The following is a 121,443-nucleotide window of genomic DNA, read 5'->3' on the forward strand; positions in this document are numbered from 1 at the left end:
AAAATGGATATTACAACAAGTTTTATTCTTTATAAATTAATTATAATTTTTTTTCTAATGAACTTAATTTAAGTTAAATATTCTAAATAATATCTAAAATTTAAAAGAAATAATAAATAATACACATATCAATATGTAGAATAATAAAAAACATTACAAAAATTTAATTTCGATAAAATAAAATAGAATAACATATATATATATATATATATATATATATATATATACTTTCTTATTTTTTTTATAGTAAAAATTGTGAAATACAAATAGTGGAATAAAATAAAATAATAATAAAAATTTATTAATATAATTTTATTCAAAATATTATTTATTTATTTCTCTCTTTCTTTTTTCTTTTTCTATTTTCTATCAAAATATAAGTAATGTTACATTTTCATTTATAGACATACAATCTTTATGTTTAGAGTCTATAATCCAAAGTACAATCCGGAACTCATAATGAAAATCCTAACTAAAAAGTAAAGTGTTAAATTATAGAGGTTCAGGAATAATCAGCTGTTTCCCACTGGGTAGATACAAAGGGCCGACACATGACAAGCCCAGCCCAAGTCCATTAGCAATTGAGATAGGCATTAATATTATGATGTGAAATCCCGCAATCAGGAAATTGTTTAAGCAAACACAGAAATCTGGAAAACACCTGCGGCGTTTGGTTCATGGAATGAAGAGCAATTTTTTAAGGCCCAACCGTGTGCATGGTTTCGTGTTGTTTATTTTAATCAACCTTCCATTAATCCATCACTTCCCTAATAAACTTCCTATTCTTACGCCCCAAGAATTTCTCGTCGTGGATTCCTTCACGCCACCTTTTGAAAACAACAAATTTAAGACAGATTTATTATTTTCAACCACTTTTCTCATAAATTAGATTCTTAATAATTTAAGTCTTATATATTAAAAAAAGACACTGATTTTGCAATGGACATCATGTTGTCAAAGTTAAATATATACTTAGAAATGACTTAGCCATTTCATCCCTTTACTTTTTCCCTGATATGGAGCAATTTTTGGTAAATTATGTCATGATTTCAATAGAAGGACCAGTGTTACTATTTGCCACATCGAGCCTTTTGGTATTCTTTGTTTAATTTGTATCCCTTGTGAACTAGATTAGAGCAACCATATTGGTTTGACTGAGAAAACATTAAATTTGTTCAACCAAACTTACAATGCTTCCAACCTCAGCAAAAGGCAACAAAGTCAACCCTTGCCAGCTTTCAAATGCTTATGCCTCTCTGTTTCGTAATGTTTTATCCATGAATATAAGGAACGCATTCCAATACAACGCACAAAGTATACAAAATCAGCAATGGATGAAGTCCCAAATGATTGAACAAGTACACAAGTCAATAAGAAAGCAATAAACTAAAGTTTTCATTTTCATTAAGCGTGTCATGGTGTTGAAAATCCTGAAATCCTCCTTGAAAATAGCTGGTAAATGCATTAATGCTCAAGTTTTCCAATTGGGTTTCCATTCATTTATCATATTAAAGCAATTAAGCAAATCTCATGAGCTGTCAAACAGCCTTTTCGCATTGCATGTTTTGCTTTATATATCTTCACCCATAATATCACACACCCCCTTCATTACCAACATGGATATTCATAGTAATCACGGTGCAACTTCTGAAGGGATTCTTGAGAATGTATGGGCCAAAATTATGAGCAGCGATAAAGCAGATGGAAGAAAAGGTGACGCTGCAGAGTCTTGTAACTCTTGGGAAGAACTTCCTCACCTTGATGGAAGAGAAGGGTCCATGGAAATTCTACAAAGACTTCCAAGTTTAGGGAGGTGGATATCAATGGGAGCTGATTTCTGGGAAGAAGTTTTAGATGGTATTGTTCTACCTAACACAAGCAATACAGAATACTGTAGCCATAACAACATTGAAATTGGAAGTGCTGGTGAATGTAATAACAAGGTGGAAGGTGGTGTGAGAATGGAGAAGGAAGTTAGAAAACAGTACAGAGGAGTTAGGAGAAGGCCTTGGGGTAAATATGCTGCAGAGATTAGAGACTCATCGAAGAAAGGTGCAAGAGTTTGGCTTGGAACATTTGAAACAGCTGAAGAAGCTGCTTTGGCTTATGACAAGGCCGCTTTGAGGATTAGGGGTCCAAAGGCATACCTTAATTTCCCACTTGAGAGGGTTGCAAAGGCTTTAGGATGTGACAAGAAGGAAAGTTTGATCAAGTCTAGGAAGAGGGAAGTGTTTGATGATGATACGATGAATGAAGAACCTGCAAGAAAAAAGTTGGAATGCATGGTAGAAAATGAACTAGGTGTTTTTGTATTTCAGGATCTAGGAAGTGATTACTTGGACAGTTTGCTGTCCTCTTTTTGACATTGATTCATACTGTTCATTAGTCTTTGGTGGTCACATTCATATACAGAAATATTATAGTCATTTCTGTCATATTTTGCATATCTTTTGCTGTATTTGGCATCAAACTTAAAACCTAATGGTTTGGCAGAAAAAATGTTTAAGATGATAACGATTGATCTATACGGAGTTTTTCCACTTGATGTTTGTTTCCTTGTTAGCTCAAAACTATATTCTAAATTTGTTTGGCTGTGATTTAAGCTCTTGCATAACAAGTTCACGCAAGAATGGTCGCATACCAATCAAACTGAGTCATATTATTCATATTAATGGACATAAATGAATATAGACTTTATTTTGTATTATTTTATTTATTGAATCGAAGTTTATTGAAGAAGGAAAAAAGGAAGAAATGGTAAAGGTGGGCAGAAGAAATATATAAACAGAAAAAGTGATTGGAATTGGACTGTGTAAGGCCTAAGGCCTGAGGCCCGTGCACTGTCTTTCATTTAAATGAAGAACCAACCAACATGACCCACTTTACTTTTGTAAAATGTTTTTTTCACATTAGGTGTACCATTTGAAAACTCATTTTAGAGAAATTTTAGTTATTAAAAAAATGAAATTTTATATTTATAAAAAATTAAAAAATTAAATATAGAGTATGTCTAAAATTTTGTTAGGTGTCAAAATAAAAGTAGCTTTTACTATTTCCTCGTCATCATGCAAACACAAACAAAACTTCAGCCATTATTTTATCTTCCAACGCTTTTACACATTCTTCTTTCTATGTAATTTATTAATTTATGGATTCTCGATGAATCATCAGCCACGCCATTACAAAGAAACACCCTTCTTAATTCACTTTCTAATGCATTTTAATTATTAATTACAATATGTTTAAACCTTCATATTATTTGAAATGATTTAAGGTTGAGTTGAATTAATCAAGATTTTCGTATACACATTATTTAATCTACTAAAGAATATCATATTAGATTTAGTTGAATTTTTATAATTTGTTATATTAAATTCAATTAAACTCAATTCACTCCCGAACGAATTGAATTAAATTAAACATTTAAAATTTTGAAAAATCTAACTTTTTAAAAAAAGATATAATTTTAAAGTATCAATCTGGATAACAAATAACATAACATTTTATAAAATTTAATCCAAAACATAATACAATAAAAATAAAATTAATCAAATTTAGTAGATAAATAACAAGTCAATAAGTAAAGTTATAATTAGTCTATATAAATTAATTAAAGATATAAAAAAAAAACATAATATAACTTATCTGTAACACAAGTACAAAATTAAGCGTGACTTCATTCGTACTAAATCTATTACATACAACCTGCATAAAAGAGGGTTCCAAAAAGCCTTTTTATATATTAAATAAAACTAAAAACGAACTAAAATACATTCCAAACATAATTAATATCTCTATATTCAAACATATTTTTTAAACTATATGAAGACATATTGAATTGATACTTTATAAGATGTAAAAATACTTTTGTAATGCGTTATAATAATATATATGAGACTACATAATTCAGAGAATTTGGTTCTCCATTTTTTTAATTACACAGTTTCAATGTATATCTAAATAAATACGCATTTTGACACCTTACCTATCCAATTAGCGAAAAAAGAACAGTTAATTCATGACAAACTACCATATATGTTTCCTTAGGAGCATTTGAAGCCGTGATGAAATTGTCTTGGAGAGTTACACCATTTTTGTTGGATAGAATTGAAATTCAAAGCAGGAGATCCACGTGGAGAAACGGAAAACAAATTTTCCTTGACTGTGATTAAGTTAGATAACAGTGGTTTTCATTTTGGCAATATAATAAAATAATAATCCGATATTTAAGAAAGGATAATGATACCTTCACAACATTTTTTTTTAGAATATTTTAATATTATTTATATGTTATTCTGTGATTGGTCCAAAATTACTTCACAATCAATAATAAATATTCATAAATATTAATATGGACCAATCCCAGAATACACATAAATGATATCAAAATGTTGTCAAAAAAATATTGTCAAAGTATCATTATTCTTTTTAAGGCAGTGCAATGCAACATCGATTGAAATGGGGCTTTTAGGAGCCATTAACAAAAGCAGCACTACAAGTGACTGTGATGATATATACGTGCTCACTTTACAATCACTTCAAACAATCTTTATACACACTCTGAAACCCATAGCAAAGGTAAAAAGAAAGGACCACTTAATCCAGAATCATATGAACTGAACCCGTTCACGATCATGGTATCTATTTAATTAATTAATTAATTAATTATTGTCTTCCAGTAATGACAGACAGATACAAATAATTTGTAGTGGTAATAATTAAACCAAACCATGATAAACCAACCCATTCCAGAAAGAAAAAATAAAAATAAATTTCTACATTTGTGCAACCCCTAACTAGTGCTACTTGTGCTTTCTGACCGAGACCCATTTACCTGAGTGGAATTGTTCGTGGTGCAAGAGCTTCCACCACTACAATCAGAAACAGCATCGTTGTTATTATTATTATTATTATTATTGAACGATGACTCTGAGGCCGCAGCCACGATTTCGGCTGGGAAATTGAGCAAAGCCTTGGCGCCTCTCATCTTGAAGGCGGCGCGGTCGTAAGCCATGGCGGCCTCTTCGGCGGTCTGGAAGGTGCCGAGCCATATTCTGGCGCCGTGGCGTGCGGAGTCCCGAATCTCGGCGGCGTACTTCCCCCAGGGTCGGCGGCGAACTCCTCTGTAGTGTTTTTTGGCGATGTTTCTGGTGGGCTCGAGGCCCAATTGCGGTTGGTGGAGTCTCTGGTGAGGGTGGAATGTGTTGGAGAGAGCATTGGCCTCGTTGAGAACTTGGTATATGACCATGTCCTGAGGGTCGTTCTCGTTGAAGGGTAAGAACTCTGTTTGGAATTGAGAAAAGGAGAGCCTGCTCTGTTCCTCGTAGTTTTTGTTGGTTCCCATGTTTGTTTGAGTGAGTCTCTGTTTTTGTTTCCTCTGCGTTTGTCTGGTTTTGGAAGAGAGGAGAAGTTGGCAAAGGTGTGTCAAGTGGTTTTGGACTTGGCATATATCTATGGAATAAATGGGAAAAGGCGAAGGCATAGAATATTTTGTGGCAGATGAGAAAGGATTTTGGGACTCACTTTCTTTCCTACTTCCTCTTTCCCTCGTGCCCTTGCCCTACTATCGCCATCACTTCTACTTCTTAATTACAATATTGCACTTCTTCCCTTCAAAATTAATTTGCATAACTATTATTCAATAATATTTCTTCCACTTAATTATTTAAGGTCCTATTCAAAATGAATTTGTATTTAATGTGATTTTTTTTGTATTTTTTTACCCTTTTATTTTGGGTGACATAAAAAACGCTACACAATAACGGCTTTCGGAGTTGGCCGCAACAATCATTATTGTTGGTTTCTATTTTGAAAGCTTAAGTACTTCTATTTTGCCTTGGATGAAATTTTATATAAATAAAAATAAATTATAAATAAGTTCATAATTTTTTTTCTCTTAACACATACAACCACAACTAATTCGCAGTTCTCTTAACAACGAATCCACATAAACGATCTCATTCTTCATGTTTATTTACCGCTATAGAACATTTACAAAGTTTTACTCTGCTATATTTTTCGTGGAAACCCATCCATACAGTATAACACAAAGTCTTGTACGGATGATTAATACCAGCTTTTCTTAAATGAATGAATAGACAATTTAGTGTGATGTTACCTTTTCGGTTGTTAAGGTTTAGGCATGGAAAGAGAACCAGATCTTTGACAGAAAATTTACAACCTTTGACTGCCAATCTAATCGCTCTATTTGGAGCTTTTCCTTTTTTTTAATGTCTTTCATATAAGCAGGAGATATATTATTGTGAAGGTTCCATTGAAATTTTACTCTATTGTTTGTAACAGTGTGATTTTGGTTTTGAAATTTTACAGGAGTAAATAAATTCTTTAAAAAATTATAGATATATAATTTCATTTTCTTTTCTAATTTTTCATCAGATATTAACAAATTGTGTTGACATATTAGATAATAAGTTGATAATTAATGTATTCTTTTACATGTATACTTTTTTTTATTGGAATGTTGATAACTTTTTTAATAATTTTTTGATAATAGCACATGTTATTATTTTATTGTTCTGTTTGAATTTATCTTTTTTTAAATTATTTGAAATTGATCAATCACACGTTATAAAAAATTATTAAAGAAAAGTTGTTAAAAGAATATTTTTTTATTATGGTGGTAATAAACAATGCTAATATTATAATTAAATAGTATCAATGTGTAAGTAACACGTCAATTTTTATAATGTATATTCATAACTGATGAAAAAAGTAACACGAGATAAAACCATAAATTAAATATTAACGGATGGTGGAACTTCGCTTTGTGCAGCTAATTTTCAACTATAATAACGATCCTTTTGGAGAGAGTGCCAAATTGTTTTTTCACTGTTTAACTAATCGGAAAAGACTATTATAATACATTATAGTGTGTAAAACGTATTTGACTAATAAGAATTTTGTATTAATGACATAACAATTTTATCTGGAAAATCGATCAAGCCCCAATATGTCCATCTGGCACATGGTATCAAAATCATGATCGAGACATCTTTTGAGTCATTGATTAAGTTAAGATTAGCATATTATATAAAAGCATTTTTCTTAACAATAACAGAAACAAAACAGATAAATTAATAAAATAACGATTTAATTATTAAATTTTAAATATAATAGTTATATTAAATTTAAGTTAAGTTATACTGAGTTGGTAAAGTTATTTTACGAGAATAAAGGTCATCCAACTTTACAAAATTGAAGCTCAATCAATTTCTCGGCAGAAAACGTAAATGAAAAAACCTCAAAATTGGAAGGGGTAATTTCGCAATTTAAAGGGAAAGCGATGGCAACGAAAAGGAGCCATGACAGCTCAACATATTCCAAACTCGTTCCAATTTGGTAATGACGTCACCTGTGCCGTCATCTTCTCTTTGATGACGTAGGCTTTCTGGAACATTTGGAAAAATTCCATTGTATATGACGTAAGCATCATATGAAAGGGTATGTAGATAAAATAGGTGGGTCCCTCAGTTACTAGAAGTCTTATACTAGTCTTTGTTTCTGACTTTTCAGCTACATTTCTTTTTTCTTTTTTTTCTAAATCACTTTTTTTATATGAATAGTTTGGTGCCCATTAAATCTTTGACTTTGTAAGGACTTTTGTTTACAAGATATTTTAGGTAGAAAAATAATTAATGAAGCTTTTTAGTATATCATTAAATAACATGTTACAGTGGTCACCCAGTCAGAACATTCTTCTCTTATCTTTCTTTGGAGGGCTTAAAATAAAAAATATAAGTGGAGAACACCTATGACGTTAAGAAAAATAACTTTTTCGTTTAACTCATGTATTTTTTTTATTAGAAAATATAAGCATGGGTGTTGAAAAGAAAGTAATTTACAAATTTATCATTTTTTTTTATGTAGGACAACTTTTCCTATTTCACACTCATTCATGTTTGGTTTATTGATGTTATTGTTGGGTGTTTATAGAACAGTATTGAGAGGAAGACAAACCAAAGTTTGATATTGAATTTGTTTGATTATAAAAAATCTTCGAAAGGCTTTTCTCTTTCTGAACGTAATCAATTCAAAGTTGGGTTCTGGTTGCAGTTCTTCAAAGTTGGACTAGGAGCCTGAAAAAATGTTTAACCTAGTGGAGCATGAGGGGAAAGACTGAACAAAGGTAGTTAGTTTGAATATATATTGAATTCAGATTTTTTAAATTTCACCAATATGTACAAAGGCATTTTAAAATGTCAAATTAAAGTATTTCGGACCATTAATTTTGGAGTCAAATCAGAAACAGAATCTACAAAATAAGTAGGTCTTCAAGCCAATAACATACCTATCCTTAAATATCCAAATAATTTAATAATGAAAAAAAAAATCATAAAAAGAGGTTTGTTCTAGTCGCTGATTTAAAAGTCGTTAGTTCATGTCAGACTAAAATTGGACATTTATATTATTTCGATGAGATAAATTTAGTTGTTCGTTTTTTATTATTGTCCACTAACTTGGTCTCTGTCAAAATAAAACTACACGAGGGATTAAATTAACTAATAAAATGCACAAACGATGGGCTACACGAAACAATACAAGATTGTTAAGTGCAGTTGGGTTTATATTAAATATGCGTAGGTTTAAAACCATTTGAAGAAACATAAAATGTCTTAATCTTTTGATTTAAGCAAGTGTGTACACCGTGCATGCACACGAAAATATGGGTTGAATTACATATAAATAAAGAAAGAGGGTTACTTCAAACATAAACATACTGGGATGGAGAAGAGTGTGTGATTCCTAACCTGCTTAAATATACAATATATTGATATATGAAATAATGTATTATATGTCTATTTGATTAAATTTAGACCATCTAAATGATCTAATTCTAAAAATGTCATTAAAAGGTTCAGCGAACTGGAAAAAATCAAGTATTTGAAAATTTACCTCTCACACAGTGGGAAGATTTGGTGATCCAGTGAGAAGACATTTTTTTATGATCCTTTAAAGTGTCAGAAAGTTTACAAAAAAAATAATTTTTTTATGTTAGAATGCAGGTGAAGGTTGAAGTATTTCTAGAACTCAAAACTTCATTTTTCTTCGTCATTTTCCTTATTCCACTCTGTCTCGGTAGATATTTTGCGGGATCGAGAGACTAACCTGCTGATGTGTTTGAACCGCTCGCTCGCTTCCAAACTTCTACTATTGGCCGATCGGTGTTAGCACAAACCGATCGGTCTTCTTCTTGACGAGGGAGGATGTACCGGCTCCTAGTTGAATATTTAGTGAATGGTTATCACTATTGAGTATTTGAGAGTAACGTAGAGTAAATAATGCGTAAGTGGCATGTACCTGACTTTTGGCCTTGGCTTTTTATTTATAATTTACTTCATGGATTCTGAGCTGATATAAGCCCAATAAAATATAAACAGAATAAGATATAAATAGATTACCTGGAAATTCGGTTGGTTGTTTATAACCACTCGGTCAATATTTTATACGATACATTATGCCTCCCAAGTCCGAGTTAAGCATTTGGCTTTAGCCGTGGTTAACTATAGGACTTATGAGTTTGAGGGAGGCAATGTTTGCCGAACTGAGAGCGTTTTACCGCTCGTCCTTCAACATGAACTGAGAGGGGTTTACCTCTCGTCCTGCAACATGAACAAAGAGGGATTTACCGTTCGTCCTTCACCATGAACCGAGAGGGATTTACCTCTCGTCCTTCAACATGAACCGAGAGCGTTTTACCGCTCGACCTTCAACATTAACTGAGAGGGATTTACCGCTCGTCCTTCAACATGAACCAAGAGGGATTTACCTCTCGTCCTTCAACATGAACCGAGAGGGATTTATCGCTCGTCCTTCCACATTAACCGAGAGGGATTTACCGCTCGTCTTTCAACATGAACCGAGAGGGATTTACCTCTCGTCCTTCAACATGAACCGAGATGGATTTACCTCTCGTCCTTCAACATGAACCGAGAGGGATTTACCGCTCGACCTTCAACATTAACCGAGAGGGATTTACTGCTCGTCCTTCAACATGAACCGAGAGGGATTTACCTCTCGTCCTTCAACATGAACCGAGAAGGATTTACCACTCGTCCTTCAACATTAATCGAGAGGGATTTACCTCTCGTCCTTCAACATGAACCGAGAGGGATTTACCTCTCGTCCTTCAACATTAACCGAGAGCGTTTTACCGCTCGACCATCAACATTAACCGAGAGGGATTTGCCGCTCGTCCTTCAACATGAACCGGGAGGGATTTACCTCTTGTCCTTCAACATGAACCGAGAGGGATTTACCTCTCGGTCTTTGATTTTGACCTAGAAGTCCTTCCTAGGGAACATGCTTTATCGTTCAGCTTTGAGAGGGCTTTACCTCTCTGCTTTGAGCTAGGAGTGCTTCCTAGCGAACGGGATTTACCGTTCGGCTTTGAGAGGGCTTTACCTCTCCCCCGAGAGGGATTTAGCGCTCGGTCTTTGACCTACGAGTGCTTCCTAGGGAACGGGCTTTACCGTTCAGCTCTGAGAGGGCTTTACCTCTCTGCTTTGGGCTAGGAGTGCTTCCTAGCGAACGGGATTTACCGTTCGGCTTTGAGAGGGCTTTACCTCTCTCTCGAGAGGGATTTATCGCTCGGTCTTGCACTTGATCGTTTGCTGACGAAATTGGCAATCAGTGTTTGCAATAGGAGACTTCCCCTTCGTTAATTGAATTTCATGATACTTTAAGCATGAAGTCTGTTTATGACAAGATCTTAGTCTGCACTTGCATAGTTGATGGCGTGGATTTTGATATATATTTCTTCAAGATGCTCCCTTGCTGAAATTCTCATGATGATATATATTATGGTATATAACCGTATAATAAATGATTCGGTTACCATACTTTATGAATTGCACCGAATAAAAAACATATATAATAAACAAGGTATCAAAATTGTCTTGAGACTTTATAATATTGTTGTTGATAGTTATCTCTAACACAACAATTTCTTTGACTATTTTAATCATGCCAAAAAATATTTCGGTTATAATAATTAGATAACTATATTTATAGTTATATACTATATTATATATAATATATCATATATCATATATCATATAATATATTATGGATTATACTATATATATTTAAAATATCTATATAAAATAGTTGTTATAATATTCATTGTCAATTAGATATTTTATGAAATATTCATATTTCAAAAAATACTTATCTTGTTGATGACGTCTCACGTAGAGATGATGATTCATGTAGTGTAGTTTTCACTTTGTCAAAAGTTTCTGGTGTTGATCTGAAATAGTGATGTCGAGACCGAACGCTCGTTTTGGTTTCTTGTGGTTTCTAATCATCTTTCTGGTGCTTTGTTCTTCCTCCATGCTCCTCGTGGTCACCATTGGGTTTGACGCTCGGCCCCACGGTGGGCGCTAAAATGTCTCGGTAGATATTTTGCGGGACCGAGAGACTAACCTGCTGATGTGTCTGAACCGCTCGCTCGCTTCCAAACTCCTGCTATTGGCCTATCGATGTTTGCACATACCGATCGGTCTCCTTCTTGACGAGGGAGGATGTACCGACTCCTAGTTGAATATTTAGTGAATGGTTATCACTATTGAGTATTTGAGAGTAACGTAGAGTAAATAATGCGTAAGTGGCACGTACCTGACTTTCGGCCTTGGCTTTGTATTTATAATTTACCTCATGGATCTTGAACTGATGTAAGCCCAATAAAATATAAACAGATTACTTGGAAATTCGGTTGGTTGTTTATAACCACTCGGTCAATATTTTATACGATACATGTCTCGGTAGATATTTTGCGGGACCGACAGACTAACCTGCTGATGTGTCTGAACCGCTCGCTCGCTTCCAAACTCCTCCTATTGGCCGATCGGTGTTGGCACAAACCGATCGGTCTCCTTCTTAACGAGGGAGGATGTACCGGCTCCTAGTTGAATATTTAGTTAATGGTTATCACTATTGAGTATTTGAGAGTAACGTAGAGTAAATAATGCGTAAGTGGCACGTACCTGGCTTTTGGCCTTGGCTTTGTATTTATAATTTACCTCATGGATCCTGAGCTGATATAAGCCCAATAAAATATAAACAGAATAAGATATAAACAGATTACCTGGAAATTCGGTTGGTTGTTTATAACCACTCGGTCAATATTTTATACGATACACACTCCATTTATGTGTTATAGATGTATAGGAGTAGCTAAACTCAATTTCATTGGAATTAGAAGTAATATATCTAAATTTTTTATAGTTATTTTTATGTAATAGACAATCTTTCATATCTCTTGTGTTCTATCCTTTTTACACATTTACATGATGAAATATATTTGCTATTTAATGGTATCTAATTATTGAAAAATGTTTTACAACCTAGATATGAATAAAACAATAAAAAAATTTAGCTCTAGACATAAACAAATTATGGTTACAACAAAATCCAACGTAAAAGTCATATTCGATTTTAATTTCATTTTAACCAATTTTCAATTAGACTTTTTTCATTCAAAGGAAATCTAAGTGCTTCTTTTAAAATAATATTTACAAGTTAAACAAACATTAAAATAACAATTTTTTTATTTGAATTAAATAGTTAACTAATTTCTTATTTTACCTTTTTTTTCATCTACATAGTAAATGAATATGAAAATTATTTAAAGTTTAAAAGATACAACAAAATAAAAATGGAAGAAAATTTCCCCAGAATTAAAACAAATGTAAAAGAAAAGAGAGAATAATAAATCATTAAAAGTAAAACAAAATTCATTGTCTCATTATTAAAAGTGTATTCACATGAATAGATACTACTGTTTATTTAGATTTGTGAAGACGGAATTACAAAATAAATTGCGTTGGTTTTCATTGATTTAGAAGCGATGCACTGCGCGCTTATTTGCGGGATTAGTAAAAATTTCAATCTTCACTCTTTGTGTAACACCCTACTATTTTAAAGGGTATTACTGATAGTAGAGACTAAATTAATTTGATATCTCTTATAAACAATCAAACTTTATTTCATTTAATCCAAAGTACAATACCAAACTTACAAACTTTAAACAATATAGTCTTCACCATTGAAATTTCAACTTATAAGTTTTACACAACATAATCTTCCCAATACAAATTTATTCTTTTTACAAAAATCCCTGAAAGTTTTTCCCCGCATCTCTCTCATCTCTAAGCTTGTTCAACCGCATCTGCAACATTATCTAATCACATATAACATGAGTTATATGATCATAGTACAAACAAATAAGGGTAAGCCAACCTTATCATAAAATCATTAAACTTGTAAAAATATTATAATCATGTATTTCTGCAATTGATAAAATATCATTATTCCGATGTCATTAATTCATCATTATCAAAGTCATCTTTCCCATTTCCATAAATCTTACAAGTGTACCATGCTTACTCATGAAGCCTTATGGTCAGACCGCTCTCTGCCTGCTTCCTTAAGCCTCACTTATATACTATGTCTTACTTTCCGAAGCCTTATGGTCAGACCCCTCTCTGCCTGCTTCTATATAACTTACGAATCATATGTTTATGTCAAAGCCTTATGGTCAGACCACTTTCTGCCTGCTTTCATAAACCTCAGGTGTTACTTTGCTCATACCAAACTCTCATGGTATAACTCGAACATACTACTCCCGGTAGTAAACATCATTTCATAAGTAATGATTTCTCATATCCACTCCAACATTTCATAAAACCAACAATTCATACCCTCTTATCCACCTAACTCAATCATGTTCATTCTTTAATCAAGAATTCATAATAACCCGTTTTGGTATCAATAAATTAAACATATTACCATATATTATGCTTCATATTATAAACTCATTTTGCCCATAACGAGTATAACTCAACATATTTTCACCAAACAAAGATCATGGATCAACCAAAATATATCAACATATCGTAGGAACTACATATTAAAGTCTGGGCTCAATGTAATAATAAATAAAATATATATGAAATTTTTAACATGATAATATTATGCATCTATAATCAACTTGTTTTATTTTATTTTCATCCTAGTAGAGATTTTTCTTTACTCCAATTGGTCACCGGAGAGGACCCAGATGTCTGAACGCATCAAACTCACCTTCGACGCCAGCACATATGACTAGTCACAACTGACTGGACCAGGCCAGGGCTGCTCTATGATCAGGGATGTGCCAACTCAGGTTTTTAAGGTTCCTCTATCCTACCAACAAAGGGAGGCCCTCAATAATTAATCAATTTATTTATTTAATTTATCTACCTTGTTGTCTTATGCTCTAAATCTAAAATGCCTAATTTTAATATTTTTACTTCCTCTCACAACAACCTCAAACAGTATCTGTATATCTATTTAATACTCATATATAAGCAATTACAGAACCCTTACTCCAGACCTTCCAACAAGATCAATTTCAGCCAACAAACTCATTCAATAAATTCATCGCATCTCAACATGTACAATTTAACAATTTCAGTTATAACACCCAATATAATAAAAGTCATAAAACAGTTTCGCAAGAGAACACCAGTTCAACATTCGTATATTTATAAATTCATACAAAAATAATTAGTTGCCCTTACCATCAAAATAATATTAATATAAAAATTCAGGGGAATCAAGAAGTTGAATCTGGCAGAGCCGGTTAGACAACTTCTAATCCATCCAAAAATACAATATAATTAAATAACACGAACATTAACATGTCTGGGGAAACAAGAAGTTGAATCTGGCAGAGCCGGTTAGACAACTTCTAATCCATCCAAAAATACAATATAATTAAATAACACGAACATTAACATGTCTGGGGAAACAAGAAGTTGAATCTGGCAGAGCCGGTTAGACAACTTCTAATCCTTCCAAAATACAATAAAAATAAATAAGGAAAGCAATAAAATGTTTGGGGAAACAAGAAATTGAATCTGGCAGAGCCGGTTAGACAATTTCTAATCCTTCCAAAATACAAAATAAACAACTAATAACATACAAATGGCATAACATAATCAACATCACATTTTACAACTATCACACTTGGATATCAACACAAAAGCATACTCTCATTTAAAATTCAAGATCATACAGAAACAAAATACTCCATATTCAAGATTTAAGATCAGACAAAAGCAAAATATAGCATATTCAAGACTCAAGATAATACAAAAGGAAATACTCAAAGTTAGCTCCCCTTACCTCTATTCCAGACTTAGTTTCTTCTTCTCAAACCGTTCTCCGGAAACTTTCAGAATTTCCCCTCTTCAACTATAATTTACTCCAACTCTCTTCTCTCACAATTTCTCTAGAATTTTGGTGTAAATTTCCAGCCTCCCCCCCTTGGCTATTTATAGTAAAAAAATTTACTATTCATTTTTACTATTCATTTTTTTATTCATTTTACTATTACAAAAATAATTTTTTTATTTGCAAATTGGTGAATTCTGATCTCAAAGCTACGTGTAACACTTATCCTTTCCAAAAATAGTTTTTTTTTTTGTTTTTTTTTTTTTTTTTTTTTTTTTTTTTTTTACTATTCACTTTTTACTATTCACAATTTACTATTCACTAATTTTTTTTTTTTTTTTTTTTTGGTATCTAATTTCAAGGATCTTACACTTTGCGTGGATTTGTACGGATTTAAAACAACTTTTGATGAATAATCTCGTTTGTCCTCATTCAATTTTCACTGTTCCAAACGTATTCCAGCACAGCATCAGTAAATCACATATTCATACACCTCTCTCACCACTCATCAAATTGTTTCATCATCCAATTAATCTGTTTTTTTCATCGTTAGTTTAGGAGTGAAGAAAACAAACCCCAAACAATACTTCAACTTATTTTTCGTTCACTGTTATAAATTATGCATTTTTATAATTCAAAAATTTATATTTGAGTCTAATAAAATTGTTATAATGGTGTTTTATGTAAGTGAAGTTTATTTGCAATTATTTTTTTTTGGGTGAAGTTTAAAAGAAATAATTAAATTACAATTTCTTTACATTTTTATAATTAAATAAAATCATACCACTTGGTAATAAATTATATTACAAAAAATATTATATTTAAAAATAAATTCATTTTACTAAATTATAATTTTTTTACATTTTAAAAATTAATTTTAATAATTTATGTTAATTTTTTAATTTTTATAAACATTTTTACAATTAAATATAACATTAATAATTATTTATATTACTTTAATAAGTAGAGATATTTTGGTAATTTTCAATTTCTATCAATTGAACAAAAATTTTTTATTATTCATTCACTCTCTTTCAAATCATTTATCTAAAGTAAACACACCATAAAAAAAAAAAAGAAAAAACAATTACAAATAACGGCCACGGGGAAAGTGAAGAAGTTTAATAATAATTGAAAATTTTATTAAATATCTCCTTCTTATTGTCACGTCAATTAACACTTTGAATTCTATTTAATATTTATATATTATATTAATTGGCATAATAAAAAATTATTAAAAAAATAAAAAAATATATAAAATTATGTCAGGTGGTTTTAATATCTTATATGCACATTTAAATTTAGTTATATAAATTAAAAAGGCACAGTTGATAAAATATAATAAATGCTCAAAATTCAGAAAAATAAAGTTCCAAAAGAGTTTGGTTTGAGAACTTTAATGAAACTACACTACAAGCTTAATGGGTTCAACCTGAAAATGGGTCCATTTGCATGCCTTTTATCTAAGATCGCCCATTTTGATTTTCACAAATCTAAAACCTTACTCTTTCTCTCAGGAACGACAAATGAATTAGTTTCATAGATAATGTTTGAATTAGTTTTTATTTTAATAGAAAATAGTGTAAATATAAATAATATTTGATTTTTTAAATTAGATACTAGACGAAGATGTTGTACACATATTTGTTTTATCTCAGTTCTTATATATGCTCTAATAATCATCTTCAATAGATTCATGTTAAATATTATTATAATTTTTGATATTTTAACTACGATGACACTTCCAAATCTATTCATCATTTATTCTCGATTAAGTAATTATTTCACAACACATAAGTTTAAATTATTAAAATATTAAAAATTAAAAAACTCATATTAACTTTTATTTAGTCCTTAATTTCATAACTTATTTCTAAGATACATAATATTTAACTTTTATACAATGGTTATTTAATATCTTATTTTATATTTTTCATGTGTGAATACATTAGTAATTCAAGCATGAGATGAATATTCCTAAAAATGAAAAAAAAAATCACTGACATATGAATAAAATGTTATCCATAAACCTTAAAGTTTTGTATTACATGATATAATATTTATATGGACAAATCATACATAAAAAATAGTATATCTCTCCTGTCTATTCGCATAACATGTTATGGTAGAAACGTGGGGAACATGGGATGCTTTCTTTCCCTCTACATTGTACGCTTCTTCTCCCAAAAATGCAATTCATATTTTTCGTTTTTATTTTATGCTATTGACTGGGGAAATTAAAACATGTTTTTGTGGCATATATCAATTATTGTTTTGTGTCATTTTTTTACCGTGTTTTATTTTTGTTGGTGTTTTTTAATTTTTAGTTTATAATGTTATAATACTTGTGGTCATTTATCTCTCCACAAACAGAGGTAGGCCTACATAACAGAAGAGTGTGGGCAATGATTTTTCCTTTTTTTCTTTTATGAAAAAACTAAGTTATCTTTATTTTCCCCTTTTCCTATTGTTTTCTTTCTTAACCATGTTTGTGTCATTTTGCATACAAATTTAACAGTGTTTCCCTTTTTGTCTGACTAAATAAAGCACCATATTTTGTTTTCAGCCTTTTTGCTATACCAAAAGAATGCATAACTTGGTGTTAATTAGAAGCGATTGGGTTAATTGTTGGAGGTGGGAAGGAGATATAATAATAATAATAATAATAATAATAATAATAATAATAATAATAATAATAATAATAATGAGTGAGTTGCGAAGTTGAAAGTTTGTCTCCAATCATTTAGAAGGTGTATTTGTGTGATACTGAAACTATAAACATGGTTATCCCAGCAGTAAGAAAGGTACACGGAGGAAGCTTTTTGTAACACAGCTCCCATCAGAACAGTGAGTTGTCAGAGAGAGGAGACTTCAACACAAGTTAGAGAGCTACAGAGGTGGTCCAGGAAGAGATTACTTACTGATTTTCATCTCATTTTTGGTGCAGACAGAACGGTGGGAACAGAAAAAGGGAAAGATGATTAGAAAGGAAAGCAATAAATTAATATGTAGATAGATAGATACATACATACATACGTGGACACTGGTGCAGAGAATCAACCCCTACAACTACAAGTGCAAATCAAAGAGATATAATTAATGCCATTATAGAGAAAAATAGCAGGTAAGGAATGGGGTATCTGCATTCTGCAATGCCTCTATCTATATGGAATATGGTACGGATACACTTACTATATATATAGCTTCATTTTGCTTCATAATTGCTCACAGGGTACGCTTGCTTGCGCACGTTTTGCACTTTGCTAGGTTTATATTAATAAATAAAAAAATTTTAGTGGAGTTATGGCCAAAACGCCAAATGGGGTTCCAAAAGTTGGAGCCACTACACTAATCAAGAACAACTATAGTAATGCTACCTCTCAGGAAGGTCTACTTCAGTTGCTAAAGTTGTTTGATGCGATTGTAGTCCCAATTTTCTGCCTAGTTTCCTGTCTGTCTCCCCCAAACAGAGAGCCATGAGAGAGATCAGAGATTCACAGAAACAAAAGAGACTTCGCCATGCATGGTCCCCTGCCCCTTTCATATGTCAGAACCTATCAAAAGATTTATGTAGATACTAAGAAAATATATACTTTTTCTTACTTTCTGCTCATCTAACTTTTATATTTAATGCATGCCATTCTCACTCACATACATAATAATGCCACACCTATATCCCTTCTTTATCCCTAATCCCTCAACATCTTTATATATTATGCCTTTCAGCTAGTTTGTTCAATGCCATTTTCTTCCTTGCATGAAATCAGATTCTGCAATAAATCACCCAACTACAAAAATTCATAACACCAAGGAACTAACTAAACCAATTTCGTTCTGTTTGGGTAAGCTTGTATCCACTTTCCTATGTTACTTAAACTTGTTTGAATGTCAGTTCGTTTATGGGATTACACTAGCTAGTTATAAGCACAGTATTTTTTAAATAATATTTTTACAACATACACGCACGTGGATGCCTTTAGTTCGCACTGGTTTATGTTGTTCTAATTCATACAGATAAAGACAGATCAAATGTGGTTGTACTGGGAGCTAGACCGAGTTAGAATCAGAACTACCAATTAATCAAAAAGTACAACCAAAAGCAAAGTTTAAGATATTTGTTTATATATACTAATTGATCTATGACAAAGAGTACTAGTCGTTTTTCGGTAAACTGATTATCTTCACTTTAGATTTTAAAGGCACTGGTTTGTCAGAAGACGGGTTAAAGGATGTAATTGGACAAGTATTCTCGAGGATAAATATTTATTTATATGGAATTAAAATTCATAATAAATAAATGTCATCAGTAGTACATATATAACATTATGCTTTAAGTTTATAATAAACTGATTTTTAAAATTATAAAGTATATTTTAGATTTACGATAAACAATTTAAATTATAATACGTGTTTCTTTTTAATAGTTGACAACTTAAAAAGACTACTAAAATTTACTTTAGAAATTAATATGCAGACAGAGATGTATGGGTGTAAACTGAAAAATATAGTTAAAAAATGTAATTTAGAATAGTTGAAAGAATTCTGCTAACTAGTTGCAACGTGAAATGTACTTATAAGTCAAGGAGAAGAAGGATATTCTCATTATCTAACTGAGATAGAAAGTTAAAACTATATGTTTTCATTTACGATATTAATTAGAGTACAACATTTCTATATTTACATATACTACATAATCTTTGTTCAAGTAACAAAGAAAAGGAGAAAAAATAAGGTGATTTAAAGGTGTTGATGATAGTCCAGACAAACATAGGAAATAATCTGATGCAGAAATGTAACAGTGTAAGTTTGATGGTGATAGGTGGATAGGTAAAAACCATTTTGACTTTCAAAGTGACGAACTTTTCTTTCTGGTGTCTTGAAATTAAAAAATATGAATTATAGAATTCTTAAGAACACATTTGAGAGTTTTATTCAAACACATTTTGCCTAATGATTAATATGACGTCCTGAGTGAATAGTATATGTATTGATTAAAGGGTGAAGTTTAGTTGAGGGTAAGTTAATGAATCTGGTTTCCATGATAAGAAAGAAAAAGAAAGAGAAGAGAGAAGCAATATGTATGATTTCATAGTCGTGGTGATTGTTTTCTTGACGTCTATTCCATTTCCATGGCAGGATTTGCATAAAGAGAAGAAAGAGTATATATAGGGTCTCAACCTACCTATGCATGCATCTTCCGAAGGCAGTGTGTGGTCATTCAGAATGACAGCTGAATCGCAACCTTGTATCATATTTCCTTCTTTTTCTACCACACAGCACAACCAAACTCATTCACTCATTTCCATAGTCAAACCACAACTATACTCGTCATAGCCATCTATTCAAAAAATACAAACTTTTTACGTGCTGTGATATATAACACACCTTCTTTCAACATTTAAATTCATCAATCTAATTATGTACTATTTGTTCTTTGTTGTTTCTTGTTTGTTGGTGTACTTTCTGCTTCACATTTACTTATTTTCTTGTTGCTTTGCTTCTCGACGACAATGTTATCTTAGAATCTAACAAATTAAATGTGTTTATTTTCGAATATTCTTACTATTTTGAATTTGGACAAACCAATATGAAATCTGGACATTTTTTCTAGTCTACGTCATATCACATCTGTCACGTGTTCTCTCTCCTTTTGGTTGTGTTTGGTCCTGATATGTTCACTCCAGTGGATATGTTTTTATTTATATACAGCATATTTCATGAGTTACTTTTCTTTACTTGTATGAAAAAATGGACAGTGCAAATTTGAATAGGATTAATTAAAAAACAGTGACTCAAAAACTGCAATGAAATTTTGGATACTTGTATATGTTGTTGGGAAAGTATTGGTAGATTTTATGAGTAGACTGTTTAAGATGAGGACGTATATGAGAAGACAGTGATAATTGGATAACAGGGAATGCATTACTGTTGCTAAACTATCAGAAAGCACTGAACCCCTGATATAGTTTTGCGTATTGAAAGCCGTTATTGTAGAATTGTGAATGGTCTTGTCTAGACCGGGTGAGTGAAGTAATTTAATTATTTCTTTACAAATGTTTTCATATATTAATTTTATTATCTTTGTTTATTAACCTGTTTTAATATGTCAATTTGTTCTCTCACACTCGTGTAAGTTTAATCGATTTGTTTTTTTTAATTTTTAATATCAAGTCATAGATTTTATTTATTTTTCTAGACATTTTATAAGTTTTAGATCCATTTTCAGTTTGGATGTGTCTTTCAATTTTGGTTTTATTAATTATATTTTGAACAAGGTTTCTGATATCTTGTTAAAAACGGACCACCTCAAATTCAATCTTAAATGGCTGATTAGTTTTATAAACGAAATGAATTATGTCTGATACATATATCAGAAACGAGTTTATTATAATACCTTCTTTTTCTAATTAAATGGAATTATCTCTTGTTCTTATATTTCAAACTTATTCTTATTTAAAAAAGAGGGGTATGTATAAGATTCTTTCTCCAAAATTTTCAAGTCATTGTTCATTTTTGTTCCTCCTAAATCAAGAACTAGACTTTCTGAAATTTAGTTCCGAAAGTGTTTGTTTTTAAATTAAATTTGAAAGAAAATTCAGAAATAGTTCAATTACAAAGTGATTAATCTTCTGTAGAATAGAATTAATATTTTAGAAACTAAATTTATAAAAGTTAAAAGTCACTTCTGGATATTTATTTTTTTCAGAATTAAATAGGAGCAATGAAGAGTATAAAAAAACTGAAAGAGAAATTCTTAATAGTTTGAATTGATAATTAATGTAGTAATTTGTTGGATGAAGTTGGGTTGGATGTTGTTCTGGGTGTGTAAAGCAGTGTAATTGAAGAGTTGGAATTGAAAAAAAAAATGTAAAAATGACGATAAATATGGTCCCTCGAGTCAATCCAAAGCTCTTGATCCATTGTTTGGCAAGAATAAGCGTAAAAGGTTGCAATTACTAAGCCACCACCGCTTTCCAATCAAAGAGAAGATGGTATAAGGTTCTTGACTTTGAAACAGCGAATTTATTTCCACAACAACCTCTTCCATTAGAATAATCCAACACTTATTTCTTCCCCCAGTCATTATTAATACACTGCTAGCACTCCCAAGTCACCAACACTCTCCTTTCCTTTCCCCCAAAGAAATGTGGTAAAAGAAAGAGACAAAGTGATCAGAAGCCCACCCTTCCCCTTACCCTTATCTCTCACTCATGAAAGCCCTAGCATTAAGACCCTTTTCCCTGTCATCTCTCAGACAACAAGATTCCTAATTAAGTCCCCAGCATCTATTCCTTTCCATGTTCCATTTGCTTCTCGTCCGGGGGAATTTCCTTGTACTTTAAAGAACCTCCACACTCACTAAACCCTTTTTTTCTTCACACTATTAATGCAAAAGTTCTTTCTATGCAAAAGCTACCTATATAGCAGGGGATGGGATACATGGTACTCGTCATTCCCTTTTATTTATTTCCCTTTCCTTTCTAGTTCATCTTTCTCACACCCGATTCCTCTTTCCCTTTCCTCCTTTTTTATATATTTTCTTTAATACCCTTTTTTCTTTCATTTTATTGTGTTAACTTCCGATATATGTGAATAATTTTGTACCTTTTCTTTGTACTAGATCCCAACCTCTTATATTAACATTATCATAACATCGGTGAGATGCACAGTTACACACAGGCTAGGGTAGGTGAAGACCCTATATAAGAAGCCACGTTGTGTTGGCCCTTTGAGTTCAGTTCAGACCCAAAAGCAACACCAACAAAAACTACTGCTGCTTCTGGATTTTTTTTTTCTCTTCTTGTTGGCTGTTTTTCATATCTAATAACTTTCACTTCAGTATTTTTCCACCATCATCATGGCTTCTTCTAACAGACACTGGCCGAGCATGTTCAAGTCTAAGCCCTGCAACCCTCACCACCAATGGCAGCATGACATCAACTCCTCCCTCATCTCAACTGGTTGCCACAGAAGCCCTTACACTTCAGGTTTGCCACACTTTCAAAACCCTTTCCCATTCTGAACCCAAAGTTCAATCACTTTACCTATCATAATACCCTCTTACTTTACAACATTTACAACCCAGAAATATATGTATCATGCACTTCGCTTTTACTTCCAAGTTGATTTTCATATTCTTTATATACATAAAATATTGGTAGATATCATGATTTACATTGTTATTTAATTTTATGTGTAAATTTCTTAACATTATGTGTTTTATTTTCCCTCTTCTTTTTGTTTCTTTCTTTCTTTACCACTACAGGTACCGGTTGTGAAGAGAGAAGTCCGGAGCCAAAGCCAAGGTGGAATCCAAAACCTGAGCAAATTCGGATTCTGGAAGCTATATTCAACTCAGGAATGGTGAATCCTCCTAGGGATGAAATAAGAAAGATAAGGGCACAGTTACAAGAGTATGGCCAAGTGGGTGATGCAAACGTATTCTATTGGTTTCAGAACCGCAAATCAAGGAGCAAACACAAGCTTCGCCATCTCCAAAACATGAAAAACCAGAACCTTGAAGCTCAACAAAACCCCACATCTCTCCCTCAAATCACTGCACCATCATCCTCGTCTTCCTCCTCTGAGAAATCCTCTCCAAAAGAATTAATACCTACCAAGGTATTTTCCATCGGATTCTCTAACGTCACCGATGTGGTACCTAATTCTCCGACTACTTCTGTGAACCAGACCTATTTTCAGACTCACAACGAGTCTTCCATGCTTCCACCCCCACCTGCTGCTGCTGCCGCACAAACTGGGGGTTTCTTCTTCCCAGTGCAACATCATGGGCAGGGAGTACCACCTAGTACGGTGGCATCCCAAGGGTTTTGCTTCTCGGAGCTGTCCAATGTTGTTCAACTTCAATCACCTCCTCAACACAACGTTGGTCCTTGCACCAGTCTCTTGCTCAGTGAAATCGTAGGCCACGGTGGTGCTGCTTCAAAGAAAGATCTGGAACAAGACAAGAGTCTGAAAATAATGCACCACCAGCCCTCACTGTTTAATTTCTGTGTCACTCCCACAACAACAGCTCCTACTACTGCCTCAGCTGTACCTCCCATCACTACCTCAACCACCACTGTTCTATCCCCCGTCATTGCTCAAGTTCAAGGTAATTTTATTTAGAATTTTTCATTCTCTTTGGATATATTTCTTTTAATACAGTATGAAAAAATTATTTTTATGTTTTCAAAAATTAGTTTAAAACACGAAAAATTAATGAAAAAAAAGGTATCAGAAAGAGAACATAACATTACTGCAAGTTAGTTCATTATTAAATTTGGTTTGCATTGCGATTTGCAGAAATGACTTGAACAATTCATTTTTCCCCATGCCCTGAACCACTGGGTAACAAATATACAGTGTGACATTCTTAATGGAGCTTGGTTGCTTGTTACTTTCAATATATATAAAAGAATAGTCATGGATGACAGGATGAGTAGTGTGTACCACACGAGTAAGAAGAGTATTTTTTGTAAAATGTTTTATATAGAAGGAGAAAAAAAGAGGAAAATACAGAATAAATGGATTGATAAGATAAAAAAATATATGTAAGTTTTAAAATGATTAGGTTGAAGATGATGGGTAGCATGGATTTTGGGTCACGTGTGCATGGCTTTAATTGGCCTTAGCCTATAGTTGACTTGTGGTAGCTTGTGTTTCGACTTGCACATGAGAGATATCTGTGTGTATCTCAGGCATGGCAGATCCAGCTGCTGCGGCGAGATCAACGGTGTTCATTAACGATGTGGCATTCGAGGTAGCGGTGGGTCCTTTCAATGTGCGTGAAGCTTTTGGAGATGATGCTGTGCTCATCCACGCCACTGGTCAACCTGTGCTAACAAACCAATGGGGTGTCACTCTTCATTCACTCCAGCATGGTGCATGTTATTATTTGGTGCGCACATTAGACCTGCTTCTGTTGCAATAACTTTTACTTCATTTTATGTGCTCATAACTTTTTTATTATTATTATTATCATTGACATATATATTTCATCATTATGCAGATATAGGAAGAGAAAGCTAAATGATGATGCATGGGAAAGATTTTAGATATGGTGTTTTTTCTGTCTGTTTCGATCGTTCTGTCCTTTTTTTCTGTTCTTATCTATCTCTACGTGTGTATTACTATTAGGGTTATTAATAGGGGTTTCTAGACACTGCTTTATGAGTTAAAGTATGGATGTTATGACTTTGTTGACCTGATCATGTGTAACTTTTCTCCTAATTTAGTTTAAAGCAACTCATGGTTAATACCTATATATCATGTTATATTTGGGTTATTGTTATTGATGTGTTTTACTCCTTATGCTATTATTGACAATCAGAAAAAGTTACTGGTGATCCGAAAATGAAGTAAGGAACCGTATGGTTTAATCTGCATAGACGATACAGTTAACTATTAGAATTTGAACAAGTGTTGAGATAGATGGTGATGTTCTGATACGTTTTTGCTTGGGGGTTGCGTGTGAATAATCAAGAAGTTACAATTATTAGTTCATGACGCAGCTTTTTTGGACTAACATGTTACATCTCACGAAAATACAAAACTGGTTTTGTTGGGAATTATCATTGCCATAGGCATATTTAGGGTCCACGGGCTCTTTCGTTAGTCAAGGAAAACTCACTAATTTTGAATAATGTTTATTTCCAAGTACAGTGGTGTTTTTCCTTGCATTTAACTTTATTCCATAATTGTTTACAACTTGGAACTTTTGAATTTTTTGGTCAAATATTAAATCTTTTATTATAACAAGAATTTCATTTAATTTGGTCAATAAGTTGTAATTTCTTGAATACTACTTAATTTGAGAGTTTATTTCCTAAATTACAAAATGGCATTTCAGGATTTTGGATTGATACAGTGAGTCGTCTTTTTGTGCTTATCTATTTTGACTTAGAATATTTGGGTAATTGTAGAGAAGAAATAGCAAATGAAATGGATTACAATCTCAAAAAGATTAGCACAACGGTGGAGATTCCAACTGAGAAACTCCAGGGCTAGTTTTTGCTAGAAAGTTAGCACAGAAATTAATTACCTTCCCTTAAGGAATGAACAAAGTCCTAGATTCAGTTTCCTTTCATAAAAATCACGAATGCTCTCAGACAGTGGTTTAATGCAAATGAGAACTATGAACAACTGTTAAGTTTGGTAGCCTGTAATGACTCTGAAATTGTTCAAGAATTGACAAAGAAAGATATATACATCAATAAAATTATATTTAAATCATTTCGACAATTCTAATCGATTCCAATAATGACACTTTATTGAAATAAAAAAGGTATATATATATATATATATATATATATATATATATATATATATATATATATATATATATATATATATATATTACAAAGTTAATTATTTTTATACTGTTATTTCATTACAATTTTGTTAAGTTTATATTAGTTTTATAAAAATTACTTTTAAAGTCTCGTCAATCATGTTTTTTTATTAATTGATGATGGAAATTTGTTTGCCTAATATTAGATTTTTCTTTTCATTGAGTCCTACGCTGTCTATATGTTAGCAGAAGTCTCTTCTTTTCTAAGATTGGGAAATAATGATTTCTTAATTTGAATGTTTTAAACCATGAAGTTGTTTTATCAGTTCTATGATACTTTTTTCCTATGGGAATTCAAGACCGTTGTAGTGTAATTTTAAACAATTTTGGAAATATAATCATATGTAAGTCCAATAGTTAAGATAAAAAATATTTTAAAATAGTTTAAAATCCCAAATTAATTAAAGATAAAATCAATAATTTAGATATAAATCTTATCACACAAATCACAAGTTAAATTAAATTTATAATTTATTTCTTAATATAATATTAAAATAATTTAAAATATATAATTAAATTCATCCACATTAACAAATACTTTCTCTTGCATCGAAACTCATAAAAATCTTTAAAAGATAGAAAAGAAACAGAAACTTGCATGATAAATAAGCAAAACCCGAACTCATAAAGATCTTTTAAAGAAAGAAAAGAAACATAAAGTTTAGTTAATGATTTTTTTCTTTCTCTGGTAATTATGTTAATGTTTGAGAAAAAAAATTGATAAAAAATATAAATTCACCAAAAAATATATTAAGAAGTATAGCTTTATTTTTTCTTAAAATCTCTCCAATTATTTAGCGTGCTAAAATATTTATATATCTCAAAAAGTAAATTATCATGTATTTGTTTTTATAAATTTACTTGAGGTACGAAGTTAGGCAAATGTTTAAAGTATAGAATACATGTAGAGTTTATGATAAAGAAAGAGCATTAAACATGTAAGTTTATGAGTAGGGGAAAAGTGTTTGGAGATACTTGGAGATATTTGTGCCAAGAAAAATGATTTTTGACACATTTACAGTTTTTACATTTATTTGATGTTATTTTTACTTTTTTTTCTTTTTTCTTTTTTAAAAATATACAAAAGTTTATACTTTTATAAGTATTTTATCTTTACACTCTGTATTAAATGAACGTAAAAATATGTTATAATACCATTGATTTTAGAAGAAAGAATGGTTGGTCTTGGAAAAAAGGTGGTAAGCTGAGTGTATGGCATATAAAAGCGCATCTTGTTTACACGAATCAGAAAGGTCTGACCCGAAACGGAATGCTACCAACGTTTTCACACAAACTGCCAAATTGAATTTTGTCTCCACCCACCTACCTAACCAAGAAAGAACCTACAAACACTGCAAAAACATGTCTTCAACTCACTCACTGTTCTTTTCTTTCTTCCTATAATATGTATATTGAAGCACATCTCATCAAATTAACAGGAGAGTGGTTGTTGACGAGAGGTCACAACTCAGAGCTTGTACAGTCACAGATTGGTTTACGTGTTCTTCCAACACAACAGTGTTTCCTCTCATGTTTTGATGCCTCGATTTGACACACCGATTTCGATATGTCTCTGCACTCCACTCTCTCTCTCTTTCTTCACCTCCAATTAATCTTCCTCATTATGCTATGCTATGCTACGCTATGCTATGCTATGTCACACCCCAACATCCCTTTTCTTTTCTTCCTATCTTTTCTCCTATATATCATCTTATCTTATGCTATGCTATGTCAATTTCCTGCATGTCTATGTATTTCTGTATGGTATACGAATGAACTGAATTGAATGATGATCACAAAGTTGTAATGATTAGCACGATGACTTGTGGCTACTTTGCTAGTGTGATGTGAACGGTATTTCTGATTGTGTGTGTTTAGTTTGATTAGGAAGCATGGTTGAGGAAATAATAAGAAGAAGCATGTGAGAGCTTTTGGGTGGCAGAGATAGAGTTTGTGACGGTAACATGGAGGTGATGTTTGGTTTGGATGGTACAGAAATGAGCATATTGGTGTGTGGTGGAGCCTAATATGAAGAAAAGAGTGACTTTATGTTGTACTTGGTGCAGCTATATCCCCAACCATACCAGGGTGTTAGGTGAACAAACAGTCACTTTGCTTCCTTCACTTCACTCACTCTGATTCGATTCTTCATCTCCCTTCCATTCATTTCTTCAACTTCATCTTAAACTCCTCTCTCTTTGGACTCACTCAATCATCACTTTGCTTGGAACTTGCTATCACTTTTTAACTTCATCCCTCGACTGCTTTCTTCTTCTTCAAAAACACTCGTACGTATATCTTAAAAGCCAGTCATGAAGATTTTTCTTTCCTTTCTTATCATCACTTGTTTAATAATATCATCTGATAAATGGTTTACTACACTACGTAATTAAAGATATAATTTCTCATCTTATGATAAAATTGCCATGGAATAAAGTGTTATCCCTATTTTAGGACGTCCATTTTTTCATATAATATTTTGGTTCACTAAAACATCAACCCATATTATAAAAACTCAAATCTCAATCCTTCAAAATGATCCTAACATCAGTTCATGTCCAACACATCAACCCAAAAACCTAATTTTACACCAGTCCAACACAGATGATTCACCAGGTAAATATCTCTCTATGTATTATATTCAAAAGAATATGCTGGGTTAAGCATATAGGCTTGAACCAACTTTTGATCAAAAGTAGTAAACAGTACTCTTTTAATAAATATTGTAAATAATTCGTCATTTGAAAAAATTTTACGGACAATGATAAGAATTTCATCAAATTCTGATTATGATCATGAAAAGTAAACAATGTTATTTGAATAAATATCGTGAATAATATATCAATTTTTTTATTAAAAACTGTACTATTTTGAAAAGAAAATTCAAATATAGACTATGTTGAGACATTAATTTCTGATTTATTAGACAAAAAAAATCCCAAAATTAGATATTATCATGAAAAATAACAAAATGAGAGTATGTGTGTATTATTTATTCAAAATAGTTATTTTTATTCCAGTGAATGGTAAGATTTTACCTTTTACTTTATATATTTTCGTTTTATTTCAAAGGAGTTAAATTTGGAATCAAAGTGGTGACGCATCTCTTTCAGATATACGATACCTTTGTATAAAAATTAGCAGCAGTATGTAAAAGCAAGATCATGTTGGGAGTGAAAAATCCAAAGTAAATTCATAATTTATGGTTTTACATTGGTCAATTTGAGTCCAGTTTGAGCAAACAAATTATTCAAATTATAGTAAAGGAAAATTGATTTAGATGAGTTGAGTGAGATTCTTCATTCTATTAATAAAAAATGTTTTACTGTAATTTATAATTTGATGGTGAAAAACATTTTCAAAAACATAATTTCTTACTTTGGTTCTAAATGATATATGAAGTTGTATTCTTGAAATTTAGAATATAAAACTCTCTTTTGTTTATTAGTTGGGAATAGATGACATAAACACCTGATTGAATCTCAATAAAAACCTCCAATTGTTACCAAATTATTGGCATTCAACTTTGAAATCGATCTCCGAATATCATCAGTATTTTAGATGTTTTAACAAGTTTAAGAACTAAGGAAAGACGTGTATATTCAACCAAATATGCTATTAATTTATTTATTTTTAAAAATAGAGTTTAGAGAAGAAACGAGATCTAGAAGTCAGGAAATTACAAAATTTAGAGAATACCGTGATGATTTAAGATGAGAAAGTAAACTTTAGACAATAAACGAGATTTTGACAGTGTCGATTGAGAGAAAAATTTTGTAGAAGAGCATTTGCACATACAGATTAGAGTATTACGTTCGCTTTGATGAATTTGGAAGGAAGGAGAAACCATGATTTGTAAAATTGGATGATTTTTTATTCATCGGGAATGAATTTGAATTTGAATTTGAAGGTATGGAAATTGAAAAACCAATTCTGACCTATATCAAAAGCAAAATGCCAAAAACCTATACATAACAAAACGATGTAATTGATTCCAAAACAAAAAGAATCGATACTAACTCTATTATTTGTTTTACAATAATAATAATAAAAGTAATTAATAAAATCAATAACTATTAATAATAATAATATTATGATTATTAAATTAAGACGAAACTGAAAGCTATGAAAATGAGAGGAAGAAGACGAAGCACGAAGCTTGTAACTGATTTCAGGAATTCAATTAGGTGAAGTGGAACCGTTCCATAACACTTTTCATGGACCGTGTAATAGATTACGCTTAGAGATGTAACCAATTCCAAGAACAACTTAGAATTGAATAAGTTGAGTTGTAATCGATTCCACGATTTTGTCTCTATCATAATATAACAGGAATATTCTCATTCTCGTCTTTGCCTAACACTTTTGAAGCTCTTGCTAGCTTATTCTGACATAAGTAGTACTCTTGGGTTCTTCTCGTTGTCTTCTGCTGTCGCACTTTATCTTTGTTGTGGATTATGAGCATATTATTTGTCTGATTTTGTCTCTCATTCTTTGAGATAAGAAACTCCTTTCTATGCTTTGATTTATTGTGGTTCTAACTTGAATTCATCCATCAATATATATATATATTAAAATACGGAGGGATGCAAGGTGCCTCATTTCTCCTATATGTATTAAAATACTTGGATTGTGTATTTTAATATTATTTATTCATGGTTATGAAAGTAATATGTAGTTATCAAGAATCCCTTACGTGCACTGTCTTAACTCAATATCAGGATATGCATAAGTCACAGTTGGAAATTTGGTTAATTACGTTGCCATGTTTTGTACGTCAACAAAACTGAAATTAAGTTTATATTGAGTATAGTTTCATTTCGATTTCTATTAAAACAGTGTTTACTGTCTCATAATGAATATCCAATTTTACTATAAAAAGATTAAATAATACTTATGGCTAAATTATATTGTAAGAAAAAATATTATTTAAACAAAAAAAATTTCATTTAAAAAAAAATTGTATTAAATATTTAATTTTTTTTATTTTACTATTTAAAATTATTTTAAACAAAAAAAATGTTATTCATGAATATTATTAAGGACAATTTGGTAATTTTTAATTTCTATCTATTAAAATATATTTTTCAATATATCACATCAGTTAAATTTTACATAATTTTTCACAAATTTTACTTTTAAATCCATTCTCAATCATCTCCAAATCCCTTTAAAAAAATAATACACAATTTACTCTCGAATCTTCTCATATTCATTCACTCTCTCTCTCAAATCATCTTTCTAAATGGAACATACACTTAAAGTAAAAAAGTTGTATAAATGTATTTTGTAAAGCTTGGAAAATAGCATAATAAGATGTTCTAAATAATGAGACTCACTTATTTTAATATTAAAAGTTCAAAGCATAAGTAAAATTTCAATTAACAAGTTTCATTATCTAAAAAAATATTATCTCTTTAAAACTCTTTTCTAAGGACTCTATACCATCTTTCTAAGTCTTCTCATTCATTGTTCATTTGTTTAAAGATCAGGGAGTGTTTAAGTGATCATTGAGACGACGTCTTTAAATTTATCTTACCAGTTCTTGTAAAAGAGTAAGATAGTTTAGGCTTTTTTTCGTAAGTTTGTACATTTTTTCATGTATGTGAGTAATGTTCTATTGCATGTGTAATCTGAGTCTTTTATAAGAATCTATACTAATCAATGTGTTAACAATATGTCCTGATAATTATTTTCTGGTTTATAGGAAAAGATAGAGTTCAATGAGTTGATAGAGTTATTCTAGATTTCATAGTACAATTTGAGCTTCTAATAAATAAGGAAAATTAAATATTATTATTCTCAAGTTCTAATATAGTTAGAATTGTGTGTGCATGGTTGACCGTGTGTGATTGATTGAAATTACTGAATTTGTTAATTGAATAACTGTTTTTTAGTATGATCATGATGGTGTGTTGTTTAACATGCTTTACTTAGTCTAAAATTGGTAATCTGTCATAAGAACACTCTTTTGTGACTTTTTGTTTTAATATAGTAATTTTTTCAAAGGCATATTTCTATATAAAAGCATATTTGAATAGGCTAAAAGTATATTAGTCCATAGATTTATATGCCTATAGTATAACATATTTACATTTGTTTATAAGAATGAAGTATGATTAACAAAGAAATTGTAAAATTACTCTTATATAAATAAATGAAAAAACATATGTTCTGCTTTTCGTTGTAACACTATTAAGTTATTTGATTATGTATTAAAAAATATTTAGTTATTTGACTGTGTTTAATAGGATAAACGAGCTCAATTGTAACCTATCTAATTAAAAATTTATTTAACTGAAAATTTTTAAACTTGTATATCATCTTTACAATGCTTAAGTAACAAACTTTTTATTCACTTTGTTATCATCGTTATTTTACTATAATTTGTCCTTTAATTTGTTTATATTAAAAAAAAACTTGAAAAATACTATATCAATTGCATTTTCATGAGACAAACATTTCTCTATAACAAGGAGTATACAAGTGATATTGAGGTGAATTTAGACAAACTTATCATTGAATCTAATGAAAAAAAATTCTGAGGTCAATTGAGTAATAATTATTTTTATTTATTTTTTCTAAAATTTTTATTTTTAAAATTTTTTCGTTATTTTGGAATAATTTTTAAAAAGTGGATTACATTATTTAACATTTTTAAACAGTCATTTAATCAATAAAATAATATAAAAATGTGATTATTATTTTATTATTATTATTTCATAATTTTTGTCTACTTAAGTTAAAGCTTGAATTCAATTTACAAAACTCGTCCAATACATAATTCTTAAAATATTGGATGAGATTGAGTAAAATCTCAATTTAATCTATTTAAATTAAATTGAATGATGAGATTATTTGACCATATAAACTCTTATATAATATAAAACAATTAACTAATCATATTCATGCACTTATATAACTCTGTCATTGAAGATGATAAAAAGACACTTTTTTTCCATTAAAAGTTTGACAGCAAATTAGTCATCAAAATAGAGAAAAATACTATTTAAACAAAACGGTCTACAGATAAAAAGAAATTAATATCAGAATGACAGTGTAGCAACTAGGATTAAAAAAAAACAGTTGGAAAAATGGAGTTAATTGTGTTTGTCATTTTACAGTTAACCAGACTGTCATCATTCCCTTTAAACAATCTGCCAAGAAAGAAACCCACATTTCCAGCTTCGCAACAATGATCTTGTTACCAATAGTTGTTGCAAATCTGGATTTTAAAACAAAGTATCTTTCTTTGATAATAAATATAGATTCGCCGCAACCCATTTGAATATCTGATAGAAGGGGCGTACCAAAATCAGTTTATTTTCCCTTGATTTAGTCTGCAGCAAACCCCAAAGAGAAAAAAGGGTGTGCGTGTAGTGCTAATGGGGGCGTATAGAGCTGATGAGGATTACGATTACCTATTCAAGATTGTTCTGATTGGGGACTCTGGCGTTGGAAAATCCAACATTTTGTCGAGGTTCACCAAGAATGAATTCTGCGTTCTATCAAAGTCTACGATTGGGGTTGAGTTTGCAACCAGAAGCATTAGGGTGGATGATAAGGTTCTCAAAGCTCAGATTTGGGACACTGCTGGCCAGGAAAGGTGAATACTTTTATGAACTTCTCTTTTACATCCTGGGGTTTGCGAAGGGATTATTATATCTCTGTTACGGTGTTATCATTGGGCTCTAAATTAGCTTCTTATATCTAAATGACTTATGAAGTTCTTGCATTGAAGATTTTTTCCATTGTAAAAATTTGTATTGGGTTGCGAAAATGTACAGCAACATGATGAACAGTTAGACATTGCTGATGAAATTTTAAAGTAAGGCAACTTTATTTAATTTTTCTTTACTCAGGTACCGATCGATCACAAGTGCATATTATCGAGGAGCTGTTGGTGCACTGTTAGTATATGATGTTACCCGGCATGCTACATTTGAGAATGTGGAGAGATGGTTCAAGGAGCTCAGAGATCACACGGATAACAAAATTGTTGTTATGGTTGTTGGGAACAAAGCAGACTTGAACCATCTGCGAGCAGTTTCCGCCGAAGATGCTAGAACTTTTGCAGCACGGGAAAGAACTTTTTTCATGGAAACCTCTGCCCTCGACTCCACGAACGTTGAAAATGCCTTCACAGAACTGCTCACACAGATCTACCATGTTGTAAGCACGAAAGCCCTTGAAATCGGCGATGATCCAGCAGCATTACCAAAAGGACAGACCATAAATGTTGGGTCTCGTTATTATTATGTATCAGATGAGAAGCAGAATGGATGCTGTTCTACTTGAGCATGCAGCAAAAGCCTCTGTATTTTTACTTTAAACCTATGTAGAGTCCAGCCTTAAAAATGGTTGTCCAGAGAAAATTGCAATCTCAACTTTCTACTTTGCTAAGTAGAGAAATCTGTTCATTGAGTGTCAAATGTTAAGGAAACATGCACTTATATTTTCCTTTATGCCTATTTTGGTTGTTGATTCATTAAGGTATTATCTTATCTATGACTGCAGATTCAGCTTTCCAAATTTATCTTGACATTTTTTCCAAGTTAAATTCTGAATTTTCAAGGGATTTTATTTGCTGCACCCCCAATTTCTTCACGCACCCCCTGAAAAATGACATCCGACAATTTTTCGGAACAAATTTTCTGAAATTTTTTAAATAAGATTTCTAAAATGAGATTTTCGAAACGCTTGAAATACATTCCAGAATAAAATTTCTGAAACAAATTTTTCGAAACATATACAGAACAAGTTTTCGTAACACTCCTACATGAAATGTGTTTCTAAAAGAGCTTTTGAAACAAGTTTTTCTCTTCCTCTTTTTTTTTCCTCCACAGTAGCAGCAACGATGGAAATGATTTTCAAGTAATGTGATTTGCACATTGTTTCTTCAAAACTTAAAGTTGAACCGGATTTTTCAGGTTACAAGGCTTGCAAGAAGGCCATTTCTTCCTGCACCTCCATAATTTCAAGTTGACACCCTCTCAATTTTTGTACTCTAGAGTAGTACAAAACAAAAAATGCATTACTGGAGTACCTAATCCTGAATCCAAATGTATTCCGAATTGAACAACATATAATAAGCATAAGAATCCATAAACCTATTTCTTTAAGATTTTAGGTTGAAAATAATATTCTAATTTCTTATATATAAATTTGTACAAAACTCTTAAACGTCAAATCTCTCCTCAAAAAACCTCGCAGTAATCAGACCATAATCACCCGTAAATTTCAAATCGGGATGAAGCATTGAATATGCACAATCTTTTTCCTCACATTAATTACATGCCTAAAGCATTTCAATATACATAATCTTTTGCCTTACATCCATATCAAAATGGACAAAAACTACTTTAAGAGAAGCAAAATAAGAGACGTGATTATAAACATCAAACTTCCTTATTAGACCATTGGAAGCAAGGTGTCAGGGTATTGCTAACTAAAAGCGGTTCTTGCGTGGCTTGATTCCAGTGATTGGTGCCTGCAGTTGGATGTTTTCATGAACAAATGAAGGATGTGATATTGGGAAGATGTCGACAAATTTGTTTTATGAATGCAAAGAGCAGTTAATCTAATGAACATGAAAGCAAGGAAGCGAAAACCCAAAATTTCCCTGCATTATCGATTCATCAATCTGAATTCTTATTCACTGTATTTCAGGCTTCTAATTGAACAACTGTTTTCAATTCGAACATTTGGTTAAAATGGGACACGCCTAGTGAGGTGAAGACTGTCATAGTCCAGTAAGACAGGAAGAACAATGGTCTATCAATTTCTCCTGTTCATTATTCCATTCTATTCTATAACGTACCTGTTAAACAAGGGCAAATCTTTTAACACTCCTAACATGTAATCCTATTTTAATTGTATGCGTAGAAATAAAAAATAAAAAAAGTGGCCAATTAAGAATAATAATACTACAAAGGGAGTACGTATAGAAGTACCAAAAACTTGCTCCAAGGATACACGTAACAGTTCATACAGATTTCATCAGAGGGATAAACAGTTGTACTAAAAGTATGAAAATATTTATGAAATATTAATAATTGAGCTCAATTCCAGCCAGAATATATATGCAGCAAACAATATGCCGCCAAGTTCAATCAGCCCACAGAATAACAGGAAACAAAATTGACTAGAGTCTGCAAATTATGTGATATTGTACATTAAAAGTGTCAGAATATGATGAAAAATTTGCATTTCAAAAGACCCCGGAAACATCAGAGGAGCAAAACACAAAACTCAATCCATGTAACACACAAAACACAAAGTAGAGAAAGTTTCTAAAGGAGATAGCAAAATAGCGTACAACACAGTCATTTCATTAATGCACCAAAAGGGCGAAGAGAAGTGTGTTAGGCTTTTTTATTGCCTTATACACAATCATTTCTCACTAGCTCAATTTAAGTCTAACCAAGCATGGCTAAAGAATGCAATCTTCCCAAGCCATCTTTAATTAAGCGACAATGTTATATGTTATGGTGATTGATGGATAAAGCTAGAAACCGCAGGATACTCTTCGAGGGACATGTTTGCAACAGTATTACACCCATGAGAGCTAAGGTGCAATCGTTCATCAATCAATACAGTGTCATAAACAAAAAGCTTTCTTGAATAACTGGATTTGAGTTTTTAACATCAGTTACAACCTTTATCTCCATAGACCACAACAAAAAACCACGACTAGTGACACTTTAAATCAGAAGCAGTGGCGGACATGACTCCGAATTCACTTTCTACCGACAATAGGGGAAAATCAACACTTTAGTGCCATCAAAGTATTAGACAAATTCACTAGCCCTAACATCACACCGGTAGAGCTAATTCAACCAAAAACCCTCGTAATTGAACCATGGAAGCAGATTAAAAGAGAAACTGTAATAATTTTCCCACTCTCCCAATTCAGCTTCTATCGACAATTCCCAACATCCAAAATATCAATTAAAAAATAAAATCAAAGGGGCCCTAAAAAAGCACACTAAGAAAGAATGAAAAATAAAATGAGAGCTTGAAACAGAAAATTTACGGAAGTCGAGAAGTGACCTGAAAAGCAGGTAAGGGACGTCATGGGGAAGTATTGTTGTCTTTGTCGTTCTGAGAGGAGGATGGGTTGTTGGTGTTGAAAGAGGGTATGGGATTTTCTCCCTTGATGATCCAGCCAAGGGCAAAGAAGGCAGTGCCAGCAAGAATGGCAGTGCCCCAAGCGTGAGAGTACCATTTACTGTACTGCCTGATGGCATACCTCCATTGATCCCTCAGAGTGGCAGCATCTGGAATCTCTTTCTCTGGTGGGTTGATATGGCTCTTCAGCCCCGAAAACTTTTTTGAACCATCATCGCTAGAAGTGGGAATCCCACCTGAAGAAGGAGGAGAAGGAGAAGGGTGATGCGTTTTTGGTTCATTCTCAGTCATCTTGTGGCGTGACTCCAATGTTTTCCTTTCACTTTGCGTCTCAAATGCACTAACACGCTTTTTACATCATAGATAATCTCAACTTCAAACCGTGAAACATAAAAAGCATTTACCCTAGTAGTTTCTTTTTCTTTTATATATATATATATATATATATATATATATATATATATATATATATATGGGTTTGCTAAATAGTGTTTCTGATTTTTTCCAATAGGTAACCATAGGATTACAGAGAAAATGTGGGAGGGTTGTGAGGAACGAGCAGGGTGAGTAAGGGTTTGGTTTTTTTTTAGTTTTGTGAATAAAAATTATTAAAATATCCTTAACCTTAAAACTTAGAATCCATGATATATAAGGGTATTTTTGTCTACTAAAATCCGGTACACATTGCTAATAAATCTCCATATATATGTTAAGGGTATTTTAATAATTTTCATTCTCAAAATTTTTTTTTTAAAAAAAAAAACCCCAAACCCTTACTCACCTCTCTCATTCCTCTCAATCCTTTCTCTTTCATTTTTCTCACTCCAACATTTTCTCTGTCATCCCTACTATAGTTCCAATTGAAAAAATCAGAAACATTTGTCTTTAAACAATTTGTCTTGTAAAGAGTTGAGTCATTGACATATTCACCTTCAGGCAAAAGGTTCATTCAAGATCTCTTCAATTTCACCATTTTCACTAACCTCTCTAATTTCATCATGTGCATATGTTGAATCATCATCTCTAAAAAAACCCTCCAGGCTAATTATCAATTCTTTTGGATGTCATTATGCTTGTGAAAATTAGATAAAATTATATACGACAAAAATTATAAAATGAAAACTCATTATAAAGTCATTTTTTGTAAGAAATTGTTTAACAATGAGTGTTTCTGATTTTTTTCAGGCCAATTACCAATTCCTTTGATGTCATTATGCTTGTGAAAATTAGATAAAATTAGATAAGACAAAAATTATAAAATAAAAACTCATTATAAAATCATTTTTTATAAGAAATTGTTTAACAACGAGTATTTCTGATTTTTTTTTCCAGGTCAATTACTAATTCCTTGAAAATTACTAATTCCTTGAAAATTGGATAAAATTAGATAAGACAAAAATTATAAGATGAAAACTCATTATAAAATCATTTTTTTGTAAGATTGTTTAACGGCAAATGTTTTTTATTTTTTCAATTGGGGCTACAGTAGGGATGACAGACAAAAGATTGGAGTGAGAAAGATGAAAGAAAAAGGGTTGAGAGGAATGAGAGAAGTGAGTAAGGGTTTGGGGGATTTTTTTTATTTTTTAGTTTTGAGAATGAAAATTATTAAAATACTCTTAACCTTAAAACTTAGAATCCATGATATATAAGGATATTTTTGTCTACTAAAACTCGGTACACATTACTAAAACGTAGCAACTGAAAAACAGACGTACGCTCGTTAGCAAACCCATATATATATAAATATATATATATATATATATATATATATATATATATATTATCTTCTTTTAATTTGTATTTAAGATTTATTTCATATTTTTTTATTATAAATAAAATATTATAGATGTATATTTAATATAAAAGAAATTAATTTTATATATAACTTTTATTACATTATTCAACATGATATTTAATCATTATATATAATTAAATATTATATCTATCAAAATTTATTATTTGTTACACATATTTTTTTTATTTACTTTCTGGACACTCGTTAATATTTGATTTCACATATTTGATTCCACGTACAAATTGCATATATTTTAATATAAGAGGTCCGTTAAAAATTTCACTTGACTAAAAATAAAATTATAAATAAATACAAACCTCTAATTTATAAATAATTTTATGATATTAAATTAGGTTTAAAGTTTAATAATATCATTATTAAATATATTATCTTTAGTTAATTTATTATTATTATTATTATTTATATTTTGGTCTTAATCTTTATTATTTTTATTATAAATAAAATATTTTGTATATATATTCAATTAAAAAAAATTAATCAAATACTTTCCTATATTGAGTAGTTTTAAATGTTAAGCACAAAAATCAATATTAAGTGTGTGTGTATAATAAGTTATTCATTATTTTTATTTTACGATTAGATTATACTTTCAGTCTCTCACGATTGATGTGATTCTGATTCTAATATTTCTCAGTAGTCAAATCGATTTATTTTTTTTCCATCTGTAAACACATTTATTAATTATATTTTATTTAATATTTAATTAACTTAACACTTTCATTCAAATTATTAGTAAGATTCTAGTACGTATTAATTGCCCCCAATTGATTTTTGATTAAATTATTTAAGCCACTTTTACTTGAAAGAAGCTAGACAATTTCACATTAAATATAAGGTAATGTAATGGTTTGGGTAATAAATTACTGTTTCTGTAAGCAATTTTTTTCCGACCAAATTAATGACTTAAATATTACACCATTTGAAACATGAAAAAAAAAACACATGAAAAATAAAAGAAATTTTGAGAGAGAAGATTAAATCACGAGGTACTGAAATGAACTTGTTTTTAAACAAGGTGAGTTCTTCCTGCATCAATTTGAGTTTTGTTCACAGTAATGAAATTGCTGAAAAAAGGAAAGAGAAACAGATGTGTGCTGTTGTTGAACGTTGTTGAATAACATACTTCAATACTTACATTCATTCAAATATTACTGCAATTCACAATTCACAAACTATGTTACATGACAAGAACAAAGATATAAATACAAGCTTCCAAGAATCAATTTAAAAATTCAACTTGAACCTTCATTCTCTACAAAGCAAGTTTTTGTAAAGCACCTGCTATATAAGGATTCGAATCCAAAATTGGCACCAGCAGATCTCAGGCAATGGATCTGAAGAGAGGAAAAAATTACAAAAGAAAAATATACCGAAGCCTATTGAGGTTCTACCCTTGTTGATGGAAACATTCCACTATAGCTAAAATCTTCTTCCCTGTAAGGATGTTGGGCATTTCCTCCACCTGCTTCCTCGTAAGTTTCTGATGTTGTAGCTGATTCAGAATTCGGGTTCAATCCAACAAGCTCGATTATGCTCTCAATCTCTTTTACAACCTCAGCCATTGTAGGCCTCTCAGCTGCATATTCTTTGACACACCTCATTGCCAACGTTACAAACTTTTCCAAACCTTTTGGTTTTGTTTTCATTATGGTTGGATCTAGAATGGAATGAAGGTTGTATAAATCTTTTGAAGTGTCCATTACCCTCATTACTTCTCTTACAATATACTTTCCTTGCTCTATTGGCCTTCTTGCTGTTGCTAGTTCCAGCATTAGCACTCCGTAGCTATATACATCACTCTTTTCTGTCAACTGCTGGGTCATGTAATATTCAGGATCCAAGTATCCCTGGGAGAATAACAAGGAAATAAGCTTGCATCAGATATACCTCTGATAAATTTTAAGTTTAAAGCTAACTCCCCGCAAATTATTGATTCGATTTCTACTTTATTGAAATGATACATTCTCTAAAAGGTGTCAAGTTTGCTTATTTTCTAAGCATTATGCCAATCACACTTTATAAAAAGTCATCATCAACCTGAAAACACAAGAGAGGTGAAGGTGTAATAATTGTCTTGTGCCTAAGCTTTTCCTGAAATCATCTCAAAAACTTGTTTACTTTATTTCCCTATGAGAAATTGTTTAGACTGTGAAGCAAAGGCTGATTTTATGACTGAAATTTTAAAGGTGGTTATTGGACATCCAACATCAACTAAAAGACATGGCCAAAATAAAATATAAAAGTGGAAACAACCCTCACTTCTTTTGGAGAAGCATTCAAACTATTAAAAGTGTCGCAACTTATAAATTTATTATCTATTCTAAACTAAGATGTGTGCAGCTTCATAAAGTAGGAGTGAAAGCATTCTATACAAACCATTGTCCCTTTGACTTGAGTAGTGACATGGCCCCTTTCACTATCAACAAGAAGTTTGGAGAGACCAAAATCAGCAACTTTTGCATTGAGGTGATGATCAAGTAAGATATTGCTAGATTTGATGTCCCTGTGTATGATTGGTGGGTTAGCAAGTTCATGAAGATAAGCTAGACCCCTGGCTGCACCTAATGCTACTTTAAGTCTCCTTATCCAATCCATCCAGATCCCAGACTTTCCTGTATTGGTAAAGTCAAATGAAGAAAATTAGTTAAGTAATGAAACAGGCAACTTGATGGACTTTGGCTTAATTGAATTTTTTAATTGGTTGTTATAACAGTATATTCGTGTAACAAAAGCCCAAATCCTTAGGTTGTAAATAGTTGCAGTTCAGCAGAAGGTAACGCAGTAAATTCTTATCAGTCTCCGTGACACTGATTTCTAGTCTTCAAATTGGATTAAGTTCACTGTTATTTATCTCTAAGTTTGAATTAAAATCAGGATCTTAACAGGTCCAGTTTATTATGAATGATTTCTTTCTGATCTGGTAATTGAAACTGGTTAGACGAGGCTTAAAATTGACCACCGAATGCTAAACTGTTGGCACAAAGACCAACTGTGGTGATTCATAATGAAATGGGCAAATGAGTAGTCTACTGTTAATAGTCAAGAAATGAAATATAAATTAACAGATGAAAATTTGTAGTCACGTCATCCCCATCATACATTTGAGTGTCATACAGCACGGAATATCCGAAGTGGTGAAGGAATTGAAAGTACCTGAGAGACTATCCATTAAAGTGCCATTGGGAATGTACTCATACACCAGCATTTGTTCACCCTTCTCAAAACAGAAACCCACAAGACTAACGAGATTCTTGTGATGGACCCTTGATAGAAGTTCAATCTCGGTTTTAAACTCAACAGCACCCTGCATAGATTCTTTTGCAGCCCGTTTGATAGCAACCAACTCCCCAGAGGGAAGTGTTCCTTGGTAAACCTTGAGAAAGAGGACTAATTAGATCTTGCAGATAAGTAAACAAGAAGATAACTATTTGGGAAAATACTTGGTTATTTCTGACACCTAGAGTGAAAATATGTCCAATAAGATGTTTTTAAATAAATAAAAAAAGGAAAGTCACTAGATGCCATTAGAAAAAACCTGTCCATAGCCTCCAGATCCAATAGTATTGGTTTCTGAGAAGTTGTTGGTGTACTTCCTTAGGTCATCAAAAGAAAACCATCGTCCTCCTTTCAACTGAGGAGCAGTGCCACTATTCTTATTCTGATCCCAATTAGCTGCATTTATGATGACAACGAATAAATAAAAGACTACTTGTGAAGTCCTTGCAAGGAACAAAATTCAGTCAAGGCTGCAGCAATCACGCTTACCAAAAGGGTTCAACCCTGCAGATCTTTCTGCTCTTCTTTTCTGGCGAATGGCATACATCCCTGCAAGGGATGCCAGTACAATAAAGACCACAACAGCAACTACAGCACCAACAATAACCCCGGTATGTGATGACTTTGATCCATTTGGTTCTCCTAATTGACGTAAAGAATGAGAGTTAGAGGGAGAAAGGGCACCGTAAAATAGGACTGACAAGGCGTTCAGTATTTCTAGTTCATCTCACCTCCTGTGTAATCATAATTAGCACCCTTGAAGATGTATGGGGAGAAGAACTCTGGGGGCTTATAAATTTGGTTACTAAGCAGAAAAGCAATGGTTAAAACTCCAGTTGAATTGAAACGATCGCTTTGCGAGGGGAAGCATTGAAGAGTCAATTCAAAGTTATCAGAAGTAGAATTTCTCATGGGGTTACTAAGAGCAACTGAATCCACTGGAATGCTTTGGTTTCGGAAAGTATCCATCAGAGACTGCTCAAGCTCCCTATAGTAACTTGCGTCACTGAAGTTTGAGAAACTAAGAGCTCTCGATATAAGAAGTCCAGTATAGGGATATGCACATATACAATTTGGGCTGGCAATCTGATCAGAACTGCAAGGTGGAGGAGAACAATTATTTGGTGGTGTTGAATAAGACGAGGGATTTTGTACTGCTTCTTTGCAGTAACTATTCTCAGAAGATCCACTTTCACGACAAACTGGGTTGTTAGCTAGTCTGCAAAAGCATAAAACAACTGCCTCAGTTTTGAATCCATGCAAATGACTGAACATTTTTTTATAGAGAAAAAAGGATATCATATATAATGAGGCTTGCCTTATTTCAAAACTTGGTAGATTGTTTCGCGGTTCAATCTCTGTTATTTCATTACTCTCCAAATTTATGAGTTGCAGACTTTTGGTATAGCTACTGAGATTTAGCATGCCACCGAGCTGGTTCTGCCCAAGTATCCTGTTACATATTTCAATAATCATAATCATCATTTGCTCAAGCATAACTTTTTAGGAACATGTCATTCGTTTTCTTCACGGCTAAAATGAAATCCTGTTTCTATTTTTTTTTTCACAGAGCATCTTATTCAAGAAGTAATGTCATTGGAAAGAATCAGAAACACGTAATGTGGGAAGCAACAATGAACAACATACACTGTTGTCAGTTCTGGCAGACTTGAAACCCATGAAGGTACATTAGAGGCATTGAAAGCATTGTCGCTCATGTCCCTGCAGATAGTTTTCCATAAAAGACGCAAAGTAAAAAATCATTATATCATGTATGAATCATATGCTCAAGTGTAGAATGCTGTTGTATAATTTGAGTGCAGAGAAAATATTTTTTGTCAACATGATTAAAGTTTACAAACTGAGTTAAACTTTTGTTGAAATAAATTGAATAAAAGTGTCACTATTTTGTACTTACACGTATGTGAGACTATTCATTCCAGTAAAATCAGGCAGACTTCCATTTAGCTTATTGTGAGATAAATAGCTGCAAAAATAAAGTCCATGCCACGCCTTAGCAAAGTTTATTCTTTAGGAAAACTTAGACATTTTTGCATATAAACATGAAGTTAAATAGTGCATGTTTCTTTAATTTTCTTACATTTCGCTTAGTTTTCCGAGTCTGTTTAAGTTTGCCGGCACGCCCCCTGTTAATCCATTCTTGTCTAAGCGCCTGCGATCCAAAGAAAATATTAAATATAAATAAAAGAAGTCAAAGAGAAAGTCATAGATAGCATAGTTTTGTGAACGTAGCCATTGGACACGGTCTAAAATATACTTACAGAACTTCCAATGTCCCCACAGAACTAATGGAACTAGGAACACTGCCCTCTAGTTGATTGTGGTCAAAAAGCCTGGCAAAAAGAGTACAAGGGGTGATTAAGAGTCCAGTTGGTTTATAACCATAGACAATATTTCATGACACATTCTAATATATAATAGGTGCCTGAAATTAATTTGAATGATTGTCTAAACCATGATCCAAAATTAGTTATATAAAAATCTAAATTAAATAGACTCTAAGTCCTCTTAGGAAAATTCACTTAAGTCATCTTAACTCTCCATTATATAGTTGTAAAAGTAGAAATTGTACAAGATGTAATGAAGCTTACACGTGTTCCAGAATCATACTGGAGTTGAAAAGTTTTTCTGGTATTGTACCAGAGAGCTTATTGCTCCCCATATGACTGCAATCAGTGAACAAGATGTTAGGTCATTCAGGGAACTGGAAAATATCCAACCACGTTATGTGTTGATATGAAGTGAAAATTAACAGTGAGAATTGACATACAAGTGTTGTGCCTTAAGGAGCAGGTCAAGGCCTGGTCGTCCTTGGTCATCAGAGACAGGGATAGTCCCTTCAAGCTCGTTTTCAGCAAGATCAAGCCAATTGATATTTGTTAGATTGCCAAGAGAGCGTGGTATATTTCCACTGAACCTGTTAGAGTTCAATGCTCTGCATGAAAAGCAACACATAATTTACCATGAATTAGTCCATTAAAGTAACATTAAACTTCGAGACAAAGTTAGATACTTTTAGGAACTGAACATTATATCAAGGCTGCACACCTAGCATAACATGTTCCATATTTTTATATGAAGCATCATTTTTGGATACAATCGAATAATAAGATGAACTTTAATATTTTCTTTATGCAAGTAAACCTTCTCCTAAAGGAATGAGCACAATTGTTAAGATGGAAGAAATCCTTACAGAAAGGTCAGCTGCGTTAGAGACCCTATTGAATCCGGAATCGGACCAGAGAAACCACAACCAACCAATGATCTGAAAAACAGTTAAAGAGGGAGAGTTAAAAAATCATCCTAAATTTTGTAAGGGAAAATTTCGGTCTGTATAAGAATCATTTGATTGAAAATAAACTGCCTAACTTACAGGGATTTTAGGTTTTTCATATTCCCAATTGCTTCTGGAATTGTTCCTGTCAAACCCGTGTTGTAAGAAAGATCCCTACATGAACAGAAACAACATATTATTATGTGAGCTTCCAGAGAAACAACATATACCGTTTTCACTTTAAATATAACTTTGAATCTAATTCAGTTCTAAAAACCAGTTAGTAAAATAAGAATTGTATTGGATTCATATACTTCAGTTTTGACTACGGTGAAGTATCCAACAATAAGTTCAGTTTAGAAGAATGTTATTCAACAAATCACCACCAGTTCAGAAACACAGGCATAATGGTATCAGTTCAATGGCTGTTCAACTTGTATAAGAAGTACGCACAGAGTATCTAGTTCGGATAAAGACTCAATTGCCGAAGACAGTTGGCCACCAATATTCAAGCCTGGAACTCTCCTGAAAATAATAGCAATCAATTCAGATATATTTTATATTTAAAGAATAGAATGTATGATACAAGCTTTCATATATATCAATTTGGAGAAGCTAAAGAACCCAAGAACTAACAATTGGGTAATTCTTGTATTGCTGCAACGAATTCCATCCCAGCCACTGCAAGGATCTTGACCCACCCAACTTTGTGGCTTGTTACTCCAGGATTGTGTAAGGGAATTTAGTGCAGAATCTACAGCCATACCATTTACATTAAAAATTGTCAAAAGGAAATTGAATTTTCGAACTAAACTACATAAATTCCTAGTGTTCATTAATCTATCTCCTCTCTCAGTGATTGCGCATGCTCTAGACCACAATTTACCATGAAAAGTGAATACTATAGAAAGCAACCTTTGTAGTCAAATCCTTCTCCTACTTCAGAAATCAAATGAATATCACACCGAAATGTTTTTAATTTTAATACATAAAGCAAACAATCTTTTTCTCACATCACATTCAGATTGAGAGAAGACAAGACAACCTAATATCAGTATTTTCTTGAATTATATTATTCCTTCAGTAAATTCTTTAAACACCGTTTTAAAGGTAATTTTTTTCCTCGCTCTCCATCTCACCATCCATCTTATTTCACGTTTGGTTGAAAAAAAAATTGTACAGCCTTTTTCTACATATTTAATTTCTCTATCTTGTGTCCACTGTAATTTGTGATGTGCTCTTCGCATAGAACTGAGGCAAAGTTTCAAACTTTTAAGAGTTTAGCCACTTCTCGGCATATGGAAGAACGCCCCCCAAAAAAGTTGGATAATATTCCTCACTTTTTTCATGAGATGTGAAAGAACATACGTATAAGAAATTGTTAGATACAGACAGCAAAGACAGTGCAAAACACGAAAAAAGTAGAATTGAACTTACAATCCCGACTGTCTGTCTGTGATGCAACAAGCAGAACTTGGAAAAGAAGCAGCTGAAGAAGAATCACTTTATGTCGTTGGTCCATTACTCAATGTTTCTCTTGTGTTGGATCAGAAATGGAATGATGGAAGTTTTGGGTGGAAGCAATGATGACCAATAACCAAAGAGGATCAATCTATAGCAATTATGGTTTAATGAGAAAGCAAAGGCTTCATAGGATGACAAAACTGAATCAACAAACGATGGAAGACCAAACGCGGCCTCGAGATGGCTAAGGTTAACTAATACATTTTACTTAGTCAATGACTTTTGCATTCATTTTTCAACGGTTAGAATGGGATTAAGTCCCAAAACATAAAAATAAAATATTGACACACGGTGGCCACCAACCATCATCATCATCATCACCAACTTTCATCACATTCTTAAATATATTTATACAAGAATGGAACAAAACATAAAGGAACTTTGGATAGAGTCTATCGCCAAATATTCTAAGGAAGAAAGCTTCAAGAAAAGATGAAGTGATGGAATAAACAACCACCAAGAGAATGCCTTATTTTACTGCTTCAATCAGCACCCTTTCAACATTAAATATAGCTAAAAACTCGAGGTAGTTTGTACTAGTTTAAATATGATGCAAAGAGGGAATGAACAAGGAACAGATTCATGCATGTTTTTAGTACAGTAGATTGCCTTCAGAATAGGGTCTTGCTTCATCCACAAACACCTCTTCAGCTTCTTGATTCATTACAAAACCAAAATTAAATGGTATTGCACTATAAAACAAGTCGCTACCAAAGTTGCCGTCCATGAAAATATAATGGTGGCACTAATAATGTATTAAATTGATAACGGTGACAATAATACTGTTTTTTCATTATTATCATTATTAAATTTGTCTTTAAAAAGCTTCACAAATGAAAAACTATAAAAAAATTTATTAATCTAAGAAAAATTAGATATTATTTTTTTAAATAAAATCGTAATTTCATGTTTTGTAGTGGAAGAAAGAATTGTTTGAGCTAATGGATACATTTTTATCAATGTCACGAAGATATATATATATATATATATATATATATATATAACGTAAATACAAATATTTTACCATATATTAATTAAAAAACATTTTTACTATAGCTTTTAGAGTTATTGCTATACAAGGTATATATGTCTAACGAACATAGCATTGTTTTGACAGTGTAAAAATTTTGCTTAGAAACTATATAGTCTAATTATGTCATAATTGGAGTGGGAATCTAAGGAGGCTGGAGAAAGATGCAGTCTTGTACTCCAACAAATTCTAACAGTTAAACATAGGTTTTCTGTTTTTTATGACAACAAAAATTAATGTTTTTTAAACTATGATAGCTGTCACATAGTCTTACAGGTTAGCTGAGAAATAAAACGGTGCTATTTCTTATGTACACTTGAGATTGTATAATATTATATGGGAAAACAATGTTACACAGATAAAACAAAGAATCATAGATTGGGACAAAATTATTTGACATGGATTTCGAATTTAGGTTTTAGATGTACATTTATGCAAAACATTGAAAATAAAGGTTTTATTACATGTAATGGTTCAATTCAAATTAAAGGAGTTTCACCGTTGGAGCTTTTGAGGGGATGACTTTTAGATGCAAAATCGAATAGTAAAATATGTACAGATATCCAACTTGGAAAAGTTACCACAAATCTAATAAAAAACATTTTTGTCAAATTGTCATGGCTACTTCCAAGTTGGTTTTTAGATATTATTTTTCTCCCATTCAAATGAAGTGTGACAAATTAAACAGAAATATAATCTAAAGAATATGGCATGTTTATGTAATGGAATTGAATTAAATTTAGAACCCTAATTCGTGGAAGAAAGTGGGAAAGTTGACTTTTGTGAGTTTTGGTTATTGGTTAGCTATGGAAAGAGACAGGGTGTAACAGGAGGGAAAACAAGGGCATTAGTTGTGTTGTGTAAACCTAATCTAATAATTTAATTAATTCTATAAGTGGTCTTCTGTTTTATTTTGACGGTAATATCAATTCTTAATTCTTAAAAACTTGTTGGGTTAGGAGGCGGTCAAACCTAGTAACCTATTTTTTAAACCTCTCCAATTTTTTTGTTTTCTCTTCTATAAACCACTTGTGACCCAGTTTTTAACTTTATATAATTTAAGTAGATTCTTCTCTGAATTTACTAAATAAATTCTGCAAGTTGCTTTACCCATCCAATTCCCATTTTTTTAACTTAAAAATATTAAATTTTTTCTTACCTTTTTTAAATACATGAAAAATTATAGTCTAATATATTTGTAATTTTGGCCATTATTCTTCCAATAATATGATATCTGTCTTTAATTTTGTCTAATATATATTGTTGGGAGAATAAAATGAGTGATAACAACAACCAGACTGTCATTGTTCACTTGGTTTGGTGCTTGAGATTTGATATCTTGGGTTTGATCAGATATCCTTGTGCTTCTCTGCCTTAAAGGAAATAATTCAGAGCTGCTGTTGTAAAACTGATCCTATGTATGAATTACAAGTACAATAAAGAGGAAAAAATATTTGAGAAAAAAGTGAAAATGATAGAAGTAAAAGAAAAGTACAATTAAAGAGATGAGGGTTTTGAATGAGAAATTAAGTATTAAACTAAACTCACTCGTTGTATAAATTATAAGGATAAAAAATTCTCTCAAATTCTTTAATAAATTATCTAAATTATATATAAGGAGCCGTGTTCTTATAATTTTTTTCTCGGGAACGATTTTGATTCAAGAGTTTGATTTATTCGTAATGTGTATTTCCCATGTTTACTTGTGTATTCTATTGATTTCTCAGAGATATTATTTCGTTTCTGATAAATCTGTTTTAGTCATACACAAGGACTAAGTAATTTATACAGCGTAAACACGATGTTTATCCCATTGACAACATGAACACATGTAATATTTTTAATGTGATGCCGTTTATCCAAATTTCCGTATCGCAATTGACCTTCTGTATTAATGTAATTATTATTGAATTTGATGGATGTATGTGTATATGAATATTATTACTTTTGTTGGTGTCCATTATTTGTTAAACTTGACTTAAGTTATCTTAGTAAATCATTAGTGTTTTTTATAAAAATAGGATTTTGAGAGGATATTGTAAATAATTATAAATTTAATTAAAATATATCAGTGATATAAATATTTTTTTCCCAGTTATTTAAGAATAAACTATTGAAAGAATTAGTTTTTCTGCGTTGTTTGTCTACGGTAAGATAAATCTCAAGATTACCTAATTAATTATATGATAACTTCTCAAGAATATCGAGAAGTAATTCTAGAAATATGAAACTATGGAAAAGGAACTAAAATTGAAGAATATGAAACACGTTGTCTAAGGGATTTTGCAAATGATTAATGCTAATTGTTAATAAACATATTTCATATTCATATTTTAATATTACCAGTTTCAATTATGTTTAGGTTAGAATATTATTATATATTTCTGTAATGTTTTTTAAATTTATTGACATTTTTTTTGCAGAACTATTATTTAGTGCTAGTTTTCTTAACAACTTTTTACAATGATAGTATTTTTAATAGTATATCATGTTCTAGTCTTTCATATTTATTAAATCATATTCTACTATTTTATATTTATTTATTTGTTATACTCTTAATATTTCATTACAATTAAGGTATAATTAAAAGTAATAATATTAAAATATGAAAGTCGTTATTTGAGGGAACGGATTCAGTAATTTTTTTTCCGGAAATAATCACTTAACTTCCAAGGTCAAGAAAGAAAGTAAAGGCATTTGATAAAGTGAAATTAGGTAAACTTCATTTTAGTTATATTTTATTCTGTCATGATCTAAATAACCCATAAATGCCGTTACATATCTGCTTTTCAATAATAGAGAAAAAAAAATGCATGTATAGCAAACACAGATGACAAGGGGAGACTTATCTATCTTTTTATATAGAAGATGAGTGTTTATTCACAAAATAATAATAATAAGATGAAAATGGAAACATATAAGTGATCCTAAAGCTAATATTTTAAAGTTTTTATATTGAGTGTAGTCTAGTGTTTCTTTTTATCAGAGATTCCCTCAGTGGTATAGTATCAAAATCGATTATTAGGTGACTTGAATACACTAAGAGCAAACGTCAAAAAAATAGTACAACTCAGTTGTTAAAAGATTATGCAGTAACGTTCAAAGAGGGCTTGATGTCAGAGAAACATCATTTTAATGAAACAATCAGCTAAGATTATAACTCCAACAAACCGCAAATCTTCATGGGATCGCGGGTTCATTGAAGGAAAATCTATTAAATAACATTTTGCTATTAATTAATAATCCATCGTCATCATCAATAGCAGCTAGCTATTCATTGAATTGAAGACAACCATGTGACTCTTTTCTTCCAAACTATTTATACATGCCGGCCTTCGTTCCTATTACCGGCCAGCAACCTGAGGTTTCATTAGTGTTCTATGATTTTCAATAATGAACGCCCACGACAATACATTAATACCACATTTTAAAGTGGCATGTATTCGTCGAACAAATGGCAAATTCTTGACTGCACCAAGATAAATATTAAATTGAATTGTTGAAGACGGTCTACTAAGGCTTTATATTTTATTTATCTCTAAAGATTTGATACTTACATCTTTTTTCTCAGCCAGTGGATGTAGGGTATCACAAAACCTAACTGGCAGGAAGAGAGAAAGACTAAACTAAGGAATGAACATGATCCCCAAGAGAGTGCTGAGCAAGGCCAGCTAGTATGATTGATCTCGATGCTGTGTAATGAGCTTTGAGTCTTCCACACTTCATTTGCTTGGCCAGAGAGATATCCAACATAGCTTTTTTAATATGCCAGAGCCTCGTGAACAGAATATTCTTATTCACGATAATAAGATCGATCATTTCTCATTCTCCACGAAACATTTACTGTAACATCAAAAGTACATTCCATTTACTACTTAATAAGACGTGCATGCCGCAATCTTATGTGCCACCCAATTTAGATTGATATAAACTATAGGAAGTGATGAACAATTGATGAGTCATGGGTTTTTCCACAAGGACCTAAGAAAGATTCAATTTCTGAACACGTGAAGGGAAGTTTCAGCAGAGTTGCTACCTTTTGGACAAATTGGGATTCAAGGCCTGATCTGAGATCATTGGCTAGTAACACATTTGTAATCAATTTCCACAAGGCTTTCTCACTGTCCGATAAGATTGAAAATGCTGCATCTGGGGTGTTAAGCGGTTAGCCCTTATGCTTTCATAAGCTGAAGCTACAAAGTAGATACCAGCTATACAGGCCAAAATGGATATTACCCCAAGGGGTAAACACAGGCCAAATTTTATGGATAATCTACTAATCGGAGGATATGAGAAATGAAATTCAGGTATCAACATCCCTTCTAATCAGCACAGTTTGCATTGAAACTAATCATACCAGAATTGTAATGTTTATCATTTACCAGCTTTCCCTCATTTGACAGCCACAGGTCTGTCCAAACTAGATGTTTTTACCAATCACGAACCTCAAAGTATTGTTAATCTCAAAATAACCAACATTTGCAAATTCCAAGCATTCTTCTTCTCTCTAACCGGAAGCAAAGATGAATCTCCACAAAAATTATTTACTTCTAATAATATTCACCCCGGGTAACTCCTGTTTCACACAAATATCCCATCTTGTCTTTCATAAGAAAGGAAGTATTCATTTTCATGTGAAAGTTTAATTCCCAATCCTACTGAAGATTTGGGTTGGCAAACCTCCTCCCAAGCTGCAGTGTGGACCTTTTTCCTGTCCTTAGTAACACTTTCTATCAAGGTCACATAAAGATCCATCCATGTGGATTGCTTGATACATTTAGCAACATTCTTCTAAAAATAAACTAAACCTACATAAATGCACCAGCTATTCAAAGCACCCTGGTATATAATCAAGTATTGTGTCATTTAGAGATCTTACATCAATTAACCAAAAAGATATTAACTTCTACCACAGTAAATCAAATTAAATATTGTGCAACCAAATTAATTTTAAATAATGTAATGGTTTAAGTAAATAATATAGTAATACTTCCCCCCTCTAGCCGAATATGCTCCAAGCCAATATCACAACCAGTTAAATCAATCATCACTGAGGAAGTCGGTAGTTTTGAAAGGGAAATATCACTCAGGCAGATAAAACGTTAGGTAAGTCAAAATGCCTGGGACAGCCATGCATCCAAAAAGTCAATAACAAAGTTAAGCTGCTTAGTATTTTCGAAAAAGGCATTCGTGCATTCAAAAAGTACACAACATATTTATCATTAAAGAAAACGATGTCTTGTAATCACAATTTTAACAAATAAATGTCTGGTAATTACAATTTTAACAAGCATGTAAAAATGCTCTTCCGAATACCTTTTACAAATTCTTTTTGCAGATGGCATATGAAATGGGTTTTGGGAGAAACAAGCAAGTTCAATCGTACAGCATAACTTAATATTCTGCAAATGAAAATTAAACAGGAAATATGTACAGTAAAAGAATGCGGGAGGGCGGAAATGGAATTAATGGTAAAAAAAGTTAGTGGTTCAACTTTATAACACGAGATACCCTTTCAAAGAATATGGGGCACATGCTAGGGCTGAACACGATGTCCTCTTTCATCCATTCTGGCACCACTCTTTCAAATGTACCGAGAGATAAAACATGGTACATCAGCTCTGCTTCCTCTTCGGGGGCTTTGCAAATCCATGATAAACTAAAGGAGTAGCCTATCATTGTTGCAATACAAGAAATAAGTTGTTAATCAAGAATTTACTTATCTGCATTCTGCGAAATGTTAAATGGCAACAACTTTATTTAAAGAACAAGCCGCAATAATACTCTGAAAAAATGAGACCAAAAGCAGCTTTGTCAAAGAATGAGATCAACATATGAAACAAAGGTCTTACTGAACTGAGAATAAAATAAAATAAATTGAATTCCGCATATAAAATCAACTACTTTCTAAAACTCACTATTGTTTGTTTACCACCGCCACCCAGCCCAGTGGAAATAAATATTTTATATTTAAAGATAAATTGTGAGATGGAAGGAAAATTTAACTGGCAAAGGTATCCCGTAACATCTTGTTAGGTCAGCCCCATTCTCTGTCTTAAGGTACAAATAATGTGCAAATTATCTGTTAAGACCCCTGTTAAGACCTGTCAGAGGTACAGATTGTTCTAGCACATACATACTCTTGAGAGCCTATAAAAGACATGAATGGCGAATGCAGAAGACACAACTGCAACACACAACAATCTTACAAGCCTATTGTTCATACTCATTCTGCTAATATTGTAGTTCTGTCTAGTAGTGAGAAAATCATTGTAATATCTTTCACTTTGTGAATTTATTTTCTGTAAGGAGCCCTTTTATAGTTATCTTCTCTCTGAGAGTTATTCCTTTCCTTACCCTTTACTATTGTTTTCCAGTCAAAAGTGACTATAAAGAATACTTGTAATTCTTAATCATAGGAAGATATTAGGATCTGATATCTAGGAGTGACTTTATCAACTTGAGTTTGTTAAGAGTGATATTGTGTACTTAGAGTTGTAATTGTGATTGGTTCTAGTGGACTTAATACAAATCTTGTATATCCTCATACCTATAGATGATCAAGCATTAGACTGTCTACTGCTCTTTGCAAAAGAGAGTCTCAAACTCTATTCAACACCTAAAATCACCTGCTCTTCAGTATCTTCACCCTTCACTTGATCTCTTCACACCGTTTCTAGGCCCAATGAGCATCTATTATCTGTGTATCCATTTTCATGACATTTTTATTTAAAAATAATAAATAAAGAGACAGTTACCTTCCCTCCCTACTTGTACCTTTTTATGAGGGTATTTTTGTTATTTTCACGTAATTTGTATTTCTGTGTATTTGGTTATTTAGTGTGCTTACACACTGATAGAATAAGAGCTAATCATGTTTGTTTCCTTTTCTACTTTTGTCTGTCTCTCTTATCCTATCCTTCGTTATCATATATGTTGACTATCAAACAACAGAATTCCAAAAACTATATCTAGATAGAAACCTTATAGTTAAGCATATTTATTGTTCACATTCCAACTAACTGTAACTCAAACATCATATACGAAATCATTTAATCCAAAATTATTAATTACCACTTGATAGATGCAGTGCAGAAAGGCATATCCGTCCAGTTTGACAGTAAGTGGAAAACTTCATTCCCAGTGCATATTCAAAAAGAACTGGAATAAGCCAGTCACCATGGCCAGTTTCCTGTAAATCAATGCCTGTAAAATGCAATGAAGGATATATAATATACCCCAAAATTCCAGCCAAAGAATTCACACATAAAGCATGAACAACAATTGCTAACACCAACCTGATTGAACATTAGCCTCGCTACAACACTCCAACGGCTATTTCACAACAAAATGTCAGCATATTATGGTGATTACATTTTGCACTCAAACAAATTAAATTCGTACAGAATGCATGTGTGTGTGTGTGTGATTATTCATTCATAAAAAAATAAACACACACTTACATATACATATACATACATATGTGAGTGTGTATTCCATTTTTATGGCTCTAAATGCTCACCGTTCCAGATGCTGTCTCCTTGCAGGCATTGTGCATAGACTCTCTCTCAACAGAATTAACTTGATCGTTTTCAAAAGATATAAACCTTGCTTCGTCCTTCAAAGCATTCTGTATTTTACGTTTTCTAGTCATTCTTACAGATGATCTGTTAGAGTTAGCCTTAAACTGATCATCTACAGCTATGATCCTACTGCTATTATTTAAATCATGAGATGCTCCTTCCTGGCGAAGCTGCTGCAATTTCTCCACTTCTTCAGAAAGAGCTTTATCTTCCAAAAGTTCACACCCAAATCATTAATAGAGAAGAATAAATGAAATAGACATACATTTAAGGATAGACATAAGGAAACAGAATGATGAACTTAAATTCACAAAAGATGAATTAGAATCACCATCAAACTCCAACATTGAATATAGATTCCCACAAAAGTTGCAAAGCAAAAGATTAACCACATGGTGGTAAACAACAAGCCTTGTTTTCTATTTCAAACGAGGAATTAATCAGAAAATTATGAAAAGTAATTAGAGAAATTCCAGACTCAAAGCAATATGCTAAAACAACGTTACTCAACTTTACAAGACCAATTCAGTAAGGTGAGGTTTCACCCAACATATATACTATAATTTGGCCTATCTCTAATTGGTGTGGGATTTCAACACACTCCTCACACTGAGAATATTGAGCATGGGAATCGAGAAGGGCTTGATAGTGCATGACATGATAGGCTTAAATCTCGACTAGAATACAGTCTAATGACTTAAGTCTAATTCAACTCTACAAGATTGACTCGGCAAGGTGAGGTTTGTGGTCTTATCTCTAGCCTATACGAGATCTCCAACACAAGATCTCCAACACAGGAAAACATACGATAATTAAGGACAATGTAAAAAGTGTTATTTTCAACAACTACACTGGTATTATTAATACCCGTCTGCATCATGAAATAAAAGAAAAAGAAAAACGTGTACTACAATTACTTAACAAGCAGTTAAATTTAATTTGAAGAAGCAGAGAGAGGACGGAGAGTCTCACTTTTGTGGCTTTCCTCCATCAAAAGCATCTGATAGTCCGCTAACTGGTTGTCTTTGGCAGCCCTGACGTACACATTTCGTAAACAAACGAAAGAAATCCAAAAAAAAATTGAAAAAAATTCAATATGGGAAACATACCTTAGCGAAGCGAGCTCGACTCTCAAGTCATTGACTTGTCCAAGAAGCTCTTCCTTCTCGGTCTTCAAATGCTCTATGACCTCTTCTGCAGCTGCAATACTCGAAATTCACAACTCGTTGGTTGTTTCAGGGAGAGAGAAGTGACGGGGAAAGGAAAAAATAGATGGAGAAGAAACGTACCAGACAAGCAATTGATGAATTTAAGCTGTTGTTCTTCGTTAAGGTGTTCCAAATCAGATAATTTCTTAGTCTAAAAGGAGAAATAATAAAAAGAATCAGTAAAAACGCCTGATAACCTGTTTCTAGTTGGTGATGAAAGAAAGGTGAATTGCAGAAGAAAATTACCTTGACTTCGGTGTACTTGTCATAGAGCTTCGTGTAGAGAACCTCCATTGCGCGCACAAACTGCACTGAGTTAATTTGAATTTGAAGTTCTGAACAATATAGATCCCACGAAACTGTAGGACCAAAAGAGATTCAAATAAAACCCGCAAAACCCGATTAACTGTGGTAGCCCGATTCAGTTCTTATAATTTGGACTTCGAACAATGTCCACTGAGGGAAATTTACTAGGCCCACTAAATTGGGCCATTTTCATCCCCAATTTTCTTTGAATCCTTCGTCCTAAACCTCCAACATTTCAACGTCTCATTCTATATTTTCAAAAATTTCAATTTAATATTGCAACTCTAACTTTTTCAAAAAATTTATTTTTAACTTTCTTCTCTTTTTTATTAAACACATTTTAATAACTATCTTTTTATTTTTTTTCTCTTGACTCTACACCGACTTAATAATAATTCTAATTTAATTTAAAATTTAAATATTATTTAATATAATTTTATATTTTAATAATTATTAAAATATAATTTATATTATAATCATAGCTATATTAAAAAAAATAATTAAAATAAAAATAAAAATAAAATAATAATAATAATAATATAAAATTTCACTTAATATATTCAAATATATTAAATTATATTAAAATATTAAAATAAATTAAACAATTATTAAATTATAAATAAAAACAAAAATTTTTAAAAACTTGTTATCGAAAATCAGTTTTGTTTTCTATTTAAAGTTTAATCAATATTTAATTTAATTAAAAATTAATGCATTATTTATTATATTTTTATATTTTAATAATTATTAAAATATGATTTATATTTTTATAATAGTTTTATTAAAAAATAAAAATAATAATAACTAAAATAAGAGTAAAAATAATAAAAATAAAAATTATATTAAAAATAATCCCACAGCGGCAAGCACACACAAGCTTACACAAGCTCTTTTTCCTCTATAGCATTTGAGTTCTTCCTTTGCCTATACTGTTACATTATTTCATTGTTTCATTGTTTCATTTTGCTGTGAGAGTGTGGTGGAGTTTCATTTTGTGGTGTGCTTAGTGAAAGATTACAAGGTTGGTGGTGATGCAAGCAACTGATCCAATTGTCTTGGTGGTGGTGGTGCTTGAACCTTAAAAGTGAGCATCCGTCAGCAGATATAATATCCGTTGAAGGTAAAACGGACGTGGAAAAGATATCACTCATTCAGTTGAATTGAATTCACTGTTCATCACGACAATAATATGCGCATGACAGAACCTTTTCCTCTGTGTCACTTCTTTCTTCTTCTCCTTCCATGTGGCTTTGTCGGCGGCGACACACCGTCGCGGGAGGTGTGGTGCGTGGCCAGGAACAACGCGGAGGATGCGGCGCTGCAGTCGGCTGTTGAGTGGGCCTGCGGCGCTGGCGGGACCGATTGCGGATAGATCCAGGGAGGAGGACCCTGCTTCGACCCTTCCAGCATGAATACGGCGTCGTACGCTTTCAATGATTATTTCCGAAAACACGAGATCGCCGAAGAGAATTGTAACTTCGGTAACAATGCCGCCATCACCTCCTTGAACCCCAGTCAGTTTTCTCTCCACCCCCTTAATCCTTTTTATCCTTCACTACTTCAATTTCAAATCCCCTCCAAAAAATTTCTCATCTTTTTCTATTTTAATTTTTCAGGTTTCGGTAATTGCAAGTTCCCTTCTAGGTAGGTAGTAGAAGCAGTGATCAATTGGGCTCAGTTTTTTCTTTTCTGTTTTCAAAATTTTGGATTCTGAAAGTTTAAGGCTTGTTTTGAATGTGATGCAGTTCGATAGTGAACAACGGAAACCTCTCGGGATCCGCGTCATCGACAGATCGATGCCCGGTGAAGACACAAGTGGGTGCGGTGGAGTTGTTCGGAGGTGGTGGTTTTGGCCATTTGTTATCGCCGCTCATTTATTCTCCATAGTTTCACCCTTACCCATTGTTTAAGGATAGAGATCTATCTATTTCGGATTTGTAGATTTACTAGCATAGTTCAAATCAACATTTGTACTTAATTTAAATCAAAGGGAGTAAATGTAAGGTTGTGTTATGAACTATGGTCTCTGTTTTTGGGAGGAAAGTTAGTTCATTTTTTTGTGAGTTTTGTGTCATGTGATTCTTCTGTTCTTGAAATGCAATATGCAGATGTTAGTTTTACTCGTGCTGATACGATTAAAGTGAGTTATTGATAGCTATTTTAAATGGTTATGGTGAATCTTCCATTTTTCTCTCTGGGGAATTAGTCTGTTTGTTCGTGAAGGTGAAATACCCATTTTCCAGTTAAGTTGTGGTATGAGTTAGTGAGTCACTAAAAACAGAATAAAAGGAAACATCAGTTGCACTTTAAAATATGGATTCATGGACACTGTATTAACACTTAATAAACTTTTCAAGAGAAAAAAAATTATAAATTTATAAATTATTTGATGTAATAAAGAAAGAGATAAAAAGAAAATTAAATATAATAAGTGTAGACAAAATCAAGGTATGGGTCTATCATTAATCTTAAAGTAATCTAATACATCAGTAATTTTCTTCCACTTTTTTATTTTTATATAAGAAAAATATTCTATGAAGGAAATTATATAAATTATTGGCATATTAAGAGAATAAGTAAAGAATTAGTAAAGCACTTGAAAAGCTGATGGTATAATATAACGTATTTTTTCAAGTGCATAAGTTGATAGATTCATGGTATGGTCGACGGAAATGGATATTCGTTCAAGGCCAAACGGATATCTCACATCCATTTTGACATTCGCGGGTTCTATTCAGACGACCAACAACAACAATCGTGCATAAGCAGCAACACAATGAAATCAAATCCACGTTCTTCCTCTACGCTCCTCTACATCAGGAATCAACACCAATGAAAGTAATGAAATCAAAAAGAGAAATGGGAAAGAGAAGAATGAACAAAAAAGAAAGAGAAAGAAGAAAAAAAAACTCAAATGAAAATGGAAAGAGAAGAGAGAACATGTGAGAGATGTGGTGGTGGGAGTGCAGCTGCTACACGAGTGAATAAGTGAGGTAAAATTAAGGTTTTGATATATATTAAAAGATCTTAGATGGTAAAAGTAAAAAAATTTTAATGGAAAGATAGTTTTAAAAATAAAATAAATTCAGGACATGGAGGAAGTTAGGGATGATGATGGACGGAGCAATATCCATTTTCTTTTCTTCTTTATATCATGTCATTATTTAACACATAATATCTCAAAAAAAATAATATAACCTCTCAGATAAAATATAATATTAAATTCTCAAAATAATTATAAAATGTACTATTATAATATTTTGTATTAGAAAGAATAAAATAAAAATAAAAAATGTTTTTTAATGCACTAGTACGTGGAACGCCCAAGTTACAACAACTGTATTACTTCTTTGAGAATGTAAATGGTTCTTTATCAGTTTGTTACAAGGTATCCACAAAAATTCATTGCATAATATGGTGGTCGTCTTCCATTATTTTACATCCAAAATAATTTTCAAGTCAAATGTTAAATAATTTAAAGTGTACCAGAGATGAAAGTCTTGTATTATTTGTGAGAGCAACCTTACTAAAATGATAATACAACTTTCAAATATAAAGAAAACTATTAAAATTATAATAAATAAAAATAGTATATTATGATATATCATTAAAATTATCTTCATTGTAAAAAATATTATAAAAATAATATTAAATCTACAAATAAATAATATTATTATGAAAAATATTAGGTTAAATATATTTTTAATTCCTAAACTTTAATTTAAAATTTAAATTTGATGTTTCAAATTTTGATATTCAAACTTTGTGTCAGTTTGCAACGTGGTAAGAAACTAAAAATATATCATTTATTTTTAAAGTTTAAATATCAAAATGTAAATAAAAAAAAATTCCAGTTTTACATCAAAAGAACGAAAATCATATTTAAACAAAAAAGTATTGGAAAAGCAATGGCTCTTCTAACAAAAACAAGTTATTAAAATTATAAATAAGTGTTAGTTGGTAAGTATTTTAGTTGGAAAAGTGGTAAAAAAAACAAAAACAGGCCATGACAATTGATTAATAATAAGGTCGGAGTTTGAATTAACAAATCACCTTAGATTGAGAAGGTTGTTCGTGATTTCATGTGCTCTTTGAACGGAATTCTCCCATACTTGCAGAACCGTAGCATTGCAAGCAAGCAAATTATTTGGTGTTGCAGGTGGGAACCATTGATTCAATATGTAACAGGGCAAGGAACTAAGAATATAGATAGAAGAGAGGAAACTGATTGTATTTTTTTCCAATGAATGCTGAACAGTTTATGGCCCAGTTTTTTTCTCCGCACCCCAAAGACTACTCAAATTAAGCATCTGGATCCAACTGTTTCGAAATAGTAACTTAATTTGCATTAGAGAAGGATAGACATATCCTTAACAAAAATTACTTCACTGACCGAAGACCTTTGCGTTTTGATTCACTTTTATTTAAAAGGGCATTTAAGTTGCCAGCTCAAAATTTACAAAGAACATGCAAGAGGACCACGAATGAAGGCTTTTTTTAGGGTGAAAAAACACAGCTCTGTGTAGTTGATGAAAAGCTCAAGTGTTGTTAGGACTAAAAGAATGCAACAAAAGTAATTAACTCAGCTGTGATTAGGTAACATTTAAGAAGTCTATATATGTATAATCACGATTTTAAACCACAGAATAGGAAAATAATTGCATTACATGTTACCAGATTGGTATGGTAATAACAATATAAAAAGGTAAATGGACATAATGTTGAAGTGTAGCAAGAGCACATATTCCTCCTACTAATTGGAGTACAGTTGGCCTCATTACATTCTCTACTTTCGCGCTTCAGCCTTCTTCTGCTCTTTAGCTGAAACAAATTTACTTATTAGTTTCAAGCTTTTGGATATCGAAATAGAGTTAGCAGAAGAAACAGTATTCAGAGACTTAAGAGCTAACCAGCTTTCTCTTCTTCTCTCTTTTTAGCAGCCTCTGCCCTTTGCTGACGTATAAGAGCTAAACGTTCTACAAGACAGACAAACTAACCATAAATCATTGGGAAACAATACAATAGCCCTCACAAAACAACCACTTCAATCTGCAAAGCATATTTTATTTTACAGAACTCATACAGCTCACAAAGTACCATATCAATCAATAGTTTACATAAGTCATAATAAAATTAATGATAATACCAACAATCAAAGACAAGAACTTAAACAGAAAAGGACGAACGAATCTTTCAGAAACAATCGTTGACTGTTTCAAATGCTACTGGTACCTAAATCTTTCTTTGCTTGTTCTGTTTTCCCTTGCTCTTGCAGCCTCATGTAGCGCTCATGGGCTCTCTGTTTCTCCAGCTCCTCTCTGAAAACAGATGTGAAATTTAAATATATTAAGAAAAAATGTTTCAGAAGTTTCACTTTCAATATTCCCACAAAGATAGGAATTGAAACAACTAGACGTAATAATGTTCTGCACCCTGTTTAATAATAAGCAATACACTCATTGATGATACTACGAATTATACAATACTACAAGTTTTGTCTCCCTTCTGTGTTCCATTACATACAGGGTGGTGGAATTGTGGATTCGTAGCAAGATCACTAGGGAAGATTATGAAATCGAGATATTCCTGATATTCTGTAAACTGCCCTGCAGGTCAGGTTGTACAATGTGGAAGTGAGAAAGTGAGTTAGGAGTTCCCCAAATCTACTCTACTCCACATCATGGTAATGGCTTTTCTCCCATATTTTTACTTCATTTTGAATCCATATCTCTGTTTTTTCTCTTGTTTCAACTTCAAGGGAAGCATTTACTCTGCTCTCAGTGAATTGGGCTTTCAGTTCAAGCTCATCACTATTCTGTTTGTTAACAGCTATATATCCCTGAAATACTATGCTCATTATTATCTCTTATTTCACTTGGGGTGGTGGCTTAGGGAGGTTATCTGTTGGGGCCCTGTTAAAGATCAATGATGGAGGCTTGGGATGTTTTTGTTGCCATATTGGAGTGTTCGTCTTGTGGCTTTATGTCATAATAAGTTTAGCTTACATTCTGAGTTAATGACCAGTAGTCAAAACCCTATCCCTTTTCAACTTAATTCTAACGTTTTTTGACTTAGCGGTTAATTTTCAAATGGTATAAACAAAAGGCAAAAGTAGCTAACCTTTCACGCCTTGAAAGTTCTGTTGTTTTTCCAACCTGTAACACAAGAAAATAGCATTATTCTTCCAACTTCCAGAAAAATGTCTACATGGGAAGACCGAAAACAGAAAATTGAACTCACATCAACATCTCTGGCCTTCACACTCTTTGGCTTTACCAAGTTAGGATTTTCAATCTCAATAATCCCTTGAGTTCCTTTTTTCTTCTGCATATATTACATATCGATGAAGTTAAAATAGTTAGGATGGCAGCAGATCATATAAAGAAACAAGTCCTCGCTTAAAAAAATTAAAAATTCAATCCATCTATATTAGTAATTGCTGCAAAATACTAACCGAAGATTCTTCTTCAGATTCTTCTCCAGATTCATCCCCAGATGCTTCCTCAGATTCTTCCTCTACGTGTTCAGCTTCTTTCTAATAAGTTGTAAAGATTATGAAAAAAAAGTTATAAAGAACATGGAGAACAAATTAATTCATATCATGTATATATAAAAATTAATTGTTGCCATAGATGGTCTACGGAAAGAAAAACATTAGTGTGCTAGTGATCACATGTGTCTGTGCTATGAAAGAGAGGTGCAAAATGAAGAGGAATGGATGCAGAAGAAAACCTGTTTAAAAGTTCGAGGCCGGTTAGAGGTTCCAGCAACTGCAGTAGTCAAAAACAAAATTTAAGTTTCTGAAAGTGCTTTTTTAGTCTATCATTACGAAATATCATTTTTCTGTTTCTTTTTTTATGAGGGGTAGGGGGCCAAAAGAGCGGTGGCATCAACAAGAATATTTTCAGCAAAGTTTCAAAATAAAGGAATTGGAATAGAATTTAAAAACTAGTGATGCCTCCACAAAATATTAGCATACTGGAGCATAAATACAATGACAGTAAATGCCAACAATAAAGCATTTAATTTCCCAGCATGCGATAATATGTGACTACCCCATACAAAAAAGATACTAGAAACAAAAAGCGCATGGTATTGAACTGAGATATTATTTTACAAGCAATCACAGGGTTCAACTAAATATCAATTTCTTCAACCGCAAGTATTATGCAAACCTACAAACAGTGCAAAATTCTAGAGCTTTCTAAGATAAAATCCTTTATCTGCCCGATGTCTCAGTTCCACATCTACGATCCAAACCTTTTCTTCACAATATCCACTTCATAAATGCAAATTCAACAAAATCTAAAAAGAAAACGAAATCGCAAGACAACTCCACAAAGATATCTAAAAGTTATAGTCCACAATAAGGAGAGTGACAATTTCCTCATTTGGAGTGGCCCAAACATAAACTCATTGAAACACACCAAAAATGACAATCTCAGCAAACTAAAACGGTCATTAGTACTTATTTTCTCCATTAGCATTCATGAAACAGTGGTTACCGTTCCCTCTCCATCATATAGACATACAATTTTCCCTGATCATCAAAGGCCCTGACTCGCGTTTATTTACAGCTGTAGTCACTTCAAAGTTTATGGGGAAAATCAAACAAAGCAGCACGGTACTCAACAGTTATTAATCCAAACAAATGAACAGTAATAGAAATTCATTTCAAACAAAAACAGATATCCAGAGTACCCAACCGGGGAGTCTCTCCAGATCTAACAATCCCAACAAATTCCATTTCCACATCAAAACATTCATGCACCACCCACATCCCGCTCTACATAAAAACAACAAGAAAATAACCCCTAATAGTTCACAAGCATATTTCACAACAAAAAATAACTATTTCATCAAGGTTATAAAAATTCCACTTTAAGGGCCAAAGGCGTAATCTTTTTGCAGGAAAAGGGAAAAGGGACTCACGGAGATCTTCCGGGGTGGAGAACTGGCGGCGACCGGTGGGCTTGCTTTTGTATTTTCCTCTTCCCATCTTATCGTTCAATTGCACCCACGCTACGCTACAATTTTCGAATCAAATTCTTCTTCCTTCTGCTATATTATGAGATTAAAGTTTGACAACAACAAAAGGAAGATGCACTCTCTTCCCCTTTATTCCAAATTCCAAAAACCCTAGTTAAACTCCACATAAATTATGTAAGATATTATATATATTAAAAACACGAATTTAAACTATTGACTTTTTATTTATTTTAATTTTTTGTCCGCTTGCCTTATTTTTAGGTCCGTAATCTTTTTTTTTTTTTTGAGAAAATATAGGAGTTGACCCATTGATAGAATTTTTTATTTGGGTTAATCTAAATGGGCCATTTGGGCCCAATAGCTACAGAACCATGATCTTCAACCTAAACCCTAAAGCCCCTTCTTCTCTCTTTCTGCGACTCTATCAGTGAATCGATTCCAACAAGCATCGAAGCTCGGGAATTGAATTGAATTTCTTTACCTAGTAAGTGCAAAAACTTTTCTCTTTAAATTGATTTAGAAGTTCGGTTTTTTTGGTTTAATTGTAATTTTACATGAAACGGGGGAATTTGTATTTTTAAATTTGAAGGTGGTGGTGGTTGCCAAAAGATTTGCTGACTTTTTAGACTTCTGTATCTTTACCCTGTGATTTATTGTCGATTTTACATTCATGGTCTTTCAATTATCTGACCTTTGCATTTAAAATGTTTGATGAAATGTGTTTGCAGGTGGTGAGGTTGCAGATTGGAAGAAGATGAAAAAGGGTGTTCATCCACAGAAGCAATGGATATCCTACGTTACACAAACAGGTAGGTTGATGCATGTGATGATGACAAAGATACACCCTGTTGGAAAAGTCTACCACTTCCGGGCTAAGCGTCAAATGGCCGAGAGTTTAGGACAGATTGCTAAGTTCAGACGCCGCTTTGGTCTAGAAAATCAAGCGGCCAATGAAAAATAACAATTTCAGTGGGCAGAAGGAACTTTGGCTTTTCATTTTGGAAGAGAATAACAGGTATATTGGTGGTATACTCTCAATCAGGTTCTTTTGTAGCATTCAACATGTCTAGTTAATCTGCAGAAATGTTTCATATCAAGTGATGTCTTTAGCAGTTGATATTTGCTTGTGGGTTTATTAATGCAAATTCAAGCTAGAGATCTTTGTCGACTCTTTTGCATATTACGAGGAAATTTATTGCTGGGCACTAGGTTAGCCTGATGCTTATGTTGAAGGGTGAAATTGCTAGTTTGAATTGAACAACGGTATCTAGTGATTGTTTAGTTTCTTAGTATAAATCTTGTCTGAAACAACCATCTGCAATATGCCTATTTTAATTTGTTCTTTGATCGGCTCTCTATTATCTGGCATTATCTGTGTCTGTTTAGAAGTTTTAGAGAAGGTTAAGAATTACCATATTTTAATCTTGCATAACATCCCATGATTGACAATGGAGGAAAATATGGATTATTTATATGGTAGGATAAGTTTCCTGCAGCAGAATATGATTTTTGTACACTGTCAAGTCAAATTCAGCTTATGCACCAAAAGAATATATCATCAATATTTATTCTCTCATAAGACTCTTAGCTCTTATTGTTACCAAGCCACTTCCAATAATAAGTGAGGAAAATAGAATAACAAACCAAATATGTAGTGACGTGCAAAAATTCGAGTTATCTATTGCCCTGTATGCAATTATATAGGTGTAATATCACTTACATGGTTCTTTAAAATCAAGGTTTTGTTGTGCTTTGGTTGAAACCTCATATTCATCATCTGCTATGGCATTGTACTTGGCTTTTTAGATCTTAATTAAGATTAAAACTTCCACTAGAAGTGTAACATTTTATGTCTAATCACATATCAAATATAATTCTTTCTTAAAAATAAAATAAAAAATATCGGTTTACTTAGTACTGTTATTTTCATTTAAAGATTTTAAAGAAAAGGTAAAATCTAAGGAGTATAAATAATACCATTTTATAATATATTTTTTCTAGGAATCATATTTCTAATGATCTCCTTCACGTGAAAGTGATTTGTTTGAAAATAAAAGATTCCGTATATCAAACATCACCTAACTATGATGTAAGTGTAGACACGATTTTTCCCCTATCGAACATGAATGCAACGGATTGTCCATCATTTCTCCATTAGAAAATTCAGACGTGATGTTTGTGTCGCACTAACATTATTTTATTTTTAACGACAATATCCATATTTTTAACATTATTTTATTTTTCTTTTCAAAGTGTTGTACTTTAAAGTGTATAAGTAATTCACTTAATAACACCTTAGTTTTTTTTTAAAAAAATTCTCCTAAATTATTATTCCCAAATCCTAAAGTGTTTTTCCTATGTATGGAGGTCAAACTTGCTTTCATTAGTAATACATTTATATGGAACTATTATTGTTAAAGTGAAATTATTTAATTTTTAAAAATTAGCATTTAATCGGAAAAATAAGAGAACTTATTGCAATGAAAACACAACTTCAATATTTTTAAGGAATGTATAAATACTTACATAATATTTTGATAGAATGGCTAATTCAGTAGTTAAAAGTATACTCGGTTTCAATTTAGTTCTAAAACTAATATAAATGAAAATATAAATCGTAAAAATAACTTTTATATTCCGCAATTCTTTGTTCACTTCAGGTAAGTAACTTTTTATTTATTTATTAACATTTATTGTCTTAACGGAAATATATATATATATATATATATATATATATATATATATATATATATATATATATATATATTTCAAATCATTCAATCTATGATATTCCCACTGATCTCTCGAGAACTACAAGGCCTAGTTTATTTTAATCGATTATAACACTGGTCTATTGTTCATAGTTTCTTTTTACTCTTTTAAGATTTTAATATAAAAACACAAAATAATTTAATAATACTTCTAATTATGAAAAAAGTTGAACGAAAGAGGATTCATCTGATGAAATGTGAGTAAACTTTTTGGTTTTCCAACGTCGTCCTGATGAAGAAGTTGAGTGGTTAATGGTCAATCTGTAGTGACTTCGTTTATTTGAGCAAAACATGTTCTAAGGATGCATATTTTTTTCTTCAATATGTAAATGAAGCGTCAGACCACCAAGTGTTGAATTTTCCAAATACTTATTCGGGATATAAAAGAATGCAAATACAACCTATAAGTGCTTAATGAGTAAGATCTTTCAAGATCATATGGGAAGAAGCGTAAACATCTACGTCAATGACATGATAGTAAAATCTTAGTCATGCTAAGAATTTGGTCGAGATTTTTTTATCAAATTTAAAGATACAACATGAGTCTAAAAAAAAATAATATTAATATATGTTAAACCCAAAAAAAATGTATAAATAAGTTAAAAGTCGTCTAAAAATGTTATTAAAAGTGTACATGATTTAAAATCATTTATACTCGCATATTACACAGTTAATTCAAAATCAATTCTACTCAACTTAAAATCAAATTACTACAAAGTCTAGTTCAGATAAACTGACATTTTTTTTTGGTTTAATTTACAGAATCTGTATTGCTGCATAAAAGTTCAAAAATCAGCAAAACTACAAAAAGACTGCTACTAACCAAAGATACTGTAAAAGCTTCTAAAACAGAACAAAGGAAGTCTAATGGTCAGGAATTCAGAAATCAATACCACACAAATGGTAACGATATCAGCCATTATGTTGTGCTTGTTTTAGTCAAAAGTAGAAGATAGAGTTCATGGAAATCGAGTAATAAAAACAAATAAAAAAAATCAATTTCACATAATTGATACAACATCGACGTTATTTTTACCCTCAATTTCCCTCATTTTTTTTCCTTACATTAAGGTTAAAATACTTATATCTACATTAGCTTCATTTTTTTTTTGTCAACAGTCTTCTAGTTATTTAACCAAACAGATTTTTTCAATTTTTACCCTTCTTCATTTCCGCTCATCCAAACAATGGTTCACTTTCTGATTTTCTTTAATATCTTCACCTCTTAATTTCTATCATATTTGCCTATATCTTGTGTCAGTCAATCAATGCACAAATGGTATGCCAAGTGTATATTCATATTCAGAAAGGGTTTATGAACTATTTTGAAACAACGTGGTGGGGTTTCTTTTCAATTTAACGCAAACAAAATGCTAAAATATTCAGAATGTCTAATTTTAAAAAAAAAAACTAAAAAAACTCAGGGCACAGCTTCTAATGCCTCAAAAATTTCACATTGGGAAATATAACGTTAACTACAATGTTCGGATCGGTTAGTCAACCAGTAGGCCTACCTATCTAACATTACAACTACACCAAGAAAAGATCACCGGAATGGCCTGGCTAGAGCAAAATATGCATCTGGATTTATCGACATCAATAACTCTACTACGATAACCTTTTCTGGGAGGGACACCTTGAGACCTGGTTCAATGATACCTGCTTCGGAAAATCCAGGAGAACGGTTAGCGCTTCAATAGCAGGTTAGGCTTAAACAAAAAGTAAGAAGAGCGACTGATATTTACTTGGGGAAAGCCTTTTTCCTCTATACAGCTCCTTTGCTAAAGGATTAGCAGCCCAATGATTGACAGCCACCCGGCTCAAAGGTTGAAAGCCAACTATCTTCCCCTCGCTTGAGAAAACCACCTAAATTTCAAACAATTGCATGGGAAAAACATCAATTAATGCAGTATGAAGAGTTTCTAGACAAAATTGCAAATATCAAGACTAGATTGAATAATACAAACCAAACATGACATAACGCAATTATTCCTCCGTGTTCAGGAAACCCCAGTAGTTAATGAAATTAAATTCTAATCATTAGTCATGCCTTTGAACTAAAAAACATACAAGCCAAAGGAGAAGATTATTAATTATAATATTCAGAAATTCTGGGGTACCTGGTAACTGGCAATGTCCTGTATGGACACTTTTGCATCTGCGTTTATATTCTCTGAAGAAGTAGAAAGAGTATCAACACCTTCAACTCTCAAGTAAGCTGGCAATTCTCCAATCCAGACACCAAAATCATCTTCAACCTTAATTTCATCCGACCAGCCAAAAGTGCTTTTTACTTTAGTAATAGCTAACACGCAATACTCTCCCAACTATCCATGAAAGAGATCCAAAGAAGGGATTCTTAGAAAGATGTATAAACAATACCAATATGCTAGGAGAAACTCAGAAAATAGCTAAAAAATTACCTACAACCTTTGTAGTAAAGATTCAGTGTTGCAATATTGGAACGTAAACAGTTTCCAATATAACAATAGGGCACAAAGCCAGGAAAAATGCCGACGGATTTTCAATATTATAACTTATAGAGATCAATCGATTTCCAATGACAAGTCTTTTTTCATTCTGTGTTTTCATTGTGTCAAACATGGTATGCAGGCTATATATAAATACATAAAATAATATAAGAAAAAGAAAATGATAGATTGCACACCTTTGTTGCATCCAAAAAGTCATGCACTGAAACCTTGACATCAGATGATGGGAGAGATCTATATTCTACTGATCGTTTCCTTTCCTTGCATAACCAAGGCAAACAAAATTGACCGAAAACACTAATTGCTACAAGAAATATACCACTTGCAAGGGTGACTGACAACAATTTAGGAAAAGAATTCCCCTACACAAAAATAAATAAATAAAAATCAATTAAATAGTGTACTCTGTTTGACAATCATTCAAAAAACGAATTAGTAAGCATAAAATATAACTAACAAGAAAAAAAAAAATCAATGTGAACTATCCTTGTTTACTTGTTTATATATGCGTACAAGAAAACTATATCTTCAGCATCATTAATTGGTTAAGTTTCAACAGTTCTTCCTATAAAGAAAATATGACATTTCCTTCTTTTGGTCCTCAAAAATGGAAGCCACTAAATATGGTTCTTTTTTAAAAAAAAAAATACAGGAATTGGAAAACAATATATTCTCCTGTTCACAATTGGAACACTCTGCATGATATTGAACAAGGATGTTATTGGAAGAGTAACTTTATATATAGAAAGACATTATCATGTAGTTTCTTTTTACTCTCCAACAATTTGTTACCCTTTTATTGAACCCTTTGGCAAGTTTGGCAGAGACAAAACCCAGAGAGTTCCAATAGATTTTAACATAACACAAAAGGCCAAGTCTTGTAAATGATAAATTGGAGAATTTTAAGAAGAAAAAGGTACAATAGATTACCGTTTTATTGGGCACATTGGCAAACTTAGCAGCCAAACCACAGGATAATTGCTTATCAGGTAGTGAATAAGGATCTACATAGTAGATATCTAGAGTTTCAGCCAACTGAACCTGCAATTTTGTTCAACTTATAACTGATTACATCTATACATGATATTAATGACACAGTTACGACAAACTTAAAACCACCCAAGAACAACCCTTTCTATACTGAAGATGTATTTGCAATAAACAGTGATAAGTATTGAACTAAAGACACCATACTCAAACTTAGCAAACAAAACAGAAATTGGCAGAAGTAAAGGGCCCCGTCTATTTAGAACTTTCTTGTCCATGCGTCTTATTAGAAATCCCTTTATATAATTTAAAAGTCTGAACAAGGATCAACTAATTGTCCATGTTCCTCTATATATCAACTAAATCTTATAGAATCAAATGTTGTCGGTTGTAAAGAGACTAACGGGTTCTCAGTTTGCCTCCCTTTCACTCTTTTCAACTTTTCTTCGATATTTAATTTTAACCATTTGTAATTCTTTGCTTGTGTTTGTTTGCCTATTACTTTTCTTTTCCCAACAAATTGTTGCAATTGGATTTAAAAGAATAATAATTTAAAGAGAAAATTCAGATGAAGGTATACTTAGGTTTTAGTGGTTTTTATGTGATATATTGTAAGAACTTACTTTGACCCCTTCGGTTCAATTTTAGCCAACGGCCTGGTTTTAAGTGGCTAAGACTTACTATCCTTTGTCTATCTAACAACTTGAAGCGAGATGGGAGGAGGCTACCCACCACTCAAACAAGTATATTGAGCGAAAGATGTTACAATCCTCTTTTCCCGTCTTTTTAATAAAACTGAAGAAAAAATAAAGCCCACTGCTAAAGTTTTCTTAAATAGCAGAGACTAGAGTCCCTATATTTAAAAATAAAAATAAACACTAAAAATAAGGAAAAGAAACAATACCATTTGGGAGTGGGTCAAAACAACTTCCCACCTATTCCCTGCTGCAGACTTCTTCCAGCCTTCAATTTTGGCATCTCCCATTATCTTGGTGTCAATTTCTAACCGATATGCAGGTACATACTCACTTGCCCAAGCACTGAAACCAGAACCACCAATTTTCTCTAACTTTTCATAACATGATGGCCTCCACCAATGCCCCGACTTGATTTTCACAGTCTTTAAGCCATCCTTCATTGAATTATAATTATCCAGTAGACTCCGAGCATTTTCAACTATCTCGTCTTCAAATAATCTGGATAAAATAACTGCTGAATCTTTTGACTGAACACTTTCAGGTTTTCGAAACCAGTGAATGAAGCCACTTCTATTACCACCTAGTGTTTTATCAAGAAATTGTGATTGAGTGCTTTGAAGTGCAGACATGCAAATAGCTTCCGCAAGCACAGAGATAAGATAGTCATTAGATGAGCTGAGAGAAAAAGATGCAGGAACCTGCTCATATGAAATGCATAAAAGAACTCAACACATCAGTATCAGGTCCACCTGCAGTACAGACATTATAATATGACATTACAATTTACAAAAGGAACAGATATACCAAAACTCAAAAGATTCCAAAGAAACGATAATTTACAAACCTCTCTTGGTGTTTCAAGATCCTCCATCTTCCGTTCCTCTCCTGGTTGAAAGACATTCAGGTCATAGCTCCAAATCTGCTGCAAAACTACTTGCCGAAAGGTCATAGCAAGTACATTCTTAGACCCAGAGCCAGAAAATACATCTCTAGGAAAAGACTTCCTGAGCTTAGCAGCTTTTTCTTTGACTTTCCTAGCAGGTAAGAACTGTCAAAACAACAAGCTTTGAAATTCAATCCTCAAATTTCATTCCCACAAGCTCCCACCAAAGACAACATACATAATTCACACCAAAACATTTCAAAAAAACAAAAAATATCCCGCAATTGAAGCTTAACATATATAAGCACCTCAAACATGTCCACATCACAGTTTCCTGGTTACAACATTTACTACTTTTTTTGCTTAAAGAAAGGTATCTCCATGGCCACAAGCTATGAGACTAATTCCCCAAGAGGTAGAGATCGCTGAATTGGGTTCTATTACATCTCCAAACAAAATCTTTGCTATACACAGGATCTGCATGCTTAAGAAACCTCTGGTGAATACCAACTGTGCTTTACAATGGTGATATAACATACGCCCGGTTTCATCCCTGATGCACTCGTTGCTCGATATATACAAAATTTTGTCTATTTCTGGATAATTTTTTCCTTAAATGCTTGTATAAGAATAAAATAAGAAAGTAACATGAGTGTTTGAAAATATTTCTCCAAAAGCACTTCTAGGAGAAAAATATAAAAAGAAAAATGAAAAGATTCTCTCTCCATAAACTAAAATTATGTATTAGTTAATTTATAGAAGCCCTCCCATATAACTTCTTTAACTTCTCATTTTCAACTAAAGCATGCGCTAACTTTAACTTATGAAAAAACTCATTTCATTTTTTTCTTATTATCTTTCTCTCAATAAGTGTTTGTGGAGAAATTTGTCCAACCAGACTCAAATGAACTTTGCACTAAACATATATAGACGTTATATCGTCTAACTTATCTACAAGTTGAACTACATAAGCTGATTTTACCTTGGGAGATAAATTATTGGTCTTGCCTTCTTTGCTTTTCTCTTTTGTAGACAATTATGACCAAGTCATGGAACCTAAGTACAACCATCACATTATGCTGTAACGAACAGAGTTTCATTTCCAATTGAGTCATGCTCTCTCCTACGCGCACCAATTGCACGAAACAGAACACACAATACACAGTTTTTTAAAACACAAATCGATTAATAAAATCCAAAAGAAAATAACAGTGTTCTTTGACAGAAACCACTGTTCATTTCTTTCTGACAAAACATTTATCTCTCCCCTTTTCAAATTTCACGAAACGAAGTGCAGAAAATAAGACTGAACGAACCAGCCGAGTGGAGACAGTGGCGCGGTCGCTTGAAGGAACAGGGAACACAGTTTCGACGACCATGGCCTCCATGCCGGCGTCGATGTGGTCGGAGGCAACTTGTCCGCCGTCGGCGGCCGACGCAGTCAAAGCTTGCTGGAAATCGACGATTCCGACGAGAGTGAGCTGAGACAGGTCGTTTTCGTAGGTTCTGACGCATGGGAGGTTCTTGCCGTCGGAGTCCGCTATGGCTTGGAGTACTTGCTGTTCCGTCACCGGAATGCTTTTGGGAGAAGAGCAAGAGAGGGAAAAGATAGAATTTTTGGATTTGGTGAAGTGGAGAGTTGATGAGAATTCGGTGTGGGGAAGAACAGGTGAAAACAGTGAGGAAGCGGCCATTGCCATTGTCATCGCGTCAGTGACGATGGTCGTCGTCTCTTTTTCCTCTTATCGTGATTCAACGTAATACTACGGAATGGACTATTGGGCCACATCTTTAGAAGTTGGATCCCCTTGGCCCAAACAAAATGAGTGTTTCTCCCAACATCTCTAACAAGGGTGTTCCTCAATAAAATTTTATTAAGGTTATTATCGTACATAAGTAAAATATTTTTCTTTCATTTTAACATTATATTTCTTCCTCTCTTTGTGGTGGAAAAAATTATCAAGCAGTCTTCCTCTCGTGGTGCAGTGCGTGGAGTGGTTCCTCGTATTTGAATAAACCTTGAAATAAAACCCTAAAATAAAAAACGTAACCTTTCAACGCATGTCAACATCCGTTTAAGGAAAAACGGATGTCGACATCCGTTGAATATACTTCCTCACGCTGGTTGATGCTTTGGACGTTCCTTGATGTTCCTCCACACCACGGCGGCGACGCTCCTTCACACCATGGCGGCAATGGAAGCTTTCAAACCAAAAAAAAAACTGGGAAGAAAAAGGAATGAAAGTGCGGGAGGTGGGGAGGTGAAACGAAAATTGGGAAAGGAGAAGAGAGTTCCGTGGGTGGATACTGGGAAAGTAAAATTAGGGTTTCAAATCATTTAAAATAGAGTAAAAGTAAAAATATTTTTAACTTAAGGATATAATTGTATTTAAAATAATGTGGGGAGGTGAAGGAAATATAGAGTGGTGGTGAAAGGAGCAACACCCCTCTAACAAGCTTCTTCCTCCACCTCTAATTTTTTAAAAAGTTATAGAAAAAAAAATTATCTTAGTAGGTAATTTTTTTTACCTTTTCTCTCTCTTAATAAATTCACTCATGGACCCACCCCCTCACATTTTTCGGATTTCAAATTTAAAACCCTAACTTACACCTCAATGTTCTTCTTCTTCATCTAAGTTTAGGTAACATACCAGTGGTTTGCAGCTTGATTTCAATTCCGTATTTTGGATTTGAAATCACATTTTTTAATGTTTTGGATTCATTTTTACGAAATGCATTATGAAATACAAAAGAAAATTTTAGGAAGAGTGTTTTGAAAGATATTTATAGATTTAAAAATATGAAGATATTTTTAAATTTGGAAATACTTTTCGAAATATCCAATTCATAATATATTTTTTTGTACTTTTCGAATTGAATTGAGTGTTTTGGAAAAATTTACTTACTGATCTAGAACATAACATCGAATCTGAAAAATAATTAAAACCAAGGTGGTGTAGGGACTTTTATTACAATTTTAATAAAGGATATTTTTGGGATTACAACTTTTATGGGAGTGCAAAACGAAAAAAAGTGGGGTGCAGAAATAAACACCCGTAAATTTGTTGCAGAATGAACTTCGTATAATTTGTCTTAGTGTGATCAACTCGTGATATTTCAATCTCTTTTGCAATGGTTATTTTATTTAATGTCCAAAAATAACGAAGGAAAAAAAATGGAGGATGGATCATGGTGATAATACATTTTGCTTTTCCTTCTAAATAAATTGCAGGATATATAAAAAATGACAAATTTATAAATATAATGTGAATGTTCATTTGTTATTTTATCATAAAAATGTCTTCTAATGTTTTGTTTCCGTTTAAAAAATTTCTAAAATTTTGAAGTTTGGAGTTATGTGTTTTTATAAAAAATGTTGTCAGGTGTATGTAGATTTCAATCCATGTAGAAAAACAATTTATTTGTCAAAAGAATCATTTTGCTTTCATAATTATACAATGAAAGAGTAAATTTTTTAAATAATACAAGATTGAGTGAAGTCGTGACTCCTCTCATAATATGATTTTTTTAAGTGTAAAATCATATCACCTAAAACGATTTCAGGTTTAGCGTGAGAATAATTTTGTCTTACATAAAGTTGTATCAGTGAAGTCGTGGTACATGCATATGACTTTGGTTATAATATTTTTTTTTCTATTATACAGTTGAAGTTGTATGAGAGAACATAACTTGAGCTTTGTTTTTTTTTTAATGAAGTCCTCATATGTGTCATTGCTTTATCTAAGAAGGTTTTTTTGTTCTATTAGTTGAAGTCATATTTGGTTATCAACTTTAGTTTCATTTGAAGTTTTTTTAACACAAAACAAATTCTGATTTTATTTTATTCTGTTATGTTTAATTTGTAAGAATGATATTTATTTATTGTTTTTATTTAATTAATTGAACAGTTTGATAGATACTTTATTGTATTTTTTTACTTTTTAAAATTTTAATTGAACAATTTGTAGAGATTTATATTTAAAAAAATTGAGGAAAATTTAAAATATTTGAATTAGAATATCTAAAATGAAAACATGTTATCAAATAATAATCATAATATAAATATTTATTTTGTAGAAATTAGAGTAGCAGGTGACCTTCTATGTTATCTTTTAGATGTTATTTGTATTTTATATTTGATATATAATTGTGATGTTTTTGCAATTGACGTGATAAGTTGTTGTTTAATATTATCGTCGATTTGACCGTCGTTAAGTTTTTAATTATAACAACACACTTTCTATGGTATTCATAATTGTTGAAGGAGAGACAAATGAAGCTTTAAAACAATTGTAAAGTATTGATTTTTTTATTATTGTCGATGGTGTACAAGACACCTCTTGTTACATTTTGAGCCTCTGTTGATATAGGCTTTTAAACCTTGCACTAAATGTTTTAATTATTGCAACATATTTTCTTTAGCATTTGCAATTATTGAAGGAAGTATTGATTTGATTCTTTCGAATATTATTCAAATATGCAACACATTAACATAACTCATGTTTTATAACATAGAAGATGAATTATCTTATCATCATTACAGTCAGAATAATAAATAAAGATGAACATATTTCGATCATGTGTCATGTCTACTGGTATGATCAACAATTTGTGTTTGATAACTAAGAGATAATAAATGCCTAATTGCGTCAGAGACTAATGTCTATGTAGTTAAGTTAAATGAGTGATAGTGTGATTATGAAAAATTTCTAAGCCATGTCCTCATGTTATTGTAGTTTGTTCTTATTGAAACTTATATTTACAAAACTTACAAAATTCAATTTCATGAAAGTATGATTATTGATCAACCTATACGGTTTCAACTTTATTCAAAACCCTAAAGCATATTAATTAATTGAGAATGAAAAAAAATACTTTTACTCTCATAACAAAATTCACATTAAGAAATTGTCTACTGGTAATGATGTATCACTTTGTAATATTTATTTTTCCACTCTATTAATTTTTTTATATCATGTAAGAGTTATAGAATTAATTTAGTCTTATTCTAATAATTTTTTTCAATTATTAATTATACTAATATAAATAACTATATTAAATGAAATTAATTAAAATCTTAAATATTAAAAGAGTAAAGTTATGATAAAGTATTTATAAAAACCCCGACTTTATTATAAAAAATAAAAACAAAATTCAAATGAAAACTAAAGTTGTATATGTGTTGTAAAAAAAAACCCACTTACGGAAGAATTGAGAAGTGTTGTATCATGTATTGGTGAAATTTGTGTTTTTATATTGATATAGTTCAAGAAGATAACTACATTATAATGTATCGATCTTTTTATGGTATAATGGTTCTTTAATAAGTGTGTGATGAGAAGTATTTGAAATTATACCATAATCCACAGAGTTATAATATTAAAAACAAAGTTTATCGTGAAAAGAATATAGTCTCATTATAATCTAAATCACGAAAATCAAAACATCAAAATGGTGAGAAAATAATAAATTTGTGCACCGTATTATTATATTATCAGGGCAGCAAATAATCAAAAAAAATAATTTTAAAGATGAATTTTTAATGTTTTGTTAGATATGTTTATCATAAGGTATTTGAAAAATATCAATGACAAATTAATTTGAATAATTGAAACATGGTTAAATATTTGATTATTCTTAGATAGAAGTTATTCAAGTGTAATTTGTTATAATAACTTTTACTGTGAAAATATAATTTGATTGACGTTTGTATATGTTTTTTATAATTATTATGTTTATACACATATATGTATTTGTATATAGTTTACTCCAGTTATATAATATTATAAGTGATAACAGATAATTAGAATGTTATATAATTAGTTTTTTAAAAACTAAAAATTTAGTTTAGGAGTTATATATATATATATATATATATATATATATATATATATATATATATATATTCTTTTGTTATTTAGTACAATATTATTAATTATGGTTGTATTAACATACTTCAATAAAAAATAATAATAAATATGAAATTAATCATAAAGGTTATGAAAATAATTATTAATACTGCACATTAAAGAGAAAAAGAATATGATAGTATGATAACAAGATAAATATTAATTTTATATAATATTTGATGTACCCTAGGAAAAGGATAATAAAATAATAATAGCAGTGGAAATATTAGTTAAGATATTGGTAATTGTCGTATTAATTATCGAATGATAGTAATAATAATCTTCTACAATCTATATTATTATATAAAGAAAATTATCTTTTTGGGTGAATTGGTTTACTATTTTTTTTAAAATTAAAATAATTATTTTACTAATTTTTTATTTTAAGATTAACTATTTTTTTTTCTAATTAACCGTTTTTTTCTAAAACTTAAGTATTTTCTAAACTAAAATTAATATTTACAATAAAATTATTAAAAAAATCTAAAATAAAATACAGTAAAATATAAAAATGATTTAAATATGCTTTTATAATTATAAAAATTTTATTATTACTTGTAGGGTAGAAAAACATACACATGGACCTTTCACTAGTTATATATAAAAATAATTGATTTTTAATTATTTGATAATATTTTTGGTGCCCGCATTATTATTACCAAATTTTTGATTTAAGTTTTATAATTATGTTTTCTATTAATTTTTATAAATATATTTTAATCTATATTTATACTTATTTATACTTATATAAAAAAGGAATTATCTTTTTTGTGTTTACTTTTATTTTTCAAGTTATCATTTTGTTTAAATTTAATAAAATTTTTAAACTAAACTGTTTATTTTTTAAATTTAACTACATTTTAATATTAAATAAATAAAATCAACTTTTAAAATAAATAAAAAGTAATTAAAATTTAAAAATGTAAAAATTATTTATATCTATTTTTATAATTATAATTTTATTATTTTCTATTATAAAAAAGTGAATAGTGTATTTTCTCTAGTCTATGTATAAAAGATTTTCCTCTTTAGTATTTATATTGGTTGCTCTTTAAATAATATTTTTTAAACTAAAATGATTATTTTATCAATTTTAAGTAGCTTTTCATTAAATTTAACCATTATTTTCTTTTTCTAAATTAAATGATTTTTTAATTATAAAACTAGCTATACAATAAATAAAAATTATTTATATTTAATTTATTATATTAATAATAATAATTTTATTATTTTTTATTATCATCAAAAATAAAGACATTTTATAATAATAATAATACACTAGCAAATGTTTATACTAATAATAACATAATAAAAATAATAATAAAAGTATTTAATGATATAATTTACCATAAAAAAATTATATAATGAGAAGTGACCAAACTAATACTAATACTAATACTAAGAAATATTTGACAATAATCATGATGAATAACTGTATTTGTATTGATGTGACCATATAAAAGAGACATGTAATGGAATTTTCCATACCTACATGTAGTGGACCGACTGAATGTTATATATATATATATATAAAAGGAAGAAAGAGGTTCAATGCATTTGGTTTTTACTTTTTCTCCCTCTTTCACCATTGTTCTGTCTCTCACGCATCCTCTCTAGGGTTCCGTTCCGTCAAGGTATTTCTTGTTCTTTCTTTTCCATTCAATTTTTTTGGTTACCTTAGTCTTTAGTCTTTTATGTGGATTGATTTCCCTTTATTCTTTATGTTGTTTGGTTGCTTAAGAAACTTGCCGAACATAAGATTTTGTGTTTCTTTTCATTAGGGTAACAATTTTTTTTTTTTAAATTCATCTAAACGGATGGCTTACTGAGTTTTTATGTCGCGGATTCAAGAGAGAATCCTTTAGATATTATTTTTTTTCTTTAAGAGAGAATCCTTTAGATATTATTTTTGTATTTTTTTTATGCGTCTGATTAAAATTTTGATAGGTTTCAAATCAATTTTATCTATAGGATTATAATTTGTGTTCGACCTTGAAAAACAGGAAAAAAGATTGGGTTGATTGCTGGAAAAGTTTAACTGTTTTGTGGGTCTGTGGTTGTTTTTCCTAATGAGTCCTATATGTATTTTCAAACTGTGGAATCTGGAGAAGTTTTCATTTCACTGTATTGTTTTTATTTTTATTTTGGAAGCAGGGTTAAGCTATGGGGAAAAGGAAGGCAAAGGCAAAGCCTGCTCCAAAGAAAAGAATGGATAAGCTTGATACTGTCTTCAGCTGCCCTTTCTGCAATCATGGCAGCAGTGTTGAATGCCGCATGTAAGCACTTCTTATTACTTGTAAGGGATATGATCATGATATAGATGGATCTTACTTATTGGTTTGGAGCTCATCTTTGGATTTCTTTTGTCAGTGACATGAAGAATTTGATCGGGGAAGCTACTTGTGGAATATGCCAAGAGAGCTTTAGCACTACCATCACAGGTTTGTATCAATGGTCCGGGTTTGGCATTAGTGACATTGATGATTGTTAAAAATAAATGATATCCCAAGATTATTCCTAAGATTATTGAGAGAAGATATTGTTATGATTGTCTATATTAAAATAACTTATTTACAGGAATAGTCTTGCATCATTAGAGGAACATATTAGTATAATTATAGGAATAAAATAGCATAATTATGGATACTCTCTCTTGTATATATTTCTGATATTTTCATTCAATATTTGTCCTCTTTTTACATGGTATCAGAGCAGGAACAATCCTCTGTTCAATCATTCCTTTTTTTCCCCTGTCCTTGTTTCCATGGCTAACTATGGAAATGCACCAAATTCCAATAGTTCTTATTCTCTCCATCATTATGATCATCTTAGAATGGTCCTTGTTTCCAAATCTCTAGATGGAGACAACTATTCAACTTGGTGTAGAGCCATGGTCATCTCTTTGAATGCAAAATCCAAATTGGGTTTTGTTGATGGAACACTCATGGCACCTTCTGCCGGGGCCAAACTAGAAGAATATACAACATGGAAAAAATGCAATGACATGGTGTTATCTTGGATCTTTAATTCTTTAACACCTGATATTGGATTTTTCAGATTGAGAAAGTCATTGCTGTTTGGCTCAAGATCAAATGATAGTCGAAGCCTATTACTCGAAGTTAAAAAATTTATGGAAGTTAGGCTCCTATAGTAATGCAACCTGCACTTGTGGGGGTACATAATAAAAGGTGCAAATTGATGCAGTTTCTTATGGAGTTGAATGACTCTTATAGAGCTATTTGTGGCCAACTTCTCTTAATGAATGATGTTACACAAGCTTATTCTTCAATCATTCAAGAAGAAAAACAGTGACATTTAGGCACCACACTTGACACAATAGAAGCTTCAGCCATGGTTGTTCAAAACCAGCAGACCTTGTTGTTTAATGCAAACAAGGCCCTTCTTCTTGTCCTAATTCATCTCACCGAAAGCCGAAGAAAAACAGTGACATTTAGGCTAGGCACCACACTTGACACAATAGAAGCTTCAGCCATGGTTGTTCAAAACCAGCAGACCTTGTTGTTTAATGCAAACAAGGCCCTTCTTCTTGTCCTAATTCATCTCACCGAAAGCCATTACATTGTTCTCATTGTGATAGAGATCATACAAAAGAAACAGGCTGGAAGTTACATGATTATCCTTCTAAACACCCAAAGCATGGAGCAACTAAGAATGCTTATTCTAAGCACAATGGTAGTAGTCAATCTTCAGTTAATATTGTCACAGTGAATCCAATAATGCAACAGATGCAGTCTGCAATGAATGGATTAACTAAATTACAATTCCAATCGATGTTGTCTATTATATGGGGTAATGAATCATCTCAGTTAAATAACCCTAAGGCCAACAATGCCAATGTTTCTTTAGGTTTGTCACCACCCAAACTTATAATTGATAGCGGGGCCACCGATCTCATTATTTTCACCAACCTTGTCAACAATAAAGAAAACACTTGTTTACCACCAATTGTTATGCCAAATGGTGACCAGACTCCAATTATCTCTACTGGAACTTTACCTTTGAGTGCAATTGTTTATCGGCAAGTTGAGTCACAAGAGATTTAAATTATTGGCATAATACCCAATTTTGTCCCCACTTTGGTTCGGAAATCTCAAGTTAGTCCCTTTATAGAAAAGTGAGTTGAATGGATCCTTACTTGTAATTAATTGACTCTAATGAGTCCCTTCCGTTAAATAGAAGGAAACGGAGTTAGTGGACTGATGATGTGGCAATTGTCTTTGATGACGTGGCAGTTGTACCTCACTAAAGTATTAGCTTTCTTGAAAGTTGTTTGTGGGTATTGACTTTTTGCTCTTTGCCAAAGTTAAGTGTTTTTTTTTTTAAGGGATTGGGTCATGGGGGTTGTGTTTTTTTTTTCTCTGAAGAAATTCGAGCATTGCTTGTAGAAGGGTTGATCTGAAAATTGAAATTTTTTGTTGATGCTTGATCTGGGGTGCTGTGTCGAGTTTGTTTCTGGAAAGCATAGGAATTTGGAGTGATGGTGGTTTGAGAAAGTATCAGAGGAATGGTGATGGAAGTGTTTAACTAGTACATTTTGCTTTTGAGGGAAGATTTGTGTCGTGATGGCTTCAACCAACCCTTCTCCAAATGCTTCCCCTGTTGCAGTGCCTCCTGTTCTTGGTGGTATTTTATCACCACCACCTTCTTCATCTTCTCCAACCAATTCCTCCAACCCCCCATCATCTCTCAATTCTTCCCAGCCCCATCATCACCACAAAAGAGAATTAAAATAAATTAAAGAATGTAATAATCGAGTAAAACCTAAGCAACGTGGTTCAGAAAAAAAATGAATGAGTAAAAAGAGAGGGGAAAATGTTCGGTGGTGATGCTGGAGATGAAAGAACCCTTCTTAGAAGAGGGAAAGAAAAAAAGGGAGTGGTGGCGTCGGTGGAGAAGCAAGCTCCGGCGAGGGCAGCGGTGAATCTGGGCCGCGAGCGGAGAGAGAAGAAGCGTCGCAGCCATCTGGGTCCTGGTGACGTGCGGCGGCGTGGGATCCGTCCGCGGTGGCTGAATCGAGGCGCGGCAAGGATGGATTCGGAGCAGATCTGGGGCGTACGTGAAAAGCGAGGTCCTCCCTCGCACGCGAGAAGGAGGGGCTGGAGCGGCGTCCGACGATGGCCGTCCGTGGGTGTCGGAGATGGCATCGATGCCGGTTGGAATGCGGTGGCCATTTTTGGTTGGGAGGCCAGCGAACTGTAGGGAGAAGAAAGAGACTTTGGGTCTCATCCCGTTGGAATGGCGCGGAGAGAAGAGGAGAACTTGAAGCTTTCTGAACCACGCAAGCACGCAAACAATTGCGTATTGACACCTCACCACAGACAACTGCCACATCATCAGTCCACTAACTCCGTTTCCTTCTATTTAACGGAAGGGACTCATTAGAGTCAACTAATTACAAGTAAGGATCCATTCAACTCACTTTTCTATAAAGGGACTAACTTGAGATTTCCGAACCAAAGTGGGGATAAAATTGGGTATTATGCCTAAATTATTCAACAACATTTTTTCCTTCTGGGTGTATTTTGTAGGATTTGATGATGAAGATGACACAATTGGTTTGGGTAAACAACAAGGCGGACTCTATGACTTGGTTGCAATGACATCAAATAAGTCACAAACTCCCATTCAATCGATAGCAGTCCATGTCACCAGTCATCTCCTTTAAACACTTCTTCTACCTAGTCATCTCCTTTAAACACTTCTTCTACCTTATGGCATCGACGACTAGGACATCTATCTCCATCTAGATTAGACTTCATGTCTAAAACTTTGTTAAATCTCTCGTTAGAGTCAAATAAAACTTGTAATGTTTGTACTCTTGTATAACAGACACAACTTCCTTTTCCAAATACTTCATTTTCTTCCATTAACCCTTTTTGAATATTGTGATATTTGGGGACCATATAAAATTCCTTATCTTTCTGGTGCTAGGTATTTTTTGACTATTGTGGATGACTTTTCTCTCTTTACTTGGGTTTTTTTTCATACACCATAAAAGTGAAACCCAACATCTTCTTGCCAATTTTCTCTTTTGTCAAAACCCAATTTAATACCACTATAGCCAATATTTGGGTTGACAATCGAAGGGAATTTTTTTCTATGTGAGATTCTTTTACACAAGGTACCACTTTCCAACATTCCTGCACTTACATACCACAACAAAACAGGGTTGTCTATATTGTAAAATCCCTTATTCACACATTAGACCTCTTCCCCATCACATTCTTTAAATGCAAGAAGAGAAGAAAATAATTTGTTCCTACCGATGGTGAATTGTCATTTTTGGTAGTTTTGGGCAGAACATCCTGGATAAATTTAACTCCGCTTATAACGTTCTTCTTTGTGGTTATTTCCGGAAGAAAATGAAGTGAACTTCCCTCTTCATACTCAATTTAAAAAAAATGCATGTCCTTTTCTTTGATGAGATTTGAAATGTTGACACAATTGTATGTATCTGCGGAGACCATACACATTACAAATGTAGTTAGTAACTATTTTTTTCCTGTTTGCAGCTTTATCAGAGCCAATAGACATGTAAGTTAAATCAATATGCGGAAACATTTCTCTATCTCCATTCCTGTGTACAGTGTCATTCCTGACTCAAGTATTTTGTTTCCAATTATGCAGATACAGTGAGTGGATTGATGAATGTGAAAGGGTGAACACTGTGGATGATGATGCTTAGCTATGTTCCGATCGCTGTTCCTGACGGAGTAACTGGCCTATTTTACATTTCCAACCTGTATTTAGTCAGTTCCTGATGTGAGCACTGGTAATAATTGAGTTATGTAATATTATGTTCAAGAGCATGGGAATAATTGTCCTGTTTAGATGAAGTCACCTTGATTGGAAGATAGTTTGTAATATGTAAAGTATGCTGGTTGCATATCTAAAGTGTGTAATTTAGGCCCTTTGGAATGACTTGGAAGACTGGGGCTAATATGTAGCTTGATGGACTTGGATTTGGATTCAATAAAAGTTAATGAATTCCTACTCACCCTTTTCAATAAAAGAAATAAAAGAACTCTATTACTTAATTTTTGTGTGTGTATATTTTATGGACTAGGACACTAAGAGTTGGTCATATTTCATTAAATTGTAATTGTGGGTGGGGGTTTGATAATTAATTGAATATATTAATTAGGGCTTGTAGAAAGTTATAGATAGTGTTCAAGATATTAGAGATAAATTTTACTGGAGATCTTTTAAACATGTTTTTGATGGGTGGAGAATGTATTTCGCTTAATTATGATATATTTAAACATGTTTTTGTACAATATTAGAAAAATCGATCTTCATAAAATTTATAACTCTAAATGTTATCTAACTAATGATGCTTGTTTCATTCAGAAATGATATTTATGACTCAGTTATGTTACTATTAGTGATCAGAGGCTAAACTGCGAGAATTAAAATAAAATTTATATTCTTTATTATTCTAGAAATAATAACTAATTAAACTATGTTTAAGGTCAATATAAAAGTAGATATTGTATTAAATTTCAAATAAGATACTAATATTCTTGATATAGTCAATATAAATCTATATATTACATTTCAATTCTATAAAGATCATAAAAATATAAAAGAAAATAAGCAAGATAAAATAAAAAAACTTAAAAGATGTAGGGATGACTTTTCATATATAAAAGAAAATAAGCAAGGTAAAGTAAAAAACTTAAAAGATGTAGTGATGACTTTTCATATGTAAACTTCCGTATGTGTGTGTATGCATGCAAAAATATATATCTTGAAATGTTAGAAGTGAATGGTATGATGTCTATTATAATTTGTGTTAATAAACTTACACATGTTGAGTTATGGAATGTTGTACTATGTGAGTTCTTGTGATTTGTTTCAAGGTGTCTATAAATTACAAAAACCTTATGTTTTAAGTGTGTTTTGAAGATATAAGAAACGTCTCAATAATCTAAAATCTTATTTAAAGTTAATCATTTAATATACAACAACATAAAAATTAAGTTAAAATTGATTATTTGATGTATACAACGAGTAGTGTATTTTTTCTTGCATGTTTCTTTCATTCATACTTTATTGGGTGTGGATGTAAGTTTAAACAAAGTTTTTATGGTCTTTGTACCTTACTTTATATAATTTTCTAGTGAGGAACTTCTCATTTATTAGTGAGACAAGGAACAACAATCACTAATTATACTATCTCAGGTAACAAGTGTCTCCTGTTAGATTTTTTATAGTTAAAAGTAGTTTATAAAAATCTTTTTTTAGTGGGATCTTATCCATTTATAAAAATCTTCTTTTAGCATGTATTCTAAACTATTTTATACGGAAATGTTTTATATAAAAATACCAGACACATTTGAGATAAAAATATCAGTGCATGAGTTAATTAAATGAATGTGTTGGTGTGTGTGTGACATTTATGTGCTTAATTCTATATTAATCTTTTTTTTATTTGGACTGAACGTCACTATATATTATTAACATGATTTTGAGAATTAGGAAGAGGTTACAAACATAATTTTGACCTGTCGGAAAATGTTGTGAGTCACAAAGTTTAATTTTTTTTTTGTATTGGGTGTTTTTGATTATGTGTAAACAAGAGAAAAATAATTCTTTGTTTCATTTTGTTTTGAAAGGTTATTGGTAATTCATATTATTGAAAACTTGCAAATATATTTTTTAAATTATTTTACATCAAATTCTCATTTTTTAATAAAATTTTTAATATATGAATTCTTTTACCTTTAATTTTAGACATTTTAAGAGAAACGTTCTGGGAAAAGGTTTCAGAATTATTTTCACTAATTAAAAAAGAAATGATCAAATTTCTTTATTCATCAATATTTTATATATGTATCATATTTTAAATTTGAAAAAAAAATTTGTCGCAAATGTGTATCATACCCGTGTTGTAATTAGTATTCGGCTTCACAGCATTTATAGTTTGGACTTTTTAACTCCAAATAATGATTTGTTCGATATCAGGTTTTGATTTGATACATATTTTCTTTTCATGTCTTTAATTTATATATATATATATATATATATATATATATATATATATGGGTTTGCTAACGCGCGTACTGTTAGTTGGTACATTTTAGCAATGTGTATCGGATTTTAGTAGACAAAAATACCATATATGTCATGGATTCTAAGTTTTAAGGTTAAGGATATTTTAATAATTTTTATTCTCAAAACTTAAAAAAAAAAAAAAGAAACCTCCCAAACCCTTACTCACCTCTCTCATTCCTCCCAATCTTTTTTTTCTCTTTCATTCCTCCCAATCTTTTCTCTTTCATTTCTCTCACTCCAACCTTTTTTCCTCCCAATCTTTTCTCTTTCATTTCTCTCACTCCAACCTTTTTTCTGTCATCCTACTGTAGTCCCAATTGAAAAAATCAGAGAATGAGAAAGATGAAAAAGAAAGGATTGGGAGGAATGAGAGAGGTGAGTAAGGGTTTGGGGGTTTCTTTTTTTTTTTAGTTTTGAGAATGAAAATTATTAAAATACTCTTAACCTTAAAACTTAGAATCTATGGTATATAAGAATATTTTTGTCTACTAAAACCCCGTACACATTACTAAAATGTACCAACTGAAAAACAGACGTACTTTCTGTCATCCCTACTGTAGTCCCAATTGAAAAAAATCAGAGAATGAGAAAGATGAAAAAGAAAGGGTTGGGAGGAATGAGAGAGGTGAGTAAGGGTTTGGGGGTTTCTTCTTTTTTTTTTTAGTTTTGAGAATGAAAATTATTAAAATACTCTTAACCTTAAAACTTAGAATCCATGGTATAAGAATATTTTTGTCTACTAAAACTCCGTACACATTGCTAAAATGTACCAACTGAAAAACAGACGTACGCGCGTTAGCAAACTATATATATATATATATATATATATATATATATATATATATATATATATATATATATATATATATATATATATATATATATATATATATATATATATATATATATATATATATATGTTAGCTCACCCAAAATCGATTCTTTCAGTCAGGTTTTTCAAGTTCATGTAAGATGTTTGGTTTAATTATTTCTATTGTCAATGCATATTAAAAAATAGGTTTAATAGGTTCGGAAGTCCCTATATTTGTGGGTTAGTTTCAATTGGGTCCTCCAATTTTGGAAGTGATCAATTCACTCCCTGTTTTGATAAAATTGAATCAATAATGTCCTTGCCGTTAATCATAGTAAACGGCGTTAATTTTTTAGCAAGGTGGCATGTTGAGGTGGCTTTTAATTATCACGTGGCACGATGTGTGAATCCCCGAAACTCTTACTCTCTTGGGAGGCGTTGATGACTCAAAAGAAGACAAAACTTTGGAAAACCTCGCATCAATGGCATCTCCATGGTCAGCAAATCGACCCAGTTTCAAATCAATGAGGGAATTTGAGTTTGAAAGCTTGGAATTTGAGTCCCCTCTTTGAGAAAAGCCACTTGGGGCATCCACAACAGTTCCAATGAATTTTACATTACCCAACAAAGAAAGACAATGAATTTACTCTCCTAAAGACATGAAGGTCTTCGATTTTGGAGAAACCAAACGGATTAAAGAAGGAAAGAAGAAACCGCGAGAGAAGAAGCAGAAAGGGACAAGGAGTGAGAAGAACACGTGAAAAGAAGAGGGAAAGAAACGTAGAAGAAAACAAATAGGTGAATATGGTGAAGACAGAGAGGGTGTGAGGTTGCTGAAGCAGAGTCGAAGGAGGGAAAAATAGAGAATCGGGAAAAGTATAGGGGAAGGGGGCGGAGGAGGGGCGCGGCGGCGACAGGGAGATGGCGTGGGTGTGGGAGGACGAGAAGAAAGTTTCCCAAAGATGGGAGAAGGTGAGGTTGGAGTTGGTGGGGAAGGGGAAGGGGAAAGGAAATGGGAGAAGGTTTCGGGAAAGGGGAAGGGGAATGGGAGAAGGTTTCAAGAAAGGGGAAGGGGAATGGGAGAAGGTTTCGGGAAAGGGAAAGGGGAAGGGGAGAAGGTTTCGGGAAAGGGGAAGGGGAGAAGGTTTCGGAAAAGGGGAAGGGGAAGGGGATAAGGTTTCGAGGAAGGGGAAGGGGAGAAGGTTTCCACACATCGTGCCACATGCTAATTAAAAGCCACCTCAGCATGCCACCTCGCTAGAAAGTTAACGCCGTTTACTAAGATTAACGGCAAGGACATTATTGATTCAATTTTATCAAAATAAGGACTCAATTGATCACTTTCAAAATTAGAGGATCCAATTGAAACTAACCCGCAAATACAGGGACTTTCGAACCTATTAAACCTAAAAAATATTACCCTTTATATATGCAATTGAAGTGAAAATAATTATTAAGATAAAATTATTGCAGTAGCTATTACTTCTGGAGACTCGTATTGTGCTTATCCCAAAGGAAGACCAACCTAAATCCCTAAATAATTTTTAGCATGCTTGTAAAGTGCACTTCCAATAAGTACATACATAAATACTCCTAAACAGTTGATGACCAACATTATAAGAATAAAAGTAAATAAATTTGAGAAACTGAAAATATAATTACTATATTTGCAACAATCACAACCATATCAGATGCCCAATGCTGTATGTAGAGATAGAAGTCACTTTGTAGCAAGGACATATAAAACAAAGCAGATGATTATCTATGTCGAATTTTGGAGATTAATTTTCCCTCAGAAAGATAGATTTTCATCAAGGGAAAGAAACATTATTACATAGCCAATGTTATGTGCCCTAGAAAGTCTGTCCTGCAGACTGCATCTAATTCTTCCATACTGAATTACTGCAACGTTGTGCTGATGATTTCTAGCACTCACCAATTGTTGGTGATCTTTCCAAGTTAGAATTTTGTATCCAGCAGCCTCTATAATGCAGTACTCCTGTGAGAATGAACTATTCACAATGTTTTGACAAGGAAAAAAAACCCCCTTGTCTTGTTGTTCCTAAGAAGAAAAAGGAAAAAAAAAGGCAAAGTTATGTAAGATCAATGATGTCACATATAGTCACTTGTGTTGTCAACAACAAAGTCATATGGTGCAGTTAAGCCGTATTGATAAGGTGCATTTAGTAGAGCAGCTCTGTTAGAAGCTGAATAAACACCACCTCCTATGCCAAGCTTGGTTCTACTACCTTTGGCAGACCGTTTGTTACTATCGGAGTGAAACTCAGCAGAGAGGCTTCCCATGTGCTTCTGCAGATCAGCAACCGAATCACCTGTTATTATCTTTGCCTTTGAGCTCTTTTTCCCATCAACAAGCTTAAGTTCTAACCGATATAAGGCACATGCATCACACATGCTAATTTCATACTCGTAAAGGTGCCACTCAAAAAGGTTCAGAGGCTGAGGGTCCATGTAATAGGATCTCTTCAGCCCTCCAAACTCATTCATCACTTGTTTTCTAGATTCATGCCATCCACGCCCGCTGTAATCCGGCAGGGACCTCTGCTTTCTGTTCCCACTCTCAAAAGCCCTTCTAGGCTTATCAAAGAAAAGCCACTCCCTAATAGTCTCACCCTCCAGGACACAAATATCAAAGAGTTCTGCAAGCGAATAAGAAATTATTTAAGTACTTAACAACAGCAATGTTATTCTCAACTTTTATTTTACAGCGTCACAAATCACACAAGGTATATAACCTTTAAAATACAATTTAGTTTTTGAGTTGAGAGTGTAAAGTGTTGTTGCATGGCCAATCAATCAGAAATCATGTGGGACATGACTTTCAAGGTAACTATAATAATCAACAAACTTAATATACATGGCTATTTTTGACAGATTGACTTCGAAAAAACTCTTTATATTGATATTGCACATAGTCTTTAGACCAATCATTTCAAGAGTCAACAATCTTATCATATATAATGTTATGATGGAATGATATACACGATTGGTGATCCTAATTAAATTGTTTGTGATAATGAGACATCAACTTTAAATTACCAGGTGCATTCCATGGAGATTTTGCAGTTGCTGCTCCCTCACATTCTGGGATGCCAACAACTTTTCCGTGTGCCTTTGCACTAAGAGCTGCGAAAAGTAAATTATCCTTGAGTCCAATTCCCCCAGGTCTTAGAACTGGGGTCATGCCTGGTGGTCCTTCATTTAAAGCAAGAGCAGCATGAAAGCTACTGCAATAATCTTGACACCAGTCCAACCCTTGAACAGGTCTTGGACAGTCCCAAAGTGCGCATTTTGGACCTAAGAAAGCAGAAGGAGGAGGACACGCACTTGGAAGATAGCTAGATATATGAGGAACACCACCTTCCTCACAAAATCCTGTACCGGCATAAAAGCTGTGATCCAAGTCCTTATTGAATTCAAATTGATGAAGTTCTAAAGCAGGTCCGTCCAAGTTGTTAGCTTCCATGTTGGGAACTCCTACTGCGGAGTGTTTGCATTCTTTAAGTAATAGAAATTCTTGTTCATGCTGGCCCTGATTTCAGTTAAACCAAGAAATTCATGACAACTATGGCCGATAGCCAAAATGCGGACAGGCATTGAAAGCGTAGTACTATACGAACAAAAATTGGACTTAGAGTTCTAGGGGTGAACTGTCTTAATTCTAACAAAGGACTAAATCATCAAAGCCACTCTTCTGTCATTTGAAAAGGGAATATTAGAAAAATACATTAAAAGAAAAGCCTACCACGTGAAGGAGAAGATGTCAAGTTATAATCTTTTATTTTTACTTTGCCTTAGAAGAGATCAACCATTCTGAAGCACACACTATTCTATCTACAAATTTTAAATAAGGCTCAAAATAAATGAATTATGGCCAAAATGGATGAATGATCCCAAAAGGAAGAGGACACACACCTCTTGAACTATCACCCTAGCTCCAGGCTGCATAGTCTGATCATTAGGTTCAGGCTTAGGTGCAACTAATGGACTAGTGGCATCATCTTCCTCCTCACAGAGCTGCAATAGCCTATAGACATCGGTCGAGAATGAACCAAGACTACCACCCTATAGTCAACCATACAACAACTCATCATTCCTCACCATGAATATTGTCATTCAAAGTTCACACGTGTCAGCCACAAATTCACAATTGGAAAAACTTACTTGTTGCAGAGAAGAAGCTGGAGAAGGCTCATTGAGCTCGGCCTTCCACTCACGAAGCATTTGATGGAGTTGCTCCTCAAGGAGTGCCACATCAATCGTTCGGCTCTCCTTTCTGGCAAACTGCAGATCCAAGAACATGACCTGTAGATCATCAACATGGTTCCTTGCCTTGTCTTTAAAGAGCCTGTGTGATGCGGACTTGCAGCTGCTCTTGGAAATTTTCTTCATCACAAAACTTCAATTCCTTCCTATAAGACCCTGAGATCACCTATATAACCAAGTTTCAGTCTACCACACAAAAACCCGGAGAAAGAGAGAAAATTAAAAGATGCAAACAACTTCCAAGTTTATCATGATCACTGTCATTGATCAGGAGCATATTCCAGCTCACACACCCCACCCCAAAAGTCCAGAGATTCTAAAACCAAGATTCTAACATCCACATCACAAAGTTAAATCAAATCATAGTAAAGGATTTACCCCCCATTTTCAATTTATTAACTAAAATCAAAATGGCAGGATCACGAGCTCATATTCTGATGAAAACAAAAGCATAAATAGAGATCAAATAATCAAAATTATCTAGAAACAACTTCAACAATTGGAAATAAGGAAATAAAAAGATATTAATCAAAACCAATAAAAAAACATTGAACAAGGCATCATAAAACAATCTCAATCTCCAAAGCAAAAAGACTATTAGTACGAATGAACAGGAATACACAACTAAATGCTGGAAAGCAAAACCAACCAATGTCATGGTCGCAGTTTCAGCCAAGAGTCCCAGACCCGATTCAGAAAAAGAAAATTCATGCACACTCACCTGAGACTCCAAATTTTCTATTAAAGATAGAACTCAGAAGGTTCAATACTCTCTCGCTTCAGAATAAGATTTAAGGTGAGAAACTCATATAAAGAGATGGAAAGGGAGAAGAGAGAGAAACTCCATTTTCCCCCCTCTCTCAACTGATGAGATCAGCGTGTGAAAGGGGATAATCACAAAACAGAAAAAAGCATAGGGACATTGCAGTTACAGTGAATTGAAGATTGAAGAATATATGTTGCTGAATATATAATATTAAATATACCCAATGTCTTACCCAAAATAACGGTTATAACCTCCATTATTTTGTATTTTTATAGTTACAAAGGAAAAACTTTCATAAATTTTTCTAACCGTGAGCTGGGTTCAGAAATATAATTTGCACATCTTTTATTTAAATTACGGTATACTTTTTTAGGAAGATATGGTAAAGATATTTACCTTGTGATATATTTTTAATATATTTCAATTGTACTAATGGAACTAGGCTAATAATTTGGTGCCAAATAGTCATAATAGTTATTGACAAGTACTACTATGTTACATATATTAAAACATTTATTAATAAGTAAAACGGTATCAATTGTCGCAAAAAATAACATAACAAAAAGAAGTATAAAATTTAGGATAATAACGTCTTGAATCCATGTAAAATTCTTAAAATATTAAATACGTTATTTAAAAAATTGTATTATTTTTTTCCTTCAAAACATTAAATATATATTTAGATCTAAAAAATTTTGCACATTTTTTATAATTTTATTAATAATAACAATATATTAAAAATTTACATACGTTAGTATTAGATTTACTTCTAACCAAATTCACATTAACAACAAAGTTTGCATGTTAAAGTCATCACTAACTTTCCATCCAAAAAAGACATGTTAAAATTTTAAAGGAACGGCTATAATAAAAAAAAAATTGGGATAACGTATTTGATTTATTTGAAATTTTATAAAAACGTAAAACATATTTTGCCAAAATTAATATAAAACATAATGCTTACCGTAAAATTAAAAAGGACCTTTTAAAGGTACAAAAAGATGTTTTTCTCTTGCAATACGGGATGTCGTTGTCCCATAACTACCCCAATATTGTCACTCACCAAGTTAGATAGCATAGATCATACAGAAAGTGGTCCATAAATTGATTGTTACCAAGTTGATGATTTGCCAACGTTTCCTCTTCCAATTAACGGATGTATATATTGCTTTATTTTCTTAGTGGCGAGTCATGAAAAACATATGCAACAACGTAAATCAACCTTCTTTTTGTGTACAACAATAATAATTAACGTATGAAGAATAAAAGGACTTTTGGTCTCATTAATGAAAAGGGAATTAGCTCACCAAACAAGTTTTCCTTTTTATTCTTTATTCAAATTTCCCCGTTGGTTTTTCATAATGTTTTTTAATTTCCTGCAACTATTGGTTTCAAGGATATGGTATAAAATGGCAAACTGTACAAAAAATTAAAGAAAAAACAGAGATTCCTCTTTTCTTGGCAAATAATACAAATTATGACGAAAATCTTCTATTGGGTGAATGGGTGAAAGAAATGAGGGTAAGGAAAGAATAAAGTGCTCCTCCACTACCGTCCAACATATTCCTGTTTTGATGCCTCTCTTAATGGAAGAGCTTTACAGGGGCACTGCTGAATGGATACCATATCCACCTGCATCCCATGGTTTATCATTCGGTCGGACCATCCATCCACATGTCATGTCCATAACCCTCTATTTTCCCAAACCAAACATTGATAGAAGAGGGTATAGTGGAGTGGGTGGTTGTGCTCGCAATCAATTTGACAATCAAATGCATTGGATGTGTATCTTGTCACCAAACTTCAACTCAAACACATATCAATTGCTGAAATAAATTCTACAGCATGTTTAAACTAATCAGGACATGATGATGTCCTTGTCATTTTGCAGATAAATCCAAACACACCACAGCTAAAAGGTCAATTGATCATTTGTGGTGAAAGAGAGAAAGTGAATTCATGAAGAGCGAATGTTCTTTTCTTTTTAAAGAATAATAACAAGTGGATTGAGAAGGCAAAGGGTATATTTGAGATGACACATTTTATGCTCAATTGAGTGCGTCACCTCTTAGCCTCTATGAATTATCTGCCACTTATTTGGGACAATACAATTTCAATCTGCGAGTTATCCCCAACACAGCAAGATAATTGAACTCTTTCATTAGAAGCAAATGAATGTTTAAAAAATAGGCTCCTCTTGAAGAGACCCTCAAATGAATCAGAGATTAAGCTTGACATTCATCGCGAAGACGAATGAAAAAAATGTCATAAATAATTATTCTGTTTATCAGAACATCAGCTCAAGCAATTTTCTCCGCCTTTCCAATTTCTGTATTACCTTGTCTGAAGTTTAGAATGCCAGTCAGTCCTCGTCCCCTGGCCATCTGTTCCAGTTCTTGAATTCTTTGCTTAAGAAGTTCCACTTCTTCTGCCAAGTTCTCATTTTTTTGCCTCACAGCCTAAAGTAAAACAAACGTTTAGAGAATGTTAAATATGAAATTTTGACAATTAAATAACTTCTCCCAGTTAGCCTGAATTGGGACCAATGTCAGTGAATACAATGAGTTTAGCGTGGTTGTATATTCTAGAGCAAGACGAAGGACAAATTGTCGTGGATTATTGAAATAAATAAACTGCTTAGCCAAAAAAACTATCCTTGTTTTATACTATTCAGACTTTTCAGAATATCCACTCCAACATACAACACATTGACAAAAACCTTGATATTGTCCTCTTTTAGAGTTTTCACAAAAAGGCCTAGTACAAGCCACTTATGAACATCATTCTCAAGTTTAGAATGACTGTCGACTTAGCCATGCCAAATAAAGCTTTTAAATAAAATACACATCACGAGACATTAAGGCAACCTTTGGGCAAGAATGATCGACGCACCAACAGAGAAATGTAGGATTTGAATCAATAAAAAAATGAGAAGTTTGAAATTGTGTATCTAGACATCTTCAAATATGGAAACCTGTGTATAGTAACCTATCATAGGTTCCTCTCAGCCCTCTAGAACTTTTATTATGACTCACAAAGTGATATTGGTGAAACAGTTCAGCTGCTCCTACCTAGGTTATATAAGTAAACAGATAGGTTTGAAATACCAGCAATTGTTAGTTGTTTATCTGAAAGATTAATTATTATAAGTTAAAACTAAACATGAGAATACACAAGCCACTAGCTTCTTTTTAAAATCTTCAGCATAAAGTGGGAATAATTCTTCAATAATAGCAACACCACTAGATGAAATTAATCATGTATTCAATTTGATCAAGTTGTTTGATTTCAGTAAAAACCGTGATCAAGCAAAGAACTATAATATCACAAGATGATATGGTATTGGTATAAAATCCTCCTTTATATTGGAAAAAGGAAGCAGATAATACATGCAATATGTTTAGCATATGAACTCAGGAACCATGATAGGAAATTAAAATAGGGCGAAATGACATAAACAAAAGAATAAAATAATTTGAAAAAAAAAGACTAAAATAAATAAATAACAACTTAAATTAAGAAAAAGTGAACTTGACATATTTGAAACCAAAGGAATCACATAATGTTAAAACTATTTGCATGAGATTATTATTTGAAATTACCTCAAGCTCTTGTTTTCGCAGCTCCTCCTTTCTTGCCTCAGATCTAGAACTTCTTTGTACCTCAAAGATCAAGAGAACTCCTGCAACCTATGAGTATAGTACATAGCCAAATCAGCAAACAATAAATGCAATACCTGAGAGTACATATTATTAACATAACAAAATTATTCACGTACTCCTATCCTGTGTTTGAGAGGAAAAATATTCCCAACAACAGGGTTTCTTTTTGTTTTGTTGTAGTGGTGATCATCGTGATCTTTGCTTGTTTTAACAAGATAACTAACCAAAAACGAGCCCCAAAGGTCTTGTGTCCTTAAAAGACTATTTATAATGCTCTGGTTTGCAAAGCAGAATTCTAGAGAAAGAATCTTTAAACTAAGATGAAAACATTTAGCTTGAAAGATCACAACTCAGAAGCATTTTATCTGGCCCTTTGATCATGAGCACCTTATTTCAAGTTTGTAAGAATCTTTGTTTAATTATTATTAAAAAAATACTTCAGTAATCAATTTCCTATATCTATAACTCCTCTCTGCCTACATGTCTTCTTTTGGAATACTTCCTGTAACCATTTTCTGCCATTCTCTAAAATTAGATGCAATTCTTTTAACCATTTATCTGAATATTGAACAGACATTACTCGACCCCTTTTATTTTTGGGCGAACAGTCATAACTCAATATAATCCAACAACTGAGAACAAAGTAGCACTAAATTGAAAGTCGACAACTTGTATCAATTGTTCTTATAGCTTTTCTGCATAGCATAATTGGGTTTGTCCCTCTGAAAATCATCAAAACAAAGTATCATAGTACCTATATCAAATTCTAGAGTTTTGCTAAATTCCAAAAGCCTTGTAATCTCAACTCAAACACAAGTAAAAATGAGCATACCAATATTGGACGCTCCAAATTCCAAATTTAGAACTGTTGGAGAACTCGTTACAGATATGACAAATTATGGTATTGGTATACAAGTAGTGCAAATCTCATCTCAGTTTTGTAAGATTAAGTTAGGTCTAAATCCACTTTTTAAGATGATATCTCACGTTCAAAATGTCTCTGTAATTGCAATCAAGAGAGAGGTGTTAGTGATCCCATTTCTACAGACAGTCAATTTGTATGGTGGAGTTAAACTTAAAATCACTTTGTTGGAATAACAATCCTATTCGAAGAAATAGAATTAACATATAATTAAATACTTGACTGAACAACTATTCTGTATTTTGTGAAAACAGAACAAAAGAATACTAATAGATTCATACTTCTGAAAATGTTCATAAAATGGGCAACTCAACACAAGTAATCAACAAAAATTGATCAAAACTCTGTTTCCAGAGTGAAATCATGGGTAAATTGAACATCATAATAGCTACAAACTATTTAGAAAAATGCAAGATTAAAATCACTGACCGAGAAGACAAAGAGTTCTCCGATAAGGTCAACCGCAGCCTGAACAGCCTTTTCCTCATTCAAGGGCCGAATCTCAACATCGGTGGCGTGACCATAGATGCGCCGTTGCATCCTCGTGGTGATTTGATGATTTGTCTGATCCCCAAAATCGTAAATCAATAACTGAAGAACGAATGAGTGGGAAAGTTGATTAAGAATTAAATTTGGAGGGAATGTAAGGAACCTGAGCCATGTTAACGATGAGTTGGCGAAACCTGGGGTGAAAAGCCGCCTGCTGCTTCAATCTACTAGCGACGGGTTTGCTTAGGGTTTTCAAGGCCAGCGTTCCGAGTTTCAAAAGTGGGAGCACCATACCTAAACTTTAACCTAATCAATTCAAATCAAACGATGAATCATACACACACCAAATGCTAAATACTATTGGAGTTGTTTTAAGGTGTTGGTTTTCTTGAAGAGCAAGAACGCAACGCGTTCAAGTCAATGGCAGCATTTCGTTGATTATTCACACTTCGCGCACTCTTTGCTTCCCCTCACCCCTCTGCAAATGCAAACTCAAAAATCAAACTCTCGTTATTTCATATTCAAGTATCTAAATTATACAGAATTTGCATTATTACATATTTTAGAAGGTCGGTTACACTAGTAATAATGTATCAAAATGTCAATAAAAATATATTTAAAAATAAATAAATTTGTCATAATGTTTTTTTGTTAAGAAACTAACAAGTTAATTATTAGTTTCATATGAAACCAATAGACCTCGTGAACGATAAAAAAAAAATTGGCATGAAAATATGTGATAAGAATGTGCAAAAGTTTTTTTAAGTCTTAAATCACATTTTAGTGAAATGAATCGGTCATGGGTGATTACGAGATGGTGAATTTGGTTATCAAAAACTGTAAATCTCTTTTATTTTTACTAATTATCACAAAGAGAAAAAAAATTAATATTAATATGTAATTAATCTTAAAAACATTATTACTTAACATATAATTTTTCTAGAAAAAAAAGTTATAAACATTTTTTTTGCAAAAGAGTGGAAACTTTTCTATACATTTTTTTCTAACAACAGTTAAATACCTTCTTATATAATTTTTTCCAACAAAATTCTAATAATACAACACTGTTCTAATCCTCCATACACCCAACAAGAACTTATTGAATTTTGATGACAGCTGTTAAATCAATTATTCATTTTTTTTAACTAAGTTATACTGTAATTTTTCTCCCAAAAACTGTAAACTATCTTGTGCAATTCTTTTGGCAAAAACATAAAATCTTCCTATACATTTTCTTTTCAAAAGAATCGCAAACCCTGATATTCAACTATCAAGTTCTTGATAAAACCAAAAGACTCATTCAATCACGATAACAAATCTCAAACTAACTCTTATTTTTAATATTTTTCTACTGATCATTTCTTCATATTAGTCGAACTTGGCTGGATACCAGCTTAAAAACCAAAAATACTTTAATTTTCTTTACTATGCTAAAAATAAAGTATACCAATACTTGATGAGTATTTATCTATTCATATAATTTTTAAATTAATTATTTTTTCACGAATTTTCAAATAAATTTTTATAAGATTTTAAACTAATTATTATAAGCATCAACAAAATTAATAATTTGTAGTGTTTGAAGATTGCATACAATTGTTTTATACTATGATTCCTAACCTATTTTCACATAATTTTAATAACATTTCAAAAATCTATAATTTAATACCTTCTAAAAGATAATTTTTAAAACGATTATGTAATTATTAGAAATTACTATAGAAAACTATTTATTAATTTTTACAATAAAAAGGTATACACTTGGTATATCTAATTACACTTCATTTAATAAATTTATTCTAGCCATACATAATCTAACTGAATATTACAAATTTTATTAATGTGACGAGTTGACATTCAATAATGAAAAAATAAGATTTAATATTGTCTAACAGGTTTCGCTTCTAAAAAAACAAAGCTTATAATTATGCAATAATAGTTTTTAAAATATTTACATAACTATAAACAATACTTTGAGATAATCGAAGTTTATTTATATCATGACCGCATGGATACTATGACATTTTTTAAAGAAATAAAGTTTTTAATGATGCAATCACATTTTTAACGAGTTGATATTCAATAATACAAAAATAAGATTTGATATTGTCTAATATGTTTCGCTTCTAAGAAAAAACGAAACCTATAATTATACAGTGATATTTTTTGAAATATTCACGTAACTATAGACAATAGTTTAAGATCAAAGTCTATATCTAACCGCATGAGTTGAGATTTTAAAATTCTTTAAAAAACTAAAGTTTATAATCACAACACGGTGACATTTTTTAAAATATTGTGCACAATTATAAACAATAATTCTTTAAAAAACAAATCCCTATAATTATATAAATATTTTCAGAAATATCATGGAATTAGATGTCAATTATAGATTAAACCAAATTATACTCATCCAGTCAGGTTATATGATTTGATTTCACCTAAAATTGAAGCTTAAATTCATCTGTAAATGACGTGTACATACTCATCCTCGTACCATTATTCAATTAAAAAAATGATATCATTTTCGCATCCTCGTACCATTATTCAATTAAAAATATATATATATATATATATCATTTTCGCATCCGTACTTAGTCAATACAATTTTTTTTTTGTTAAAACGAGAAAATTCACACAATTCCCATTGAACAAATTTATTTTTCATTTTTAGCTGTGTGATTGAGAGCTGCAAAACAAAATGACTGATATTTATATTTTCTTGATGAAAAAATATTTTTCTTTGCGAAAGTTATTTTGGTACACTTTTCTATGAATTTTAATTTAGTTTTGGAAAAAGAACTTTATCTATTCAGTATTAAAAAATACATTTATTCTAACGCCGACGCAATTAAGAACACTTTTATTACTAACACCAAACTAGTTTGACCGGAGTTTGTTGGAATTAATTTAATTTGGTAGAAATTATTTATTCTAGGTTTTCCATGGACATAGTTGCTTTGGATAACAGAAAAAGGACACTTGTTCTATTTATAGGAAAGTCAGAAGTGACTCAGAAAGATAGTCATAAAACAACAACGAACAAAATTAAAGGAAAATATTGATAGATATTTTAATTTTATTTATATTTATTATGTATTTTTTCTGTTTTTATTTTTCTTTTACATATTCTATAAATTTATTATTTTCATTTTTTAAATGTATATTAAGTGTTAATACACCCTTTTTTAATCTCCATGACTCAAATATGAGCGAAGAGAGTGACAATCTTTTTGCTATTCTAGAGATGTTAGAGAATTCAAAGAGATAAAAACAAAAGAAAGCAACATTTTTTTTCTTTTCTAGATGTCACAGAAGTCAAATACATCATGAATACTAGAAACCAACAGTAAATTGATTCAGACCACAAATTTAATGTATTTTCTCATAAAAGCATAAGGATTTTTAGCCAAGCAAAGAATTCTGGAAAAGATGGATGTTGAAGAGTTGTTTCAGGCTCAGGCTCATTTGTACAAGTATACTTACAGTTTTGTTGCTTCCATGTGCCTCAAAAGTGCAGTTAACTTGGGAATACCAGACGCAATCTTCAAGAATGGCAAACCTATTACTCTCTCTGAGTTGGTCTTGGCACTTCAGATTCAACCAACAAAATCTGGTCATGTATATAGACTCATGCGCTTGCTGGCGCATGCTGGCTTCTTTGCAACAACCAAGGTTGTGAAAGATGATAAAGAAGAAGTGGGGTATGATCTCACACCTTCTTCAAGGCTACTCCTTAAAGACAACGTTCCAACCTTGTCTCCTTTTGTTCGAGCAATGTTTCATCCAGCTATAGTTCACTCATCGGAATCATTGCCAGAGTGGTTTCACAGAAATGAGACCACACCCTGTGACACTGCGTTTGGGATGAGTTTCTGGGAGTATTTGAGTCAAAACCAAGAGTTTAACGGCCTCTTCAATGAAGCAATGGTCAGTGATTCCGGGATGGTGAATTTGGTTATGAAAAACTGTAAATCTGTTTTTGAGGGACTGAATTCCTTGGTTGATGTTGGTGGCGGTAAAGGAGGTGTGGGTAGGATCGTTTGTGAGTCACTGCCTAATTTGCAATGGACCGTGCTTGATCTTCCACATGTTGTCGAAAATTTGCCTGACAGTACCAATTTGAAGTTTGTTGGAGGTGACATGTTTCAGTCCATTCCTCCAGCAGATGCGGTTCTTCTCAAGGTATGCAACTTGTTCATCTTTACAAAACCATATGTTAAGTTGGATTTGAAGATATTTTAAGTTGGTTAATATGCATGTCGCAGTTAGTGTTGCATGCTTATAGTGATGAAGAATGCATTAAGGTACTGAAGAAATGCAAAGAAGCTGTTTCAAAGAAGGGGAAGACAGGGAAAGTAATTATCATAGACATAGTAGTTGGTCAAAAGAATGAAAATCATGAATTAACAGAAGCAAAGCTGTTTTTTGATATGATTATGATGGTTGTGGTCACGGGGAGAGAGAGAGAAGAAAAAGAATGGGAGAAACTCTTCTTGGAAGCTGGATTCAGTCATTACAAGATAACAAACATCTTTGGTATGAGATCACTCATTGAAGTTTATCCTTGAATTACTCTGATAATCTGTATTCATATGTTGCACTGTTGTGTCCTAGTTTCTGCTGATCTTCTCAATTGTGATGTGACAACTCTACTTAGCTATGTTTGGTTGCAGTGTGTAACTATGTTTAATTGAAACTCAGTATTTTCTCTCTCTTTTCTTTGTGGGTGTCAAAGCTTAATTTCATGGCAGAGTTGTATTATTTTGACTAAGTCTCAACTTTTACTCAACTGACTGTGTTAAGAACGATTGAACAAACCTTAGGGCCTACATTCTGAAGGCACGGACTAGTCAAAAGTTGTGTATGATAGGATTGATCACTGCACATGAAATTGAAAACAACAGAGGCTTCATCTGTGGTCGATCTAAACAACATACTGATATAAATGGAGGAAATATGCTACAGATAAGAAAATTTCTCTCGTATATTATTATCTCATCATAAATATATATGATTTTTAAACTAATTATTATTTTTTCATGAGTTTTGGATTATTTTTTTATAAGTTTTTAAACTAATTCTTATAATTATCAACATATTTAATAATTTGTAATTTCGACAGTTTTCTCTTAATTTTATAACATTCCAAAAACGAAAATCTATAATGTTATAATACTTTCTAAAAGCTGATTTTTGAAACGTTTATTGTATTATTAGACACTAGAAATATATTTCTTTTAAGACAATTCGTTATAGTTTATCAAAACATATATAAAATTAGGAAAAGTTAGTTTAACCCGGCTTAAAAAAATTTTCTTGACACGATTTTTAATAATATAATAATATAATTATGATTTTAAATTAAAAAATAATATAATTATAATTAAAATATTATTATTTATCCGTGTCATGTGTTTATTGTTTTCTTGTATCAAAGTACCGCTGCTCATAAAATTAGAAAGAAAAACATTAAATAAATAGTTACGTAAGTATTAGAAATTGTTAGAAAAGTGTGCTATTTTCTTACTGATAGCGTTCTTAAAATTCAGAGGTGCTTTCTAATTTGTTATTGAAAATTTTGTTGTAACACTTTAATTTCTTAAGGTTTTTTTCGTTGCCAACTTAATCTTTTAAGTCATGTTCTTTTTCTTAATTAAGTTTATACTAACATACAATGTGAAAATTATTAAAAATTAAAATAAATTATGATTTATTTTGAGAACATTTTCTACTAAAAGATAACATCGTATTTCCTATTATAACCAAAATAATTAAAATAACGTTACAAATTTCGTTTTTTTCTTAAGAAAATACATTTACACTTCCCGTTTTATTTATTATCTAGTCTTGAGTTGAGATAAAACCTATCTGGAAGTTTTGTTCATGTTACTGAAATAATCACAAAACCCAATGAGATGATATTTTCAGGGGGGCAAAAACGGTACTTCCTTCATTACTTTTTTTTCTTGTACTTATTCCTTCTGAGAGAGGGTAAAAGAGGAAATAAAAACAGAAAATGTGAAACAACTGAATTGCTTTCTGAACGCCTACGCCCTGAAAACGTAAGAGGATAGAACTGAAAACTTCGTATTAAGCCTCTGTGCTGCTTCTACCAAATGAATCGCCTTCTTCTTCTTATTCGCCACCCTCTTCTACCTTTATCTGTTGCCGCCGCCAAGTTATCATTACAACCCTTTTCCCAAATCTATTATTCATACACACGGAGAGGGTAATTTCATCTGAATCTCTTACTTCGTTTTTTAACAATGTGTTCTACATGCTCTGATTTCACTCTGTTGCGTTTAGAATCAATTCTGAAATTTGTCATGGAGCCTCTTCACCTCTCACAACCGCTACATTTTGCATTACCAACAAAGGTGTGTTTGCCTGCTCTATCTACTTATATAACTTACCCTTTAGGCGTTTCATAATAACACGTTCCGATCATCAATTTTTGCTTTTTTATTTCAGACTTGTCAGCTAAGAAGTGTGCACCCTGCAATACAAAGGACTTGCAGCCCATGACCCAGGATGAAGCACGCACTCTGCTTCCACAGGTTTGTGTAGATTGTGTTGTTAAAAATGTTTCAACTCGAAAACGCTATGGGATTATTGGATACCCGTTACTTTGAACTTGATTTCACAAATTTCATATAATGTACACTTTGTGTGCATATGTTTCAAAAATGATAAAAATTACTCAAAATTAATGCATTCATACGTTTAGAGGTCTTTTTTAATCAACGCCTCTATTCAGCTCGTTATTTGGTCAGCTACGACGCTACAACGCTTTGGCGCACTATTTAACACCTTGATTCAACTTACGTCTCAATTTAAGTATCAATGTATTTGTTATTAACATTAAGTGATCAGGTTGCCGATTGGGATTTGGTAAACGAGGATGGTGTATTGAAATTGAGGAGATCATGGAAAGTGAAGACTTTTACCAAAGGATTGGAATTTTTCAGGATAATAGGTGATCTTGCTGAAGCTGAAGGTATTATTTTCTGCCGCTTTCTACTTCCCTCCTCCTCTACTTCCGAATGTATTGATGTTATGAGAGAAATAGAAAGTTTAACAATGATGTTTTATTATGTAGGTCATCATCCTGATCTTCATCTTGTTGGCTGGAATAATGTTACCATAGAGATTTGGACACATTCCGTGGGTATGAATATGACATTGTTCAAATTATTTAATCAATTCTGGTTTCTGAGAAATATAATATTAGAAGATTTTGTTTAGGCAAGACTGACCTATAATGAAAAGCTCTCTATATCTATAGGCTAAAACAAGTCTCTGGATCTTGTTTTCAAGAACTGTTTTGTGCTCTTCATTCGTTTGGCTTTTATTGCAGCCAAGAGTGACCCTTTTCTTTTCATCCTATTCATCTCTACATTCATGACACTCATTTTATGTTGACAAGATTGTAACTGTAAATTCCAGTTCTGAAATCTGTCAATTTATCTCAGCTCCTTTCGAAATTCACAACAAAGTACCTTTGGGTCTTTACACTAGGGTATTATTGAGGTAGTTCCTTTGGTCTAATACTATCTCAGACCAAAACATTTTTCATTTGCCTCAACAAGCTTACAGCTTAATATAAGTAACCCAGTCCTTGTATTTACTGAACTATAGATGGTGCTTTCGAATATGTTACTATCACTTGACCTGACTTATTGTTTTGTGTTACAAAGTATGCCAATTCATGTATTCATGTGGTCTTCCTAAATCTCATGACCTGCAGTTTCAAGCATTCTGTGACTCTGACCATTCTCATGACTAGAAATCTTCACAGGTTATTTTATTTTCTTTGGCTCAATCTGGTATCCTGGTCTTCTAAGAAGCAATTTGTTATGTCTTGCAGCAGCACTTAGGCTGGATACAGCTGACTTGCTGCCGTAACCACTGATCTATTGTGGTTTCAGTCCCTTCTAACTGAACTGCAAGTTGCTATTTAAGCACCTACACTCCATTCTTGCACTAAAAACTTTGAATTGGATCTTCACTTTGTTCTTGAAAAAGTTATACAGCAGTGAGGGTCATTCATCTTCCCTCTCAATTTCAAGTAGCTGATTTTCTCAGCAAAGCTATGTCCAAGTCTCAGTGTGGTCATTTCATGTCTAAACTCACTGTTTCTTCCTTCGAAACATTCAATTTGAGAGTGACCGTTACGGGTAGCTTAGTCATTTTTTTAGACAGTTTGATACAGCTAAATGTTTTTAGCAGTTTGTTAGGTTCACTGAATGTCTAAATGTCTTTTAGTCGCTAATCAGAGTATGGATGAAATCATTTTCACCTTTCTCTCTCAAAACTCATTAATCTTTTCTTTGATTCTTTAATTTTTTCTTTCTATGACCTGATATGTAATACTTCTAAACAATTGGAACCCAGTGTAATGAAGATATATTTAATGAAACCCGCGGCACAGGCACAACGCTGGCTACCAGTGATATGATTTTTGTCCAGATTGATTCCTATTTATTTGTCATATGCACCATGTATCAAATTAAGCTCTATATAGAGTACATTTTAACCGATATATTTAAGGGTTAAAGAAAAGAAAATAATTCCTGGTTGCGATGCTACTAATTTGCTTCTCTGGAAAGCCAATAATTTTTATTTTCTACCTATTTGGAGAGAAGGAAAAACTGTATGCTCCTTGGCTACCTTTAAAATTACATTTGGATTTTATGTTTGTCACACGATCCGTCGAGTAGCCTCCACCTCCAACATAGTAGTATTGTGATACTGCAAGGAAAAGAAGTGCAGACGAGGAGTGGTTGTCTTACGTTTTATCTTTAGGTTAACTCGAGAGAAATTTTGAAAATACAAATATTCTCTTTCTCTGGGTGTGTTTGTTTGTGTATCCATGCAAGTTAAAACTTTAATTAAACACGTAATTACTTCATCATATAGTCGTTTTGTTTGGCCATATTACATTTTCTTAGTTGCCTATAAGCTTACATATCTTGAAATTCTTTTAATAAAAGGGCTTCGCCACATACATATTCAACTTGCATCTGTAATATTAGTAGAGCATGTATAGTACACTTTAGCTTGGACAATATCATTGCTTCTTTCCAACGCTGTTTAACTTTGTCCCAAGTTTCCTTTTCGCTGTAATCTAGTCTTAACTTTCTTGATTTTTTACATCGTAATTCATTTGTTATATCCATATATGGATCCGTGTTTATGCAGGTGGGCTGACCCAGAATGATTTTATTCTCGCTGCTAAGATGAATGGACTTAATTTGCATGGCTTGGTTAGACGGAAGGCTCCCGACTGAGTTATAAAAAGAAATCCAAAAGACTTTGCTTTTCTTTAAAACTAGGTCACGGGCTATCCTTCTAATAATTTGGAAGCTGTAGTCCGATCTATTAATTTGCTGCTACATCATCTGAGATGTCAATAACATCGAAGTTTAGCTCGAAATGTACATGATTGTAGTTGTCAAAGAGAATCATGAATTAGAATGGTTAAGAGAAAGAGCCAAAATAAGGTAGACCAAGCTTCTCTTTGGCATGAACTCATAAATCAAGAGTTTCACTTTTTGCTGAATGTCACTGCCAAATGTCTTACAAGACTTGTACTGAGACTTCTTTGTTTTTAAACTGAACTTCAGTTTTTAAACTGAACTTCAGTTTTGATCTCCTGAGACTGTTGCTCAGTCCATGGACAACCTCTTTACAACTCTCTTTGTCCCATTGGCATGTACATCCTGATAAGAAATTATTAGAACTACGTAAAATGTAAACGACAATGTATGTGTAACATAATCATGCCAATTGTGCTTGTGTGCAAAGCCAACTCCAGTTTGTTGTGTCTTGCTAAGCCGTTCCTGCAAATAGCATATGGTTGATGAATCAAATGTTGGAATGTCAGTGTCTTCCGTCTCCCTTCCTCTACTGCATCCTTTCTCACGGATTATTTTAAATATCCCCGGAAGATTTACCGGGAATGATTGAATTTGTATTAAAATTCTATAATTAACGTATGAGTGAATTGATTGAGGTTTCGACAAGGGCTGCTACTTGATTTATTAATTAATTAATATATACAAGAAAATTTAAGTGAGTTAAGTCACGTCAAAACGAGAGAGTTGAATATTATATAAAAAAAACTAATAAATTCCTTTTTCTTTTTAAATTTTTGATTGAAAATGAAGTTAATCTTTCATGTGAGAGAGACTCGGCTCACATGTATGTAATTTCTTTATAATGAATTCTCCCTTAACAGAAAATAAAATCAATCGTGTATTCTATTATAGCATAATTAAATGCTTTTACTATTTATATAGGATACAGTGTTATTCAAAATTATTTTACCCAGTTTTTTAACCACTCCATTCTTAATTTAAGTAAAGTAAATTTTTTTGCCCGCGTTTAAAAAAATTGCAAATACCACCTACGTAGAGGAATTGATGAAGTTATTCTGAAAAAAGAAAAATAATTAATGAAGTTAATCTCGCGAAAAATAATTGAAGTTAGTAATCTAATATATATATATATATATATATATATATATATATATATATATATATATATATATATATATATATTATACAATATATACCGGTAATAATATATTTAATTTAAGAACATATTGTATTTTGCCTCAGCTATTTAGGTTACCCTTGTTAAGGTCAATTGTTTGTCCCTTTCAGGTTCCAACATTTTGGAGTACCAAATCTGTTTCTTCTTGGCAACAGCTTCTGTTTCCCCTAACCCATTTTCTTTCTTCCATTCATTGGTGTTGTACTAATCAATAATTCGCTATAAGATAAGGTTGGAAAATTTATCAAGTTGCCATAGGTTGTCAAATCACGAAAGGTCAATAATCCTAGTTAATTATTGGAAGGATGACACCAAGGAATTCCTCCTAGTTTTGTAGTTTATAGCTGAAGATTTTGGTAATAAAACTTCAATCCTCCACCATTCCTCAATCAGGTTTGCTAATCATGAAGTTCCATAAGGAGTACCTGGATTTAATTTTGGTCCCTTCAGGTTTGCTAATCATGTTTGCTTATCACCTCTTCCTGCTTTACAAATATATCAATCAGCCTCACACCACAGTCATGGGATTTGAGAACAATGACAAAAGAATCTGGGTTGAAAGAATTATGCAGGCAAGTGATTAATCCTTATGACCCTTTTCTTTATTTGATTGAAAACCCTTGTGATTATTTTCATTGTTTTAACATTGTAATGATCAGGCAGACAAAAGGGATGTTAGCACGGCTCTGTCTGTAATTCAATCAAACACCACAGCTGCTACATTCTTGGCCTCAGTCTCTTTGACTCTAAGTTCACTTATTGGAGCTTGGATTGGCAACACTTCCAACATTTTCTTCCAGCGTCAATTGATCTATGGTGACACTAGACCAACAACCATTACTATCAAGTACATTTGCCTGCTAACATGCTTCCTTCTAGCTTTCTCATGATTTGTTCAATCAACAAGACATTTTGTTCATGCAAACTATTTGATAAGCACTCCAGATAGTTTTGTCCCTGTGAGTAGTGTGGAAATAGCTGTCATAAGGGGAGGTGATTTCTGGTCACTCGGTCTTCGAGCGCTCTATTTTGCTCTTGATTTGCTACTTTGGTTCTTTGGACCAATACCTATGTTTATTTCCTCACTGGCCATGGTGCTTGTCCTCAATTATCTTGACTCTAATGCAAGGCCATTGCACCCTAATGTGTCTCAGGGAACCCAGATTCAGATGCCAAAGAGGGGCTTTAACTTGTGAAGGACTACCCCTATGCTTTCAACCAATGACACATAAATTCAATGAGATGTATCAAATCAATTTAATCAAACTGCAAAATCTTTTTATACAATTTTTCTGCCAAAAGAAAAATCTAAATTCCCTTGTACAAAAAATTGTGAATTTTCTCATATAATTCTTTTAAGTAAAATTACAAACTTTTGTTTAATATTTTAAAAGAATTTATAGATCTTTTAGTTTAAGTTTTTTTTAAAAAATTATAAGCTTTTCAATGATACAAAATTGGTTAAGTTTCACAAGATTGAGAGACACAAAAAAAAAGGATGTGATGAAAAATAAAAAGAGATAAATGAAGAATATAGTAAAAGTGAAATGAAAAAGAAAAGAGTAAATATATAAGTTAATTATAGGTGTTTAATTAGAAACATCAAATAGTTAAAATATTGTGCTTTTAAATATGTATTTTGTCCACTCCTAATCTAAACTTATACACGGAATTAAGTGTTTCTTCTTTAATAACTGTAATTAGTGTGATGAAAAAGCAAGAATATTTGTCTTACAAGCAAAGTTATATTTTTGACTTGTAATTGTGAATGACATTAGCGTGTGGGAGCTGCTGGATGCCTCATTCTGTGGCAAGTGATTAGCGCCACTGACTTTCTTGCTTGCACGCAATTCAATAAGAAAACTGCCATCATAAATGATGTATGCAAATTCTGCAACTTTTTTCTTGTGTTTGGCCAAAAATGGAAATAGATTAGCCTGTCTGCTGCGTCTTACTGTGCAACTTGTGTTAAGCTTAAGTTTTACATATACCATCTCACCATTGGTAAATTATTTTCTTCCTTAAATATGTGATATTTAGATAACAGATTCACGCAGTTCCCTTAATAAAATATAATTGTTGTTCGTATTAAATCAACACTACGTTATTTAAGAGGTGCACTGGGAAATTATTTGTTTTGAATTAAGTTTTCACATATTTATATTTGGAATAAAGATTTTTTAAGACGCCTAAATATTTTATATTCATTTGATATTATATTTACTTACTTTTTATTCTTTTTTTTTCTTGAAATAATACAAAAGTTTATACTTTTTTGACCATTTTATCCTTGTAATATGTGTCAAATGAATATAAAAGTATGTCATAGTATTATTACTCTTAATTTTAATACGGTTTAAAAAAATTTTAATAAAAAAATATTTTGTGTATATAAACTGAGGTTAATATCTCGTTTTATATTATACGAGATTTTGTTTATATTCACGCTCCAGCTTTATGTTTTAGAAAAAAAAAACAGTTCTTATCATATACCTTTGTGTGAAGTTATGTATAAATTTAATAATACGAAAGATGTTAGAAATATTATATAAATCTTCATTAATATAGCCAAACTCTCACCAAATGGGTCTTGAAAAAACACTGGTGTTGATTTTTATTTTATTCTTTTTATTTATACACACCTTAAAATAAGGCATTTATTTAAAAAAAACACAGTACTGCATTATTAGTTATAAAAACGAAATGAACTCCTTTTACACCGAGTTGGTTCTCTAGTGGTACTCATTATGGGCCTGGTGGGTGTTGTGGGTTTGAGTTTGGGCTAAATGGACCATGGAAGTGACCTACATTTCGAAGTTTTAAAAGTGATTTTGCATTGTGCAGATGGAGAGAGAGAGATATGCATGGAGTTAGTTTATCGAGGAGGATGAAGAGAATGTGTAAGAAAATGAAAAATAGAAAAGAAAAGAAGAGATAGCAATGAATAATTTGTTTGCATGGTCCATGGGTTAGAAAGAAGGGAGGGAGACAGAGACTATGATCATAGGTGGTAGTGAGACATGCGTGTGACGTAGACTACTCAAGTTCCACAACACACAAATTAATAATTATAATTCTGATGACTGCAAAAGCTCAACCAGACCATTGAAAACGACATATTCTGTTTCTCAGAAAAATTTAACAACATAACAATACAAGTGCCACAGCCACTGGGAGGGACCAGTTCCTCAAACCAATTCGGTGAAAAACTCAGATTCCAGGGTGGGCCAACTCAACCCAATAAAATGGAAAATACAACGTCATATCATAAATTATCAACTGTCAATCTATTTATAAGATCACACAACTTAGTACAACTTTTTCATTTACTTTTAATGTTTTTCTCTTTTTTTTTTCATTTCTCAACATCAATCAAAAATGCTTTCATTAAATTAAACACTACACCTGTTTAATTTTACGTTAAACCTTATATCTAACATAAATTTTAAATATTATCAAAATAATATCATTACTTAACATAGGTATAATTGAAATTTGGACTATATCACATTGACATGCATTGACCATAATCAAAGAATAGCAAAAGAAAATTGTATTTTTATATTCTCTGTAAGATTCTGAATGAAAAAGAAAGAGAAAGGTAGAATTTGATTGACCGTATGAGCGTCACACATCCAAACATGGTACATCAATCACAAATTCAAGAAATTGTCAATAAACTTTGCTCCTCTTAACTCTTGTTTTTCCAATTGAAGAAAATAAATAAATCATTTTCAAATGTTATACTTTGTAAATAATCATTTTTTTTCTTAGAACTCAGATTTTTCCAGTGATGTGAATGGAAATGATTTCTATTAAAATATATAAAATTTATTTCTACGTTTGGAAAGAAACAGGTTTTTTACTTAGAAGATGAATTTGATAATATTTGAGATAAGTATTGTTTTTAGATGTTGATAGGATTGTATTGCAAAATACAAAAGAATGCATTAATAATAGTAAATTTGAAAAATTATTGTGTGAATAAATGTGGAAGAGAAAAATTGAAATTATAATTAGTTGTGATTCCCCTGACAAGAGTAGTCCCACCTATGGTGGTAGAGCTGTAGCTGAGGCTTTGCATTGCAGTGTACTTCACTCTATTTCCCTATCTCAACAACCATCCAATATTTAAAAACCAAAACAAAAATACAACTCTCAATAAAACCATATAATAAAATGCTATATAATGAAAATTCAACTTTTTTGTATATACACTTTTCAACCTCTCTTTGGTTGGTGTGTTAGATTTTATAGATAAAAGAGAAATCGACTGAATTAAAATCAAAATAACAGCATAAGAAGTACAGATAAAATAAAGAGTTGAGATGAGATTTATGTCCTCACGTGATTTATTTGTTTATGGTATCTATTAATTCTTTACCTAACAAGTTAAATATTTTCCATTATGTCTTTTATTTTATGTTTCCATATAATGTATTTTTAAGTTGAAATATATCTCATATAATACGAAATATTAATGAAAGGTATAACGTGCATATTGTATTATATGTAAAAAATAAGTACACGGAGCAAAATAAAATTTATAAAAATAATACATAACTAAATATTTTTACAGGACTTAAATTAAAATGGTATAGTTTATTATATAAATATCTTAAACTTATTTAAATTAAATAGAAATTGAATTTTTTTAATTAAATAAAAAAATGATTTATTGTCTTATCGTTTGGATTTACTTGTCCTTTTTTTATTTACAGATGACCTATTAAGTTTTGTATGCAGATGGAACAATGAAATTGAAATTTTGTTTAGATTAAAGATATAAAAAATAAAGATTGTTCACTCTATCTTGTGTAATTATATTATGGATGGTGGTTTGTGGAATATTAATATTCAGTTAGAGAACAAAGTCTATCTATTATGTTTAATTTGGAAGTTTGCTCATGAAAAAATGATTTTGGGTCAACTCAAGTATATTCGATTTCTTAAGCATATGATTTTGTTTTTGAAAATATTTTTTAAACACTGAGTAAGGGTGATTGTATTAATATATGGAATGATAGTTGGTGCTATAACATTTACACATATAAATTGGTTAAAGCTCCTTGTTTTTTATAAAATAATGTTATACTTTATTCTTAGTTCATTAAAATATGTACTCACTTAAATTTTCTTTCATTTGTTGTCCGTTTATGTGATTTTTCTTTTTTAATGGTTAACAAGGATGAGGATGTGCCTAATTGAATTTTGGATGATATTGATGTTTTTCAATTGTGTTTTCTTATTGCTATTTTTCAAATTAAGAAATTATTGTCTATGGATAAAATAAATTTAAAAGCTATATGAGTAAATTGTTTTGATTTTTTGTGCTAAAATTTTCTAATATTTAAACTATGAAATATAAGGTGGTTTTATTTATGAAATTTAGTTTTATAATATAGATATAATTAAAATATCAAAGTTCATAATAATATATCATTTAGACTTAAATAAAACTTGATAAAAACTAGAAAAAATTAATGTTATGTTATTGTTAAAGAGAGAAATGAAAAAAAAAAACATAACAACAATAAAATTGTTATGTTCGAAAAAAAAAGTAGAGTAATCCTTTAAAATTGTTTTTAAAAATTATTATCAGTTGTTATTATTATTATTTATTTTTTAAATTATTATCATTAACTGATTGCATTACTACTCCTACTATCTTCAATGTTAATAGTTATGTATTGTAGCGTATTCTTTATTCAGATAAATTGATTTAATGTACTTGGTGGAACAAATATCATACCATATAATCGTAATGAATCCTTATAACAAAGCAAGGATTACTGAATAAACTATTCTTAAGCAATAATGGAACATCATAGCCAGTTAAAGATATAAAGTATATTATTTTAATGTAATTTAAAAAAAAAAAATTCTTCATTGAATCAACAATAATCTTTTAATTTCTCTCTTTTCCTTTTCTTCTTTATCTTTAACCTGCTAAACAAATTTTAATGCTTTATATAATTTATGAATGAAGTAAAGAAAATAGAAATACAGAGTTCAAAAGAATACTTGTTTCTATAGATGAAAATAAGAGTTAAAAGTTCTTTATAAAAAAAAGTATTCACTTGTTTAGACGAGTAAAAGATTAAAATAAATAAATAAAATAAAATGTTTTTATACCAATTAGAAGTAAATTATTATTATTATTTATTTTATATTAAAATTGTGAATAATTAAACAAAAGAATAGAGTACTTTAATTCTATTTATTTCCTTAGTGTTTTATTTTACTTTAGTCTTATAATAAAGAGCAGTAAGCCGTAAAAGGGTATTTCTACAGTTGAAAATAGAGGAAAAAAACGGAGTGAAAAGTGTGGAATGATGTGCTTTTACCATTTGGTTCCCTTCCTCACATAATGAACAAGTTTAGTCGAGGCCCACAACAATCTTATTTTTCCCAAAGTAAAAAGAAAGTGCTTAAAAGAACAATTTTTATATATATAAGACAAAATGGAGGTACATGCTTCTTTATTCTTTTTCTTTATACATCTGGTTTAGTAAATGTTTTCCCTTAACTAATTTTAAAATATCCATTTATCTGGCTATTTTTTTGTATTTGTATTTTCTACATTTTTCTCGTTACACCAAATGCACACATTTATTTGATGAAAAATAATGTAATATTTTTATAATTACTTGAAGACATGCTTCTAGATTTGATATAACTGAAAAATAATCCATAGTAAAATTCTAACAATCCAATATAATATATAAAACACACACACACTTAAGTTATATAATATATATATAACACTTATTTTCGTATTTGATGCCATTGCTTTAACAAAATGAATAAGATAACACTTATTTTCGTATTAATACTTTTTTATCGGTTTTAGTATTTTTGTGTTTTCAATATTTGATGTCCTGTTTTTTCCAACTTGGTTTAATATAAATTTCTGTATTGTTTTGGTTCTAAAAACAAACAAGTTTATTTAAGAGTGGCCTTGTTATTATATTTTTTTCATTTAAAGAAAAAGAGAGGAAGAGGACCATAATATGTTAACTAGTTATATAAATTTATCAGAGTGTTAATGTATAGCAGAGAAAAAAATGAAATAAAAGAGAAATAAAATGTATATCTATTAATTATTGTAGTTCATTATCTAGTTTTTTCAATTTACATCGTCCCATGTGCACTGAAAGTGACGTATATCTATTGTTAATCAGGATTAAAAACTCACGTAACAGTATGATTGATGAAGACAAATAGTTAAACTTATTTTCATAATTGATAATCTATTATTTTTCTGTTATAGTAATAAATATATTAATTTCCTCGTTGCGTATCTTTAGTACGTGTGTATAATTTATTTATGCCAGAGTTTGTGCTATATTTTCTCTTCAAAACCTTGAGTGTTGTTTATTAGTCATATTATTTTATTAATCTGTAGTTCCCTCTGGAATGATATTCTTAAATTGTTTTTATAAAAGTAATTATCACTAAGAAATCTGATCATAAAAAAAACAAGGGAAGATAAAAAAAGTCAATCATTCAAGTGTTTACTTTGTATAAAAGAAGAAATTAGATAAAAAAAAGTTTGAAATTATTTGTTAGGTAAACTTTTTGATAATATTTTAAATAATCACATTTAATAAATTTTTCTTGTATTTTCAAAATTATTGATTAAATAGTGAAAAATCATGGATATTATTATTACCATGGTAATTATTTAATTTATTGTTATTTTAGATTTGACATTCATTAAACACATGATGAAACTATAACATAATAAGTAAACAGAATATAAATTTGATTTGACAGAGAAGTTTTTGGAGGTGAAATTATATTTGAATTTGAATGTTTTAAAAATATATATATATAAGAAAATAAAAAATAGATATAGAAAATTTGGTGTTGGTCTAAAGATCTAAAAAAGGAGAGTTGGGAGGTAGGAAGTGGTGGGCCTGGGCTAGGGCATGTGAGGAGCGTTTGGGTAAGATAAGAAAATGAAGGAGGTTTTGGAATATACATATTATGGTGAAGAGTGTAAGTCACTGTGGGGTTTCCTCACCTCACGTATTGTAATATCATACAACTTGCACCCTAGGAGTGGCCCTAGTGCCTCTTCAAATTTCCACAATATAATATTTTATAAATAATTATTATTTAATGTATAGAATAATTAAATACACCTATTTCTTTAGGGACAGACTCAAAAGTACCCCATCTCCACATGCTCTCCTACATCCTAACTTATACAACAGGACTCTACCATTTATGCATACATTTCTTCATCATACAACATTTAAATTCAAAATAACCCCACTAATCAATGCTTGGTGGGGATCTCTTTTCTTGAATAATTTCATCAATAATGGAATGATGTTGATGTTTCAAATCAATCTTTTTTTCATACCCAATTTCAATTCCCACGTTCCTTTCTTTTCAACATTAGCATTCTCAAACAAAAAGTAAAAATTAAATAAATTAGAAAAACCCCAATTTATTCCACTCGGTTCATGCTATTTAGAGTATGACATAATCAACATAGAGAAAAGTACCTGTCCTCAGGAATAATCATGCGTACTTTATTTCCTTAAAAAAATTCTCAACCATACTTTCTTTCACATGTTAATTGACAGGGATGTTAATCTTTATAAGAATGCTCCACATTTAATAATTCAATCGGTTAAAACATTTTTCTTTTTAAAATTTAATATTAAAAATGAACTTAAATCTAATTTATTTTCATAAAATCGATCTTACAAGTTTATATTTTATTTATATATTATAATTTATTCTTATATCTTGTTAACGTGAATTTTTAATATTTAATTTAATTTTGTTTTCTCCATTTCTTCAACAAAGTTAAATATCTTATACACTGCACAAACTTTATATTAACATAAAATGTTAAACTGTTTTAGCGTTTGAGAAGTCGTTTTTCTTACGTAGTGAACATGTCACTGACTGATTACTAAGAAACCAAAAGCACGTCCAACAAAACAATCCTACTTACATCTTTAGATATGAATGAAATTATTTTCAAAAGTTTGACTTTAAGATATTTCAGATACACGGGAACAACACTTCATCCATGGCTAACTGTGGCCATACAGATATTTTCATGGTGGTTGTAAGAATTTATATATTTTCTGTTTTAGACTAATGACTTTTAATTAGTCTTTTAAAAAGGCTATAAACTTCAAACATAAAGTAGTGAGAAATATCTCTTTAAATGATTAACATTTTCATTTTTTTTTTCTAATAAATGATTTGGTATAAACGTAGTGGATTAAGATTGCCCATAACGAGAAAAATAAAATCCAAACCATCAAATCACTTGAAAAAGGTGTTTGAAGATACTACGTACACTAGACGTATATTTCTTACAAGCTCAGCCGATAAAACATATTTAAAAAGTATTGCATAGATTGATTGATTGATTTGGTTTAAATAAATTAAAGAATTGTTTTTTCTTTCAAAGTCTTTTCTGATTCTCCTTGAAAGTTCATTTTTCCACACGCAAATCAGACAAATGCTATGTATATTAAAAGAACGGTATGAAGGTATTAATTGCACTTTTAGAATATATGTACGTACACGTGGGTGTTTTTATATTAATTTTTTGCTTAGAGAGTTTATTTTTATATATCTTTATTTTACATTCGTATTTAACAATAATTACCTACAACATTATTGAAACAGATTTTCGACTTTTTTCAATCGAAAAAGAAATTATCATTTACATCTCCAGCCTCTTCTTTACATAGTTACCGTTACTTATTTGCGATTATGATTTGCTGAAAACTCAAGTGTCATAAAGTGTTTCACTAAAAGGGGAATAATTTTTGAAATTAATGTTTGGTATCTGTGTATTCCAATAACCACTTGATGGTGTCATGTGGATATGGGTAATCAATCCATCTTTTTCTTCTGTCTCTCCCTCTTATTTTCTTTTTCACCATATAACCGAAACATTCCTTGCTAAATCACACACAATATTTTGACAAAAAAAAGTTATACGTGTAGTTGAAGAAATCCGAATATCAAGTTATTCTAACGGTGACTCCAACTAATGTTATAATACTGTTTCACATAAAATAAAACAAAACAAGAAATAAATATAAGTTTATATATATATATATATATATATATATATATATATATATATATATATATTAAGAAATAGACTTTAAATATTGGGTAAAACAGAATGTTCACATAGATTTTATTTGGATGAGTTTTACTCTTATACTATATTAAGAAGTTGACTTTAAATTTAACTCAACTTAGGTTTACATCCCACTTATATATATTATAGTCTAGTTTATTCTAGTCGATGTGAGACTTCCAATAATATATATACATAATATATTTTATTAGTGTAAAAATTTATGTGTACGTTAAACCTTCTACCAAACAAACATGATTCGATGAAGTAGACAAATTCCTTAACCTAATGCCCTCTGAAATTTCAAGCATCGCCATGTTAATAATGTTGTCCTGTTATAGTTGTTCTGGAAAAGAAAAATGATATTGGAAAACGTAAGACAAGAAAATGATAAAGAAAAAGAAGGGAGGAAAGGTAGAAAGGTTTATATATAAAGGTGGAGATTAAATTAGTGGATGCAGAATTGGTTAGGGAGAGTGATCTGGTTTTGTCATTACTTTTTGTCTAAGAAAACAGCTAATAATGATGACAAGACCCTAATGGCAAAGTCAAAACCTGAGCAGACAAAGTAAGTGGGCGTTTCAAAAGCCAAAAGATGAATGCTTAAAACCATTGTGCAACTTTCCATATAAAAACCTCTTTGTCTTTCACTTGTCTCTGTTTTTTGGTTAATTGTCAACATTAACTACCAAAGCATGCCAAATACGACCAATTATTTGCACCTGTAATCATTCAGCCTCAGCACCACCATAATATTCCAGAACAATGCTACTATCTCTCGTCTTTCAACTTAACAAAATCACATTATGTATTTCTTTTATTTTCGAATGCTCTTTCTCTCCTTCTATATAATATACCTCTTTTCAAGTGTATCGTAAAAAGTATAATACATTTAATTATTTGTTTAGTTTCTATAATAAAAAAATATTCCCTTTATTGTCTGTCTACACTTAAAAGTGACTTTTTTTTAATAGCACGCATATGTATGTACTCATTGATAACATTTGGTTAGATTCGAGGTAATATGGAATGAAATAAACTATTCAACCTGTCAGTAGATTCTGTGTGAATCACCAATATGGTGGGTTAATTTGCTACCCCACGTTTATATTTAGTTTCTAGATAGAAAATATTAGTTTACACCCCTTTCGTTACAATTTTTTCTTTATTTGTGTTAAGGTGGTTGAGAATTGAATAAATAAAAGGTAACTTTAAACTGATTTTAAAAATTGATAACAAATTATTT

The 121,443-nt window shown here is 31.7% G+C and overlaps 15 protein-coding genes and 1 pseudogene across 24 annotated transcripts; 9 read left to right on the top strand and 7 right to left on the bottom strand.

The window, feature by feature from the left end:
- Positions 1-1,506: 1,506 nt before the first annotated feature.
- Positions 1,507-2,434, top strand: LOC108341685 (ethylene-response factor C3). 2 transcript variants are annotated; one of them, XM_052879719.1, is made up of 2 exons: positions 1,507-1,731; positions 1,831-2,434. In XM_052879719.1, exons 1-2 carry the CDS (start codon positions 1,617-1,619, stop codon positions 2,361-2,363), a joined length of 648 nt encoding a protein of 215 aa, XP_052735679.1. In that variant the 5' UTR covers positions 1,507-1,616; the 3' UTR covers positions 2,364-2,434. The 2 variants fall into 2 exon arrangements, with proteins under 2 accessions (XP_052735679.1, XP_017434827.1); XM_017579338.2 differs by having other exon boundaries at positions 1,507-2,434.
- Positions 2,435-4,628: 2,194 nt separating this feature from the next.
- On the bottom strand, positions 4,629-5,492 carry LOC108342157 (pathogenesis-related genes transcriptional activator PTI5). Its single transcript, XM_017579874.2, has one exon. It carries the CDS (start codon positions 5,480-5,482, stop codon positions 4,793-4,795), a length of 690 nt encoding a protein of 229 aa, XP_017435363.1. The 5' UTR covers positions 5,483-5,492; the 3' UTR covers positions 4,629-4,792.
- A 16,882-nt stretch (positions 5,493-22,374) lies between these two features.
- On the top strand, positions 22,375-25,477 carry LOC108342336 (WUSCHEL-related homeobox 9). The gene is made up of 5 exons (XM_017580093.2): positions 22,375-22,680; positions 22,859-23,225; positions 23,504-24,352; positions 24,939-25,138; positions 25,250-25,477. Exons 2-5 carry the CDS (start codon positions 23,096-23,098, stop codon positions 25,253-25,255), a joined length of 1,185 nt encoding a protein of 394 aa, XP_017435582.1. The 5' UTR covers positions 22,375-22,680; positions 22,859-23,095; the 3' UTR covers positions 25,256-25,477.
- Positions 25,478-33,708: 8,231 nt separating this feature from the next.
- LOC108341873 (ras-related protein RABA1f) lies at positions 33,709-35,053 on the top strand. Its single transcript, XM_017579535.2, has 2 exons — positions 33,709-34,196; positions 34,453-35,053. The coding sequence occupies exons 1-2, from the start codon at positions 33,976-33,978 to the stop codon at positions 34,886-34,888; spliced, it is 657 nt and encodes a 218-aa protein (XP_017435024.1). The 5' UTR covers positions 33,709-33,975; the 3' UTR covers positions 34,889-35,053.
- A 5,581-nt stretch (positions 35,054-40,634) lies between these two features.
- On the bottom strand, positions 40,635-48,231 carry LOC108341199 (leucine-rich repeat receptor protein kinase HPCA1). The gene is made up of 18 exons (XM_017578867.2): positions 47,548-48,231; positions 46,747-46,864; positions 46,564-46,635; positions 46,210-46,284; positions 46,030-46,101; positions 45,607-45,771; positions 45,428-45,502; positions 45,098-45,169; positions 44,917-44,988; positions 44,734-44,802; positions 44,463-44,537; positions 44,134-44,268; positions 43,547-44,034; positions 43,305-43,457; positions 43,075-43,211; positions 42,693-42,912; positions 41,916-42,151; positions 40,635-41,386 (listed from the first exon to the last, which is right to left on the bottom strand). The coding sequence occupies exons 1-18, from the start codon at positions 47,630-47,632 to the stop codon at positions 40,916-40,918; spliced, it is 2,790 nt and encodes a 929-aa protein (XP_017434356.1). The 5' UTR covers positions 47,633-48,231; the 3' UTR covers positions 40,635-40,915.
- A 5,875-nt stretch (positions 48,232-54,106) lies between these two features.
- On the bottom strand, positions 54,107-57,970 carry LOC108342294 (uncharacterized). 2 transcript variants are annotated; one of them, XM_017580052.2, is made up of 8 exons: positions 57,702-57,970; positions 57,537-57,606; positions 57,357-57,447; positions 57,220-57,281; positions 56,187-56,449; positions 55,963-55,999; positions 55,739-55,870; positions 54,107-54,336 (listed from the first exon to the last, which is right to left on the bottom strand). In XM_017580052.2, the coding sequence occupies exons 1-8, from the start codon at positions 57,747-57,749 to the stop codon at positions 54,146-54,148; spliced, it is 894 nt and encodes a 297-aa protein (XP_017435541.1). In that variant the 5' UTR covers positions 57,750-57,970; the 3' UTR covers positions 54,107-54,145. The 2 variants fall into 2 exon arrangements, with proteins under 2 accessions (XP_017435541.1, XP_017435540.1); XM_017580051.2 differs by having other exon boundaries at positions 56,187-56,455; positions 57,702-57,968.
- Positions 57,971-58,649: 679 nt separating this feature from the next.
- Positions 58,650-59,824, top strand: LOC108342560 (PLASMODESMATA CALLOSE-BINDING PROTEIN 5-like; annotated as a pseudogene).
- A 2,529-nt stretch (positions 59,825-62,353) lies between these two features.
- Positions 62,354-65,923, bottom strand: LOC108341196 (uncharacterized). The gene is made up of 8 exons (XM_017578862.2): positions 65,694-65,923; positions 64,494-64,531; positions 64,216-64,296; positions 64,002-64,085; positions 63,882-63,916; positions 62,994-63,079; positions 62,672-62,737; positions 62,354-62,582 (listed from the first exon to the last, which is right to left on the bottom strand). Exons 1-8 carry the CDS (start codon positions 65,758-65,760, stop codon positions 62,548-62,550), a joined length of 492 nt encoding a protein of 163 aa, XP_017434351.1. The 5' UTR covers positions 65,761-65,923; the 3' UTR covers positions 62,354-62,547.
- Positions 65,924-66,081: 158 nt separating this feature from the next.
- LOC108342319 (uncharacterized) lies at positions 66,082-67,323 on the top strand. The gene is made up of 2 exons (XM_017580076.2): positions 66,082-66,234; positions 66,479-67,323. The coding sequence occupies exon 2, from the start codon at positions 66,505-66,507 to the stop codon at positions 66,709-66,711; it is 207 nt and encodes a 68-aa protein (XP_017435565.1). The 5' UTR covers positions 66,082-66,234; positions 66,479-66,504; the 3' UTR covers positions 66,712-67,323.
- Positions 67,324-69,962: 2,639 nt separating this feature from the next.
- On the bottom strand, positions 69,963-75,322 carry LOC108343409 (uncharacterized). 3 transcript variants are annotated; one of them, XM_052879720.1, is made up of 8 exons: positions 74,898-75,322; positions 73,543-73,746; positions 72,905-73,396; positions 71,944-72,054; positions 71,190-71,375; positions 70,642-70,848; positions 70,267-70,387; positions 69,963-70,183 (listed from the first exon to the last, which is right to left on the bottom strand). In XM_052879720.1, the coding sequence occupies exons 1-8, from the start codon at positions 75,285-75,287 to the stop codon at positions 70,068-70,070; spliced, it is 1,827 nt and encodes a 608-aa protein (XP_052735680.1). In that variant the 5' UTR covers positions 75,288-75,322; the 3' UTR covers positions 69,963-70,067. The 3 variants fall into 3 exon arrangements, with proteins under 3 accessions (XP_052735680.1, XP_017437164.1, XP_052735681.1); XM_017581675.2 differs by having other exon boundaries at positions 69,963-70,180; positions 74,898-75,320; XM_052879721.1 differs by having other exon boundaries at positions 73,543-73,727; positions 74,898-75,238.
- A 5,701-nt stretch (positions 75,323-81,023) lies between these two features.
- On the top strand, positions 81,024-86,508 carry LOC108343165 (transcription elongation factor 1 homolog). The gene is made up of 5 exons (XM_017581266.2): positions 81,024-81,124; positions 81,645-81,766; positions 81,861-81,931; positions 86,024-86,045; positions 86,139-86,508. The coding sequence occupies exons 2-5, from the start codon at positions 81,654-81,656 to the stop codon at positions 86,194-86,196; spliced, it is 264 nt and encodes an 87-aa protein (XP_017436755.1). The 5' UTR covers positions 81,024-81,124; positions 81,645-81,653; the 3' UTR covers positions 86,197-86,508.
- Positions 86,509-91,016: 4,508 nt separating this feature from the next.
- On the bottom strand, positions 91,017-94,599 carry LOC108343449 (transcription factor VOZ1). Of its 6 annotated transcripts, XM_017581752.2 has the most exons (6): positions 94,388-94,599; positions 93,565-93,832; positions 93,316-93,465; positions 92,440-92,932; positions 91,629-92,039; positions 91,017-91,441 (listed from the first exon to the last, which is right to left on the bottom strand). In XM_017581752.2, the coding sequence occupies exons 2-6, from the start codon at positions 93,790-93,792 to the stop codon at positions 91,392-91,394; spliced, it is 1,332 nt and encodes a 443-aa protein (XP_017437241.1). In that variant the 5' UTR covers positions 93,793-93,832; positions 94,388-94,599; the 3' UTR covers positions 91,017-91,391. The 6 variants fall into 6 exon arrangements, with proteins under 6 accessions (XP_017437241.1, XP_017437240.1, XP_017437236.1 ...); XM_017581751.2 differs by having other exon boundaries at positions 91,017-92,039; positions 93,565-93,822; XM_017581747.2 differs by having other exon boundaries at positions 91,017-92,039.
- Positions 94,600-95,836: 1,237 nt separating this feature from the next.
- LOC108340956 (OPA3-like protein) lies at positions 95,837-100,021 on the bottom strand. Its single transcript, XM_017578543.2, has 4 exons — positions 99,669-100,021; positions 99,446-99,580; positions 98,035-98,121; positions 95,837-96,891 (listed from the first exon to the last, which is right to left on the bottom strand). Exons 1-4 carry the CDS (start codon positions 99,795-99,797, stop codon positions 96,733-96,735), a joined length of 510 nt encoding a protein of 169 aa, XP_017434032.1. The 5' UTR covers positions 99,798-100,021; the 3' UTR covers positions 95,837-96,732.
- Positions 100,022-102,741: 2,720 nt separating this feature from the next.
- LOC108340954 (isoflavone 4'-O-methyltransferase) lies at positions 102,742-104,269 on the top strand. Its single transcript, XM_017578542.2, has 2 exons — positions 102,742-103,690; positions 103,774-104,269. The coding sequence occupies exons 1-2, from the start codon at positions 102,938-102,940 to the stop codon at positions 104,074-104,076; spliced, it is 1,056 nt and encodes a 351-aa protein (XP_017434031.1). The 5' UTR covers positions 102,742-102,937; the 3' UTR covers positions 104,077-104,269.
- Positions 104,270-105,512: 1,243 nt separating this feature from the next.
- Positions 105,513-109,067, top strand: LOC108341217 (pterin-4-alpha-carbinolamine dehydratase 2, mitochondrial). Its single transcript, XM_017578898.2, has 6 exons — positions 105,513-105,737; positions 105,815-105,885; positions 105,980-106,065; positions 106,382-106,505; positions 106,608-106,676; positions 108,710-109,067. Exons 1-6 carry the CDS (start codon positions 105,625-105,627, stop codon positions 108,796-108,798), a joined length of 552 nt encoding a protein of 183 aa, XP_017434387.1. The 5' UTR covers positions 105,513-105,624; the 3' UTR covers positions 108,799-109,067.
- A 1,171-nt stretch (positions 109,068-110,238) lies between these two features.
- Positions 110,239-111,376, top strand: LOC108342617 (uncharacterized). Its single transcript, XM_052879722.1, is given in 2 exon segments — positions 110,239-110,641; positions 110,729-111,376. Coding segments are annotated over 2 exon segments (705 nt in total). The 5' UTR covers positions 110,239-110,469; the 3' UTR covers positions 111,262-111,376.
- The last annotated feature ends 10,067 nt before the right edge of the window (positions 111,377-121,443 follow it).

This window comes from Vigna angularis, chromosome 6 (genome assembly GCF_016808095.1).
Source record: "Vigna angularis cultivar LongXiaoDou No.4 chromosome 6, ASM1680809v1, whole genome shotgun sequence".
Classification (NCBI taxonomy): Eukaryota; Viridiplantae; Streptophyta; class Magnoliopsida; order Fabales; family Fabaceae; genus Vigna; species Vigna angularis.

What these genes read in the sequence shown, in the direction of transcription:
- LOC108340954 (XM_017578542.2), top strand. Translation starts at nt 102,938, where the DNA reads ATGGATGTTGAAGAGTTGTTTCAGGCTCAGGCTCATTTGTACAAGTAT. An exon ending in CAGATGCGGTTCTTCTCAAG is followed by an intron (nt 103,691 to 103,773) that starts GTATGCAACTTG and finishes TGCATGTCGCAG; the next exon opens with TTAGTGTTGCATGCTTATAG.
- LOC108342294 (XM_017580051.2), bottom strand. Translation starts at nt 57,749, where the DNA reads ATGGAGGTTCTCTACACGAAGCTCTATGACAAGTACACCGAAGTCAAG. An exon ending in GTCGAGCTCGCTTCGCTAAG is followed by an intron (nt 57,282 to 57,356) that starts GTATGTTTCCCA and finishes TGTGTACGTCAG; the next exon opens with GGCTGCCAAAGACAACCAGT. An exon ending in CGAGGCTAATGTTCAATCAG is followed by an intron (nt 55,871 to 55,962) that starts GTTGGTGTTAGC and finishes TGCATTTTACAG; the next exon opens with GCATTGATTTACAGGAAACT.
- LOC108342319 (XM_017580076.2), top strand. Translation starts at nt 66,505, where the DNA reads ATGAAAAAGGGTGTTCATCCACAGAAGCAATGGATATCCTACGTTACA.
- LOC108343409 (XM_052879720.1), bottom strand. Translation starts at nt 75,287, where the DNA reads ATGACAATGGCAATGGCCGCTTCCTCACTGTTTTCACCTGTTCTTCCC. An exon ending in CCACTGTCTCCACTCGGCTG is followed by an intron (nt 73,747 to 74,897) that starts GTTCGTTCAGTC and finishes TTGTTTTGACAG; the next exon opens with TTCTTACCTGCTAGGAAAGT. An exon ending in AGGAAAAAGGCTTTCCCCAA is followed by an intron (nt 70,184 to 70,266) that starts GTAAATATCAGT and finishes GATTTTCCGAAG; the next exon opens with CAGGTATCATTGAACCAGGT.
- LOC108341685 (XM_017579338.2), top strand. Translation starts at nt 1,617, where the DNA reads ATGGATATTCATAGTAATCACGGTGCAACTTCTGAAGGGATTCTTGAG.
- LOC108343449 (XM_017581751.2), bottom strand. Translation starts at nt 93,792, where the DNA reads ATGAAGAAAATTTCCAAGAGCAGCTGCAAGTCCGCATCACACAGGCTC. An exon ending in CTAGGGTGATAGTTCAAGAG is followed by an intron (nt 92,933 to 93,315) that starts GTGTGTGTCCTC and finishes AACTGAAATCAG; the next exon opens with GGCCAGCATGAACAAGAATT. An exon ending in ATCTCCATGGAATGCACCTG is followed by an intron (nt 92,040 to 92,439) that starts GTAATTTAAAGT and finishes ATTCGCTTGCAG; the next exon opens with AACTCTTTGATATTTGTGTC.
- LOC108343165 (XM_017581266.2), top strand. Translation starts at nt 81,654, where the DNA reads ATGGGGAAAAGGAAGGCAAAGGCAAAGCCTGCTCCAAAGAAAAGAATG. An exon ending in AGCAGTGTTGAATGCCGCAT is followed by an intron (nt 81,767 to 81,860) that starts GTAAGCACTTCT and finishes TTCTTTTGTCAG; the next exon opens with TGACATGAAGAATTTGATCG. An exon ending in TTATCAGAGCCAATAGACAT is followed by an intron (nt 86,046 to 86,138) that starts GTAAGTTAAATC and finishes CCAATTATGCAG; the next exon opens with ATACAGTGAGTGGATTGATG.
- LOC108342157 (XM_017579874.2), bottom strand. Translation starts at nt 5,482, where the DNA reads ATGCCTTCGCCTTTTCCCATTTATTCCATAGATATATGCCAAGTCCAA.
- LOC108342336 (XM_017580093.2), top strand. Translation starts at nt 23,096, where the DNA reads ATGGCTTCTTCTAACAGACACTGGCCGAGCATGTTCAAGTCTAAGCCC. An exon ending in CAGAAGCCCTTACACTTCAG is followed by an intron (nt 23,226 to 23,503) that starts GTTTGCCACACT and finishes TTACCACTACAG; the next exon opens with GTACCGGTTGTGAAGAGAGA. An exon ending in CGTCATTGCTCAAGTTCAAG is followed by an intron (nt 24,353 to 24,938) that starts GTAATTTTATTT and finishes TGTGTATCTCAG; the next exon opens with GCATGGCAGATCCAGCTGCT.
- LOC108341199 (XM_017578867.2), bottom strand. Translation starts at nt 47,632, where the DNA reads ATGGACCAACGACATAAAGTGATTCTTCTTCAGCTGCTTCTTTTCCAA. An exon ending in AATACAAGAATTACCCAATT is followed by an intron (nt 46,636 to 46,746) that starts GTTAGTTCTTGG and finishes TATTATTTTCAG; the next exon opens with GAGAGTTCCAGGCTTGAATA. An exon ending in CTCAAGTCAAAGGGACAATG is followed by an intron (nt 41,387 to 41,915) that starts GTTTGTATAGAA and finishes TTATTCTCCCAG; the next exon opens with GGATACTTGGATCCTGAATA.
- LOC108341196 (XM_017578862.2), bottom strand. Translation starts at nt 65,760, where the DNA reads ATGGGAAGAGGAAAATACAAAAGCAAGCCCACCGGTCGCCGCCAGTTC. An exon ending in CTCCACCCCGGAAGATCTCC is followed by an intron (nt 64,532 to 65,693) that starts GTGAGTCCCTTT and finishes TGACTACTGCAG; the next exon opens with TTGCTGGAACCTCTAACCGG. An exon ending in TGAAGGCCAGAGATGTTGAT is followed by an intron (nt 63,917 to 64,001) that starts GTGAGTTCAATT and finishes CTTGTGTTACAG; the next exon opens with GTTGGAAAAACAACAGAACT.
- LOC108340956 (XM_017578543.2), bottom strand. Translation starts at nt 99,797, where the DNA reads ATGGTGCTCCCACTTTTGAAACTCGGAACGCTGGCCTTGAAAACCCTA. An exon ending in TCATCGTTAACATGGCTCAG is followed by an intron (nt 99,581 to 99,668) that starts GTTCCTTACATT and finishes TTTGGGGATCAG; the next exon opens with ACAAATCATCAAATCACCAC. An exon ending in TGCGAAAACAAGAGCTTGAG is followed by an intron (nt 96,892 to 98,034) that starts GTAATTTCAAAT and finishes GTTTTACTTTAG; the next exon opens with GCTGTGAGGCAAAAAAATGA.
- LOC108341217 (XM_017578898.2), top strand. Translation starts at nt 105,625, where the DNA reads ATGAATCGCCTTCTTCTTCTTATTCGCCACCCTCTTCTACCTTTATCT. An exon ending in CACGCACTCTGCTTCCACAG is followed by an intron (nt 106,066 to 106,381) that starts GTTTGTGTAGAT and finishes TTAAGTGATCAG; the next exon opens with GTTGCCGATTGGGATTTGGT. An exon ending in TGATCTTGCTGAAGCTGAAG is followed by an intron (nt 106,506 to 106,607) that starts GTATTATTTTCT and finishes TTTATTATGTAG; the next exon opens with GTCATCATCCTGATCTTCAT.
- LOC108341873 (XM_017579535.2), top strand. Translation starts at nt 33,976, where the DNA reads ATGGGGGCGTATAGAGCTGATGAGGATTACGATTACCTATTCAAGATT. An exon ending in GACACTGCTGGCCAGGAAAG is followed by an intron (nt 34,197 to 34,452) that starts GTGAATACTTTT and finishes TTCTTTACTCAG; the next exon opens with GTACCGATCGATCACAAGTG.